The sequence below is a fragment of the Stenella coeruleoalba genome, assembly GCF_951394435.1.
Source record: "Stenella coeruleoalba genome assembly, chromosome: 7".
Classification (NCBI taxonomy): Eukaryota; Metazoa; Chordata; class Mammalia; order Artiodactyla; family Delphinidae; genus Stenella; species Stenella coeruleoalba.
Genome location: NC_137153.1, coordinates 90,183,501 through 90,323,904, shown reverse-complemented (window position 1 = coordinate 90,323,904; position 140,404 = coordinate 90,183,501). Strand labels below are relative to the sequence as shown.

The following is a 140,404-nucleotide window of genomic DNA, read 5'->3' as shown; positions in this document are numbered from 1 at the left end:
CAGTATAATAATTTCTTTCAAATGTTTTAATCTTTTGATGTCAGTTTTGACAAGATACTTGTTGCAGTTGTTTAGACTTATTTCAATACAATCAACTGGTCTCACTGCTTCCTACAAGTTGTTGGCTGCTGTTCTTGAGTTCCTCCTTCAGAGCCGTCATCCTCTTCCTATGGACACACGTTGAGTAACATTTTCTCAGAAATAATACATGTATTTGCATAATTAATTCCCATTGCCTTCACATATGAATAGCTTGATCATATATAAAATTCCTGAATCACGTTTTTCTTTCAAACCTTTGCAACTGTTGTGTTATCATCTTCTAGGTAGATTTTCCTGTGCTATGTTCTAGGCAAAATAAGGTGTGAAAGATGCTCCAGAGAAAAGGCTTGCATGGTCAAATAAGTGTGGGAAATGTTCCATACAATTCTAAACGTACTAGGCAGAGTAGCATGGTGAAGGCCAGGAGACATCCTGAGATAACAAAGGTGGTTTAATTTTATTTCCAGTGTATCCAACCTATTGGACCACAGTAATCTCAAGAGAAAGCAAGTGACCAATAATATGTTTATAGTTAATATTTGTTGAACACTTACTATGAGCCAGGCAATGTTCTAGGACTTATTCTATGGATATCAATTCACTGGGTCCTCATGGCAGCTCTATATGGCTGATAGAATTTTTCAACCCATTTTAACAGATGAGAAAACTGAGGCAAAACGAGCTTAAGAAAATACACTCAAAAATGGCCAATTCAAACCCAGGCAGTCAGTTCCACATTACTCACAGCCCTAACAGTTGGCAAGTAAGGACACAATAAAGGCAACTTCTATAACTGTCCCAAGTCTGAAAAGCATAACAAAACATCTAATTGCACCAAAAAGGAAAAAAGAACTTTCCACCAAATAGCCTCAGTAACAGAATTTGCCGCTGAATTACTGCAGAGGCACTTTGGGGGGTAATCTGATTATCTTCAGCTCAAGTGCTCAAACTCTGCTGTTGGCCAATGTCCAGGACCCATCATTGAATACTCATCACCTCATCAATTCAGCCTGCTAGACTGACGGGCAAAACAACATCCAAATATTCATTGCACATCTGTGCGGGGCAGATTATACATTAGCAATTCAAATCTGGCCAGTGTACTGGCCATTCCTGCAAATGCGTCTGTTTGGGTGAGATGCCTTGTTGTCTGGGACAGATAATAAGGCAACTCGGTCTAATCTTGAAGAACAATCAGCCCATCTTGTGAAGGTGACTGGCTGTGTGTGTTCTTGCCCTGGCAGCATTGGAACAATGGCCCCATGATGCACTCGACTCAGCTGGCAGTGAAGTCCCATCCTGATTAGTAGCCGTGGCTGGTGTCAATCACCACGGGATGCACCATTGTCCTCTGGTCCCCTACACAGTTTATTTACAGGAAAACAAAAGCTTTGGGGGGCTATGGCTGCTTCCCAGAGATTGCAAAATAGATTGAGCTGTCAAGCACACAAAGTAGATGAAGATTAATGAGTTGTGCAGACAATAAATATGAAGAGATGACATGAATATGCTAATGGGCATTATCCATATACACCGTAATTGCTACCAAAATTAAAAGGTGGCATGAAGAAGATGGGTCACAAGGTGACAGGGAGATAATCTTAGTTGCTTGAGACACTCACCCCAGATAAGACCCTCTACAGGTTTCCCTTCCCCGATTAAACCATCCTGAAGCAGCATTGTTCACAAGCTGTCTGAATAGGCTTCTTTTATACAGGGATGTAAGGAGTGGGGTGAGGGGGGAAGCTGGAAAAGTTACTTTAGGGAAAGGTGTAATTAGAATAAGAAAGGTGTTTATCAAAGGCAAGAGTTGTCAGGCTCTCTTCTCATCCCCAGGGACAGAACTGATAAGGATGTCACTTCACACTTTAGCCTCCCACATCTCCCCACCACCACTACCCGAGAGCCACAAGGACTATTATAACTATGAGAATTTAGTTAGATCACCTTTTAAGGAGGAGTGAGTGATTTTTCAGAGTATTCCAATACTCTGATGACTTATAAAAAATAAACCTAATAGAGACATTTAAAGGACAAAATGTTTAAAGGTGAATGTTTCCATGAATGATTTGATTTTGGAAATCTATATCATGTAGAACTGTGGCATGGCTCTGGCATGGCTGATTCCCACCCAGCCTTGCAGCCTGTCCTCACAGTCCTCCAGGTGGCAGGATGGTGTCCTCTGACCCTGTTCGCCCCCTGTCTTCCTTTCCATCCTCCTGTCTGTGGATGGCAGTTAAGTTAGCATAAGAGCATACTGAAGTAATGCAATCTGAGTGTGTATGAACATTAGAGAACGTTCTTGTTTTCTAGTTTCTCTCCCCTGGAGGACCTGGGACAATGGATCTCATCCCCCAGAGGTCTATGGAGCATCACCACCAATTGTAAGAACACACCTTTGTTCCTTCAAGATAGAAACCAAATGTTTACTTCTTGGCCCACACCAGGTAGAGGGGAGCAGGATGAAACCAGGGTCCAAGAAGAGGGCAGAAGGGTGGAAGAGAGGAAGGGAAGTCAGTAGAAAGAAAGGGTCCCAGAGACTGTCTGAGGCTGACTCTACATGGACTGAAATCTGCCTACCAGGGAGAAAAGGGAATTTTTTACAAATGTATGAAACAACCTCACTGAAAGGGGTGGGAGAAAAAGGTGCCACCCTCGGTAACTCTGGAAATCAGTAGAGTCTACAAAACTAAAGGCACACAAGCACTTCACTCTAGTTGACAAAGTTGTTACCATGGGTGGGCGGGTTAACAATTCTGAAACCACTGGAACTGAACAAGTGAGTATGGATGGCAGATGGTGGAGCCAGGTGTCTCCTTGTTGGAGTGGGAGTTTTCACATAAGCAAAGGGAGATGGCTTAGAATGATCAATGTGGTGATGTGGTTGGAGATATCAGTATGAATTCATGTTTAACTTAATATAGACACAGATGGTTAACACAAAGAAATATTTATAGATTTGTGTATATACATAGGTTAGTGTACACACATATATTTCCTTGCCTTCTCACCTGAAAGGGGCTACAAAATGGCCACAATGACTCAGTAGCAAAAAGCAAACCTAGCACCAACTCTTGGTTTCTAATACCATACTCCAGTAAAAGAAAGCGTTCACAGGGAAATGGCTGAGCCTAGAATGGTGCAGGAAATATACAAGGTGAGCCTAGAGCTTCTTGTAATGCCCAAAAGTAAGAAATTGCTAAAAAAAATTTAAAAACCCACATCAATGGGGGGTATGTCAATGGGACATAGGAGCAACAAAATAAAGTAGTATTGGATCATAACCCAAAATACAAAACAAATACCCATGAGTCCATACTGATATAAATAAATGATTGAATAAATAAATGAATGGGGGAAAATAGAATAGACAAATTACCCATGTAGAAGAATTCCAAATAATTTATGTAGATATCCCACCCTCAAGAGGTGGAATGTAACTCCCTCCTTGGTAATTTTGGGGCCTCGCATAGTTACTTCTTTCCAAAGGGTACAGTATGAAAAAGGAGAAAAAGAGTAACTTGACAGTGGACAAATCTGAGAAACACTACCTCAACCGACTGATCAAGGGCAACATCAACAGTGATAAGTCATGTTGCTAGTATGTACCCTTGATATGATGTGATGAGATTGGCAATTCGCTTCTACGGCCTTCCTCCCCAAAACCCATAACCTCAGTCTAATCAAGAAAAAATATATCAGACAAATTTCAATAGAAAGACATTCTACAAAACACCTGACTAGTACTCCTCAAAACTGATCATCAAAAACAGGGACACTACAATGTAATATGTCAGTTACATCTCAATCTTTTTAAACTACAAATTTAAAAAAAACAAACAAACAAGGAAAGTCTGAGAAACTGTCACAGCCACGAGGAGCCTAAGGAGACATGGTGACCAAATACAATGTATCCTGGATGGGATCCTGGAACAGAAAATGGACCCTGGTTTAAATGGGTAAAAACTAAGGAAGTCTAAATAATTAAGATTATTAATGGACTTAACTTAATGGACTTAAGTTAATAATAATGTATCAATAGTGGTTTATTGGGCTTCCCTGGTGGCACAGTGGTTGAGAGTCCGCCTGCCGATGCAGGGGACGCGGGTTCGTGCCCCGGTCCGGGAGGATCCCACATGCCGCGGAGCGGCTGGGCCCGTGAGCCATGACCGCTGAGCCTGCGCGTCCGGAGCCTGTGCTCCGCAACGGGAGAGGCCACAACAGTAAGAGGCCCGCATACCGCAAAAAAAAAAAAAATAATAATAATAATAAAGGAAACTGGGTATGAAATATACAAGAACTCTCTTTGCTATCTTTGCAGTTTTTCTGTATGTCTAAAATCATTCTAAAATAAGAAGTTTATTTTTTTAAAAAGGAAGTTAGCAGCATCTTTTGTGCTTAGTAGGAAGCTAGTAGTAAGACTACTCCTTCCAATGTCAGGCAGGCATCAACCAGACTTCTTAGTTGCAAGTGACAGAAATTTACTCTAATTTACACAGACAAGGAATTTGTTATAGGACACTGGGTAGCACACAGAGTTTATGAGAGGGCCCAAACCCCACCAGGGAGGCCATGCAACTGCAGAACTGGCCTGGTGGAGACTCCACTGCTGGTGTCATGGACCCACACGCCACAGTTTACATGGTCAGCCTTCTGATGTTAGATTCAGATGTAGCCACCAGATCGGCCAGTCCCTTGCCAGAATGGCTTCTGTGGGGTCCCCCCTTCTCTGCTTCATAGCTTGCAGTTCAAAGTGATGGGTCATCCTGGCTGAGCCGGGGTCATGGTCCAGCTTGGTGCAAAGGATATGGGGCAGTGAGTATCTGGTATTTTCAGCTTCTACAGTAGGAGGATTCAAGGAGGGGACTTCAGGAAGAAACTGAGGACTGATCTGGGTTTTTTTCTCCAAGCTGTGATAAGTTGGCACTTCCTTTCACTGGGTCTGCAGACATAGCCAAGTGGAAACTCAATTAAGGGGAGAAGAAATGGTCAGCATTGAAGAAAATAAGTAGGATGTGGATGATCCAAATGGCTGTCTACTCTGTGCTGAGCCAATTTAGATGGGACCAAAACTTTTGTTTTTCAGTAAAAACACTGAACAGGTCTTATGGACTGAATTGTGTTCTCCCAAAATCCACATGCTGAAGCCTAAGCCCCACTGTGACTGTACTTGGAAGTAGGGCCTTTAAGGAGGTAATGAAGGTTATATGAGGCCATAACAGTGGGGACCCAATCCAATAGGATTGGTGTCCTTATAAAAAGAGGAAGAGACACTAGAGAGCTCTCCCTCTCTCTTTCTATCTTTCCTCCCTTCTTTCCTCCCTCCCTCCCTCCCTCCCTTCCTTCCTTCCCCCCCAGCGCCTTGAGTGTGCACACAGGAAAGGCCATGTGAGAACATAGTGATAGGGGTGGCTGCCTGCAAGCCAGGAAGAGAGGCCTCACCATAAACCAGCCCTGCTGGCACCTTGATTATGGACTTCCAGCCTCCAGAACTGTGAGAAAAAAATGTCTGTTGTTTAAGCCACGCAGTCTGTGGTACTTTGCTATGGCAGCCAGAGTTGACCAATACAGTAGGTTTTCAGGGGCAATTATTCTGGAGATGCTTTTACTTTCTTTCAGTGCTTTTGTTTTCTTTAAGCTCTCGTCATGGTTTTTGTGGAGTGCTATGAGAAGAATCACCACCATTGAGAAACCACCTGCACTGACCTGGGGACCACTTCTCGCTTAAGTGTCAGAGTTACTCACTGCACGGCTGACGTCACAGGGGGAGGGGAGCAGAGTTCTGGCTCGGTAATTAGTCGGCTTAGGTTTTGAGTCTCTGCTCTGCCACCTTCTAACTGGTGATATCGGTCAGGGTACACTTCTGAGCCTTAGCTGTTCGTGCTTCTGTTCATCTGCTCTCTGGAGCACTTACCACTCTGTACTGGAATCATCTGTTAATGAACTCACTGGCCTGTGTCGTCCTCATTCATCTCTGGCCCCCTGGTGTTCAGCCCAGGGTTGGCACACAGTAAGAACTCAGAGATTTTGAATAGATGTATGCAGTGGGGTGGTGACAGAGTTATGTGCCTTGTAGAGTACCCTCTGTCAATAAGAATTGCTTTCTGAAAAACTTTTGTGAACTTGAATCAAAGAAATGTGGGTTCAAATCCTTGGTCACTTATTAGCAATGGGACCTTTAGTCAAGTACTGTGCCCAGTTTTTCTTTTGTAAAAGTGAGGCCAGTAATGAGGCAGACGCTGTTAAATGGCTGCCCAAAGGCCATTCCTAACTCCTTCCTCTCTTCTCACCACCGCAGAGGCTAAAAATGCTAACCACTCAGTTTCCTTGTGGTAGGAGTGGCCATATAACTCTTTAGGGCAGTGAGTTGAGAGGGGCAAGTTTTCAGGTGAGCTCCTGGGAAAGCCATTGTCTCGCAAAACAAAAGCACAAGAAAGTAAAGGCTCTCACAACCATGGCCTCTGCCCTGCTTCCTGCCTTTGAACATGGAAGTGAGACCCAATAGCCATCATGAGATCATGAAGGAATAAGCCCAAGGAAGGATGGCAGAGCAGGCTGGAGTCCTGATGCCGCCTTCTGAACTAAGATGACATCCTCCTACAGACACCCTGTTAAGGAGAGGATAAGTGTCCTCATGGTTCATGCCACTGTTGGTTGAATTTCTTTTTACTTACAGCCTAAGGCATCATAACCAATAAACTTGCTTCACAGGATTAGGTGAGGGCTAATTAGAGGCATCTGTGTGCCTGGTATGCAGTGAGCACTCAATAAATGGGAATTTACTGTCATGACTATGGACCATGGTCCCATCCCCAAGGAGCTCAGTGTGGTTGAGAAGACAGACGGGAAGGAAAAGGAGGAGGAAGGGATGAGGGAGGGAAGAGGAGGGCAGAAGGGGTGAGGTGGGGAGGTGGAGGAAGGCAGAGCCAGGGGCAAAGAGAGGAAGAAGAGAGAACGGTTGAGAGAGGGAAGGAGGAAAGAGGGCAGCGAAGGAAGACCCCAGTGATAACTGAAGCAGAAAGGTAAAATAATCATGGTAAAAGAACTCCAAGAGTCCAAAGTTGATTTAAAGGAAATAAAGAATAATAATATTTCTTGTACACCTGGGTTTCTGAGCTGAGACTCGTAACCACTATACTGCTCTGCAGAGTTCTATGAACATTTAAGTGTAATACGTGTGAAAGGGCCAGTGCATGGTAGACACTTAATAAATGTTTGCCAAATTGAATGGTATCAGTTTGACACTGGCAACTGCAGAAGGGGTCAAAGAACCTACTTTGCTGCAGCCCATTCATCCTCCCTGAGTGGATATTCCATGGTCCAGGAGATACAAGCCTAAGGTCTTCCTAGGTACAGTTGGAAAGAAGAATTGGAAAGGGGCCAGCTCTCCTCATAAGCCTCAGTAATTGACGTTACTTAATAAGAGCGTGCAGGGCAAGCCCTGCAAAGTCTGGTGACTTCCTTTCACAGAGGACCCTGCAGTGCAAGCAAATGCTGTGTGATGAACAGAAATGCCAATTACTACACTAATCAGATGTTGCTTTTACTCCAGGTAATTCCAAAAAACCACCACCACCACCACAGAGTAAATTAAAACAAAACAGCTATAAAATCCATTTTAGAGACATTTGAATGTAGACTTGATGTTAGATGATATTAGAGGATTATTATTAATTTTCTTAGTAATAATGGTATATGGTGATATAGGAGTATGTTGTTCTTAGGAGAGTTGTGCTACAATACATAGGGATGAAGAGTTATGATGCCTGGAATTACTTTCTAATAGTTTTGAAAAAAAAATTTAAGAAGTAGATAAAGCAAATATGGGAAAACATTAAAGTAGATAATAAGCTCATTGAAATTGATGACCTCTATTTATTCATTTTTGTGTTTCTCTTCATCCATTCACCACTCCGTGCCCAAATCCATTCTCTAGTCCGCCTGGCACCTGGTGGACACTCAGTATATTTGGTGAATTCATATTAAAGATAAAATTCTCTTTACCTGCAAACATCTGCTTAAGTGAGTAAAGACACGGTTTCAAGCCATTTGCAAAGAAATGTCCACAGCTAATTACTTTCTTAAGTAAACACAATCTGTTTAAAATCACAATTGAACAGATTTTTCCTCCCAGTCTAGCATCAAGCAAAAACCTACCTGCCCTCTGTCCCAAGAGGGCCCCGCCTTCCCCCACCATTCCCCAGAAGGCAGCTCCCCACCCCCAGCACACCCCCACCAAGTGCTGCGCACCTGCTGCCCTCACTCGGAGCTGGGTTCAGATTTGCTCCACATGATTCCGTAGTCTCCTTGGAACAGTAGCTGCCAAAGACACATTCTTCATGTGGAAAGTCAAAGAAGCACTAGAGAATATAAAAAAGACATTGCCTCTTAAGGCCTCGGCTCTTCCATTCACATGTCACTGGTCTAAACGAGTCCCTTGGCCAAGTCCAAAACCAGTGAGGCAGGGAAATATATTCTATCATTCTGTGTACCAGGAGGTCACCAGACAGAGGGAGAGGGCAGTGTTCAGGGTTTACTAGAAAGTTGGAGGAGGAGAAACTATCTTTGAGAAGGCTTCAGGGACAAGATAACCTTCATGGTGTTTTTAAAAATCAGCAGTTGTTTACCAAATGGCTCAAAAGGATAGACATCTGGGCAGACATTGCAGGTTGAGGGACCAAGAAGTAGAGAGCATGCACTGAGTTCACAAAGCCTGGTGTGATGGGAAATGAGCCTAGAGAGAGGGGCAGCGTCAAATCACAGAGGTTTTATAAGCCAGACTAAGGATTCTGAGGGTTGGACTTTGTTCTAGAAGCCATGGAGAGTCTGTGATAGGTTTTTTTTAAATCAATTTTTTAAAATTGAAGTATAGTTGATTTACAATGTTGTGTTAATTTCTGCTATACAGCAAAGTGATTCAGTTATACATATATACATTCTTTTTTATATTCTTTTCCATTATTATTTATCATAAGATACTGAATATGGTTCTCTGTGCTATACAGTAGGACCTTGTTGTTTATCCATTCTATATATAATAGCTTACGTCTGCTGACCCCAACCTCTCACTCCATCCCTCCCCCAACCCCCTCCCCCTTGGCAACCACCAGTCTGTTCTCTATGTCCATAAGTCTGTTTCTGTTTCATAAATACGTTCATTTGTGTCATATTTTAGATTCCACATATAAGTGATATCATATGGTATTTGTCTTTCTCTTTCTGACTTAATTCACTAAGTATGATCATCTCTAGTTGCATCCATGTTGCTGCAAATGGCATTATTTCATTCTTTTTTATGGCTGAGTAGTATTCCATTGTGTCAGTATATATATATATATATGTACCACATTTTCTTTATCCATTCATCTGTCAATGGACATTTAGGTTGTTTCCATGTCATGGCTATTGTGAATAGTGCTGCTATGAACATAGGGGTGCAAGGGGTTTTTTGAATTACAGTTTTATCTGGATATATGCCCAGGACTGGGATTGCTGGACTATATGGTAATTCTATTTTTAGTTTTCTGAGGCGCCTCCATACTGTTTTCCACAGTGGCTGCACCAACTTACATTCCCACCAACAGTGTAGGAGAGTTCCCTTTTCTCCACACCTTCTCCAGCATTTGTTACTTGTAGACCTCTTAGTGATGGCCATTCTGACCAGTGTGAGGTGGTACTTCATTTTGGTTTTGATTTGCGTTTCTCTAATAATTAGTGATGTTGAGCATCTTTTCATGTGCCTATTGGCCATCTGTATTTCTTCTTTGGAGAAATCTCCGTTTAGGTCTTCTACCCATTTTTTGATTGGTTTGTTTGTTTTTTTGTTGTTGAGTTGTATGAGCTGTTTGTATATTTTGGAAATTAAGCCCTTGTCAGTCACATCATTTGCAAATATTTTCTCCCAGCCCATAGGTTGTCTTTTCATTTTGTTTATGGTTTCCTTTGCTGTGCAAAAGCTTGTAAGTTTGATTAGGTCCCATTTGCTTATTTTTCTTATTTCTACTGCCTGCAGAGACTGACCTAAGAAAATATTGATACGATTTATGTTAGAGAATATTTTGCCTATGATCTCTTCTAGGAGTTTTATGGTGTTATGTCTTATATTTTAGTCTTTAGGCCATTTTGAGTTTATTTTTGTGCATGGTGTGAGGGTGTGTTCTAACTTCACTGATTTACATGAGGCTGTCCAACTTTCCCAATACCACTTGCTGAAGAGGACTCTCTTGCTTCCTTTGTCAAAGATTAATTGACCATGGGTGTGTGTTTATTTCTGGGCTCTCTATGCTGTTCCATTGATCCATATGTCTGTTTTTGTGCCAATACCATTGCTGTTTTGATTACTGTAGCTTTGTAGTATTGTCTGAAGCCTGGGAGGTTTATGCCTCCTGCTTTGTTATTTTTCTTCAGGATTGCTTTGGCAATTCTGGGTCTTTTATGGTTCCATATGAATTTTAGGATTGTTTATTCTAATTCTGTGAAAAATGTCATGAGTAATTTGATAGGGATTGCATTAATTCTGTAGATTGCTTTGGGTAGTATGGCCATTTTAACAATATTAATTCTTCCAATCCAAGAGCATGGATATCTTTCCATTTCTTTGAATCATCTTCAATTTCCTTTATTAATGTTTTATAGTTCTCAGTGTATAAGTCTTTTACTTCCTTGGTCAGGCTTATTCCTAAGTATTTTATTTTGGGGGGTTTGATTTTAAAAGGTATTTTTTTTAACATTCCCTTTCTGATATTTCATTGTTGGTGTAAAGAAATGCAACCAATTTCTGTATGTTAATCTTGTATCCTGTTGCCTTGATGAATTCGTTTATCAGTTCTAGTAGTTTTTGTGTGGAGTCTTTAGGGTTTTCTATGTATAGTATCATATGTGATGGGTTTTAAACAAGGAAGAGGCCTGACCAAGGCTAACAAGTGGGAAGCAAACATGGGTCTTCTCACTCCCAAGCAGTGCCCCCCAAGAGGACCCCCCACCCACCTTCCAGTCACGCAGACCCCCAAATGCCAATATGTCTTCCTCTGCCCCTCTAGTGTCAAGTATCACCGATAGCTCCTCACCTGAACAGTGAAAGAAGGGTGAGGGGGCCTTTTTTGACGATCCTAGAAAAAAGAACTGCATCATTTCATATGACCTACTTACAAACCTGGGTGGCTGTAGACCATCGATATAAATTCCTAGTTTCTATCGTATTTAGTTTAGTTGGTGACTATGAATGTTTGAACAGAATACAAATTTATGGTCAGAAAATATTAGCTCCTAAACACTGCAACCCTGCCCCCCAGTCACCTCTTTAAATTCAGATTGTTTCCCCATTCCATCATTTGCGATCAGAGTTTTCATCGCGGGCAGATTTGTACAGGTCGGCCCTAGACCTGGGATTTATTTGTGCCCATAAACAAAACCCCAATATTAGTCACAAACTACTTCTGATTCTCAGTTACTGTTCTTAAACATCTTGTATCCCAGGGGACTCTTTGCCCTGTCATATGAAGATGATGTTTCAAGATTTATATTTCCCCAAAGAAGCAAGTAGATCATAAAACCTAATGTATTCCGTGGTTTGGAATGATAATTTCGCAAATAGGTGAAGGAATATTTCACTGCGGATCATTACAACATCAATGTAAGTTGTTAATATACTACTTACTACTTCCCTTTAAATATTCATCCAGCTCCTGTTTATGGAACGGCTTCTATGTCCCCCAGTATGGGCTGTGGGTGGGTCATGTAATGGGGATGGGGGCAAAGCTGGGGACAGCTCCCTGCCTGGGGTGGGAGGGCTGTGGATGGAGACAGAAGAGAAGCTGGCAGAGGCAAAATGACCAGCCGTGGGCAGCATGCTGGAGACCACGAGGGGGGAGAGCTTTGGCAAGGAGAAGGGGCAACAGCAGAGTCCAGGCGTGATGCTGTACATGGCCACAAGGATGTCTGTCCCTGGAGACTTGGCCGTGATGGGCAGAGGTATACACAGAGTCCAAATGCAGAGAGGATGAGGAAGAGGGTAAGAAAAAGAGGTATGCGATACCGGGCAACTATTGGAACAGAGGAGGATTCAATTTAACCAATGTTTTCTGAGTATCTTTGCCTTGATCTCATGCTTGAGTTGTTTCCAATCTAGTAACGGAGCAGAGAGGCACACAGCAAAGTGTCTTTCAAGGAGGACCATAATAAGAAAACCTGGAGACAAAGATGAAGGAACTTTGAATTCTGTCCCTTAGGAGTAATCTCAGAAAGCTTCTCAAAATGATGAGGTGGATTGTACTGTGATAAGGGGTAGCCTTTGCAAACAGGATTCAAATCTCAGCACCATCGCTTCCTAACTAAGTGACCTTGGGCCTGGGTCACTTCTCAGTGCCTCAATTCTCCCATCTGCAAAATGTGGATAATAATATGACCCACCTCTTAAGATGGTTATGAGGATGAAATAGAATAGCATACATACAGCACTTAGTGAAGAGCCTTATGCAGAGTGAAAGTGCAATGAATGTTAGTCTTTGCTATTATTCTAAGTGGCAACAGCCTAAGGATAGTGATGCTGGCTGAACGCAAATAGGAGCCACCCTTTAGGCAAGAGAGTGATGGGATCCAGTCTTCATTTTAGAAAGGACCCTAGAGGAGGTTAATGCTGGTGTCACAGCTAGGGAAGAGGGAAGCCAGACTATCCTGATATAAGCACAGCCGCAAAGGAAGGCTTGTTTGAAACTGGGAGGAACTGTACCTGTATGGAGCAAAGAGGAGGGAGAGGGTAGAAATGCAGATCTTGGGAGGAGAGGGGGGAAGTAATCCCAGTTCCAAGTGGGGACTTTTTAGATGGATTCTCCTTTCCTACACTCTATAAACTTTAGTTTGCTTTAAATTTGCACTGGAATTTAAAAATCAATGGAGGGACTTCCCCAGTGGTTAAGAATCCGCCTGCCAGTGCAGGGGACACAGGTTCGAGCCCTGGTCCAAGAAGATCCCACATGCCGCGGAGCAACTAAGCCCACGTGCAACAACTACTGAACCTGCGCTCTAGAGCCCACGAGCCACAACTACTGAAGCCCATGCGCCTAGAGCCCGTGCTCTGCAACAAGAGAAGCCACCGCAATGAGAGGCCCGTCCACCGCAACGAAGAGTAGTTCCTGCTCGCCACAACTAGAGAAAGCCCGCGCAGCAACAAAGGCCCTATGCAGCCACAGATAAATAAATTAAATAAACTGAAAAAAAATAAACTGCGTGCATTTGAACTACAAGATGCACGATTAAAATAAAAAGTATGAAAGAGAAAAAGATGAAGTAACAAATTTTTTAAAAATCAATGGAAAGCATTAGAAGATAAAACTGAAGAAATATGGGCCACACAAGGTAACAATGTTCCACAGGCCACTGGAGCCACAAAAGGACCAGGTGCCAACATGGAGCTGCAGAGCCTCAGTCTGCTGGAGACGAGGACACCAGAGACCGGACAAAGGGCAGCTACGGCCACAGCTTGAAGGTGGAGCTTAGCATCCAGGCCCTGGAGCATCAGGAAGGCAACCAGACCGTGGTTCTCACTGCCATCCTGTTAGCCCATTGTCTAGTTGGACTAAGTGTTCTATCATTTTACCTCTGATGATAGTGGGGGGAAGGGCCACGTGCACATGGTAATGTGCTTCAGCCGTCGTGTAGCTGGGGCACGTTAGGGGTGCTGTAGAGGTCAGGAGCTGTCCAAGGGCAAAGTGTTTGTTTGCTTGTTGTTTGTTTTTCTAACGGAATCAGAATCAGGGAATTTTAGTATCCACGTGGATTCTATGTGTATGTATTGAGCCAGGTTAGGGGGAGACAATGGTTAGAGATCAACTAGTCCAATCTGCCGATTCCATAGATGAGAAGATCTACGCACAAAAAAAAGAGTCCCAAGGTTCCCTGTGCATCGGGACTACTCTTCAGCCCCTCCCCTCCAGCTCCCCGGATCAGCGATCTCTCTCTCCCTGCCACTGCCTCCCATGTCATAACAGCTCAGGGGACACTGAAGGGTGGGAGCTACTGGAAAGGCAGAGTTGGTAGGGCACAGAGAGATCCCATCTGCCCACTGTACAGATCGAGAGACTTGCCTTAGGTAACGCAGCGAGTCAGGGTCAGGCAGAACCCGTGAACCATGACCAAGCCTCTCCCAGCTGCCCCGCCTCCCTCGCCCTTGAGGTCTCCTGCGCTATGGGCTCCTTGGGCTCCGCCTCCCTCCCCGTGACAGGAAGGATACTGGCAACGAACAAAGCAGCTTTGATCAAAATCTCTTGCCTTCACAAATCCATCCTTCAGAGCTCATTAACTTCCTTTGTCTCATTTAAACCTCATGACCGCTTGGTAAGATAGGCACGACAAGCAGTGTTATCCCCATTTTACAGATGAGGCAACTAAGGCTGAGGGTAAACACCGTCTGTGAGCATCAGAGCTGGGGTCTGAACCCAGTTCTCTTGTGTTCTGCCAGGTCAAGTGTTTTTGTACCTCAGGAGCCATTCTTAAACTAGACTGCTCTCTAAGATTGGAATACCCCCCACCCTTAAAGGTTTTTAAAAGCTCTGAGGGTGCGGGAGTCCCTATCATCTTCCCCAGATCGCCCAGGCAGTTGCGGCACCCTGCCCCCCAACCCCCTTCGCCACAGGAATATCCGGATGTGTGAACTACCGTCGCCCTCTGGTGGCCGATGGACAAAGCGCTCCATAGTCGTAACTCCGAGAACAAAGACCCGCCCGTGTCCCAGCCTCCTCTCACTGGCCAAGCGAGAAGTGGTGGTGGCAGTTTTTTTATTCTGGGCACCCTGGCCTTGGCTGCCTCAGCTTGACTGACTAATGAGATGCATATCAGCTCAAGAAAGAGCTGTTGAGTGCCAGGCTGAAGGGCCGAGGAACTGAGGTGAAAATGTGACTTCTGTCGGTTGCTTTGGCAGGCATTTGGCTGAGAAGTCACCAGCCACCAGAGTCGCTCCAGTGCTCATGAGGGCAACGCATGCCTGTCGGTTCCCTCTTAGGAGCCCCCTCAGCCCACCCCTCGGCTGCCACTGAGATCCAGCTTCAAGGCCCAGATCCTCCAGGAAGCCTCGCTCGCTCGCTCCCTCCTGCTCCCCCAGAGCAGGGACAGCTTGCATGCTGGCTACCAGCCCACACCTCCACATGTCAGGGCCAGCAGGACTGTGGCTGATATCTGCTCAACTCTTACATTTCTGAAGGCGGGGGCTGGTCTTGTTCAGCTCCTGGAATAAGGCCAGGCCCGGCCTGGAGCCACTGAGTGAGTTTGTTGAAAGAGAGAAAATTCAGCCCAGCCATCATCTCCCAGGCCTACTCGGGGAATGAGGCCACTCCGGAGAAAGGCAGGCTTTGCAGCTGTCATACCTGTCAGTGCTTTGCTACAGGTTTGAAGATGAGGCCACAGAAAGAATTTCTAGGGAGAATGGGGTGGACCGAACATCTGACCTGCAGCGCTTATTTCTTCACCCGTTTTTGCAGCCTCTGCTTCTCCAAGGCACATCTCTTGGGCAAGCCCCCAGGGAGGAGCGAGTCCGCGGGGCCTGGGGTTGATTCTGGGGGAGTTATCCTGGTGCTTCTTTTTCTCATTTAGACAATAAGAGCAAATAATATTGATTGACAGAGGTTTCAGACATTAAATGAGAAATGATGAAGAGCTGTTATCACGGTCAGTCTTCTGGAAATTTCTGGGCTCTGAGCGCTGGGTAGGCATTTCCTCCCAAATGATTCATTCAGTCTCTGCTGCAACAGTACAGGATAGTGACCCAGAGTCTGGGCACTTGAGCCAGACTGCCTGAGTTTGAGATCTTGCTCTGACGCTTCCCAGCTCGGTCACCGTATGTGTGTTACGTGCCTCACGCGGCCCATCTAGAAAAGGGTGATGACAACAGCACTCACACCATAGGGGTGTTGTGAGCATTAAATACATGAATACATGTAAAGAGATGAGAACAGTGCCTGGCACTTAGGAAATGTTCAGAAAAGTGAGCTCTTACTGCATTATTATGTAGAAGCCGCTTGTCATGAGGTTGGCTCAGCCTGGAATGGTGTACCTCAGAGTTGGAGCTGAGCTCCCTTTTACATAAAAATTGGTCTTTCTAATGCACATATTTGATATAAGCTTCTTCACCCTGTGGTCAACATGCCACTGATGTGAGAGGAAAAGTAAAGGAGGCCTTAAAGGCATTTGCTGGTCTAATATTTATTGAATTAATTAATGGGGTTTTTTTCTACATAGATTTGCACTACATGTGTGGATTTGTAAATGAGAAAATGGTAACGTACAACTGAAATATTGGGTGTGATCTCGAACCTATAACTGCACCAAGCAGAGGCCAGTGGCAGATATGGAAGCCATACATCTACTGAGAACCCTGAAGACCTTCGTACCAACCCAGGACCATTTAATATTTTCATTAATGACTTGAAGGATGGAATCGAGACCCAGCTAATCAGATCTCTGCATGATACGAAGCTGGAAGGGATCTTAGCTACTTTGGAGGACAAGATTAAAATACAATCCAAGCTTGACGAATTGCAGAGAAGGACCTAAATCAATAAAGAGACTGGCAATAAAGATAAATGCAAGCCGCTCTGAACAGAGCTGAGAAAATTAGCCAGATACCAAATGGTGATGAGAGAAATGAGTTTTGAGGGGGCCAGGAGGAGCTACCTGGATGTAAATTCATCAAGTTGTACTCTTCGTAAAGTGAAGGCTCAGCTCTGTCATCTAGTGGATCTCAAACTTCAGTGAGTATGAGAATTACCCAGAAACCTTGGGAAAATGCAGATTTCCAGGCCACAGCCCTGAGATTGTGATTCAGTGGGTCTGAAATGAGGCTAAGCTGGTTCTGACGCAGGTGTTCCATGGGCAGCGCTTTGAGAAAGCTAGAGCCCAGCAGATGAGGAGGCAGCCTCTGCCCACACCACTATTTCCCAAATATTTACTCTGGACACATCCCGTGGGACCCTCTGCAAGAAGTGACTTCCATCTCTACAAGCTTGGGGATGCTGTCTTTTAGAAAGAAAAGTAAAAAAATCACGAGACAAGTGAGCATATTAATGACTCCAACATTTTCTGCAGCGAAATAAACAGCTTCACTTGGCTTAATCAAGAGTTTCCCAAACTTTGTGACCTGGGAGCCATTTCTTCATGTAACATCCAACAGCATCTTGTGGAGCACACTTCAGAAAATGTGATGCCCTTCAAGCCCCTCCCCCAACAGATTCTCCAGGATTTCTCAGTCCTTTCACTGCCCTGTGTTAAAACTTATCCAGGGGTCTGGAATTTGAAATCCTTTTAAATTCTGCTCTATCTCCTCAACTTCCCTGGGTCTGAACTTCCTCTTACATTTTAGGAGAAGGCGTGTTACCGAGTCCAAGCTCGCCGCATGACAGGCCAATAAATGAGAGACGAGGTGTTGAGGGAAGGAATACGACTTTATTCAGAAAGCCGGCAGACCGGGAAGATGGCAGACTAAAGTCTCAAAATAACCATCTTATCGGGGTTTGGATGCCAGTTTCTTTTATAGCACAGAGAGGGGGTGGAGATGAGGAAGTAAAGTAAAAAGGCTATAAGTTTTGCAAATATCACCTGGAATGGCCAGCCTTGGGGAGGGGATGTGTTAATTTCTTCTTTCTTGTAGCCATCCACAGGTGGACAGGGTCCGGATGTTTGCCTGAACAAAGGCACTTTGGTTAACATTCAGGCAGAGGGGCAGGGTTCTCCGAGGCAGGCCATTATGTATAGACAGTATCCTTTTAATGAACAAAAGCAGCGGAAAGCAAAGGTTAAAGTAAAAGAAACAGATCCAACATGTAGTCAGATTTGGCTCTTCCCTGTTACAGATGGAAGCAAATTGGTTAGAGCTTCCAGTCTTGGGCTTTCTCTTGCCTAGTAACAGTGCACCACGCATCGCAGGTTGAGGAGGAGAGGGGGAGGGCTTTGCCTTCTTTGTTCATTGTCTTCCTTGAGCTTGTGTCACAAACTGCTACTTGCCTGGTCATCGTCTATTCTCTCCTCTCCCTTGGTAACAGAATTCGCCTCATGGCTGAATGCGGCCACATGCCACGCTACAAAACCCCATGTCTCAGCCTCCTTTGCAGATGAGGTGGCCCATCAAAAATACACAGAAGTCACTGGGGGGGTTTCTGGGGAATTACTTTAAAGGGGGCTGACACATTTGGAAGGCACCCTTTGTGCTCTTCCCCACATCCTTCTTCCCAGCAGGAGCACTGGCAGCTACCTTGGGCCATGAGGTGAACTTGCAGAGGGAATCCACTTACGAAGGATGGCAGAGCAGAAAGATAGAAGGTTGTGATAACACGGTGAGGCCGCTGGAGCAACCCTGCACTGCCCGAGAGGAAAAAGCACACTCCTGTTTCGTTTAAGCTGCTGTATCTCAGGTCACTGCTATCAGCAGTTAAATGCAATTTTGAACTCACATGGAGCAGAACCAGCAAAATTTTGGTCCTTTTCCACAAATCTCAGCCACAGTGGGCTACCATCCTGACCATGTCCCTGCGTGCCCTTGCTGCACCTCCTGCATGTCTGTGTGCATGTGTGTTCTTACCGCATCTTTGGCTTAGAGCGGTTATGTTTCTCGAGACTGGCACCATTTCCTGCACAGCCATGCCGGGGCCTTTAGCTGCCTCTTTCTTTTCTCCTTTATTGGAATTAACTACGGAATGGAATTAACTCAGAATGACAGTTTTGAGAGCTTCACATCCCTCTATAATGAACTTCTCTTTTGAAATACGTCTTTAGAACAGTCTTTTTCCTAAAATTTTATAACCTACGTTCCTGTCTGAAACCAGTAAGCAACTCCTGAGAAGAAGTGGGTTGAGTGGAAACTTCCCCTCAAGAATTCCCTTTATATCACCCATGAGACTTGCTAAAAAGGAAAGAAAAATCATGCAATTATAAAGAAAAACAAGAAATGAATGTGATCAAGAGTCAGAAGGATACACATGATTCACTGCAGTGATGCGTCAGAGGGCAGGAGGGTCCTCTCTGCAGCCACTGCCCTCACTCCCACCTGGCTGCCTCCCAGCTCCAGGGCTCCTTGGAGCTCTGGTCTGGGATGCTCCCCTCTGTTAGAGGTCCCACCCAACCTGGGGCCTGAATTTGGCCATTTAGGTACCTGCCGCAGGACAAGAGGAGATATTGCAATTCCCTTCTGCTTCTGACCACAAGGCCTCAAAGCAACGCAAAGGTCTGAACCTCTCTTCTGTTCTTTGAGTGGGAAACCCGCTTGCAAGGAGCTTTTTTCCAAGTTCAGAGCTAGTGAGGCTGTTGCATTTCTGAGGGCTTCAAATGGGAGACTCTCCTGGGAGAAGGAGCTAGCGTCCACGGAATGCTTGTGGACTGACAGGCAGGTACCCATCACTGTTCGCCTTCAGGGCAGCCCGCTGTCATCCTCTTCCTGATCCCTGAACCGGCTTCACTGACTTTGCCACCTGGTCTCTGCAGGTATTCACATTGTAAATCCGGATGTACGTAACACAAACCCTTGCAAAGCGCCTATGTTCGCCCAGTAATACAGGCGGCGGGTACACTAAAACGGCATGCTGCTTAAAACGGGCAGGAGCCTCATACCATGCATTGTACATCCCCATCGCCTCCTGGTGATTGAATGGATGAATGAACAAACAAATGAATGCTGAATAAATATTGACCAAATTAAATACTTATAAACATTACAAACCGTGTTACTCCCATAGGGAAGAAGTTTAAGGTGAAACTCAAAAGGTTTCACTGGAGGATAATCAGACTCTCACTCCCTGATACTCAAAACAAAAACTACCCTGTTCTTTCCTGAGTAGCTCCCAGATGATATCCTCTCCTTGTAAATTAATCTGTTCCCTCTAAAAACTTCATGAAATAGAAGAGCTGGATGTCTCTGAAATGTCAAGTCATTTTTTCAATATACTCACTGGGTTGCTTATCAGATGCCTTGTGCTTCATCTTCAGCATCCTTTGGCCAAATAAACCAGTCAGTGCTCAATTCTCCAATTGACTGGATAGCCCAGGGAACAAACCCTCAAATCTGATTACAGGAAAATTCATTACTTTAAGTCCTCCCTCAGGGTTTGGAGCTCATAAAAGAAACCTCCAGAGGACCTGGCTTAGGGGAAGAGAGGCCCCTGGGCTGCAAATCTACAGATTGGCAATAATTAACCTGAACTAATTATGGTCAAGCCCCAGGTCAGTCTTCCCAGATCAAGGCTTCCTCCTGACAAGTGGGCTTTCAGAGCAAGAACTTTTCACTCAAACACAAAAGGATCATTCAGCAGATTTTAATATAAAAGAGCATGACCCAAAGGCATCCTCTACCAGGCAAAGGCCGGGTAGGAGGCTCAGGGGCAGGGAGGGACACAGAGCCCCCAAAGGCAAATGTGCAAGAATGCTTTCCCTGGCGCTGGTTATGAGATTCCTAAGGATTTTAAAACAAATACTACCACAAATATCAACACAGAAAGACAAACAGCAGGCTACGAAAGGGATGTACTTTTAATTTAATATATTAAAGGATCACATGGAAAAATAAAAAAAAAATTTCCTAAAGAAAAAATGGTAAATTATTCAGAGAGATAGTTCGCTACAGAAACAATAGCCAATCAACACAATCAACGTGGTGTGTTTTTTTTGTTTGTTTGTTTGTTTTTTTGTGGTACACGGGCCTCTCACTGTTGTGACCTCTCCCATTGCGGAGCACAGGCTCCGGACGCGCAGGCTCAGCGGCCGTGGCTCACGGGCCCAGCCGCTCCGCGGCATGTGGGATCTTCGTGGAACGGGGCACGAACCTGTGTCCCCTGCATCGGCAGGCGGACTCTCAACCACTGCGCCACCAGGGAAGCCCCAATGTGGTATTTTTAATGTTCAACTTTAGTAATAAAATCAAACAATGAAAGAACTTTTTGTCTTAATAAATTATTAAATTATGGATATAATGCTCATATCCATAGAGTGGTAAATTGGGCACGCTCATACAGTGTTAGTGGGAGTATAAAGTGATAAATCCTGCAACTTTTAGAAGGTGATTTGGCAATAGATAACAAAAGTCTTAAGATACCCATATCCTTTAAACTTTTGATTTAGGAAATTTATCCTTAGGGCAGTGGTTCTCAAGCAAGGGCAATTTTGCCACCCAGGGGACATTTGGCGATCTGGAGATATTGATTGTCAGGACACTGGGGGCAGGGATGCGCTACTGATACTGACATCTAGTGGGTAGAGGCCAGGTAAGCTGCTCAACATTCTATAATGCATTCTGCAATGAACAGCCCCCCAGGGATAAGAATTATTGGTACAAAACATCAACGGTGTCATTGTTGACAAACCCTGACTTAGGGGGAAAAACTCAAGTAAGTACACAGGATATATATACAAGGATATTTAATGCAGCATTGTACAAAAAGTTAAAAATTAGAAACAGTGAACATCAATAGAGGACTAATTAAATAAATCATACTCCCTGCATACACTAGAATACCATAGAGCCACTAAAAGTTAAATAAGTCTGTGTTGATTGATATAGAAATACATTCATATAGTGCTAAGTAAAAATATCTGGTTTCAGAATCACATGCCTAATATGATAATATTTTTGTGTGCATGTATATGTATAGAAAAAGTCTGAGTGCTTTCAACCACCGTATCACACATTTGACAGTGGCTTTCTCTAGGTGGAAACATGATGGGTGATTTTAACTGTTTATTTTAGCTTATCAGTATTTTCTATTTTTCTTCCAATAGCATGGCTAATGGAGACCTTATAATGTTTAGGAGCAAGGACTTTATGATCAGACACCAAGAATTCTGGCTCAATCCTTTCCCCGCAGTACGAATACCCGAAAGATCTGGTACCAGGGAGCCCACAGCCCACATGCCAACAAGCAGCTGGGGCTGCCCCCCAGAGAGCTTCATCCCAATCCCCATAAAGTCACCTCATGACACGATGTCAACTTACCCCTTTTCTCTTCCTGGAAATCATCCAATGGAAACAATTTTTATTGGAACTGGAGACAAATGAAACTTAAAATTATGGAAGGGCTGCCCAAAGCAGTGGAAATAGAGCAGGAGAACGAACAGGGGAAACGGAGGAGGAGGTGGAGGGGCGGCAGACCTCCAGGAAAGCCAGAGAACATAATTCTGAAAAATGAGGCACACCGCATGACATGCGAAACTGGAGTAGCTTGTTTATTGCAGTGGGAAGGTAGGGGTTATCAGCTAGCATGAGGACGCTTTCTGGACATGGTTTGGTTTTAAGAAGCGGGGGTGGGGTGTGGGGGGGGATCTAAGCGAGATATCACCCAAACTTGCTGTATTTGCTGGAAGCAGTCTTCCTCAAGCAGCCAAGGAGAAGAGGGAATTTGCATAGCAAAAACAAAACAAAAAACCCACCGCTCCCCCACAAAAACAAATGAAAACCGGCTTCTTATCTCCATTGGCTTGGGAGCAATAAAGGCTAAAGAAACTTATGTGCAATACCTCGTATCGTTTAAAAAAAAAATCATTGTGCTGGGGACATGGTGGTGAGGCAATCAAGCATGCTCCCCATCTCTGCAGAGCTCGCAGTCTGGTGGCGGAGCCAGAAGGTAGTCAAATAATTCCACAAATTGCAAATGTGACATGGTGGGCAAGAGCTTGGACTTTGGAGGTGGACACAGTCGCCCCCATAGCCTCTCACAGAGTTGTTGCTCATGTGCCAAATGGACACGTGTAACAGCCCTGCCTCGCAGGGCTGCTGTAAGGCATGCAAGACGCTTAGTGCCGTGCCCGGCATACAGTGGGCGCTCACTAGATGTTTGCTGTTGTTATTAGTAGTACGACTGACAGTAGCAGCAGCAGCGGTAGTAAGAGCACAATGAAGGGAAGAAGAAATTTGTGGGGTGGGGCTGAGGGAGGTCTCATTTAGATGGTGGGTCGTGAATGCTGCTTTGGGGAAGAGCTAGAGGGGACTAAAAGAAGACTAGTCTCTAGGAATTTACAAAAACCTTGGGAATGATTCAGATTCCACCTGTGCGTGGCACCGGTGACCTAGCTGAGCTTAGCTGGATCTCAGGGGCCGGGAGACCCCCTGCCAACATGACATCTGAGCCATATGATAAAGCAGAGACCCCTCACCCCCCCCCCCCCCCCCGGTTCTGCCTCTCCGTCAGCAGGTGCGAGCAGCCTGGCAGGAGCTAATGAAATGTGTACTGAAAAGATTAGCTTGTCAGTGGAGCTGGACAGATGGCTATTGATCCTCTGCTCGTCCATCATCCCTACCCCATCTGAGACTAGGTGTGGGAGCAGTTCTCTCTGACCCAGAACTCAGGGTAGGGGCTCAGGCCCCAGGTACAGTGCACACAGGAAATGATGTCTGCAACATGAGAAGGTCTCTCAGATCTGTGACACGGTCAGAGTGGTCTCTGAGTTACTGGAAGACCCCTTCTCTGCTCCCTTGGATTGTTGAGCTCTGGGATCGTGGGAAGAGTGCGAGAAGTCTCAGGCAGGAGTTCACATCCTGCCTTAATTATTTTGTGACCTCAGACTCTGTGAGTTTCAATTATTCTCATCTGTTAAATGGGGGCAATAGTGCCTACCTCATGGAAGTGTTTCATGCCTTAAATCAAGAAATGGATATCAAAGTTCTAAGAACCAACATTGCTGAAGGGATGTTCGTTTGGTTTTTAAAAATGAGAAAATTGAGGCTGAGTTGCGAGCTCTTGTCCTAATCCATGGGTTTTTCCAATATGTAGTCCCATTTGGTGGTCTGGAAGAGTCTGGCTCGTAGGGTGTTCTAAAGAGCTTGACCTTTGACCCAGGGGCAGTGCTGAGCTACTGAAGTGTGCCATTTGATAAAATATGGGTTTAGCAAGATCACTCTAGCGGTAGGGAGGTAAGACTGGAATTTGTCACAGCTCAAGTCATGGCAGTGGGAATAGAGAGGCCCCTTGGAGACTGAAATGTATAGGGCTTGATGATTAATTGATTGACTGATTGGAAAGGAGAGATGGGGGGAGGGATGACTCCCATGTGCATGGGAAGCCCTAGGGGAGAAGCGGACAAAGGGAAGATAATGAGCTCATTTTGAACATGGTGAGTGTGAGATGCTTATAAAACTCCCAAGTGAGACGTCTGCCAGGCGGCTGGAGATGAGCCTGAGCTCAGGAGCAGATCTGGACTCAGTATAATTCAAGAGTCATCGTCATTACCACCCATCACCAGCAGCAGCAGCAGCATCTAGTTGGGAACGGACGCCATCGTCTAGAGTGGATGGGGCTGCCCATGGAGAACGCTTGATGAGGAGACAGACAGAAAGGGATGGCTGGAAAATGAAGAGTGGGTCCACGGAAGCCAAGGGACAGTGAGTTTCGGGAAGGAGGGAGGGAGTCATCAACCATAGAAAATTCTAAAAAAAAAGGGTCATATTTTGTTAAAAAACCCAAACCGAAAACATGTCTCCTGGATTTAGTAACAAGGAGCTTATTTTGAATTTAGGAAAGACTGTCTCTATGGGGCAATTGAGAGTGGGTGGGAGGTTGAGAATATACAAGGAGTGTAGATGGCTCAACACAAAAGAGGAAGAGGAAGGGAGGGAGGGAGGGGACTACAGCTGGAGGAGGGGGGCTGGGGAAGCAGTGCCCTTTTAAGATGGGAGTCATTTGAGAGTCTTCCAATGTGTGGGAAGAATGCAGGAGAGGGTGCGATGGTCAAGTCAGAGAGGAGCAAGGTCCTGGAGGAGGCACAGACTCAGAGCCCAGGTGGGGGACCCAGGACACCTCTGCAACTAAAGGGCAGCCCTGTAGGCAGGGCAGGCCCAGTCCCAGTAGGAAGGAAGGGAACTAAGCAGAACCCCCTCCCCCATGGTGTCTACTTTCTTGGGGAGGGAGGTGAGGTTATCTGATAAGGACATGGAGGGATGGGTGAAGGGCTTGAGGCATGTCAGGAAATTATGAAACAGTCGCTGGGGGGAATGGAAGAGAGAGAGAGGTGACCTCGGGCACTGCCAGGCCAGGAGGATGCCCAGCTGGGAGGGAGACCAGGAACGTGTGCAGGAAGAGAAGAGCTGGGTCTGAGTGATGCCCAGGATTCAAATGGGCAGGACGTGGGAACTGATGGCAGGTGGGGGTGGGGTGAGGGAGAAGTGTCCGCCATGACCCTCGGATCGCTGGGCTGCAGGGTGTAGGTGCCATTCAACCCACGGCGCACCTGGGGAGGGCCCGGGAGCGAGCCTTGACGGGAGTTTTAGAGCCGGCTGCCCGGGGACACTGCGCCTGCTGCCCACCCTCCTGATCCCCTCCGAGAAGACTCTTGCTTCTCACCCTTCATCAGTCCGCATGAAAGCTAACAAACCTGATTGTCTGGCACCTGGGCACCAGAGAGGAGGCTGCCGCTACATTCAGACCACCGCCAGTGCACAGGGCAGTGAAGAGAAGCCCGGCCAGGGAGGCAGCCAGCTGCTGTCGGAACCTGCGACTCTGGGCAGTTCTCTCCTTTTTTCGCCACCTCAGTTTCCCCATCTAGACAATAAGAAGATTGTTCCCAGGAATCTGTAAGGACGCCGGTCAGTGCGGACATTCTTCAAAGTGCAGTTTCACTTACGAGTGTGTCTTTTATAACCTGAGGTGCTGGAGGGGAGGGAGGGGGGAGCGCAGAGCCAAGTTCAGAAACACAAACTCACAGTTAGCGGCAAACCATCCAAACAAGATCTGAATGTGCAACGTTTCCCATTAATTAATGGCTTCTTTTGAGATTATTAAGTTAGACTGGGTAGGTGTGTGGCCTTTCTTTCTACTGCCCTTCCAATTAACAGGCAGTTTTCTTGGTAAGTGTTAATGTAGAGTAATTGGGCCTGCAGATAAGGGACATGCGGGGGTGGGCAATGCTCCCTTTAGTGTAGGTTAATTGCTAGTCAGCGTTGTTCCTGAAGCCCTGGTCCCCAATGATGAATGGCCTGGGAGTCCAGGCTGAAACCCCCGAGGGTCTGCATAGGCTTAACCCCTCAATGACCGACATGAAGGCAGAGAAAACTCCCAGCGGATCTAACTGGGTTTACGAACAAGCCGGTGGTGTGCTCCTCACCTGGGAGACCAGCCAGTCAGCTCTCTTCCCACTGGTCTGTTCTGAGAGTCAGCTATCCATGAAGATGTGCTGGCCATCTGCAGCAACAGGGATGGACCTAGAGATTATCATACTAAGTGAAGTAAGTCAGAGGAAGACAGCTATATGATATCCCATGTGGAATCTGAAAAAAGGATACGAATGAATCTATTTACAAAACAGAAGTAGACTCACAGACGTAGAAAACAAACTTGGGGTCACCCAAGGTGAAAGGAGGGGGAGGGATAAATTAGGACTCTGGGTTAACAGATACACACCACTATAAATGAAATAAACAAGGAGCCCTCTATTAATAGATCACCTCTCTGCTCTGAGAGTGATCTCATTCACCCCTCCCCCTTCCCAACACACACACCTTTTCCCTTTCCCCACCAACCCAGGTGGATTCCTGGCTTCTCTCTTCTTTTTAAAAAGCGTAGAAAATTCAGAGGAGATGCTGTCCAGTCTCCAGTGCTTTCCCTCACAAGATCAATTCAGGGCACTGGAATCCAGCATGGGGACATGACTGTGGGGGGAGGGGAAAATGGGCAGAGAGTGGACAGACCATTCAAGGAGCATTCAACAGTCTGCTTCATTCTTCAGCTGTGACATCTGCATTCAGAGCTTCCACAGACAGCACCAGGTTTGGGCTAATGGATGAGACCACTGGGCAGCCACTGGAGCACCAAACCCTATCATACAAAGGCCCCAGAAAGACACAAGATGGGAGGAAAAGTGAATTTACTGGAACTCCACACAGATTATTCTGTGTGGTTGCAACATTTCAATAAATCTTTCTTTTTAGGGAGAAAGGAATGAGTCCTCTGAGGAACAGCTTGTAAGAAACCATCACAAAGCAGAGTGAGCTGCGCTTTGGTTTTGTGGGGGGGCGGTATGCACGTTTGGAGACAGAGCTCAAATTGTCAGCACCGAAGAGGAAAGGTTGAGCTGAGGGCTGTCACCAGCAATACTTCTCAAACAGAGCTTGGCCTCTTCTCTAAAGAACAGCTTTTTGCTACAGCACCATTTACGTCAAAATAGAGAGGGGCTACCTGTGTGTATGTACGTTTATGTATGTGTGCGTGCACTCATGCACGTATGTATTAGTCTATGCATGAAATATCCCCGGAAGGATCCAGCAATATGTTCACATGGGTTGCTTCCAGGGAGGAGAACTGAATAGCCCAGGGACTGTCTCAGTTAGGAGATAGGATAGGCTGCTGCAAAAAGTGACCTCAGAATACAAGGCTTAAACAAGACAGCATTTCATTTCTCTCTCAGAAACCAGGGCTGGTGATGAAGTGTCAGGGACTCCCCAGGCTCCTTGCATCTGATGCTCTAACCATCCCTACAGTGTCGCCCTCCCCTGCATAGATGAGGGTGGCTCCCCACTTTGTCTGCATTCCAGCCAAGAGCAAAGAGGAAATCAAAGAAGCAGAGGCACGTCCACGCCCTTTAGAGGAGCCAGAGTGAGACTGAGCAGCTGCTCTGCTCACCTGCCATTGGCCAGAACTCAGTCACATGGCCACACCCAGGAAGTGTCCTCCTTAGCTGAGCGGTCACGAGCCCAGCTAAGATTTGGAGCTTTGTTTCTTAAAGGAAGAAGGGGAGAAGAGATATAAGGGGACAATTAGTAGTCTTTATCTGGAACAGGATGAAAGGGATATTTCCACTTTATATATCTGTCTTATACCTTTTGAATCTCATAAATTAAGAAAAACTCTTAAGTTTGAAAAACTTATATCGGAAGTCACAAATTGAGTACATGCATTAACCACTCCACCATACCAGGGTCCCATATAAGGTATTTTTTAAAGAATTATATCAGTGCTAGAAAATAAGAGAGGGTGCCAGCAGGTCAGACAGTCTGAGAAAATGCAAGAAGCTGGAAAGCAGATGGGATCAGACTGACAGAGAAAGAGCAAAGGTAAACCATAGCCCCGAACACCAGGACCAAGAACTTCCCTTCTCAAGGGAGTTCCAGAGAAACTCCCAACTCAGAGCCAAGAACTAGAAAACAGAAACACAGGGCCTCGGCAGAATAACTGAGCAAAGAACTGCATACACAGTACCTGGGCCAGTTTGGGCTCCCACTGTCTCTTTCCCCCTACCCCCCAACATACTCTCAATCCATAAAAAGCAACTAGTAGTAGAAATTTTGTCTCTTGGGCCCCTAGGATCCAAGAATTATTATCCAAAAAAAATGTGGGTCATCTATCCAGAAAGGGATCTTAATATGTGTGTCAAAACTCAAGAGAGGAGCAGAAGAGAGCTTAAAATCGCTCTAGACATCTGCAATAGACATATATGTCAAGGGGAGGAGGGTGTTTCTCTGCCTAAGAAGAAACCATAGTGAAGTGCTCCAGTGCATTCTTTAAACCTCTCCGTACACTGGCAAGTGTGGGGAGCCCGAGGTAAAGCCTGCTGATGATGTGGCCCAACCACTGATGAGCCTGCAGCCAGCCCTTCCTTCAAGGGAGAGGCCTCCTGGGGAAACGGGCCTTACCAGCTATCTAGACAGATTAATCTAGACCTTCATTTATGAAAGTGGATGAACAGCTATGGGCTGCCAAACACTTCAGGGAAACCGAGAGCATGAAAGAGCTAAACAAAGATGAACAAACAAAAGTTATCTTGGAAAAAAGCAAAACATAGTAGGGGATGTTCAAGAAGAAAATTCTATCTTTGGGGAGATTTGACAGAATTTGAAACCTCTAAAACAAGAGCTAGCTGCCATTAAAAAGGGAGGCATCAGAGAAGGAGAAATCATTTCTGGAAATTTAAAATTGTCAAAATTTTAGAAAATCCAACAAACAAAGGAATAATAGAACGGTCAAGACTGAAAACCTGACCAGTTATCTAAAAGTCAATGGAATCTCCTAGAACACAGGAAAAACACAAAACAGTGAAAAATGAAAGAAAAGTCCAGAGACAAAGGAAAGATCTAGGAGGTCAGCACCCATTCATTCAATACGAGTTTGCAGTTTGCGAAAGAACCAAAAAAAAGGTGGGGCTGGGAAGCAGAACCAAAGACATAATAGAAAATTTTTCTGAGCTAGGGGAAAAGACAAATCTTCAGATTGAAAGAGCCCACCAGGTACCAAGCAGGATAAGTAAAAACAAGACCCATACCTAGACACTCGTAGAAATTTCAGAACCCCAGGAACAATGATAAAGTCTTAAAAGCTTCCAGACAGGAAAAAAAAAAGGTCAGCTACAAAGGAATAAGAATCTGACTAACATCGGACTTTCCATCAGAAACACTTTTAAACCATGTCTTTAAAATTCCAAGGGAATATGAATTTAAGCCTAAAAACTCCAGGCCAAGCAAACAATCAGTGGGGGAAAGATATTTTCAGCTCTGCAGAGAAAGCTTATAACAGATGTACTAAAATTTACGGATTACTCAGGGAGGTACTTGAGCAAAGCAAAAGGGAGAAAAGAATGAGATTTCAAGAAACGTGAGATTCAACAAACTAATAAAAAACAGTGACATCTGAGTAAAAGTGAGGAAAATAAAAGTGAAATTAGGGCTTCCCTGGTGGTGCAGTGGTTGAGAGTCCGTCTGCTGATGCAGGGGACACGGGTTCATGACCCGGTCCGGGGAGATCCCACATGCCGCGGAGCGGCTGGACCCGTGAGCCATGGCCGCTGAGCCTGCGTGTCTGGAGCCTGTGCTCCACAACGGGAGAGGCCACAACAGTGAGAGGCCCGCGTACTGCAAAAAAATTTTTTTTAAATAAAATGAAATTAAAAAACAGCTTTGAATCTTGACAATTGTATGGTATGGGTTAAGTACATGGATTTTTTTTTTCTTCTCTGTAGATCTGATCACATTTTGTTCTGCAGTGATTAATATTTATATAACCACAATATGGTAAATATTATTTTTATTGCGTTTAAGTATTCAGAAGTTCAAGCCTTGAAGACTTGACTATAGTTCCAGAACAGAATGTAAATGTCATAAACCATGAAAGTGGGAAGAATGAAGATCGTACGTATTGATGTGGAGGAACACACACTATGTAAAGAAGCAAATGTGAGTTGTAGAATAATATGAATAGTATGACCCCATAAATATATGTAATGTTATATATGTATTTTATATGCATAGTAAAACACCTGGAAAACTTTCATTCACTTTTACTTTCTACATTTATGTGTCTTTTTAATTTTTACAACCATGTCTTAACTTTTGTAATTAAAAAATTTTAAATAGAATACTAGTTTGAAGATTTACTTAATTATTAGTCTGCCCAAGGGACTTAGGGTTTTTGGTAGGGCCCTGAACAAAAAAGACTGATTGAGTAAAAAGAACTACATTTTGTGGAACCCACAATCTAAGCTAGACAGAAACTTCAGCTGTTCTAAATCTTATAAAAACTAAGCAAAACAAAAACAACAAAAAAACACCCCTAAGACCAAATACCGGTGAAAGAGCAACACTGCCATCTACTGAGTATGTTTGGAGAATAGGTTGCATTGGAAGGCTTTTTGTTTTGTTTTATAAATATCATTACCTTTTGAGACCCACACAGACCTGAAATCTGGTTTATCTTCTCCAGGAGCATGGATTAGTAGCAATAGAGTAAGAAATCAGGATCATTCAGAGAGACGCTTGGGAAAGCATGAACAGCAGTTTCAGAAGTGCAGTTTGTTCACCCAAGCAAAGAGTTGACCCAAGGGACATGGTCTTGATTTCTGACCCGGCTGTCCTGGGGCAAAAGCTTGATGTGTGGGACCAATGAAAAGGAGTGATAGTGTACCAGAAAGACCTTTTAATAAGTATTACTTCCCCGAAATCACATATTGTCCCATGAAATAGGGGATGCACCCCTGGTCACTGAAAATGGGTACCCCAGAGAGGCAGGCGAAGCATCTATCCTGGAAAGTAGCAAAAGAGTGTCTGCATGTCTGAGAGAAGTTAGAGCACGTGGCCTTGGCAGGCAGGCATCCAACAAATACTTATCGAGTGTCTATTATATGTCACATACTGTGCAAGTCCCCTTGCTCCCTGAGTCACAGACCCACGGCCTGACTTATGGAATGACTCAGACATAGCCAAGGAACCAAAGAGTCCAAGAGGAATCAAACTATATCTGGTGAGCCATCCTGCCAAATCCAACCAGTATTTAGCAAGCACTGGATTTCCATATCACGCTTACCCACACCTAGGACACATTCCTTAAAAACCCAGGCTCTGCAGTCTAATGAACAGAACTCCTGTTCCTTTTTAAAGTAAAGATTGAAAATATTAACATCCCAATAAGATCAAAGCAGACTTCATTCACTTATTGGTTTAAGAAAGAAAAAAAGTAAATCCTATATTAGAATCATAAAATATTAGAGCTGGAAATGTCTATAAAAAGCTGGCAGGCCCTCCATTTGGGGATCACTGGAGTGAAGGACTTTGCTTTTGTAAAGTAAATAACCAGCTCCGTAGCTGGATTCTGTCAGATCAGTTATATTCTTTCAGGATTCCTTTAACTGGATGTTCATTCATTCACCAAAGTCTTCTTGGGACCTGCTCAGCTCTGGGCTAGGCAAGAGGTTCAAATGGATGAGACACGTCCTCATTCTTGAGGTATTCCTATCTAGCTGACAGAGATATACCTCGGAACCACTTAAGGACACAAAATTTATACAAGAGCTTAAAGGGCAGAGTGTGTACATATGACATGGCTTCGTAAACAGAATGTGGTGGGGACACAGAGATGACACCCCCAGAAGCGGTACTGTGATTGACAGGGCACATCAAACTCAGGACAGGCTCCCTGCAAAGCCAAAGGTCCAGCAGAGTTCGCATCCAAATAATCCTGGAACCTATCTTGTGAGTCCTGATGTTAGGTGCTTGGAAAGGGAAAAGTGTGAAAACCCTCTGCTTCCTTCAAGGTGAAGAGGAAAAGAGTTCTAAAAATCCCCAAGGGGGTTAAATCAGGAATGAAGCACAATTAGAATTTGAGGCAAGTGACTTGGAAATACTACCGGGAATCAGTGATCTACCAACAGGCAGCATGAGTGCAGGTGGAGAAAATGACATTTGAGCTGGGCCTTGGGGAATGATTCAGTTAGCAAGGCAGAGGAAAGGGCACACGTGGTCCCAGCAGCCAGCAGAGCCTGAGCACAGAGGCAAGAAGCTGGGTATGCTGGGGGACAGAAGGATGAGTTCTTAGGACTGGCACATAAAGTATGCTGGGGCCAGGAAGAGTGGCAGAAGAGAGTTTTTTTTTTTTTTTAACACATTTACTGAGGTATAATTTACACAGTATATAATCACCCATTATATGTGTATAATTAATGATTTTTTATTGAATTTATAGAGTAGTGAATTGATTCCCAAAATTCAATTTCAGAACATTCCCCTCATTGCAAAGAAGTCCACTGGTTTCCACCCATAGTCTTTTGGTCACGCTTATTGCACTGGCTGTGATGGTGTTGAGGCCCATGCATGTTGCATCGTGTACGAGCAGTCAATCCCTTTTGATCACTGAATAGTAAGCCACCGAATAAATATAGCACTTTAAGAAAGAATCCGTTTATCAGCTGGTAGACATTTTGATTGCTTCCATTTTTGGCTATGACGGACAATGCTGCTGTGAACATTCACCGGCAATTCTTTGTGTGAATGTCTTCAGTTTTCTTGAATTAGGGTTGCCATGCTTAGCAAGTAAAGGCAGATACCTGAAACCACGGGTTAAATCCATTTCACCTGCCTTCTCTAATCAAGGTCATTTAAAGACTTGCACGTTCTCCAAGTGGCAGGTAGTCCAAACAATAGGATGCTTGCCTCACTTATTTTCTAGGAACTTGCGGTCAGCTGCGTCTAGTTCAAGCTAAGCCAGTTAAGACTGGATAGGACCACCAACCCTTCAACTGGGCATGCGCGAGTGTGACGTTTTGACTGCGCAGAGGCCTGTAGCCTGGTTACGCCTGCGCAGAATGATATAAGTGCTTCCTAGCCTCAGACCACCCTGCTGCTTTCTTCGTTATCCCACGAACACCCGAGGCCCTTGCCTTCAGGGAGGCAGATTTGAGATTTGTCCTCTGATCTCCTCGCTTGGCTGCCTTGTGAATAAGCCCTCTCTTTGCTGCAAGCCTGGGTATCTCAGCGTTTTGGCTTGCTGTGTCCGGCAAGACGAGCCAGATAGGAGGTAAGTCCAAATGGAGCTTTTGCCCGTGGTTCGTGGGCCCCTCGCCGGTACTGAGAGCCTGTGCATGAGTCCAAGCAGCTGCCTGGTCCATTAGTTCCAGGGACCGTCCCTTGGATTTCCCAGGTGAGGTGCCACAGACCTTTGGCGCTTAAGTTTTGCTCTGCAATGAAAAAACGGTTTGGGGGGTTTGGGTTTGGAAGACGCCTTCTGGGTAACCTCGTTAAAGAAACGCACCTGTGCACAGGTTGTTTGTGCGATCCTGACCGAGTAGTGGGTTGGAGACTCGGCTGGTGGGATGTGGGCAGACAATATAAAAGGTTACAGCTGCTGAGGTACCTGGGTTAAAGGCCCAGGACTTTTTTTTGGGTCTTTTTTGTTCTGCTTTTGTTTGCCCTTGTCTGTCTAGGTCTGATTGTCTTAATTGTTAGGAATTGGCTATTGGGGATTGAGCTTCTTGGTGCCCAAGAAGCACCAAGCAGAGAGAACCTGTAGAGAGGTTTCGTTGATGCAACTGGAAGCAAAGCCCCTTCAAAATGGGCAATGTTGATTCGGTTCCCTCTTGCAGCCCTCTAGCCTGAATTCTCCAAAAGTAGATGACTTTCAGTTACGAATCCATAGAAGAGAAAGAAAAAGATGGTATTTTTTGTAACACTGTATAGCCACACTATCCTTTAGACTCCAGAGCAAAATGGCCTGAAAATAGATCCTTAAATTACAATAAAATCTTGCAACTAGATTTATTTTGTAAATGGGAAGGAAAATGCTATGAAATACCTTTTGTACAGTCTTTTATGTTATTGTGTCATAAAATGTAAGATTATGGCCCAACAGGAAGGGAAGGCAAAGAAACTTGTTTCACTTGATTGTAAAGCAAAGGAGGAGGACTTGCTGTGAATTCAAACACTTCGACTGTTCCTTTCCCATCCCCCACGCTGGTGCTGCTGCTGCTTCAGGCTCATCCCACCCCACTCCTGCCCCCGCTGGTCTCTGAGGATAGAGAAACAGGAAATAGGAGCGGTCTTCCCCTCTCATACCTGCCAGGGTACTCGATTTGGCCAGGGAGCTACCCAAACTCAGATGGGGCAAAATCCCTTAAGGCAAGTCCCCACTGGAGGTGTGATTGCTGAAATGGAGCAGCCGATGGGATTGACCTGGGTCCATTCTCCTTTTTCAATTTCAGATTTATTTAATTGCAAGAAAAATATGCCAACTTATAGAGATGACCCAAAAAGAATGGAAAACTTTCTTTCATCGATTTCTTGCAACCCACAACCCGACCTGGGCCGGTGTTCAAAATTTATTAACCACCCTCCTCATTTCAGGAGCATGTAGAATGGTGCTGGGTAGAGCTGGGGAGGAGGCAAGTGAGCTTCGTTCAGAAACCCCTGGCGGCCCGATACAGGCTGCTGCCAGCACAGCTGAACCAGCAATGCATCCTAACTGGGGTGTGATGCTGGGATAGGCCCAAACTTGGACATTATTGAGACCGCATTCTTGCAGGATTGTGAAGAGGGGGCCGAAACAAAGAAGCCTTAATAAAACACAGAAGGGAATACAGAAACGGAATGAGGAGCCTTCAGAATTTCTAGAGAGGATCTTTAAAGCCTATGGGCATATAGAGATACAGTCCCTAAGGCCCCAGAGAATTTAAAATTAAAGATGGTTACTATGACTTTTATTGGTCAGAGCATCCCTAACAGAGGAAAGTGCAAAAGGTGGAAGGGGCTTTAGGAATGCTTGTCTCAACTTTTGAAATTGCCTCCAAAATTTTTAACAGCAGAGACCAGGATCTTTTCTACACATCCTCTCCAACATTTGTTATTTGTAGACTTTTTGATGATGGCCATTCTGACAAATGCGAGGTGATACCTTATTATGGTTTTAATTTGCATTTCTCTAATTAGTAATGTTGGGCATATTTTCATGTGCTTGTTAGCTATCTGCATGTCTTTGGAAAAATGTCTGTTCAAGTCTTCTGCCCATGTTTTGATTGGATTGTTTTTTGATATTGAGCCCTATGAGCTACTTGTATATTTTGGAAATTAACCCCTTGTCAGTTGCATCATTTGCAAGTATTTACTCCCATTCCATAGGTTGCCTTTTCACTTAGATGGTTTCCTTTGCTGTGCAAAAGCTTTAATCTAGTCCTGTTTGTTTGGTTTTGCTTTTATTTCTTTTGCCTCAGACTGATCCAAGAAAATATTGCTATGGTTTATGTCAAAGAGTGTTCTGCCTATGTTCTCTTCTAGGATTTTTATGCTTTCAATTCTTACATTTAGGCCTTTAAACCATTTTGAGTTTATTTTTTTTTTTGAGTTTATTTTTGTATGTTGTGTGAGGGAGTGTTCTAATTTCATTGTTTTACATGTAGCTGTCCAGTTTTCCCAGCACCACTGCTTGAAGAGTGTCTTTTCTCCATTGTATATTCTTACTTCCTTTGTCTTAGATTGATTGACCATAGGTGTGCAGTATTTCTGGGCTCTCTTTTCTGTTCCATCAATCTATATGCCTGTTTTTATGCTAACACCATGCCATTTTGATTACTGTAGCTTTGTAGTATAGTCTGAAGTCTGGGAGATTATGCATCCAGCTTTATTCTTTGTTTCTGAGGATTGCTTTGGAAATTTGGGGTCTTTCGTGGTTCCATATGAATTTTAGGATGATTCTAGTTCTGTGAAAAATGTCCTGGGTATTTTGATAGGGATTACATTAAATCTGTATATTGCTTTGTGTAGTGTGGCCATTTTAATATTCTTCCAATCCAAGAGCACAGGATATCTTTCCATTTCTTTGAATCATCTTCAATTTCCTTTATCAGTGTTTTATAGTTTTCAGAGTATGGGTCTTTCACCTCCTTGGTTAAGTTTATTCCTGGGTTGTTTTTAAGCAATTTTTAAACGGGATTGTTTTACGTTATCTTATTTTATTATTATTGTATAGAAATTCAACAGATTTCTGTATATTAACTCTGTATCCTGAAACCTTGCTGAATTCATTTATTGTAATAGTTTTTGGGTTGGAAACTTTAAGGTTCCCTATATAAAGTATTATGTCATCTGCAAATAGTGGCAGTTTTACCTCTTTCTTCCTGTTTGGGTGTGTTTTATTTTTTTCTCATCTGATTGCTGTGGCTAGGACTTCCAATACGATGTCAAATAGAAATCATGAGAGTGGGCATCCTTGTCTTGTTCCTGAATTTAGTGGGAAGGCTTTTAGCTTTTCACCATTGAGTATTATGTTGATGTGGGTTTGTTGTAAACGGCCTTTATTATGTTGATCCCTCTATACCAACTTTGAGAGTTTTTATCATGAATGGATATTGAATTTTGTCAAATGCTTTCTCTGCATCTATTGAGATGATCATATGACTTTTATCCTTTTGTTTATGTGGTGTGTCACATAGTTTTTGTTTGCTATTCTTGTGTGTGTCTGATTGTTGTTTTTTTTTAAACATCTTTATTGGAGTATAATTGGTTTACAATGGTGTGTTAGTTTCTGCTTTACAACAAAGTGAATCAGTTATACATATGCATATATCCCCATATCTCTTCCCTCTTGTGTCTCCCTCCCTCCCACCCTCCCTATCCCACCCCTCTAGGTGGTCACAAAGCACCGAACTGATCTCCCTGTGCTATGCGGCTGCTTCCCACTAGCTATCTATTTTACATTTGGTAGTGTATATATGTCCATGCCGCTCTCTCACTTTGTCCCAGCTAACCCTTCCCCCTCCCCATATCCTCCAGTCCATTCTCTAGTAGGTCTGCGTCTTTATTCCCATCTTGCCATCTAGGTTCTTCATGACCTTTTTTTTTTTTTTTAAGATTCCATGTATATGTGTTAGCATACGGTATTTGTTTTTCTTTTCTAACTTACTTCACTCTGTATGACAGACTCTAGGTCCATCCACCTCACTACAAATAACTCAATTTCGTTTCTTTTAATGGCTGAATAATATTCCATTGTATATATGTGCCACATCTTCTTTATCCATTCATCTGTTGATGGACACTTAGGTTGCTTCCATGTCCTGGCTACTGTAAATAGAGCTGCCATGAACATTGTGGTACATGACTCTTTCTGAACTATGGTTTTCTCAGGGTATATGGCCAGTAGTGGGATTGCTGAGTCATACTGTAGTTCTATATTTAGTTTTTTAGGGAACCTCCATACTGTTCTCCATAGTGGCTGTATCAATTTACATTCCCACCAACAGTGCAAGAGGGTTCCCTTTTCTCCACACCCTCTCCAGCATTTATTGTTTGTAGATTTTTTGATGATGGTCATTCTGACTTGTGTGAGATGATATCTCATTGTAGTTGTGATTTGCATTTCTCTAATGATTAGTGATGTTGAGCATCCTTTCACTTGTTTGTTGGCAATCTGTATATCTTCTTCAGAGAAATGTCTATTTAGGTCTTCTGCCCATTTTTGGATTGGGTGGTTTTTTTGTTTGTTTGTTTTTTTTTTTTTGGTGGCATGCGGACCTCTCACTGCTGTGGCCTCTCACGCTGCGGAGCACAGGCTCCAGACACGCAGGCTCAGTGGCCATGGCTCACAGGCCTAGCCACTCCGCGGCATGTGGGATCCTCCCGGACAGGGGCACGAACCTGTGTCCCCTGCATCGGCAGGCGGACTGTCAACCACTGCGCCACCAGGGAAGCCTGGGTTGTTTGTATTTTTGATATTGAGATTCATGAGCTGCTTGTAAATTTTGGAGATTAATCCTTTGTCAGTTGCTTTATTTCCAAATATTTTCTCCCATTCTGAGGGTTGTCTTTTGGTCTTGTTTATGGTTTCTTTGCTGTACAAATGCTTTGAAGTTTCATTAGGTCCCTATTTGTTTATTTTTGTTTTTATTTCCATTTCGCTAGGAGGTGGGTCAAAAAGGATCTTGCTGTGATTTATGTCATAGAGTGTTCTGCCTGTGTTTTCCTCTAAGAGTTTGATAGTGTCTGGCCTTACATTTAGGTCTTTAATCCATTTGGAGCTTATTTTTGTGTATGGTGTTAGGAAGTGATCTAATCTCACACTTTACCATGTACCTGTCCAGTTTTCCCAGCACCACTTATTGAAGAGGCTGTCTTTTCTCCACTGTACATTCCTGCCTCCTTTATCAAAGATAGGGTGACAATATGTGCATGGGTTTATCTCTGGGCTTTCTATCCTGTTCCATTGATCTATATTTCTGTTTTTGTGCCAGTACCATACTGTCTTGATTACTGTAGCTTTGTAGTGTAGTCTGAAGTCAGGGAGCCTGATTCCTCCAGCTCTGTTTTTCATTCTCAAGATTGCTTTGCCTATTCGGGGTCTTTTGTGTTTCCATACAAATTGTGAAATTTTTGTTCTAGTTCTGTGAAAAATGCCAGTGGTAATTTGACAGGGATTACATTGAATCTGTAGATCGCTTTGGGTAGTAGAGTCATTGTCACAATGTTGATTCTTCCAATCCAAGAACATAGTATGTCTCTCCATCTATTTGTATCATCTTTAATTTCTTTCATCAGTGTCTTATCATTTTCTGCATACAGGTTTTTTGTCTCCTTAGGTAGGTTTATTCCTAGATATTTTATTCTTTTTGTTGCAATGGTAAATGGGAGTGTTTTCTTGATTTCACTTTCAGAGTTTTCATCATTAGTGTATAGGAATGCATGAGATTTCTGTGCATTAATTTTATATCCTCCTACTTTACCAAATTCATTGATTAGCTCTAGTAGTTTTCAGGTAGCATCTTTAGGATTCTCTATGTATAGTATCATATCATCTGCAAACAGTGACAGCTTTACTTCTTCTTTTCCGATTTGAATTCCTTTTATTTCCTTTTCTTCTCTCATTGCTGTGGCTAAAACTTCCAAAGCTATGCTGAATAAGAGTGGTGAGAGTGGGCAACTTTGTCTTGTTCCTGATCTTAGTGGAAATGGTTTCAGTTTTTCACCATTGAGGACGATGTTGGCTGTGGGTTTGTCATATATGGCCTTTATTATGTTGAGGTAAGTTCCCTCTATGCCTACTTTCTGGAGGGTTTTTATCATAAATGGGTATTGTCAAAACTTTTTGTCAAAAGTTTTCTGTGTATCTATTGAGATGACCATATGGTTTTTCTCCTTCAATTTGTTAATATGGTGTATCACATTGACTGATTTGCGTATATTGAAGAATCCTTGCATTCCTGGAATAAACCCCACTTGTCATGGTGTATGATCCTTTTAATGTGCTGTTGGATTCCGTTTGCTAGTATTTTGTTGAGGATTTTTGCATCTATGTTCATCAGTGATATTGGCCTGTAGTTTTCTTTCTTTGTGACATCCTTGTCTGGATTTGGTATCAGGGTGATGGTGGCCTCCTAGGATGAGTTTGGGAGTATTCCTCCGTCTGCTATATTTTGGAACAGTTTGAGAAGGATAGGTGATAGCTCTTCTCTAAATGTTTGATAGAATTCGCCTTGGAGGCCATCTGGTCCTGGGCTTTTGTTTGTTGGAAGATTTTTAATCACAGTTTCAATTTCAGTGCTTGTGATTGGTCTGTTCATATTTTCTAGTTCTTCCTGATTCAGTGTTGACAGGTTGTGCATTTCTAAGACTTTGTCCATTTCTTCCAGGTTGTCCATTTTATTGGCATACAGTTGCTTGTAGTAATCTCTCATGATCTTTTGTATTTCTGCAGTGTCAGTTGTTACTTCTCCTTTTTCATTTCTAATTCTATTGATTTGAGTCTTCTCCCTTTTTTTTCTTGATGAGTCTGGCTAATGGTTTATCAATTTTGTTTATCTTCTCAAAGAATCAGCCTTTAGTTTTATTGATCTTCGCTATCGTTTCTTTCATTTCTTTTTCATTTATTTCTGATCTGATCTTTATGATTTCTTTCCTTCTGCTAACTTTGGGGTTTTTTTTGTTCTTCTTTCTCTAATTGCTTTAGGTGCAAGGTTAGGTTGTTTATTCGAGATGTTTCCTGTTTCTTAAGGTAGGATTGTATTGCTATAAACTTCCCTCTTAGAAGTGCTTTTGCTGCCTCCCATAGGTTTTGGGTCGTCTTGTCTCCATTGTCATTTATTTCTAGGTATTTTTTAATTTTCTCTTTGATTTCTTCAGTGATCACTTCGTTATTAAGTAGTGTATTGTTTAGCCTCCATGTGTTTGTATTTTTTACAGATCTTTTCCTGTAATTGATATCTAGTCTCATAGCGTTGCGGTTGGAAAAGTTACTTGATACAATTTCAATTTTCTTAAACTTACCAAGACTTGATTTGTGACCCAAGATACGTTCTATCCTCGAGAACGTTCCATGAGAACTTGAGAAAAATGTGTATTCTGTTGTTTTTGGATGGAATGTCTATAAATATCAATTAAGTCCATCTTGTTTAATGTATCATTTAAAGCTTGTGTTTCCTTATTTATTTTCATTTTGGATGATCTGTCCATTGGTGAAAGTGGGGTGTTAAAGTCCCTTACTATGACTGTGTTACTGTCAATTTCCCCTTTTATGGCTGTTAGTATATGCCTTATGTATTGAGGTGCTCCTATGTTGGGTGCATAAATATGTACAATTGTTATATATTCTTCTTGGATCCATCCCTTGATGATTATGTAGTGTGCTTCTTTGTCTCTTCTAATAGTCTTTATTTTAAAGTCTATTTTGTCTGATATGAGAATTACTACTCCATCTTTCTTTTGGTTTCCATTTGCATGCAATATCTTTTTTCATCCCCTCACTTTCAGTCTGTATGTGTCTCTAGGTCTGATGTGGGTCTCTTGTAGAGAGCATATATATGGGTCTTGTTTTTGTATCCATTCAGCCAATCTGTATCTTTTGGTGGGAGCATTTAATCCATTTACATTTAAGGTAATTATCGACATGTATGTTCCTATTCCCATTTTCTTAATTGTTTTGGGTTAGTTATTGTAGGTCTTTTCCTTCTCTTGTGTTTCTTGCCTAGAGAAGATCCTTTAGCATTTGTTGTAAAGCTGGTTTGGTGGTGCTGAACTCTCTCAGCTTTTGCTTGTTTGTAAAGGTTTTAATTTCTCCATCAAATCTGAATGAGATCGTTGCTGGGTAGAGTAATCTTGGTTGTAGGTTTTTCTCCTTCATCACTTTAAATATGTCCTGCCAGTCCTTTCTGGCTTGCAGAGTTTCTGCTGAAAGATCAGCTGTTAACCTTATGGGGATTCCCTTGTGTGTTATTTGTTGTTTGTCCCTAGCTGCTTTTAATATGTTTTCTTTGTATTTAATTGACAGTTTGATTAATATGTGTCTTGGCATATTTCTCCTTGGATTTATCCTGTATGGGACTCTCTGTGCTTCCTGGACTTGATTAATTATTTCCTTTCCCATATTAGGGACGTTTTCAACTATAATCTCTTCAAATATTTTCTCAGTCCCCTTCTTTTTCTCTTCTTCTTCTGGAACCCCTATAATTTGATTGTTGGTGTGTTTAATGTTGTCCCAGAGGTCTCTGAGACTGTCCTCAATTCTTTTCATTCTTTTTTCTTTATTCTGCTCTGCAGTAATTTCCACTATTTTATCTTCCAAGTCACTTATCCGTTCTTCTGCCTCAGTCATTCTGCTATTGATCCCATCCAGAGTATTTTTCATTTCATTTATTGTGTTGTTCATCATTGCTTGTTTCATCTTTAGTTCTTCTAGGTCCTTGTTAAATGTTTCTTGCATTTTCTCTATTCTATTTCCAAGATTTTGGATCATCTTTACTAAAATTATTCTGAACACTTTTCAGGTAGACTGCCTATTTCCTCTTCATTTGTTAGGTCTGGTGGGTTTTTATCTTGCTCCTTCATCTGCTGTGTGTTTTTCTGTCTTCTCATTTTGCTTATCTTACTTTGTTTGGGGTTTCCTTTTTGCAGGCTGCAGGTTCGTAGTTCCCGTTGTTTTTGGTGTCTGTCCCCAGTGGCTAAAATTTGTTCAGTGGGTTGTGTAGGCTTCCTGGTGGAGGGGACTAGTTCCTGTGTTCTGGTGGATGAGGCTGGATTTTGTCTTTCTGGTGGGCAGGTCCACGTCTGGTGGTGTGTTTTGGGGTGTCTGTAGACTTATTATGATTTTAGGCAGCCTCTCTGCTAATGGGTGTGGTTGTGTTCCTGTCCTGCTAGTTGTTTGGCATAGGGTGTCCAGCACTGTAGCTTGCTGGTCGTTGAGTGAAGCTGGGTGTTGGTGCTGAGATGGAGTTCTCTGGGAGACTTTCGCCATTTGATATTACGTGGAACTGGGAGGTCTCTTGTGGACCAGTGTCCTCAAGTTGGCTCTCCCACCGCAGAGGCACAGCACCGACTCCTGGCTGCAGTACCAAGAGCACTTCATCCACACGGCTCAGAATAAAAGGGAGAAAAAGTAGAAAGAAAGAAAGGATAAAAGAAAATAAAATAAAGTAAGGTAAAATAATAAAGTTAGTAAAATAAAAAAATAATTAAGAAAAAAAATTTTTTTAAGTACAAAAAAAAGGACGAATAGAGCCCTAGGACAGATGGTGAAAGCAAAGCTATACAGACAAAATCTCACACAGAAGCATACACATACACACAAGAAGAGGAAAAGGGGAAAAATAATAAATCTTGCTCTGAAAGTCCACCTCCTCAATTTGGGATGGTTCGTTGTCTATTCAGGTATGCCACAGATGCAGGGTACATCAAGTTGATTGTGGAGATTTAATCCGCTGCTCCTGAGGCTGCTGGGAGAGATTTCCCTTTCTCTTCTTTGTTCGCACAGTTCCCGGGGTTCAGCTTTGGATTTGGCCCCTCCTCCGCGTGTAGGTCGCCGGAGGGCGTCTGTTCTTCGCTCAGACAGGACAGGGTTAAAGGAGCCGCTGATTCGGGGGCTCTGGGTCACTCAGACCGGGGGGAGGGAGGGGCATGGCGTGCGGGGCGGGCCTGCAGCGGCAGAGGCCGGCGTGACGTTGCACCAGCCTGAGGCGCGCCGTGCGTTCCCCGGGAAAGTTGTCCCTGGATCCCGGGACCCTGGCAGTGGCGGGCTGCACAGGCTCCCCAGAAGGGAGGTGTGGAGAGTGACCTGTGCTCGCACACAGGCTTCTTGGTGGCGGCAGCAGCAGCCTTAGCGTCTCATGCCCGTCTCTGGGGTCCGCGCTGTTAGCCGCGGCTTGCACCCGTCTCTGGAGCTCCTTTAAGCAGTGCTCTTAATCCCCTCTCCTCTTGCACCAGGAATCAAAGAGGTAAGAAAAAGTCTCTTGCCTCTTCGGCAGGTCCAGACTTTTTCCCGGACTCCCTCCCGGCTAGCCGTGGTGCACTAACCCCTTCAGGCTGTGTTCACGCCGCCAGTCCTCTCCCTGCGCTCAGACCAAAGCCCAAGCCTCAGCTCCCAGCCCCGCCCGCCCTGGCGAGTGAGCAGAGAAGCCTCTCAGGCTGGTGAGTGCTGGTCGGCACCGATCCTCTGTGTGGGAATCTCTCCGCTTTGCCCTCTGCACCCCTGTTGCTGCGCTCTCCTCCGCGGCTCCGAAGCTCCCCTGCTCCGCCACCCACAGTCTCCGCCGGGGAAGGGGCTTCTAGTGTGTGGAAACGTTTCCTCCTTCACGGCTCCCTCCCACTGGTGCAGGTCCCTTCCCTATTCTTTTGTCTCTGTTTATTCTTTTTTCTTTTGCCCTACCCAGGTAGGTGGGGGGAGTTTCTTGCCTTTTGGGAGATCTGAGGTCTTCTACCAGCGTTCAGTAGGTGTTCTATAGGAGTTGTTCCACGTGTAGATGTATTTCTGATGTATTTGTAGGGAGGAAGGTGATCTCTGCGTCTTACTCTTCCACCATCTTACCCCTCCCTCCAGTGTCTTATAATTTTCTGCATACAGGTCTTTTGTCTCCTTAGGTAGGTTTATTCCTAGATATTTTATTCTTTTTGTTGCAGTAGTAAATGGGAGTGTTTTCTTAATTTCACTTTCAGATTTTTCATCATTAGTGTATAGGAATGCAAGAGATTTCTGTGCATTAATTTTGTATCCTGCTACTTTACCAAATTCATTGATTAGCTCTAGTAGTTTTATGGTAGCGTCTTTAGGATTCTCTGTGTAGAGTATCATGTCATCTGCAAACAGTGATGGCTTTACTTCTTCTTTTCCAATTTGGATTCCTTTTATTTCTTCTTCTTCTCTGGTTGGTGTGGCTAAAACTTCCAAAACTGTGCTGAATAATAGTGGTGAGAGTGGGCAACCTTGTCTTGTTCCTGATCTTAGTGGAAATGTTTTCAGTTTTTCACCAGTAAGGATGATGTTGGTTGTGGGTTTGTAATGTATGGCCTTTATTATGTTGAGATAAGTTCGCTCTATGCTTACTTTCTGGAGGGTTGTTTCATAAATGGGTGTTGAATTTTGTCAGAAGCTTTCTCTGCATCTGTTGAGATGATTATATGGTTTTTCTCGTTCAGTTTGTTAATATGGTCTATCACATTAATTGATTAGCATATATTGAAGAGTCCTTGCAATCCTGGAATAAACCGCACTTGATCATGGTGTATGATCCTTTTAATGTGCTGTTGGATTCTGTTTGCTAGTATTTTGTTGAGGATTTTTGCGTCTATGTTCATCAGTGATATTGGCCTGCAGTTTTCTTTCTTTGTGACATCCTTGTCTAGTTTTGTTATCAGGGTGATGGTGGCCTCATAGAATGAGTTTGGGAGTATTCCTCCCTCTGCTATATTTTGGAAGAGTTTGAGAAGGATAGGTGTTAGGTCTTCTCTAAATGTTTGAAAGAATGCACCTGTGAAGCCATCTGGTCCTGGGCCTTTGTTTGTTGGAAGATTTTTAATCACAGTTTTAATTTCAGTGCTTGTGATTGGTCTGTTCACATTTTCTATTTCTTCCTTGTTCAGTTTCGGCAGGTTGTGCACTTCTAAGACTTTGTCCATTTCTTCCAGGTTGTCCATTTTATTGGCATAGATTTGCTTGTAGTAATCTCTCATGATCTTTTGTATTTCTGCAGTGTCAGTTGTTACTTCTCCTTTTTCATTTCTATCGATTTGAGTTCTCCCTTTTTTTCTTGATGAATCTGGCTAATGGTTTATCAATTTTGTTTGTCTTGTCAAAGAATCTACTTTTAGTTTTATTGATCTTTGCTATCGTTTCCTTCATTTCTTTTTCATTTATTTCTGATCTGATCTTTATGATTTCTTTCCTTCTGCTAACTTTGGGGTTTTTTTTGTTTTTCTTCCTCTCATTGCTTTAGATGTAATGTTAGGTTGTCTATTTGAGATGTTTCTTGTTTCTTGAGGTAGAGTTGTATTGCTCTAAACTTCCCTCTTAGAACTGATTTTGCTGCATCCCATAGGTATTGGGTCGTCCTGTTTTCATTGTCATTTGTTTCTAGGTATTTTTTGATTTCCTCTTTGATTTCTTCAGTGATCTCTTGGTTATTTAGTAGTGTATTGTTTAGCCTCCATGTGTTTGTATTTTTTACAGATTTTTTCCTGTAATTGATATCTAGTCTCATAGTGTTGTGGTCGGAACAGATACTTGATACGGTTTCAATTTTCTTAAATTTACCAAGGCTTGATTTGTGACCCAAGGTATGATCTATCCTGGGGAATGTTCCATGAGCACTTGAAAAGAAAGTGTATTCTGTTGTTTTTGGCTGGAATGTCATATAAATATCAATTAAGTCCATCTTGTTTAATGTATCATTTAAAGCTTGTGTTTCCTTATTTATTTTCATTTTGGGTGATCTGTCCATTGGTGAAAGTGGGGTGTTAAAGTCCCCTACTATGATTGTGTTGCTGTTTATTTCCCCTTTTATGTCTGTTAGTATTTGCGTTATGTATTGAGGTATTCCTCTCTTGGGTGGATAAATATTTACAATTGTTATATCTTCTTCTTGTATTGATCCCTTGATCATTATGTAGTGTCCTTCTTTGTCTCTTGTAATAGTTTTTGTTTTAAAGTTTATTTTGTCTGATATGAGAATTGCTACTGCAGCATTCTTTTTTTTTTTCTTTTTGCGGTACATGGGCCTCTTACTGCTGTGGCCTCTCTCGTTGTGGAGCACAGGCTCCAGACACGCAAGCTCAGCGTCCATGGCTCACGGGCCCAACCGCTCCGCGGCATGTGTGATCTTCCCGGACCAGGGCACGAACCCGTGTCCCCTGCATTGGCAGGCGGACTCTCAACCACTGCGCCACCAGGGAAGCCCCTGCATCTTCTTTTGATTTTCATTTGCATGGAATATCTTTTTGCATCCCCTCATTTTCAGTCTGTATGTGTCCCTAAATCTGAAGTGGGTCTCTTGTAGACAGCATATGTATGGGTCTTGTTTTTGTATCCATTCAGCCAGTCTTTGTCTTTTGGTTGGAAAATTTAATCCATTTACATTTAAGGTAATTATTGATATGTATTTTCCTATTCCCATTTTCTTAATTGCTTTGGGTTTGTTATTTTAGGTCTTTTCCTTCTCTTGCATTTCCTGCCTAGAGAAGTTTCTTTAGCATTTGCTGTCAAGCTGGTTTGGTGGTGCTGAATTCTCTTAGCTTTTGCTTGTCTGTAAAGGTTTTAGTTTTTCCGTCAAATCTGAATGAGATCCTTGCTGGGTAGGGTAATCTTGTTTGTAGGTTTTTCCCCTTCATCACTTTAAATTTGTCCTGCCACTCCCTTCTGGCTTGCATAGTTTCTCCTGAAAGATCCACTGTTAACCTTATAGGGATTCACTTGTATGTTATTTGTTGTTTTTCCCTTGCTGCTTTTAATATTTTTTCTTTGTATTTAATTTTTGATAGTTTGATTAATATGTGTCTTGGCATGTTTCTCCTTTGAGTTATCCTGTATGGGACTCTCTGTGCTTCCTGGACTTGATTAACTATTTCCTTTCCCATATTAGGGACGTTTTCAACTATAATCTCTTCAAATATTTTCTCAGTCCGTTTCTTTTTCTCTTCTTCTTCTGGGACCCGTATAATTCGAATGTTGGTGCATTTAATGTTGTCCCAGAGGTCTCTGAGACTGTCCTCAATTCTTTTCATTTCTTTTACTTTATTCTGGTCTGCGGTAGTTATTTCCAGTATTTTATCTTCCAGGTCACTTATCCGTTCTTCTGCCTCAGTTATTCTGCTATTGATCTCTTCTAGAGAATTTTTAATTTCATTGATTGTGCTGTTCGTCGCTGTTTGTTTGCTCTTTAGGTCTTCTAGGTCCTTGTTAAACGTTTCTTGTATTTTCTCCATTCTATTTCCAAGCTTTTGGATCATATTTACTCTCATTACTCTGAATTCTTGTACAAATAGACTTCCTATTTCCTCTTCATTTGGTAGGTCTGCTGGGTTTTTACCTTGCTCCTTCATCTGCTGTGTATTTCTCTGTCTTCTCATTTTGCTTAACTTACTGTGTTTGGGGTCTCCTTTTCGCAGGCTGTATGTTCGTAGTTCCCGTTGTTTTTGGTGTCTGCCCCCAGCAGGTAAGGTTGGTTCAGTGGGTGTGTAGGCTTCCTGGTGGAGGGGACTAGTGCCTGTGTTCTGGTGGATGAGGCTGGATCTTGTCTTTCTGGTGGGCAAGTCTATGTCTGGTGGTGTGTTTTAGGGTGTCTGTGGCCTTATCATGATTTTAGGCAGCCTCTCTGCTAATGGGTGGGGTTGTGTTCCTGTCTTGCTAGTTGTTTGGCATAGGGTGTTCAGCACTGGAGCTTGCTGGTCATTGAGTGGAGCTGGGTCTTAGCGCTGAGATGGAGATCTCTGGGAGATTTTCACCGTTTGATAGTACGTGGAGCTGGGAGGTCTCTTGTGGACCAATGACCTGAACTTGGCTCTCCCACCTCAGAGGCACAGCCCTGATGCCTGGCTGGAGCACCAAGAGCCTGTCATCCACATGGCTCAGAATAAAAGGGAGAAAACAAAAGAAAGAAAATGATAAAATAAAATGAAGTTATTAAAATAAAATATTATTAAAGTTTTTTTTAAATAATAAAAGAAAGAAGAGAGCAACCAAACAAAAAAAACAAATCCACCAATGATAACAAACTTTAAAAAGTAAACTAAAAAAAAAAAGAAACAAAATAAAACTGGACAGATAGCACCCTAGGACAAATGGTAAAAGCAAGACTATACAGACAATATCACACACAGAAGCATAAACATACACACTCACAAAAAAAGAAAAAGGGAAAAAATATATATATATCGTTGCTCCCAAAGTCCATCTCCTCAATTTGGGATGATTCGTTGTCTATTCAGGTATTCCACAGATGCAGGGTACATTAAGTTGACTGTGGAGGTTTAATCCACTGCGCCTGAGGCTGCTGGGAGAGATTTCCCTTTCTCTTCTTTGTTAGCTCAGCTCCTGGCTTTCAGCTTTGGATTTGGCCCTGCCTCTGCGTGTAGGTCACCTGAGGGCATCTGCTCTTCACTCAGACAGGACAGGGTTAAAGTAGCAGCTGACTGGGGGGCTCTGCCTCACTCAGGCCGGGGGGAGGGAGGGGTACGGAGTGCAGGGCGAGCCTGCGGCGGCAGAGGCCAGCGTGATGTTGCACCATCCTGAGGTGTGCCGTGTGTTCTCCTGGGGAAGTTGTCCTTGGATCATGGGACCCTTGCGGTGGCGGGCTGCACAGGCTCCTGGGAGGGGAGGTGTGGATAGTGACCTGTCCTTTTACACAGGCTTCTTGGTGGCTGCAGCAGCAGCCTTAGCGTCTCATGCCCGTCTCTGGGGTCCGTGCTTTTAGCCGTGGCTCGCGCCCGTCTCTGGAGCTCCTTTAAGCAGCGCTCTTAATCCCCTCTCCTCTTGCACCAGGAAACAAAGAGGTAGGAAAAGGTCTCTTGCCTCTTCGGCAGGTCCAGACATTTTCCCGGACTCCCTCCTGGCTATCCGTGGTGCACTAACCCCTTCAGGCTGTGTTCACACCGCCAACCCCAGTCCTCTCCCTGCGCTCCGACCGAATCCCGAGCCTCAGCTCCCAGCCCCCACCCGCCCCGCGGGTGAGCAGAGAAGCCTCTCAGGCTGGTGAGTGCTGGTTGGCACCGATCCTCTGTGCAGGAGTCTCTCCGCTTTGCCCTCCGCACCCCTGTTGCTGTGCTCTCCCCCGCGGCTCCGAAGCTTCCCCCCTCCGCCACCCACAGTCTCCGCCCACGAAGGGGCTTCCTATTGTGTGGAAACGTTTCCTCCTTCACAGCTCCTTCTCACTGGTGCAGGTCCCGTCCTTGTTCTTTTGTCTCTGTTTATTCTTTTTCCTCTTTCCCTACCCAGGTACGTGGGGCGTTTCTTGCCTTTTGGGAGGTCTGAGGTCTTCTGCCAGCGTTCAGTAGGTGTTCTGTAGGAGCTGTTCCACATGTAGATGTATTTCTCATGTATTTGTGGGGAGGAAGGTGATCTCCACGTCTTACTCTTCCGCCATCTTGAAGCTCCCCCATGTGTGTGATTGTTGATTGATCCTCATGACCCTGAACTAAATCCAACTCAATCATGGTATATGAATCTGTTTATGTATTCTTGTCATCAGTGTGTTAATATTAATATTTTGAGAACTTTTGCTTCTATATTTATGAAGGATATTGGCCTGTAATTTTTTTTGTAGTGTCTTTGTCTGGTTTTGGTATCAGGGTAATGGTGACCTTATATAATGAATTTGGGAATATTCTCTCCTCCTCAATTTTTTTGAAATAGTTTGAGAAGGATAGGTCTAAATTCTCCATATGTTTGGTAGAATTCCCCAGTGAAGCAGTCCAGTCCTGGACTTTTGTTTGCAGAAAGCTTTGTTGTTGTTTTGGGGGTTTTTTTGTTTTGTTTTTATTACAGATTCTATTCCACTTCCAGTGATTAGTCTGTTCAAATTGTTTGTTTCTTCTTGACTCAGTCTTGGCAGGCTGTGTGTTTCTAGAAATTTGTCCATTTCTTCTCGGTTGTCCATTTTGTTGGCACATAACTGTTCATAATACTTACTTATGATTGTTTTGGAATTGCTGTCATATTCGTTATTTCTCCTATTAATTTCTTACTTTATTTGGGTCTTCTCTCTTCTTGGTGAGCCTGGCTAAAGGTTTATCAATTTTGTTTATCTTTTAAAAAAAAACTTTAGCTCTTGAAACTAGTTCTTGGTTTCATCTTTTCTTGGTTTTCATCTTAGCTCTATTTTATTTCCTCTCTGATCTTTCCTTCTGTTGACTTTGGGCTTTGTTCCCTTTCTAGTTCTTTTAGGTTTAGATTGTTTGAGAATTTTCTTGTTTCTTGAGAGAGAACTGTACCACTATGAACTCTCTCTTAGAACTGCTTTTGCTGCATCCCATAGATTTTCGGAAAATTGTGTTTTCATTTTCATTTGTCTCGAGATATTTTCTGATTTCCTCTTTGATTTCATTGTTGACCCATTAGTTTTTTTTAGCAGTATGCTGTTTAGTCTGTATGTTTGTTCTTTTCCTGTCTTTCTTTCTGTAGTTGATTTCTAGTTTCATGCCATTGTGGTCGGAAAAGATGCTTGATATAATTACTATCTTCTTAAATTTACTGAGGCTGCTTTTGTGATCTAGTATGTGATTTATCCTGGATAATGTTTCATGCACTCTTGAAAAGAATGTGTATTCTTTTTTTGCATATAGTTTTCTGTAGATATCAATTAAGTCCAATTGGTCTGTTGTGTCACTTAGGATCTCTGTTGCCTTATTGCTTTTTGTCTGGATGGTCTGTCCATTAATGTCAGTGTTGTGTTAAAGTCACCTGTTACTTTATTCATTTCTCCCTTTAGCCTGTTAGTGTTTGCTTTACATATTGAGGTGCTCCTGTATTGGGTGCATATATGTTAATGAGTATAATAGCCTCTTCTTGTATTGATCCCCTTATCATTATATAATGCCCTTCTTTGTCTTTTCTATAGCCTTTGTTTTAAAGTCTATTTGGTCTGATATGAGTATTGCTATCCCCAGCTTTCTTGTTGTTTCCATTTGCGTGAAATATCTTTTTCCATCCCCTCACTTTTAGTCTGTGTCTGTCTTCCACCCTGAATCAAGTCTTTTATAGGCAGCATATTGAACAGTCTTTTTTTATCCAGTCAGCCACCCTATGACTTTTGACTGAGCATTTAGTCCATTGACACTTAAATTATAGGTATGTACTTACTACCATTTTACTCCTTATTTTCCAGTTGTTTTTGTTCATTTCTTTATTGTTTTTCCTATTGTGGTTTGATTTTTTTCTGTAATATGCTTGAGTTCCTTTCTTTTTGGTTTTTCTGTATCTATTGTAGGGTTTTGATTTTGTGGTAACCATGGGGTTCATATATTTTGACCCATAATTATGTCTACTTGCTTCAAACTGTTAGTCATTTAAGTTCAAACACATTCTAAAAGATCTACATTTTCTATTCTCTTCCCCAACATTGTTTTCGATGCCATATCTTACATCTTCATGCCTATCCCTTTACTGTTTATTGCAGTTATAGTTGCTTTTACAGTTTTTGTTTGTTTTTTAATCAATGTACTAGCTTATTTAAGTGATCTTCAATCCTTACTATATACTGGCCTTTCTTATTGGGATTTTCCCTTTCCTATAGATTTTTGCTTTTCCATTTGGAGAAGACCCTTCAACATTTCTTTTAGGATATGTTTAGTATTGCTGAATTCTTTTTAGTTTTTGCTTATCTGAGAAATTCTTTATCTCCACCTCTATTCTAAATGATGATCTTTCAGATAGAATATCCTAGGTTGCAGGTTTTTCCCTTTCAGGGCTCTGGTCTGCAAATTTCTTCAGAGAAATCAGCTGATAGACTTATGGGGGTTCCCTTGTAATTAACTTTGTTTTTCTCTTGCTGTCTGTAGAATCCTCTCCTTATCTTTAACTTTTGACATTTTAATTATGATGTCTTGGTGTGGGCCTGTTTGGGTTCATCTTGTTTGAGACCTCCTGTGCTTCCAGTACCAGATATCTGTTTCCTTCTTGAGGTTTGGGGAATTTTCATCTGTAATTTCTTCACATACATTTTCTATCTCCTTCTCTCTCTCGTCACCTTCTGGAACTCCTGTTATGCATATGTTGGCACATTTTATATTATCCCATAGATCTCATATGTTGCTTTCATGTTTTTTTTCATTTGTTTGTCTACTGTTATGATTGGGCGATTTTCCTTTATTCTGTCTTCCAGCTTACTTGTTCATTCTTCTGTGTCACTGATTCAGCTATTCATTGCTTCTAGAGTGCTTTTATCTCAAAAATTGAATAATCTATTTTTGATTAGATCTTTATAGTTTCTAGTTCCTTGTTAAAATGACCAGTGTTTATATCAATACTCTTACTTCAGTTAGCATTTTTATTACTAATTTTTAAACTCAGTGTCTGGTAGACTGATTACCTCTGTTTCATTGTTTTTCAGGGGTTTTCTCTTGCTTTTTCAATTGGGAGTACTTCCTCTGCCTTTTCATTTTCCTTTCTCTGTGAATTTAGATGAAACAGTTCTCTATTGTGATCTTGAAGGGGTGTTTTTATGTGGGAATATCCCTATATAGATGGTATGTGTCTAATGTCTTTGGTATGAGAGCTGTATTTAATGTGGACACAAGCCACATCTTTCTTCAGGGTCTGCTGGCCACTATCACTTTGATAGAGAGTATGGCTAGTGTTGGAGGAACTAAATCCTGTGCAGGGTGTGAGGTGGGATTTCTTCCCTGCTCAGTATCTGCCACAGCCCTGGCAGGGCTTGGGGTCAGCTCCCAAGTTGCTGGAGCAGAAGCCCTCAGGGTCAGACTCAAGCAGGCTCTGTTCCTTTTAAGTGTTTTTCCTTCTCCCCTCCTTTGGGCTTTTGGCCCAAAGGAGGGGAGCAATGAATTAAGTGACACTTGCGTGCTTACAGAGGTCTGATGTGCTGCCTGTGTAGGCATCTTAGGCTCTGCTCAGTCACAGCCCAAGGTTGTGTCTTTTCCTGTTGTGGTTGTCCCAGATCTAGTGCAACGTTGTGGCATGGAGTGAGCAGGGCCAGAGCGTTTACTAGGCTGGGACTGAGGCTTGGGGCATGTGGTTGCAAGAATTAAAGTGGCTGCACTGCTGTTGGAGGTCAGCGCTGCTTTCCTGGTGCTGTTTGAGTAAGTACCAACAATGGCCCCACCTGGACCACAGCCCAGCCCACCTCTGTGTCACTAGATAAAGTCTTTTCCCAGGGCCTGGCTGCCCTAGATCCTGTGCCAAGCCATATATGGAGTGGGTAGAGCCAGGGTGTTTGCCCAGCATGGACTGGGAAATGAAGTGAAGGAGCACCCACTAGGGCAGGCCTCTCTCCGCCCTGTCTGTTGGCAAGCCAGCATCCATGAACTCCTAGCAAGTGGAGTCTAGGCTTCTCCAACCTTTCTCTCTGTCCCAGTGGTTCTCTCAGCAGCCAAGGGTGCTTGTCTTCTCCGTGTAGGACCCCAGGACTGGGACACCCAGTCTGTGGTTCAGCCCACTCACTCCCCAGGGCAAGAGTCTGCCTGCACAGACTCTTTCTTTTCCTCTTAGACCCCTTTTGGAAGCACAAGTCCCAACCCAGTGCTTTTTTTTCCTGTCCTACCTGGCTACTTGGGAATCTTTCTTTAAACCTTGTTTGTATAGTTCTTCCGCCAGTTTCCCATGAAAATTTTTCCACACGTAGGTGTATTTTTGATGTGTTCATGGGGGAAGGTGAGCTCTACATCCTCTTACGCCATCTTGATCCCTGCCCCTTTGGTCTATATTTAACTTTTGAAGACACTGTCCTTCAGAAAAGAAACTGTTTTCCAAAGAGACTGTAGTAACATTTTACATTCCATCAATGTTTGAAGAGTTTAGTTTCTCATCCTCACCAACACTTAATATTTTTTTTAAATTATTACTATAGTCATTCTAGTATGGAGTAGTTGCTTATTATGGTTTTAATTTTATCAATAGTCATAAGAAATTGTTTATTAGCCATTCGTATATCTTGGCAAAATGTCTATAAAGCTTTCTGACCATTTTTAATTATATCATTTGTCTTGAATTATAAGAATTCTCTATGTATTCTAAATACAAGTCTTTTATCAGCTACATTATTTGTAAACTTTTTCTGTCAATCTTTGGTTCATCTTTTCTCTTGAAAGTAATTTTAAAATTTTTTATTTCAGTTTAGTTGATTTACAATTTTGTGTTAGTTTCAGGTGTACAGGAAAGCAATTCAGGTATACATATACTCATTCTTTTTCAGATTCTTTTCCCATATAGGATATTACATAATATTGAGTAGAGTTCCCTGTGCTATACAGTAGGTCCTGTTGGTTATCTATTTTATATATAGTAATGTGTATGTGTTAATCCCAGCCTCCTAATTTATTCCTCCTCCCTCCACCCCCCCCCCTGCCAGTTTCCCCTTTGGTAACCATGTTTGTTTTCAAAATCTTTGAGCCTGTGTCTGTTTTGTAAATAAGTTCATTTGTATCATATTTTTAAATTAGATTACACATGAGTGATATCATATGATATTTGTTTTTGACTTCATTTAGTATGATAATCTCTAGGTCCATCCATGTTGCCGCAGATGGTATTATTTTGCTTTTTTATGCCTGAGTAATATTCCATTGTACATACGTACCACATCTTCTTTATCCATTTATCTGTCGATGGACGTTTGCGTTGCTTCCATGTTTTGGCTATTGTAAATGTGCTGTAATGAACATTGGGGTGCATGTGTCTTTTCGAATTACGGTTTTCTCCAGATATATGCCCAGGAGTGGGATTGCTGGATCATATGGTAGTTCTACTTTTAGTTTTTTAAGGAACCTCCATACTGTTCTCCATAGTGGTTGTACCAATTTACATTCCCACCAAAAGTGTAGGAGGGTTCCCTTTTCTCCACACTCTCTCCAGCATTTATTGTTTGTAGACTTTTTGATGGCCATTCTGACTGGTGTGAGGTGATATCTCATTGTAGTTTAGATTTGCTTTTCTCTAATAATTAGTGATGTTGAGCACCTTTTCATGTGCATTTTGGCCATCTGTATGTCTTCTTTGGGGAAATGTCTATTTAGATCTGCCCATTTTCAAATGGGTTGTTTGGGTGTTTTTTGGTTTTTTTGCTTTTTGGTATAAAGCTGCATGAGCTGTTTGTATATTTTGGAAATTAAGACCTTTTTGGTCACTTCATTTGCAAATATTTTCTCCCATTCTGTGGGTTGTCTTTTCGTTTTATGGTTTCCTTTGCTGTGCAAAAGCTTTTAAGTTTAATTAGGTCCCATTTGTTTATTTTTGTTTTTATTTTTATTACTCTAGGATGTGGATCAAAAAAGATATTGCTGTGATTTATATCAAAGAGTGTTATGCCTATGTTTTCTTCTAAGAGTTTTATAGCATCCAGCTTTACATTTAGGCCTTTAATCCATTTTGAGTATATTTTTGTGTATGGTGTTAGAGAATGTTCTAATTTCATTCTCTTACATGTAGCTGTCCAGTTTTCGCATCACCACTTATTGAGGAGGCTTCTTTTCTCCATTGTATATTCCTGCCTCCTTTGTCATAGATTAATTGACCATAGGAGCATGGGTTTATTTCTGGGCATTCTTTCCTGTTCCATTGCTTTATATTTCTGTTTTTGTGCCAGTACCATACTGTTTTGATTACTGTAGCTTTGATTATTGAAGTCAGTAAGCCTGATTCCTCCAGCTCCGTTTCTCTTTCTCAGGACTGCTTTGGCTATTTAGGGTCTTTTGTGTCTCCATACAAATTTTAAAAGTTTTTGTTCTAGTTCTGTGAAAAATGCCATTGGTAATTTGATAGGGATTGCATTGAATCTGTAGATTGCCTTAGGTAGTATGGTCATTTTGATAATGTTGATTCTTCCAGTCCAAGAAAATGGTATATCTTTCCATCTGTTTGTGTCATCTTTGGTTTCTTTCATCAGCGTCTTATAGTTTTCAGAGTACAGGTCTTTGGTAGGTTTATTCCTAGGTATTTTATTCTTTTTGATGTGATGGTAAATAGGATTGTTTCCTTAATTTCTCTTCCTGATCTTTCATTGTTAGTGTGTAGGAATGCTAGAGATTTCTGTGTATTAATTTTGTATTCTCCAACTTTACCAAATTCATTGAGCTCTAGTAGTTTTCTGGTAGCATCTTTAGGATTTTCTATATATAGTATCATGTCATCTACAAACAGTGACAGTTTTACTTCTTCTTTTCTGATTTGGATTCCTTTTATTTCTTTTTCATGTCTGATTGCCATGGCTAGGACTTCCAAAACTATGTTGAATAAAAGTGGCGAGAGTGGACATGCTTGTCTTGTTCCTGATCTTAGAGGGATTGCTTTCAGCTTTTCACTTTTGAGAATGGTGTTAGCTGTGGGTTTGTCATATATGGCCTGTATTATGTTGAGGTAAGTTCCCTCTATGCCCACTTTCTGGAGAGTTCTTATGATAAATGGGTGCTGAATTTTGTCAAATGCTTTTTCTGCATCTATTGAGATGATCATATGGTTTTTATTCTTCAGTTTAATAATGTGGACTATCACACTGATTTATTTGTGTATATTGAAAAATCCTTGCATCCCTGGGATAAATCCCATTTGATCATGCTGTATGATCCTTTTAATGTATTGTTGGATTTGGTTTGCTAGTGTTTTGTTGAGGATTTTTGTGTCTATGTTCATCAGAGACATTGGCCTGTAATTTTCTTCTTTGTGGTGTCTTTGTCTGGTTTTGGTAGCCGGTGATGGTGGCCTCATAGAATGAGCTTGGGAGTATTCCTTCCTCTGCAATTTTTGGAGGAGTTTCAGAAGGATAGGTGTAACCCTTCTCTAAATGTTTGATAGAATTCATCTGTGAAGCCATCGGGTCCTGGAGTTTTGTTTGTTGGAAGTTTTTAAATCACTGTTTCAATTTCAGTACTTGTGATTGGTCTGTTCATGTTTTCTACTTCTTCCTGGTTCAGTCTTGGACGTTTGTACCTTTCTGAGAATTTGTCCATTTCTTCTAGGTTGTCCATTTTATTGGCCCATAGCTGTTTGCAGTAGTCACTTATGATCTTTTTTATTTCTGTGGTGTAAGTTGTAACTTCTTCTTTTTCATTTCTAATTTTATTGATTTGAGCCCTCTCCCTTTTCTACTTGATGAGTCTGGCTAAAGGTTTATGAACTTTATCTTTTCAAAGAACCAGCTTTTAGTTTCATTGATCTTTTCTGTTGTTTTCTTCATTTCTATTTCATTTATTTCTGCTCTGATCTTTATGATTTATTTCCTTCTACTAATTTTGGGTTTGGTTGGTTCTTCTTTCTCTCTAGTTGATATAGGTGTAAAGTTAGGTTATTTGAGATTTTTCTTGTTTCCTGAGGTAAGATTGTATTGCTACAAACTTCCCTCTTAGAACTCTTACGCTGCGTCCCATGGGTTTTGAATTGTCATGTTTTTGTTGTCATTTGTCTCTAGGTATTTTTTTTATTTCCTTTTTGATTTCTTCAGTGATCCATTGGTTGTTTAGCAACATATTGTTTAGACTCCACGTGTTTGCATGTTTTACATTTTTCTTTCTTGTGGTTGATTTCTAATCTCATAGCGCTGTGGTCAGAAAGATGCTTGATATGACTTCAATTTTCTTAAATTTACTGAGGCTTGATTTCTGGCCCAAGATGGAATCTATCCTGGAGAATGTTCCATGTGCACTTGAGAAGAAAGTGTATTCTGCTGCTTTCAGATGGAACGTTCTATAAATATAAATTAAGTCCATCTGGTCTAATGTGTCATTTAAGTCCTTGTTTCCTTATTGATTTTCTGTCTGGATGATCTGTCTATTGGTGAAATTGGGGTGTTAAAGTCCCCCACTATTATTATGTTACTGTCGATTTCTCCTTTTATGGATGTTAGAATTTGCCTTAAATGTTGAGGTGCTCCTATGTTGGGTGCATATATATTTACAATTGTTATATCTTTTTCCTGGATTGATCCCTTGATCATTATGTAGTGTCCTTCTTTTAAAGTCTATTTTGTCAGCTGAGTATTGGTACTCCAGCTTTCTTTTGATTTCCATTTGCATGGAATAACTTTTTCCATCCCCTCACTTTCAGTCTGTATGTGTCCTTAGATCTGAAGTGGGTCTCTTGTAGACAGCATATATATAGGTTTTGTTTTTGTATCCATTTAGCCAGTCTCTGTCTTTTTGTTAGAGCATTTAATCTATTTACATTTCAGGTAATTATTGATATGTATATTCTTATTACCATTTTGTTAATTGCTTTGAATTTGCTTTTGTAGGTCTTTTTTCTTCCCTTTTGTTCTTTTCTCTTGTGATTTCTTGACTATCTTTAGTGTTGTGTTTGGATTGCTTTTTCTTTTTTGTGTATCTATTGTAGATTTTCAGTTTGTGGTTCCTATGAGGTCTTGACATAGCAGTCTTTGTATATACACGACTGTTTTAAGTTGCTGGTCTCTTAATTTCCAATGCCGTTCCAATATCCTGCATTTGTACTCTCCTCACAGTTGCTGGTTTTGATATCATATTTGTGTGTGGATGATTTCCTACCTTTACTTTATGTTTGCCTTTACTGGTGAGCTTTCCCATTTGTAATTTTCTTGTTTCTACTTGTGGCCTTTTCTGCCTAGAGAAGTTGCTTTAGGATTTGTTGTAAAGCTGGTCTGGTGGTGCTGAATTCTTTAGCTTTTGTTTGTCTGTAAAGCTTTTGATTTTTCTGTTGAATCTGAATGAGAGCCTTGCTGGGTAGAGTACTCTTGGTTGTCGGTTTTTACCTTTCATCACTTCAGATATATTGTGCCACTTCCTTCTGGCCGGCAGAGTTTCTGCTGAAAAATCAGCTGACAACCTTATGGGGATTCCCTTGTATGTTATTTGTCGATTTTTCCCTTGTTGCTTTTAATATTTTTTCTCTGTCTTTAGTTTTTGTGAGTTTGATATGTGTCTGGGTGTGTTCCTCCTTGGGTTTATCTTGTACGGTACTCTCTGCACTTCCTGGACTTGAGTGTTTCCTCTCTCATGTTAGGGAAGTTTTTGGCTATAATCTCTTCAAATATTTTCTCAGGCTTTTCTCTCTCTCTTCTCCTTCTGGACCCCTATAATGTGAATGTTGGTGTGTTTTATGTTGTCCCAGAGGTCTCTGAGACTGTTCTCATTTCTTTTCATTCTTTTTTCTTTATTCTGTTCCACAGCAATGATTTCCACCAGTCTGTCTTCCAGTTCACTTATTCATTGTTCTGCCTCATTTATTCTGGTATTGATTCCTTGTAGTGTATTTTTCATTTCAGTATTGTATTGTCCATCTTTGTTTGTTTGTTCTTTAAATCTTCTGGCTCTTTGTTAAACATTTCTTGTATCTTCTCGGTCTGTGTCTCCATTCTTTTTCCAAGATCCTGGATCATCTTTACTATTATTACTCTAAATTCTTTTTCAGGTAGATTGCCTATCTCCACTTCACTTAGTTGTTCTTTTGGGTTTGTATCTTGTTCCTTCATCTGGAGCATATTTTTCTGGCATCTAATTTTGTCCAATTTTCTGTGTTTGTGGTCTCCTTTCCACAGGCTGCAGGATCGTAGCTCCTCTTGCTTTTGGTGTCTGGCCCCTGGTGGGTGAGGTTGGTCCTAGGTCTTGTGCAGGCTTCCTGTTGGGAGGGACTGGTGCCTGCCCACTGGTGGGTGGAGCTGGGTCTTGTCCCTCTGGTGGACAGAGCTGTGTAAAGGAGTGTGTCTAGAGGTGGCTTTGAGATCAGTACGGCTTTAGGCAGCCTGTCTGCTGCTGGGTGGGGCTGTGTTCCTATCCTGCTGGTTGTTTGGTCTGAGGTGTTCCAGCACTGGAGCCTGCAGGCTGTTGGGTAGGGCCAGGTCTTGGTGCCAAAATGGTGACCTCCTGGAGAGCACACACTGATCAGTATTTCCTGGGGCCTCTACCACCAGCATCCTGGCCCCCACCAGTGATCCACAGCCAACCCCTGCCTCCCCAGGAGACCCTCCAAGACTCGCAGGTAGGTCTAGCCCAGGCTCCTATGGAGTTACTGCTTTGTGCTGGTCCCAGTGCATGTGAAACCTTGTGTGTGCCCTCCAAGATTGGAGCCCCTGTTTCCCCCAGTCCTGTGGAGCTCCTGCACTCAAGCCCTGCTGGCCTTCCAAGCCAAATGCTCTGGGGGTTCCTCCTCCCAATGCCAGACCCTCAGGCTAGGATGCCTGACATGATGCTCAGAACTCTCTTGTGGGAGAACCTCTGTGATATAATTATTTTCCAATTTGTGGGTCACCCACCTGGTGGGTATGGAATTTGATTATGTCACAGAAGCGCCCCTCTTAGCATCTCATTGTGGCTTCTTCTTTGTCTTTGAATGTAAAATATCTTTTTTCGGTAGGTTCCAGTCTTGTTTGGTTGTTCAGCAGTGAGTTGTGATTTTGGTGTTTTTGTGAGAGAAGGTGAGCTGAAGTCCTGCCATCTTGTCCAGAATTGAGGGGCTGCTTTTAGTTTGGATGCTTGCTGCCTCTTTCCTCAGCATGTGTTGGCCATTATCCCCTCGATGTGGGGTGTGCAGGTGGAGTGGCACTTGTGTGCTCCTGGGATGGCGGGGGCAGGGCTTGGCACCTGCTTTCGAGTCTCATAATGGCAGCGGCGGCCCATGCCTGCCTCTGGAGCCCACGATAGTGGCGGCAACCTGCCCCCACCCCCAGAGCTCTCGTAGGTGGTGTCCTATTGCCTGAGAGCACTCACAGGGAAAGAAGCCCTTATGGTGGTCCCACCTCGCTCCTTGTATGCCCCCCAACAATGGCACCTTGCCTCACTGGTGGGCCCAGGCTCCTTCTCAGTTGCCACAGTCCAGCCTCTTCAGGCTGTCTCCTCTCAATCAACCCTGCTCCTCTCCCTGGGTCTGACCTCTGAAGCCTGAGCTTCAGCCCCCAGCCCCCACCCACACCGACAGATGAGCCTCTCATGCTGGGGAGTGCAGGGTGGTGGTGCTGACCTTCTGTGCATATTACTCCCCATTTTGCCGTTCTCAGACTGGTTGCTGCACTCTCCGTCTAGGCTCTGAAGCTCCCCCTCCATCCAGACTGGTCCCCCCACTGGTGAGGGGCTTCCCAGGAATGCGGGAACCTTTCCTCCTTCACAGCTCCTTCCCTGGGGTGCAGGCCCCGTCACAATTCCTTTCTTTTTCTTTTTCATTTTGTTCTACCCAGTTACTTGGAGGTTTTCTTGCCCTTCTGGAAGTCAGAGGTCTTCTGGTAGCATTCGGCAGATGTTCTGTGTGAATCATTCTACTTGGAGGTGTGTTTTTAATGTTTTTGTGGGAGGAGGTGAGCTTCACGTCCTACTCCTCCACCACCTTGACCACAGACAACAGTAATTATTTTTAAGCCCCAAAAGATTTTAATTTTGAAGTCCAGTTTATCAACATGGTTTTAATTTTCCTTTTTGTGTCACATTGAAGTCTTTACCTAACCCAAGGTCATGAAGATTTTCTCCCATTTTCTTCTAGTTGTACAGCCTTTGCTTTTATCTTTAGGTCTATAATAAGCTAAGGGTCTAAATAACTCTCTCTTCCTGTCTTTTTTTTTTTTTTTCCATATTGGTGTCCAGTAGTCCCAGCACCACTTATTGAAGACTGATCTTTCTCACTCTGAAATGTCTTGGCACATATGTCAAATCAATTTTTCGTATATGTAAGGGTTTATTTCTGGACTGTTAATCCTGTTCCATTGCTTTATCTGCCTATCCTGATGCCAACAAACACTGTCTTGATTATCACAGCTTTATAAGTTTGAAATTGGGTAGGGTAATTCCTCAGTTTTTTAAAAAAATAATTCTGGCCGTTTTAGATACTTTGTATTTCCATGCAAGTCTTAGGATCAGCTTATCAATTTCTAAACAAACCAAAAAGCCTGCTGGAATATAGATAGGGATTGAGTTGAAGCTAGAGAACAATTTGGGGAGAATTACCATTATAAGAGTACTGAATCTTTTAGTCCACAAATGTGGGACATTTTTCCATTTATTTAGATCTTTAATTTCTCTCAGCACCTTTTTTTAAAAAAATAAATTTATTTATTTTTGGCTCCATTGGGTCTTCATTGCTGTACATGGGCTTTCTTTAGTTGTGGCGAGTGGGGGCTACTCTTTATTGCCATGCACAGGCTTCTCATTGCAGTGGCTTCTCTTGTTGCAGAGCACAGGCTCTAGGCACGCAGGCTTCAGTAGTTGTGGCCCGCGGGCTCAGTAGTTGTGGCCCGCAGGCTCAGTAGTTGTGGCGCATAGGCTTAGTTGCTCTGCAGCATGTGGGATCTTCCCAGACCAGGGTTCAAACTCATGTCCCCTGCATTGGCAAGCAGATTCTTAACCACTGTGCCACTAGGGAAGCCCCTCTCAGAAACTTTTATAATTTTTCAATGAAATTTATTCTTGTATTCCTAACGCTATTGTGTGTGGAAGTTTTTTAATTTTAAGAGGATTGCTCATTGCTAATAGAGAATTTCAATTGATTTTTATATATTGATCTTGTATCATACAACCCTGCAATTTATCCTAGTAGCTTTTTTGTGGATTCCTTAGGATCATACAAGATCATGTCTTAGGATCATACAAGATCATGTGAATAGTTTTACTTTTTCAAATTTGAATTCCTTTCATCTTTGGGAGGGGTTGGGGGGAGGAAGATCAGGAGCTGGATAGAACCTCCACTACAGTGTTGCGTAAAAATGAGTGGATATTTTTGCTTGCTCCTGATTTCAGAAGAAAAGCTCTCTTTTATCACTAAGTTTATTAGCTATGGAATTTTCATAGATTGAAAGAATTCTTCACTTAGGTTGAGGAAGGTGCCTTACATTCCTAGTTTGGGTTTTTATCATGAATGGGTGTCAAATTCTGTCAAATGCTTTTTCCTGTGTCTAGTTGACCGTATGGGTTTTATCATTTTATTAATATGGTATACAACTTTTTGGATGTGAAATCAAGCTTGCAGCTCCAGGATATATCCTATCTGGTCCTTGTGTATAAACCTTTTTATTTGTTGCTGGATTCAGTTTGCTAATAGTGTGAAGGACTTTTGCATCTATCTTTATGGAATTTAAATACCTTTTCAAATATAGGTATTTAAAACTAAACTTCCCTCTCAGTACTGTTTTAGCTGCATACCGTAAATTTCAATATGCTGTTTTTTCATTCCATTAAAATTTTCTAACTTCCCTTGATTTCTTCAATACACAGGCATTTAGAAATGTGTTAAATTTCCACATATTTGAGGGTCTGCAAAATGTCTGTTGGTGACTTCTAACTTAATTTCAACATGGTTGAATACACTTTCTATGATTTTAGTCCTTTCAAATTCATTGAGACTTGTTTTATGGCATAGTATGTGCTCTTTCCTGGAGAATGTTCCATGTGGACTTGAAAAGAATGTGTGTTCTGCTGTGGTGGTTGGTCTACACATGTCAGGACAAGTTGGGTGATGATATTCTCTTTTTTGCTTTTTGTCGAGTTCTGTCAATTATTGAGAATGTGATATTAATCTCCAAATATCATTGCTGAATTGTCCATTTCTCCTTCAGTTCTGTCACTATTTTCTCCATGTATTTGTTTTTAAGTGCATATACATTAATAGTTGTTATATCTGAAACCAAGCAGGACCCTGCAGTCCCCTCCCAGGGGCAGATCCCCGTGTCCCCCACGCCTTCTTTGTAGAAAAGTTTTAGCCTCCAAGGCCTTCCCCAAATACCAAAGGGCAAATGTAATCAGAAGTGAGAAAATGCAGAAACAAAACAGTCAAGCAAGACAAAATAATATATATATAAAACAAAGTCAAGGACCTTTAGTTCCTCCTCAAGGGCTATAGATAATATCCTGAGGCATATCCATGAATTGTTTTGCAGATAAAACCCCTACCAGCTAGAAGAAGTTAACTGCATTCTGACCACAAGCATGTAGACCCCAGTTATTGGGAACCAGAAAGTTGATGATTGAGAGTCCCAAAACATCACCCTGTTGCCTCACCACCAACCAGTCAGAATTATGCATGAACTGATCACTGACCCTATGGCCCCCTCCCTCACTTTGTCTTTTTTTTTTTTTTTTTTTTTTTTAAGGTGTGCGGGCCTCTCACTGTTGTGGCCTCTCCCGTTGCGGAGCACAGGCTCCGGACGCGCAGGCTCAGCAGCCATGGCTCACGGGCCCAGCCGCTCTGCGGCATGTGGGATCTTCCCGGACCGGGGCACGAACCCTTGTCCCCTGCATCGGCAGGCGGACTCTCAACCACTGCGCCACCAGGGAAGCCCCCTCACTTTGTCTTTAAAAACCCTTCCTTAAAATCCACGGGGGAGTTCAAGTCTTTCGAGCACGAGCTGCCCGTTCTTGCTTGGCCCCACGCTGGGTGCCTTGCAATAAACACTACTTTCCTTCACCACAACCTGGTGTCACTAGATTGGCTTTACCACATGCAGGAGAGCGAACCCAAGCTTGGTTGGGTAACATATCTCCCTCATATACTGACCCTTTATCATTTGAAATGTCCTCTATTTCTAGTAATTTGTTTCAAATCCCACTTTGTCTGACATTATCCATTCTGGCTCCCTTATGGTTTCTGTTTGCATGGTATATATTTTTTTCCATACTTTTATACTATTTGTCTTTGAATCCAAAGTGTCTCTTGTAGACATCATATAGTTAAGTCTTGCTTTTTTATCCACTATGACAGTTTCTACCTTATGATTGGACTAAATACTTGAATCAAATTTAATGAAATCATTGGTATGGTTAGATTCATGGTTACCATTTTACTATGTTTTCTAAATGTCTCAAATGTTTTTGCACCTCCATCTTTCTATTGCTGCCTTCTTTTGTGTTAAATATTTTTTAGTGTGCCATTTAAAAAAAAAAATATTTATTTGGCTGCGCCGAGTCTTTAGTTGCAGCACACGGGATCTTCGTTGTGGCATGTGGGATCTTTTGATTGCAGAATGTGGGATCTAGTTCTCTGACCAGGGATCGAACCTGGGCCCCCTGCATTGGGAGCATGGAGTCTTAACTGCTGGACCACCAGGGAAGTCCCTAGTGTGCCATTTAGATTTGTTTTCTTCAACTGTATTTTGAGTGTTTTAGTGGATGCTCTAGGGACTGCAGTATGTATTTTAATTAACCAATATCTTCAGATTAATACTAATGTAATTTCAATAAAATACAGAATCCCCCTTTGTTCCAGTATAGTTCCATTTCCTACCCACTCCTTTGTGCTACTATTGTAATGTACATTGCATCTATGTAATAAAACCAACAATACAGTATTATTATTTGTGTCATACAATAACATGCCATTTAAAGAGAAAATAGGTATTGTGGTAGGTAGATGTCTCCTCAAGATTCCCATCCTTTGTTTATTCAATCAAGGTTCTGCTGTGAAAGGATTTTACAAATGAAATTGAGGTTACTAAATAGGGAGATTGGGCCTTTCTGGATAATCTAGGCTAATGTAACCACATGATCCCTGAAAAGGCAAAGAAGAAAGTAGAAGATTCCATTGGAGAGTGATGTGGTGGAAAAGAGAAGCAGAGGAAAGATGGAGAGAAGGGGAGATTAGAGAGATGAAGTGTGAGAAGGACTGGAACTGCTTTTGCTGTCCTTGAAGATGGCAGTGGGGACCAAGGAATGTAAGCGCTTTCTAGAAGCGAAGAACAACCCCTGGCTGATAGTCCCCAAGGAAATGGGGATGTCAGTCCTACAACCACATGGAACTGAATTCTGCCAACAACCTGAATAAGCTTGGAAGTCAATTCATCCTGAGCCTCCAGAAAGGAATGTAGCACACCCAATGCATTGATTTTTTTTTTTTTTGGACTTCCGAAATATGCAGCAGAGAATCAACTGAGCCACATTATACCTGGACTTCAGAAATGTGACATCATCATAAGTAGGTGTTATTTTAAGTCAGTACATTTGTAGTAATTTGTTACAGCAGCAATACCTTTATACAGTCTTTTATCTTTCCCATTTCCAGTACTTTTTATTTCATTCTGTGGATTCAAGTTACCACCTGGTATCATTTTCATTCTGAAGAATTTCTTTTAGTATTTCCTGTAAGGTAGATCTGCAGAGAACAAATCATTTTAGTCTTACTTTGCCACTTTTTTTCTTTTTTTGGTTTTCATTTTTGAAAGCTGGTTTAGTTGTATCCAAATCCTGTAATTCTCAACAGTCTAGGGTCCCTTTCCCTTCTTTGAAATACTTTAAGTTGCCAATATCCCTTTATAATTCTATTCTTTCATAATAGGAAAGAAAATAGTCATCTTAAGTTTCTTCTTTTTTCCATTTCTCTACAACTCACACTAAGAATCCTTTATTTCCACAATGATTTAATATTATTTAACTGAATATTTTCTAACTCGTAGAAGTCATACATGGCTGAGCCCTAGCTTTTGTAACATCAGATTTTCTACTCACTTTTTTGGAATAGCCCCACTGTTTTCTAAATCCTCAATTATGAAACAAAAAAAGCAGAGTTGCAGGCCATATATGTAAAATCACTTTCTCCAAATTACGAAACCCCAGGGGCAGAAGAGGTGATAAAGAGATAAAGCTAGTTCTGCTTTCTCTGAATCTATATAATGTTTTAAAAATAATCTTACTTTCTTCTAACTTCCAACAAAAGCTCTACCTCCTGGTGATACGTCTTTATTATGAAGAAAAAAAAAAAATCCCTAAATCCAGTCTCTGAATTGAAGTGACTAGTCTTTAATGCAAGAACAATCTCATCTGCAAAACCTCTCCCAGAGTCCATCGAGGGCTTGGGGATGACATCTCCCCTCTCTACCACTACTTCCTTAGTTCTTTTATCAGCCAAGTTCTCACTCCCAGGAGACTGTTCAAATCTACTTAAAAAAACAAAAAACAGAACAAACAAAACTTATTTCTACAAATTATTTCTCACAAATCCTTAAATTAGGAAAAGAAGGAAAAATAAGGTAAAACTTAGAAGATGAAAATACTCTAAATTTCCTTTGAAAATCATTGAAAAACTTAAACACCACTTTAACACAAACTTAGCAAAATCTGCTGAGCCAGAGGCAAAGCAGTTCACATGTAGACATGTCCCATCCTGTCCACTGACAGATCAATAACCTCCAAGCATGTGGAAAGAAGCCTCCACACACACAGATGCACCGGTGCGGACTTCTCAAACATGTTCTGATACTGTAACCTGTACCAGGTAGTCATCCAAAGATTCTAGTCTCTATTTACAGCAACTGCATTTCATAACAGCATGGCTCACTCCAATATACACACTTTATTTTAAATTATGCCACTAGCACTTGGGAAAAAAAGTAATTTATTTGCATTGCTTCCATTTTTCTACTGTAGTGTTAGGACTTGACATAAGCATTATTCCTCTACTTCCTATTTACAGTTCATTCAGAATATTACTACAAATACAATATACAGTTTAAAAAAACTTATGGGGAACTGCAGTTTTTGTATTTTCTCTCCTCTTTAGAGGAGAAATCTCAAAATCATCCAACTTAAATGAAAATTTATATGGACATTTTCTGTACACATCTTATAGGCCAGAGATTACAGTGATAAAGCCAAAAGGATTTTGCACAAATACAATAAAATATAGAAATCAAAGTATAGATGTTATTTGGGGTACAAATATAAACAATACAGTACCATTTGAGTAATTTAGCAACATAATACTCATACTTTATAGAAATAAAACTGCAAACCTGGAGAATGCTCTGACAAATATTAAACATCATATATACAATGAGGTAAATGTACCTTGGTCTCTCAAGAGGTAATTTAAGTTTAAAGCAATTGACATTTTGAAGCATCTCCTTGACATATAAAGAAATACCAAACACCCCATTCCATTGGCACAATGTGAAAAAGGGATATCAAAACATGGTTCATGATATTCAATTCACAAAATTCATTTAAAAATGAAAACATTCACTGAAGTTCTTTTTAAGCTTTAAGAAACTGGTTGAATGTTATTAACCACATTTTTTAAAGTTTACAATTACAAATAAGACTGCATAATAGGGTTGAAAAGTTTAAATGTACTGACAATCCTCAGAATGTCCTAGAAGTCCAGCATTTCTAGAGAGAGGGCCCATGGGCATCCCAGCATTACAAAACACTCAAGAAGCTGTAGTACATGTCATGAGCTATTCTTTAGACTCTCAAAAACATCTGAATTGGCAATTTCTGCCAAGCTGTGACAGAACCAGTATTTGGACTCTCTACCATCTGGAGCCAGAACACTGCCATGGTCAAGAAACAGTTTACTTAAAACCACTCTTTCAGTGCAGGCGTAAAAATAAACTCTTGATATGACATGTCTAATGGAATACTAATTTTGCTGTGCATTTTAATTAGCACTTTGCCATCTTGTTTTACAAAATATTCTGTATGTGACAGTTCTTTAATGTAGAGGAGGAAAAAAAAGGTAATCCATGTATGAGCTGCAAAATGGCCAAGTAACCAATGAAAGTTTTTAAGAACTGAAATTTGGAATTTCTGATGACCATGGCACTGTATCCTGACTCGAGGCACTTCCTGAGCACTATCGTTACAGCATAACTAGAGGCTCAGCTCTTTGGACCTTACCCTGTCCTATGGAAGATACAACTGGCTACTGCTTCATTGCCACAGCTACCACCTTGCTGCCATCCCAATCTGAGTCAGGGACCAGCAGGAAGGCAGTTTGGGAGAGAGAGAGCTGAGATATTAAGAAAGGACCAGGTATGTCTACACCCCACTAGGTCATACCCGACCCCCATCCCCGTTCCTCTGGGGACACTAACAAAGTGGACGTGGACAGATAATTTGCCTGAAGGTATATTTTAGCCAAGCTGAAACTTGGAAAGTGAGCATCTGAAGATAGGCAGTATAAACAAAGGTTTGTGTTTTTAAACAATAAAATTCATTCTCAAATTTTTCTGCAGTTATAGCCACAGTAATCATGATCTATAAATCTTTTAAGTTACTTTCATTTTCAATACTAGCCAATTGGGGTTATCAAACCATCATTAGCCAAGAAAATGGAATTATCTAGAGTAACATGTAAACCCAATTTAGAACTAAATTCCAACTTTTAAAAAATTCCCTGATTCATCAAAAGTACATTTTATCCATTTAGGCAAGAACAGTAAAATTGTAACTTATTTTTTGACTTAATGAAGAATATCTTCAGCAAAAGTTGATTACCTTATATGAAAGTGAGAAATCATGTATCACAACTTTAAATCAGAGAAGAACTTTTGGTATGTTCTTAAAATTATATAAAAATAGCTTTAGTGATTAACATGCATTGGTCCCCTGGATTTCATAAAGCAGATCTGGTAGGCTTGTAAATGGCCAAAAAAATTTTTTAAAGTACCTGATCACAGAGCTAGAGATTAATAAACAGGAAATATAACACAATTACAAAAAACAAACCTCTCAAACTCACTCATTTGCTTTGATGAAATCATGGTAACTACAAAAACCCCTCAAATTTGGACTCAAAATATTAACCTCTAAACATATTTTCCTCATGACGTTTTTAAACACATAAAATTGACACTAAATTCCTATGTAATATGTCATTCATTCTGAAATTACTTTGGCTTTAAGACCAAATAGTCTTTCAGATTTGTTCTATGTATAAGAGATAAGACATTAACAGAATGCAGCTCAGTCAGCATAAGTGGCCACTATCTCTTACCAAAATACTGTACAGGTTATTCTGACCCTTTCATCAGGAAATTGATAGCACTATAAGGTGAACGTCTTGCCTCACAGCTATGATAGGTTCCCCACCCCCACCCCCAGATTAAGATCACAGTGATAAAGAGGACTTCGAAAACTGTAAAAATCTTGCAGACTTTCTAACACTGGAAGTAAAACCAGTTATTATAAGCTAGTTTCAACTTAATGTGAGAAGACCATGACAAATTTGCCTTAAACATTTAATTTGACCAAAAACATCTGTAAATGGAGAACCTCTCCTCAGAATATTCCTTAGCTACCACTTTCCCAAATATCAAGGGTGCACCGAATTCATTCCATAACCATGTGAATTAGGCATTTGCAGTATCTGCACAGAGAAGGAAAGACTGAATTAAAAGCTGCCTTCCTTAAAGTGTAGTGAGACCTCAAAACCACACTAACTCTAACCTTAGGTACAAAGACAGAAAATCCACAGAACATTGACTCCTACACAACAAATGTGACTCTCTCACACACTGTTATCCACATTATTAACTACCTTTACCTTCCAAGAAAAAGGCCTATCATTTAACATTAACCATATTCTAATTTTAAACGTAGCTCATTTCTTAAAAAAATAACACTGTCTTTGATCAGATAAAGAAAAAAAATGGCTTACAGAATGCCACACAACTTTTCACAAGCAGCTAGACAAACTTTCCCTTTAGAAAAATTAGTCTGTATGCTACAGATTTTAAATTATTAAAGTACTATAAGCATCTAGAGTGCCACTTGATTCTTTTAAAGTATACTTAGACAACACAATTAAAATGCAAAAGCGTGACGTGAGAATATTCAAACATGACCATGATAACAATTTACCAATTAATGCCACTTCATTTCTTTAGTGGTTTAAGCACATTTTGGTAGGAAAAAGGCATTTTCAAAATGGAATACCAAATGACATACCAGAAAAACTCTTCCAAAAAACAAAACAGAAAAAGTCTGGGTTATCCAGGTAAATAAACTTTTGAATTAAAACACTACACGTTTTAACACACAGAGACAGACTTTAAGCAGTTCTACTCATTTCCATTAGAAAGACACAGAGGTGGCACTTACTGGTATAGTACAATCCCATTTTGAAGGCATGTAATGTTCTGAATATGTGAAAGAACAATAATAATATACAAAATACAATTGCATAAATTATGTTCCTCACTACTATATGAGGTCATTTTTAGACTCAAGATAAGAGTTTTATAAGTGTTAGTTTTAAGATCCTGAAAATTATAGAACAGTACATTCAAAGTCTGCATCAAGGAAACTCTTTAGTGGTTCAGAATCCTCTGAGAATGTACTAACCAGGAGTAAATCACTTTCTTTAAAAATAAGAAATGTTTCATATAACTCAGCAATTCAGCTCCTTTACCCTTAAAGATGATCTTCAGCACAGCAGAGTTACCTAAAGTTAAGACCAGCAATCATTTAAAAAAACGTTTTGTGTTAATAAAAAATAAAGGTAGACCACACAACATTTTGTTAACTGTCCTGGGAAAGAATCGTTCATAGTGCACAGAAAGGACCCCACATGGCTGTTTCCTGGGTCCAAAGAAATCCTGGGACGTTTTTAATTGACCTTATTACATTGTTGCAAAAGGAAGCAATATCCTTCTGTTCCCTCTCAGTGAGGTAGAACAACTGACCTCCCAAATTAAAACCCAGGAGCAGATCTGAAGAAAAAGTAGAGTTCAGGCAAAGCCGCAGAATTTACATTTTGATGCCTTCCTGCTGACTGAGCTGTGATAATGTTTTCTTAATCCGCAGAGCTGTAAGCCTAGCTGCTCCATTGGCATACCAACATTCTCTCATAATTTTAGCCATCACTCTCAAGGCCTACAAGAAAAGACAAGAAAGATCATTAACGCATGCACCACTTTTCACTGATTTGGATAATAATCTTTACCTGTAAATTTTCTTTTAAAATAACATATATACAAGTATTTCTGTTTCAGCATTACTTGTAATAGCAAGTGAGTAGAAATGACCTAAATACCCATCAACAGGGTACTGGTGCCAGGAGCTGGAAAGCAGATGGACAAGGGGTGATTTACTTTGTAGACTGAAAAGGCTGAATACTAAAGCAGAGTTGTTCAAGGCAAAGAAGGAACCTGACTCACCATGAAATGCCCCCCAGAAGTGAGGAATTAACTGCATCAAGTACCCCTGGGGTGGAGTTCAGGCTAAAAATAGGATCAGCCAAAGGAGCTAGAACCCCAGATAGCTGCCCCCCCGCCCCCCGCCCAACCTCACACAGCTGGGTGACTGCCCTACCCCCACCCCAGCAGAAGTCGAGAGGTTCGCACCTGAGAGAGTAGAACTGAGATTTCTGTCTTGGGGAACATGGCGAAGTTCCACACTGACAACACACTGAACGCTAAGAGCATAAACTTTCTTCCGAAAACACGGCCACTGACTTTACATAATCCTCCAGGTAAGAGACTGGAAGAGTCTTTCGCCCAAGAGGAAAAGCCTGAAGAGACTGACATCAGTGGTTCCCCAAGGAAGCAACCCAGTTACATCACGCTCACATCACAGTTGATGACGATAAGCTCCATTCGTGTGCACAAAGCTTCCCATCAGCTTTCAGTGCCCCTTTTATACATGAAGAGTATGAGCTTGATCAAACATTTGAGGAAAGTAATATGAAATGCAGAAGTTGACAAAAACAGAAAAAAGCACCTTGGAGAAAACAGAAGGTGTATAGAAAGAAGACAGTATCAACAATCTATCATTAATATCCTCAAAGAGATAAAAGAAAACACTGATATTGGACTTATCGATAATTTTTTGGGTTTTGTTTGGTTTTAGAAAAACTTCACAGAACTAGAAGATAAACCTGAATAATAATAATAAAAAACTCAAAAGATAAAAGCTGATACATCTCCCAGAAAGTTGAGAAAAAAAACCCCAAAGAGATGGATAATAGGAGGGAAAAGATAAGAAAATTAGAATGCCTGTTCAGGACATCTACATTCATAACCAGAGTTGAACAAAAAGAACAGAGGAAAATGGAAAGGAACACATCAAGGAAATACTTGAGGAAAATTCCCTAGAAATGAACATTTGTTTCCAGATAAAAATGACCAAGGGCCCAGCCCATACATGAATTCATCCAACAAACTGAGTGCCTATAGTCTACTAGATAACCATCCTAGGTGTTAGGGAACTAACAGCAGTGAACTAACAGACAAAATTTCTGCTCTCATAAAGCTGATATTCTAGAAGGCTAAAGCATATAATTAATAAATAAGCAAAATACATGGACTGTCAATGGTAAGTGTTAAGGAGAAACATCGTTTAGAGAAGGAGATAAAATATGCCAGGGAAGGAAGGTGCTATTTTAAATAGGTTGAGAGGTAATGTCTCACTGACAAGGTAACATCTGAGCAGAGAGCTGAGAGAGGGGGAAAATGAGCAAACCAAGAAACAGGAAGATGTGGGATCCAGGAAGGAGGATTCACCATAAAAGAGGCAAAGGGAATCACGGGTGAAAGGTGAGGGATATCCCAAGATGAAAGCTGGCCTAGAGAACAACCAGTCCAGACTGGAAAAAGTCAGACGGTTCTGAAGATACTTCTGTAGGTATCCTATCAGTTTCAAATTCTTGATGTGTTTCAGCTATTGAGAGATTTGTAAAACCCTAGAAAAGTGAAAGATTGAGTTAGTGATAAGTGCATAGAAAACTAGCCAAATGGAGAAAAAACCAAAAATGCCAGTGATGGCATTAATTCAGCATGCTGTGAGAGTAAGTGCAAATTGCATGTGCATTTTTAATGTTAACTGCTAACTCTCCTTCATGCTTAAAAAGCCATCTGTTTAATACTAATCTGCTCTAATCACTGAATGAGTACATGAGTAATTCCAATTTGTAACTGCTTTGTAGTATCAAGATCAAATTTTTACAAGACAAGATCTAGCCCAATTCCATTCGTTAAAACATGCAGATTCTGTGAGCACACAATATATTTTATCTGGGCCTGGATACTTGATTTGGTTGGAGGTAGCCAAGGAACTCTCTTGATGTCAAAGGTGTCTACTAAGGCCTACATTATTTTAAGATGTAAAATCAACTACTTAAGTAACCAGCTTTTTATTCTTCCTAAACTACAAAACATCAAATCTGGAGGGAAATGCTTTGTTTCACCAATATTATAATAGTATTATAATAGTAACAGCTAGCAATTAAGGACAGATTAAATAAAATTTTTCTTATGAATTCTTTAAAGGTACAACTACAAAAATATTTCTAAAACTTTTTGTAAGAGCTGGGATTGAAAAGCTCAGGCACTGCTGTAAAGCACTTTCCCCAAATTCCTGGTGAATAGTCATATGGGCAGTGAGATGAATAAAATGTAAAATCATCTGAACCATCTTCATAATCATCCAAATCTCTCATTTTACAAAAAGGCGTATTAAGGTCCAGAAAACAGAAGTGGTTTGCCCAAAGTCAGACTCTGAAATGGTAGCCAGGCTGATCTAGAATACAGGCCTCCTAATTCCATCCAGCACTCATCCCACTATTCTGGGCTGCCCTGATTGAAGGGAAGCTTTAATTAAACATGTAGGAGGCTTGGTTCATTGGCAGATCTAAACACTGTTCTGATACACTAATGGCCACTGAAAACGTTCCACAGCCCTTTCAATATACTTAAAATTGAACATAAAAAACAAATTATTCTACTTTTACTCACTGGTTTAACAGCCATGAAAAATAAAGGAATGGGGATTCTTAATGTCTGTTTTCCTTAAAGTAGCAAATTTCCACTTACTAACCAGAAGCAGTTTAGAGAACTGTGTAGTATCCAAAATAAATACTCACTTCACAGCTCTGCCATCTGTTTGGAATATTTGGCCTTAACTTCTGTTCACAAACAACTTTTCTCATTTCTTCAACTGATGGATCAGAAGGTACAAGATCATAATAAGGCAGCTGGTAATCTTCATGAATTCCTACATTGGTAGAGAAAAAAAAATCTATTTTGAAGGATTTACTCAGATAATGTCAGAGCATTCTTTGACCAGACAGAAAAAGAACAGCTGAGAGTCCTGTTACAGTGTCCCATTACTAAATCAGGTAAATGGAACACAGCTTACAGACTGCAGTCTCTCATCCACATCTCCATCAACAACCCACCTCCTTGAGTCAGTACTGAGCCCACACCTTGAAACTAAGTATTGCCATGGGATCAGCAAAGGCTATTTTAATGATGGTTAACTATGAGCTGTGATGACGAGATTTTCTCCCAGAACCCTAATGCGCAAGAAATGAAACCTTTTATTCTACAAGTGCACAGCCTCTCAGTTGGTACGGGGATACACACACTCTATCACTAAGGTGTGAATCTTACAAGGCAAGCCTGAGGTGCAAGTCCCTTCCTCTACTTGCATCTGTCAATAACATGTCCTATTTGCTACTCCACCCCTCACTGCCTCAAAACCCTGAGGCACTAGTCTGGTGAGCCTGGTCCTCAAGGATAAGAGACTATTTCTCAAGTAAACATTGAAAGTGCTCAGTCTAACACAAACTTACTTTAAAAAAGTAATGCAACGCAGTATATGTATTCTGTATATGTAATTTCCAGCTCTCAAGATTGAGAAAATAACCATAATCTCAGGGGGAAAAAGTCAGTCTGACTCAGGTACATGCTAGAAATAGCTTCCTGGGTGGCCTCTCAAGTAGTCATCCATTCTAAGTATCTATATTGCAACATAACAAGGGGTTGGTTTCTGTTGCTTCCCAAAATTCAAGTGGAAATAGAAAAAGACTACACTGGAATAAAGCTGTGTATTAGGATAAAACTATACACTAGGATAAAGCATGTCATGTCATTTATCTCTTTCATTTTTTCTGGCACTCTCAGTGATCACTGGGTAAACAATTTCATTCAATAAAAAAGGCAATTCTTGAACCACTTGTTCATGACAAAATGTTGGGGGAGGGGAGAGAGATTTACCACCAATGGAACATCGTCGAGCTATTTCCCAGAATACTAGTCCCATTGCATAGATGTCAGCACGTTTGAAGGATTCAAAGTGTTTCATATTTATGGAATCATCTAGAACTTCAGGGGCCATGTACCTAAAAAAGAAGTCAGCATTTTATTTTATGTAATAGTGACATTACTTTTAAACTGTTTCATAAACTTCCTTTTACTCCTGGGGGGGAGGTGGGGGGAGGGTCAATATTAATTTTGACCTTTTCCCCCTTTCACTATGCTTCTGCTGTTTTTTAAATTTAAAAATAAATTTTAATTGAAGTATAGTTGATTTACAATATTGTGTTAATCACTTTGCTATACAACAGAAATTCAGTTATGCATATATATATTCTTATTTAAATATTCTTTCCCATTATGGTTTATCATAGTATACTGCATATAGTTCTCTGTTCTATACAGTAGGACGTTGTTGTTTATCCATTCCACATATAATAGCTTACACCTGCTCACCCCAACCTCCCGCTCCATCCTTCTCCCAACGCCCTCCCCCTTGGCAACCACAAGTCTGTTCTCTTTGTCCCTGAATCTGGTTCTGTTTCGTAGATAGGATTATTTGTCATATTTTAGATTCCACATATAAGTGATATCATATGGTATTTGTCTTTCTCTTTCTGACTTGCTTCACTTAGTATGATAATCTCTAGTTGCATCCATGTTGCTGCAAATGGCATTATTTTGTTCTTTTTCATGGCTGAGCAGTATTCCATTGTATCTGTATACCACATCTTCATTATCCATTCATCTGTCGATGGCCATTTAGGTTGTTTCCATGTTTTGGCTATTTTAAATAGTGCTGGTATGAACACAGGGGTGCATGTATCTTTTTTGATTAGTTTTTTCTGGATATATGCCCTGCAGTGGGATTGCTGGATCATATGATAATTCTGTTTTTAGTTTTCTCCATACTGTTTTCCATAGTGACTGTACCAACTTACATTATTCCCACCAACAGTGGAGGGTTCTGTTTTCTCCACATCCTCTCCAGCATTTTTTATTTGTAGAGTTTTTAATGATGGCCATTCTGACTGGTGTGAGGTAGTACCTCACTGTAGTTTTGATTTGCATTTCTCTAATAATTAGTGAAATTGAGCATCTTCTCATGTGCCTGTTGGCCATTTGTATTTCTTCCCTGGAGAAATGCACATTTAGGTCTTCTGCCCATTTTTCGATTGGGTTGTTTTGTTGTTGAGTTGTATGAGCTGTTTGTATATTTTGGAAATTAAGCCCTTGTTAGTCGCATCATTTGCAAATATTTTCTCCCATTCTGTAGCTTGTCTTTTCATTTTTTTAATGGTTCCTTTCCTGTGCAACAGCTTGGAAGTTTGACTAGGTCCCGTTTGTTTGTTTTTATTTCTACTGCCTAGGGAGACTGACCTAAGAAAACACTGGTGTAATTTATGTCAGAGAATGTTTTGTCTGTGATCTCTTCAAGGAGTTTTTGGTGTAATGTCTTATGTTTAAGTCTTTAAGCCACTTTGAGTTTTATTTTTGTGTATGGTGAGAGGGTGTGTTCTAACTTCATCAATTTACATGCAGCTGTCCAACTTTTCCAACACCACTTGCTGAAGGAGAGTCTTTTTTCCATTGTATATTATTGTCTCCTTTGTCGAAGATTAATTGACTGTAGTGGTGTGGGTTTATCTCTGGGCTCTCTATTCCGTACCACTGATCCATATGTCTGTTTTTGTGCCAATACCATGCTGTTTTGATTACTGTAGCTTTGTAGTACTGTCTGAAGTCTGGGAGGGTTATGCTTCCTGCTTTGTTCTTTTTCTTCAGGATTGCTTTGACAATTCTGAGTCTTTTATGGTTCCATATAAATTTTAGGATTATTCTAGTTCTGTGAAAAACGTCATGAGTAATTTTGTAGGGATTGCATTAAATCTGTAGATTGCTTTGGGTAGTATGGCCATTTTAACAATATTCTTCCAATCCAAGGGCATGGGATATCTTTCCATTTCTTTGAATCATCTTCAGTTTCCTTTATTAATGTTTTAGCGTTCTCAAGTCTTTCACCTCCTTGGGCAGGTTTATTCCTAAGCATTTTATTTTTTATTTTTTCGCGGTACGCGGGCCTCTCTCACTGTTGTGGCCTCTCCCATTGCGGAGCACAGGCTCTGAACGCGCAGGCTCAGTGGCCATGGCTCACAGGCCTAGCCGCCCTGTGGCATGTGGGATCCTCCCGGACTGGGGCATGAACCTGTGTCCCCTGCATCGGCAGGCGGACTCTCAACCACTGCACCACCAGGGAAGCCCCTAAGTATTTTATTTTTGAGGGTGCAATTTTGAAAGTTTTTTGTTTTTTGTTTTTAACATTCCCTTCCTGATGTTTTATTGTTAGTGTAAAGAAATGCAACCGGTTTCTGTATGTTAATCTTGTATCCTGCTACCTTGCTGAATTCACTTATCAGTTCTAGTAATCGATGTGTGGAGTCTTCAGGATTTTCTATATGTAGAATCATGTCATCTGCATATAATGACAACTTTACCTCTTCCCTTCCAATTTGGATATCTTTTATTTCTTTTTCTTGTCTGATTGCTGTGGCTAGGACTACCAATACCAGGTTGAATAAAAGTAAAAGAGGTGTGAGTGGACATCCTTGTCTTGTTCCAGATTTTAGTGGGAAGGCTTTCAGCTTTTCACCACTGAGTATTATATTGGCTGTGGGTTTGTCATAAATAGCTTTTGTTATGTTCCCTCTGTACCCACATTGGTAAGAGTTTTTTTTTATCATGAATGGAATTTTGTCAAATGCTTTTTCTGCATCTATTGAGACAATCATGCAGTTTTTGTCTTTTCTTTTGTTCATGTGGTGTATCACATTGATTTGTGAATGTTGAACCATGCTTGTGAACTTGCAGTGAATCCCACTTGGTCATGGTGTATGGTCTTTTTTGTGTGTTTTGGATTCAGTCTGCTAATACTTTGTTGAGAATTTTTGCATCTATATTCATCAATGATATTGGCCTGTAATTTTCTTTTTTGCTGGTGTATTTGTCTGCTTTTGGTATCAGGGTGATGGTGGCTTCATAGAGTGTCTTTGGGAGTGTTCTCTTCAATTTTTGGAAGAGTTGGAAGGATCAATGTAAGTTCTTCTTTGTATGGTAGAATTCACCTGTGGAGCCATTTGGTCCTGGACTTTTGTTTGTAGGGAGTTTTTAAATTACAGATTGTTTCACCTCTAATGATCAGTCTGTTCAAATTATCTATTTTTTTATTGGAATGTAACTGCTTTACAATGTTGTGTTAGTTTCTGCTCTACAACAAAGTGAATCAGCTGTATGTATCTATTTCTTTTTGATTCAGTTTTGGTGGGCTGTATGTTTCTAGAAACTTGTCCATTTCTTCTAGGTTGTCAAATTTGTTGGCATTTAATTGTTCACAGTATTCCCTTATGGTTTTTTGTATTTCTGCAGTATCAGTTGTTATGTCTGTCTCCTTTTTCATTTACTTTATTTGGATTCTCTCTTTTCTTCTTGGTGAGCCTGGCCAGAGGTTTGTCAATTTTGATTATCCTTTCAAAGAACCAGCTCTTGGTTGTATTGATTTTTTTCTATTTTTTTAAAAAAATCTCTATTTTATTTAAAATCTCTTATTTTTCCCTCTGATCTTTATTACTTCCTTCCTTCTGCTCTCAGGTTTTGTTTGTTCTCCTTTTTCCTAATTCTTTTAAGTAGTAGGTTAGGATGTTTGAGATTTTTCTTGTTTTTTGAGCAAGGTCTGTATTGCTATGAACTTCTAAGAACTGCTTTTGCTGCCATCCCATAGATTTTGTATGGTTGTGTTTTGTCATCTGTCTCAAGGTATTTTTAAAAATATTTATTTTATTTATTTTGGCTGCGCTGGGTCTTAGCTGTGGCACGCAGGATCTTTAGTTGTGGCATGCAGACTTAGTTGCGGCTTGTGGACTTCTTAGTTACAGCATGCAGACTTCTTAGTTGCAGCATGCATGTGGGATCTAGCTTCCTGGCCAGGGATCGAACCCAGACCCCCTGCATTGGGAGTGCGGAGCCTTACCCATTGGACTACCAGAGAAGTCCCTCAAGATATTTTAAAATTTCCTCTCTGATTTCATCATTGACCCATTGGTTTTTTAGTAGCATGCTATTGAGTCTCCATGTAATCTTTTTTTTTTTCTCATTTCTTTTCTGTGGTTGATTTCTAGTTTCATGCTGCAGTGGTCAGAAAAGATGTTTGAGATAATTTCTATACTCTTAAATTTGTTGAGGCTTGTTTTATGCCCTAGTAATGTGGTCAACCCTAGAGAATGTTCCATGTGCACTTGAAAAGAATGTTTATTCTGGTTTTTTTTTTTAATGTAATGTCCTGAAAATGTCAATTAAGCCTAACTGTTCTATTGTGTCATTTAGGATCTCTGTTGCCTTATTGATCTTCTGTCTAGAAGATATGTCCATTGATGTGAATGGGGTGTTAAAGTCTCCTACTATTATTGTATTCCCATCAGTTTCTCCCTTTATGTCTGTTAGTATTTGTTTTATGTATTTAGGTACTCCTATATTATTAGGTGCATATATGTTGTCAAGTATAAAATCCTCTTCCTGTATCGATCCTTTTATCATTATATAGTGTCCTTCTCTATCTTTCTTTATGGGCTTTGTTTGAAAGTCTATTTTGTCTGATATGAGTATCGCAACCTCCCCTTTCTTTTCATTTTCATTTGCATGAAATCTTTTTCCATCCCCTCACTTTTCAATCTATGTGTGTCCTTTGCCCTAAAGTGGGTCTCTTGTAGGCAGCATATTGTAGGCTCTTGTTTTTTTCTATCAAATCTGCCACTCTTTTTTTCTATTTAAAAAAATTTATTTTATTCTTGTTGATTTACAATGTTGTTAATTTCTACTGTACAGCAAAGTGATTCAGATATACACATATATATATATATATATTTTCATATTCTTTTCCATTATGGTTTACCACAGGATATTGAGAGATCTCTTTTTTTGAGAGAGAGTATATTTTTATTATTTTTTAATTTTATTTTTTATTTTATACTTGGGTACAGTTGATGTACAATGTTGTGTTAATTTCAGGTGTACAGCAAAGTTGTTCAGTTAATATATATATCCATTCTTTTTCAGATTCTTTACCCATATAGGTTATCACAGAGTACTGAGTAGAGTTCCTTGTGCTACACAGTAGGTTCTTATTGATTATCTGTTTTATATATAGTATTGTGTATGTTAATCCCAACCTCCTGATTTATCACTCCCCCCTACCTTTCCCCTTTGGTAACCATAAATTTGTTTTCTAAGTCTGTGAGTCTGTTTCTACTTTGTAAATAAGTTCATTTGTATCATTTTTTAAATTGCACATATAAGTGATATCATATGATATTTGTCTTTTTCTGTCTGACTTACTTCACTTAGTATGATAATCTCTAGGTCCATCCATGTTGCTGCAAATGGCATTATTTCGTTCTTTTTAATGGCTAATGGTCCATTGTGTGTGTGTGTGTGTATATGTATATATACATGTGTGTGTGTGAATACACACACACCCCACATCTTTTTTATCCATTCTTCTGTCAATGGACATTTAGACTGCTTCCATGTCTTGGCTATTTTAAATAGTGCTGCAATGAACATTGGGATGCATGTATCTTTTTGAATCATGGTTTTCTTGGATATATGCCCAGGAGTGAGATTGCTGGATCATATAGTAGTTCTATTTTTAGTTTTTTTAGGGAGCCTCCATACTGTTCTCCATGGTGGTTGTACCAATTTACATTCCCACCAGCAGTTGTAGGAGGGGTCCCTTTTCTCCACATCCTCTCCAGCATTTATGGTTTGTAGATTTTTTTGATGATGGCCATTCTGACTGGTGTGAGGTGATACCTCATTGTAGTTTTGATTTGCTTTTCTCTAATAATTAGCTGAGCATCTTTTCATGTGCCTCTTGGCCATCTGTATGTCTTCTTTGGAGAAATATCAATTTAGGTCTTCCACCCATTTTTTGATTGGGTTGCTTTTTTTGATAGTGAGCCATATGAGCTGTTTGTAAATTTTAGAGACTAAGCCCTTGTCCATTGCATAGTTTGCAAATATTTTCTCCCATTCTGTGGTTGTTTTTTTGTTTTGTTTATGGGTTCCTTTGCTGTGCAGAAGCTTACCACTCTGTTTTTTGATTGGAGCATTTAGTCCATTGGCATTTAAGTAGCTATTGATAGATATGTTATTCATTGCCATTTTGACCTTGTTTTCCTGTTGATTTTATATTTCTTCTTTGTCCTTTTCTATTATTTTTCCTTTTGTGATTTGATGATTTTCTCTTGTATTACACTGACATTCTCTTCTTTTTTGTTTCTGTCAATCTACTATATGTTTTTGATTTGTGTTTACTCTGTTTCTGAAATATATTAACCCCGTCCTATATCTACTTGCCTTAGACTGGTAGTCATACAGGCTCAAACACATCTAGGAAATGAAAAAAAAAAAAAAAAAATCTACATTTTCTTACCCTCCTTCCCCACATTTTATGAGTTTGATGTCCTCTTTTACATCTTCATGTTCATCCTTTTGCTGTTCATTGTGGTTACCATTACTTTCACAGAATTTTTTTTTTTAATCTGTGTGTGTACTGGCTTATTTAGGTAATTTGCTTTCCAATTGTGATTTTCTCTTCCCTATAGACTGTTACTCCTTTTCTATTTAGAGAAGACCTTTCAATATTCCCTTTAGGATAGCTTTAGTACTGCTGTATTCTTTTAGTTTTTTGCTTGTCTGAGAAATTCTTTCTCTCTCCTTCTATTCTCAATGATAATCTTGCTGGGTAGAGTATCCTAGGTTGCAGATTTTTCCCTTTCAGGACTTTGAATATATCTTGCTACTCCCTTCTGGCCTGCAACATTTCTGTAGAGAAATCAGCTGATAACTTTATGGGGGATCCCTTGTAATTAACTCTTTGTTTTTCTCTTGCTGCCTTTAGAATCCTCTCTTTTTGCCATTTTTATTATAATAGGTCGTCGTGTAGATCTGTTTGGGTTCACCTTGTTTGGGACCCTCTGTGCTTCCTGTACCTGGATATCTGTTTCCTTCCTTAGGTTTGGGAAGTTTTCAGTCATAATTTCTTCAAATACATTTTCGATCCCCTTTTCTCTTTCTTCCCCTTCTGGAATCCCTATTATGCCTAGATTGGCATGCTTTATATTATCCCATAGGTCTCTTTTTTTCATTTGTCTGTCTGCCATCCTGATTGGGTGATTTCCATATTCTATCTTCCAGTTCACTTACTCGTTCTTCTCAATTATTTATTCTGCTATTCATTGCCTTTAGTTTTCGTCTCAACAAGTGAGTTTTCTTCTAATTTTTCTTGGTTCCTCTTTATGGTTTCTAGTTCCTTTTTGTAGTACTCTGCATTTCTGTTGATAGCCTTTCTTAATTCCTTCAGTATTTCCACGATTTCCTTTTTGAAATCAGTGTCCCCTAGACCGAAGAGGTCTGTTTCATTGTTTGTTCTTTCAGGGGAATTCTAATGGTCTTTTAACTGGGAGTGGTTCCTCTGCTTCTTCACTTTACTTGTATTTCTTATTCGGTGAGTTTAGGAGAAACAGTTATTGATGGTGATCTTGGAAGACTGTTTATATGTGGGGGTGTCCCTGTGTACCTTGTGTGGGTTTAATACTTTTGGTGCAAGGGCTGTTTTTAGTATGGACGCCTGTCACCTCTTTCCTCAGCATGTGCTGGCAGTTATCCCCTTGAAAGAGGGTGTGCAGATGTGGCGGCGGATGCCTGGTCCTGGGGTTGGTGGTGGTGGCAGCTCACGTGTGCCCCCAGAGCGCATGAGGGGAGCAGAGGCAGCTCACGATCGATCGCTCCTGGAGCCTGGGGTGGAGGGGTGGGGTATGTATTGTGACTGCTCCAGGAGTTTGTGTAGGCTGTGTCCTGCTGCCTGAGAGCTCATGCCAGGAAAAAGGCTGTAATGGCAGGTCCCAACCCTCCCCTCATGCACTGCCCACACAATGGCACCTGGCCTCTAAGGCAGCCCAGGCTTCCTCTGTGTATAATCTCAGGTGCAGTCAGTTGCACCAGCCTCCAGCCCCTTCAGACGGTTTCTACACAGCCCACCCCTGTCCTCTCCCTGGGTCTGATCTCTGAAGCTCAAGCTTCCACACATAACTGAGATCATATTAGACTCAAGAAAAATATTAAATATCCCAACTAGTTTGCAAATTAATGATGTCAACCAAATCCCATGAAAAGCTGAAACAGCAATTTTATGCTATCTGCCTTATGATCTAAGTTTCCAATGACCCACAAGTAATAACTGACTATCCTAGGTGTCCTAATGTACACCACCTACTTGGCTATGTACTATGTACTATATTTTAATCTAGAAGTCTTCTCACTAATACAGGATAAAAGGAAAGACAAAGACATACTCCAGGGAACAAAATAATAGATAAAAATGAATGCCAGTTCTCCTATTGATACCACCTTGCACAGTTCTGAGGCTTCAAAAGTCCCAGGACTCACAAAGACCTGCAGCAACCACTGCCTGGAACACTGAGTCAAGAGATCTGAGAGTCCCTGTCGAATCCATAAGTCACAAATACGACTGAGATAGAACATTGGCTCTATTCAAGTCCAAGGTAGCAGTTTGAAGATATGTGGTGGCAAATGCTGTGTGATACACAGAGCAAAGCCTTTTGGGTCAGAAAGGCCCAGGTTCAAATCTTGGCTCTTCAGCTTACCATCCATGAGGTTGGTTGGCCACATTACTTAACCTCCACAAGGCGGTTTCCTCATCTCTGAATTGAGGGTAGTGATACCTACCTAATTAGGTCCTTTGAGTACTCATAGACTCAACAAATATTTATTGAGGACTTACTATGTATTAGGCACAAATGGATGCTGGGAATACAAGGCTGCTCTCAAGCAGCTTATGATCCAATGGAATATACAGACAAATAAATGGACAGTTATAATGTGCTAAGTGCCTCAATGGTCCAAGTTCAGCATGCAGTGAGGGCCCTTGCCAAGGACATCTAACAGTCCAGAAAAGGATTTCTATGAGAAAGGAAGACTAAGTACAAGCTAGGGAAATAAAAGCAGAAACTATGCTCTAGGATACAGCACATGGGAAAATTTGAAGAGAGAAAGGCATGTTTTCAGGAGATAAAAATATGAAAACAGTTGGGCTAACTACAGCACAACATTTGTAGAGAATAATAAATGATATACATAAAAGACCCATTAAAATGATTGGCACATAGTAGGTACCCCATAAACATTAGCTACTATTATGATAACGGTAATATTTTCTGGAAAGGCCACCTTTCATCAGCAGTTACCTTTTTAAGTCAGGTAACCTTGGTTTCAGAGCAGGCAAGACCATGAGATCTTCTACCTGTGAGCAATCTAATAAAGTACAAGGTCGAGTTTCAGAAAAGATATGTATCTAGAAATGAGAAGGAAAAGAAGTCAATTTCAGAACATATTAATCACTGTGTAGCCATAAGTATACCTTTTTGTTCCCACTCTGTGGTTTGGAGCAATATCAATTGTATCTGTGGCCGAATCATGTCTTACTGCCAGTCCCAAGTCTGCAATACAGCAAGTTCCATTCTTCTTTACCAAGATATTCTTTGATTTCAAATCCCTATGAGCAATGGCTGGTTTTCCTAAAGAAAGAAAAAAATTAAACATGGTTGCTTAAAGGGTAATACCAATCACAAATCTCACCTTTAGGTTCAAAAGCTTCTCCTCCCATCCCAGTGTCGAAGCATTTCAACCCCCATCACCGCAATACCTCAGCCATTACTAAACCACCTTAAGGGAATCATTACACAAAAAGTTGCTGAAATTACATTTCTTCAAAGAAAATGGATGATGCTCAAAAAATATAAGTCTAATATGCAAAGACTGGGGGTTAAAGATACTAGTTTGTTGATACCCTATGAATTTTTTACAGGAATCCTAGTCACTGATATTCGAATTCAAGAACCAAGAATCTCAATCACTTCCTTTGTCTATCAACTGGAATGTACTCACTAAATGTATAATACCTTAATACCACTAGAAAAAGTTGTACTATGCAGGGACTATGTATTTTAATCTATTTATTTAGTCTTCTCACTAAAATGAAAAAAAATAAAATTTTAAAAATAATTTAAAAATAATTAAAATTAAAAAGTAATAATTACAATGTGGAAAACTTGGAACCCTCAGAGACTGCTGATGGAAATGTAAAATAGTACAGGCACTTGGAAAAAAAAGTCTGGCAGTTTCACAAATCTTTAGAGTAACTATATGATCCAGTAATTCCACTCCCAGGTATATATCCAAGAGAACTGGAAACATGTCCACACAAAAACTTGTACAACAATGTTCATAGCAGCATTATTCATAACAGCCCAAAGTGGAAACAACCCATATGTCCATCACTGATGAATGGATACCCAAAATGTGGTATATCCATACAATGAAATATTACTCAGCCATAAAAAAGAATGAATTGCTGATAAATGCTGCAGCATGGCTGAACCTTGAAAATACACTAAGAGAAAGAAGCCAGTCACAAAAGATCACATATTGTATGATTCCTTTTGTATGCTATGTCCAGAATAAGCAAATCTATAGAGATGGAAAGTATATTAGAGGTTGCCTAAGGCTAAAGAGTTTGGGGGGAAATGGGGAATGACTGCTAAGAACTACAGGGTTCTTTTAAGATGATGAAAATGTTCTAAAACTGATTGTGGTGATAGCTGTACAACTCTGTGAATATACTAAAACCCACTGAATTGTATACCAAATGGGTAAATTATAACTCAATAAAGCTATTATAATCAACAATAATAAAATTTACAAAGATGGGGCTGGCTGAGATAGTAAAACAGCATGTGTGTTGTAAAGTTGGGAGTTGGGGGAGTCATCAGGTAGCAAGTGGATAATCATTACAGCAGAGAATATATTGGCATCTGATATCTTATATGGCACAAAAATCAAAGCATAAAAATTTCATAAACTTAGTATTCAATTTTTCAACTGTAAAACTATCTCATGCAGTCTCCTTATCCTAGGGTCAAATATAATTATTAGATAGCCAGATAGCATTTATGGAGCATGTTGATGTTTACAAAGCTTTTTCACATTTCATATGGTACTGCACATAAACTAAATTCCAAAATCAAGATCCTCAAAAATCACAAAGACTAAACGCTACTACTTTTAAGAACTTACAAAAATATCAGTATTGTTACAATGACTGGAGAATCTCTGAACAAATTCCCAGATTCATAACTCCACCTTAGATTTTCAACAGAAAGGTAAAATATTCTCATCTAAAAACTCATTTTAAATATCTCCAATTAAGCTGACTTCTTGCAAAAATTTTCTGAACAGACATTAGATCCATGGGAATTTAAAGCTTAAATAACAGGATTGCTTTGAGTTACCTTGGGTACCAACTATCTCCATGTGAAGATGGGCAAGTCCACTTGCTGTGGACAGAGCGAGTTTTATCATTCCTTCCACAGTAACTGTGTATCTGTTCAAGTAATCAAAAAGGGATCCATGCTCATGATAATCTGACACCAACCAGAGCTGAGTCCATGTACCATTGTCTGCCAAGTAGAATAACAATATTTCAGATGGGCTATAGAACATTTATGATTTATTCAAAAGTTATCATTTTTTACTCTCAATCCTGAATCACACAACTGCAATATGTTGGTACCTCAAATTTGTATATATTTCTTTCATATTTTCTTATATTTCAGTTTTCTTATACTTTCACGTATGTATCCTTTAGATCCTTAAAGTAAGCCCCTTTAATCTTGAGATAAGGCAAGGATAACTAATCCCATTCAAGAGAGAGGGAATCATAGTTAAAAAATGGTGATGTTGAGTCCACACAGATGGTAGCAGGGCTGGGATAATGCTTCGAGGAATGCCTGGTTCAAGTTAGGTGCCTGGTTCAGGTTAGGTGCTCAACGATTGTTTCTGGAAGCGGGGAGGGAAACAAGGGAGGAGGGAGGGAAGAAGATGAGAAGTACCTGGAACCTAGTGTGGCTATAGTGGGAATGGAATATTATTGGAAACTGAAAGGGAGCTTAAATGAGAACTGCAAGCTTTAATGACAAACAGACTGTGTGTACCGTTCACAAAGAAGCCAGAAAAGATTACAATTCCAAGGTTTCCAGATTAGAAAAATATAAAAATAGTGGTATCACTGACACATGGGGAAGCTGAGACAGGAGCTAAAAATGTCATGAGGAGAAAAGGCTAGGACTGAATGCAGTTTTACACAAGGTGATTTTGAACCTCAACAACTAGGAATATGTGTCCTTCCAAAAGTTCATTTGTAAGCCAGTACATGAATTGGAAATGTATGTTCCCATGAGAATCATGGTAAAGGTTCTGGCTGGGCTTCTAGGCTAGGCTGGTCCACAAAAGCCAATTTAACCTAGGAGTAGCTGGCAAGTCATATATTTCACAAAATCATGAAAGCAAAAATATTACAACAATACTAGGAGGCAGGACAATTCAGTAAAAGATGCACACTTGGAGTCATTCTGACCTGGGTTGGAATCAGGGCCTGGCTGTCACTGACTACATGACCTCAGACAAGTTTCTTAACCAATGAGCCTTTGTTCCTTCTTTTACACAACAAGAATACCTTACTTTGTGAGACTACTAAGAAGATTTTAAAAATAGGATAATAGATTTTTAAAAAGCATTCAGTACAATGCATGGCACATAAGAACTTCCCCATTAGTTGTAAAACAAAAGAAAAACTGATTGACATAAAACAATTTGTATATTTTGAAGGTTGTTAATTGAAAGAAAGCAATTCTGATTAGAAAAGATTAAGGAATGAAATGTTTTCAGAAGATTCTGGAGGAGATTTCTGGGTATTTTCGAAAGGATTTAAATATTCATGATACTAGTTCTTTATCAACTTGTTTCTTCATAAACTTTGTAAACTGATTCTGTTCAAACTTATACCTTTCCTCGATACAGGTACATCACTAGCTTTATCTGCATGCTTATTAACCATACCTGAATTCAGAAAGGCTCACAAATACAAGAAATAAATAGGAACACAGCAAGATGGAAGAATGGGAGGTTTTCTGAGGTAAGTTACAAGAGAGGTGGAAGGAAGAAGGACATATTAGAGGCTATGCCCACATAAAGGGTTGTCTAAGGTGGAATTAACTAAATCAGTATGAGAAAGATAAAGAAAAGGGGAATAGGGGATGGAGGGGCTAGGTTCTAGGCAAAGTCCATTAACCCTGACAAAGAAGAAAGGAGGTGTAGGGAAAAGCCAGCAGGGTTGTCAGTTCCCATGGTAACCTCCAGATGACAGTAACAGCTTGGCTGCTGCCTGAGCAAAAGGGAAGAGTTCAGGGCACAGCAGCAGGAACATTTTGTGTCAGTTAGTGTGTTTACAACTTGGAACAAGCCTAAAACATGCTGGGCCTGGGTAAGGGTTGAACCTCAAAATGTATATTTGAAAGTCACCACTACCTACCATTGAGTTTGAAAGCAAAAATGTGGGTAAGTTCTTTGAGGGAGAAATTACTATTTGTAGAATTAGAGCCTTCATATGTATTAAGAAGAGTTTCAGAAAACAAAAACACCTATTAAGAAATAAGAAAGTCCAGAGTCACAGAAAACAAAGGTTGTTTTAAGGGTTGGGGGAGAAGCTAAATGGTGTCGAAGACAGAAGAAAGTGAAAACTAAGGACTTGGTCAGACTATGATCACTGCTTTTGTTTGTTTTGTTTTTAAATTAAGTAATACTGAATTGGTAGTATCTATTGATAATCCCTGCTTACATCCATCACCGCCCCTAAGTCACGAAAAGCAGATAATCACACTTATACACCTCCTGATTTGATGCAATAGAAAGAATATGTAGAACGTATATATTTTCAGGAAACCAATAAAATAATCAGATTCAGTCTCTAATTTTAACTACCAGTTTTCAAATTATACAAGGAGCAAGTTCAGAGATACTATAAGAATTCAATTAATGATAAGCCCTATAGGACAAACAATCCAGTTTCTTTAACAAATAAACTCCGAGAAGAAAAAGACAAAGGGTAACCCTAGTGATTTTAAGGGATTTAAGATAAATATCAACCAAATGCAATGGATCCTAAAGTGAATAACCAATTGTTAAAAAAAAAAAAAAAGGGGGAGACCACTGCAGAAATGTGAAACTGACTAGATATTTGATGGCATTTAAAAAATTGACAATGGTAGTATTGTTATGTTTCACAAAAAAAGATTCCCCATAATCTAAAGATACAAACAGATATTTATGGATGAAAAGATATGCTATCTGGGATTAGCTTCAAATAATTCAGAGGGGGCAGAGTAGGTGGAATCAGAGCTCAAATATGGTTGGCAGTGAGCTGATAATTGTTGAAGCTGGGTGATGGGGGTTTATTATACTATTCTCTGCTTTTCTATATACTGGAAATTTTCTATAAATAAAAGTTTAAAAAAACAAGTAATAAATGTTTGTTGTAAATAAATTTGAAAATACAGAGAAGCAAAAAGAAAAATCAAAATCACCCATGAACACAAACTGAGATTAAACATTGTTAATATTTCAAAGAAATAAATATTGTTGAAGAAAATGGGAAGGGAGAGAAGTAAAAAGATGACTATGGTTATGGCCTTTAAAAAAGATGATAGCATTTTTTTTAAAAAAATAGGAAAGCTGGGAAATACATTTGACTCAGGGTGGGTGTGATGAGAGTCGAGTTGTAATACTGTGTTGGCCAAAAAGTTCATTTGGGTTTTTCTGTAACAGCTCATGGAAAATCCCAAATGAACTTTTTGGCCAACCCAATACAAGCCTCTGACAAAAGCTATAAAGGTACGATTGTGGGCACTACTATAATAACTGAAGCCAGGAAAGTAAATGAAGTGCAGTCTGAAGTCACTTTTCACTTTTCACAGTCACCTCTCATGCTGTCTACTGACATGGCTTCCTCACTTGCTTCAGCATCTGCCCCCAGGCCTCAAGCACCTGTGTACCACAGGCAAGAAAAGGTCCACATGGTTACTAAGGGCAAGGTGGTTTTGGAGAAACCATTTCTCTATTTAAGTGAGTGAGTTTACTTAAAAGATTAATCTATTTAGCCTAGCAATTTAAACACAGAATACACTGAGAAGTTATTCTTACTCTCCCTATACATAAGGTCATTAAGAAATATTAGAATGCCCTAATGGTCAGGAAGAGATTAAAAGGAAACATATGAGCTCTAGCCTATCTCAAAACTCTGGGCAACCAGAGTTGATAAATTTTTTTTCTACGTTATGACTATCCTCAGTAACTAACTTCCCAGAACCAAACAACAAAAGCATGTAACCTTTTTTTAAATAGCTCTTTACATTTTATAAAGCAATTAGAGGTTTAGGAGCATGTTGTCAAGAGTCAAGAAAATCTTTAAGAAGTTCTTGTTCCTAAAGGCTTCTAATATATTCTATTTTACTTAATAGGTCTAATTTATATTACAAACATCCATTTCTCATCAAATATGACAATGTTTAATAGTCTTCTTTGTGGAAAGGATTAAGTATATTTTGTAACACTCAAAGGAGAAGCAAATGTTACTCACCTTTATTGTCTGCTGCTATAAATCCCAAGATGTTTTCATGACGTAACATGACGGTCTGATAAATCTCTGCCTCACGGAACCATGAACGTTCTTCTCTAGAGGAGAATATTTTAACAGCAACTTCTTCTCCTCTCCATTTTCCTCGCCAAACTTCTCCAAAACGACCTTTGCCAATACTTTCTTGTAACACAATAGTTCTCGCAATTGTCCTCTGAACAAGCAATGGTAAACCTAAAGATAAAAATAAATAGTATTCGACACAAACAACCAATATCGGTATCTGTTTCTAACACCACGATAGGCGTTAAAAGAGTGACTCAGAAAGGTTTAACTCCTTAAAGGAACTTACAATCTCACTGAGGAAATATAGAGTAAATTTGCAAAAACAGTAATTCATGATAAAAGGAAAATAATAAATACAATAAAAGAATCCAGAAACTCCTGCCTAGAGAGTCAAGGTAGGCTTTAAAAGATAAGCTGAATTTAGATTGTCCTTTACAGAAGGGATAGGACAAAGAAGACAAGGAGGTAAGGTGTTTAGGTAGGAGGAATATGCAAGCAAAAGTAGAAGAAATGGATGATACATGTTTAGGGAACCAGCTTAGATAGATAAGCAGAAAAAGGATGTATGGGGGGCTTCCCTGGTGACGCAGTGGTTGAGAGTCCGCCTGCCAATGCAGGGTACATGGGTTCGTGCCCCGGTCCGGGAAGATCCCACATGCCGCGGAGCGGCTGGGCCCGTGAGCCATGGCTGCTGAGCCTACGCGTCCGGAGCCTGTGCTCCGCAACGGGAGAGGACACAGCAGTGAGAGGCCTGCATACTGCCAAAAAAAAAAAAAAAAAAAAAAAAAAAGATGATGTAGTAAAACAGTAGAAGAGAAGCTGCACCAGAATGTGAAGAGTACTGAATGCCCGGCTCAAGATGACCAATGAGAGCTGTGGGTGAAAGAGAACTAGTAAACATTTCCATTCATTTCATGACTGGAAAGAAATAATTTAAAAATCTTATTTCAGAAAGATGAGTCTGGTAACAGTTTTACAAAAGGAGGAGGAGAAAAGTGTGTAAGGAGGAGGAGAAAAGTGTGTAAGGAGAAAAGGAGGAGAAAAGTGTGTAAGCATAAGAAATGAAGAAGTAAATTCTGGTCTAACTTTTAATAAATCAGTAAAAATTATCACAGAAACCATTTCAAGGCAAGCAATTTACCAATTTACGTGCCAGGAACTGGCTGCCTAGGCAACACTAATATCTTAAGGAAAGATGCCAAGTAACTTACCTTGGTGATGAAACATTGGCAATTTTCTCACTAACTGAACTTACCTTACTATAAAATACATAGTTTTAAATATTACCACACTTATTTCATTTACATAAAAGTATTTACTAACTACCTACAAAATTTAAGTAACACTATATTTGGGACTAGTCCAATTCCCCATGGACTAAGAACTGTCGAATTATACTGACACTGACAAAATATCAGTGTACATCGTGTTCTACAGTATTTTTAGTCTAATACACATAAATTGGTGTCACTTATAATCTATCTTGAATTGCCTGCTAGATCAAATTAAACTAATGGAAGTAAATAAAATTATCTGGTCTCTTTGATTCTCTGGTGTGAAATACTAATAAATCCAAATGTTAAATCTTTAAGTTGTCTCTTTTCATCTTTAAGTTTCTCAAATAGATCCTTCCTTCCCCTTGCTCTATCCATCCTCCGTACTTCCTGCAAAGTAGTTAGCAGTCTAATTGTAAACAATTGTTTTTATAAGGAGACTACTGGTTAAAAATAAATCTGTGAAAAATCCTTATTTAAGTCAAGGAGCTCTTTTGTATTATGAATAACCAATTCCTAATTATGTTGTTTACAGTAGACACTAACTTACAAAATTTTCTTAAAGCCTTTGAACAGGGCCACACCATGTACTTAAAGATTTAAAGTATACTTAAGAGTTCATTTCAGGAGGCTGATCTGGAAGTTAGAAATGCAGGGAATAAAGAAGAAAGGGAATAGCAAATGGGAAGTCTGAAAATGCCTGACACATTCAGGACTCACGCAGGGTCAAGAAAGCCTAACAGGACAAAGAAAGTCTTTGTCTTCCCCTTCACAACTGGATTCTAGATGCGGAACTAGAATTAAAAATCAAATCTAGATTTATCATATTATCTGTATTTGGTTACCATAACCCACATGAAAATCTGAGCATTTTTTAAAAAGTAATAGTTTTTTTCTAAAGACAAAAATAAACAGGCCTAATTCAGATCTCTATATTCTCTGCTTTACTTCTGTACCTTTTAGAACTGCTTGAGCGAAAACTTCAATGGGGAAACAGGGTCCAAGCACCTTTACATGCAGTGAACAACAAAAATAAGACCTGAAGGACATGCATGCATTAAAGAGATCGTAAGCATGAATGAGACATAATAAACATTGGCCTAAGAGATGCACACTCTCAAAAACTGGCACACAGGGGACTTCCCTGGTGGTGCAGTGGATGGGACTCCGCACTCCCAATGCAGGGGGCCCGGGTTCAATCCCTGGTTGGGGAGCTGTATCCCGTGTGAGTGCCACAACTAGGGAGCCCATGTGCCGCAACTAAGGAGCCTGCCTGCCGCAACTAAGACCCTGCACAACCAAATAAATAAATCTGGCACATGTTTGCGTGTTCCCACATACTTTGCAATCTAATGACAGCTTAAATATGGGCACATGCACAACCTGTGATTCAAATAAATGCAACAGGGATACGATTAGCTTTAAGTTTAGAGCTAGGTTCCAGAACACATCTCTCCATTGTCTCCCTGCAATTCCTAAGTTAAAAGTAGTCTTTGAAAGAGAGAGATAGGGCCTTTCCTCAATTATGGTCATAGTACTGAGTAATAAACATTTGAATTCATAACATAAAATGTTTTATCTTTTCCTCAATGAGTGAAAGAACTAAAAAGGATATTATACACAGACATTTGACTTACTCAGAGGCATGAGTCCCATTCATGAAATGGCATTCAGTCTTTATAATAAATAGAAGGAAAAGCAATGGAATTTTCTGCTGTCATTCAACAGAAGATAGCTTCTGTCTGGATAAATCTGAAAGCCATTAACACAGAATAAACTATGACAGGGAAGGAGGCCTTAAACTAGTTTTTTGGTAAAATGCAGCAAATTCATACTGTATATCAGATTTTTTCCAAATATCTTTTCAATAAGAATAACACCTGTCATTTGGATATAACTTTACAATCTACCAAGTGCTTAAGTGCTTTCACACAAACATCTCGTTTCATTTGAACCTCACAACAATCCAGTAATGTACACTGGGCAGGGTTCATTACTTTCATTTTAAAGACGAAATAACTCAGGCATGAGACATCAGCTAACTGCCCAAAGCCACAGAGCTGGCAAACAATGCAGACAAGTTTTTGCAGGGTGTAAAAGGAGGCATAAAAGGAGGGAGAGAAGCTTTCAACAATAGAGCTGGGTCCCTGACATATATAGAAATATAGATAAAATAGAAAAAGAACAATTCCATTCTTTACTACAATTCCATTCTTTACTTCACGTCTGTATCTTAAAAGGTAAATAAATATATTCTTATTCAGAAACAAACTGCCATCCAGACAGCAATTTGTTTTAATCCTTTAGGTAGGCTTGCTCTCCTTGAGGCCTGATACATACCACTGTGCCAAGTGGCAGGAGCTGCTTTGATTTCCCTGGGTGTAAGTGTGGCAACAAGAGAGCAGGTCCAAGGGATTAATTCCAAATGATCTAAAGCCACCCTAATTTTCTGTGACTTTGGCCCTTGCTTATCATATTTTGTTGGTCCAGGTTAGCTTCTAGAATGAGCCAGATATTCTTTGGGAACCCTTTGAACTAACTCAGAATCAAAGGGGAACCCTAAAATAATCTCTCTCCACTCCTCCACCACTCCTGCCCAAAGACTGTCACATCTTTAGTACTAAGGCTGCTCCATCTCAATCCAGCCAGTCACTGCCTCCCTCCTCACAACAGTCACAGGGATTCCTAAAGGCTGCCTTAAGAGACCCGGGCTCCACCGTAAGCCTGTATGTATCCTAGCAGTCATGGGCAGAACTCACTTACTGAATATGTACGGCCAAATTCTACAGAAGAAAACTTTATGCCATGAAGTCAGTTTCTTCATATTTAAATGAATAAACATACATATATATACATGAATATACCTTCATTCCCTTAAAGACATTTGTCATTATGTGAACTTTCTGTATCATCAGGTGAGATTTTGTGCTTCAGAGTCATATTCCTCCCCCAATCACAATTTCTGCTTTAAAGTTCCTTCAGGGACTTCCCCGGTGGCGCAGTGGTTAAGACTCTGCCTGCCAATGCAGGGGACAAGGGTTCGAGCCCTGGTCCGGGAAGATCCCACATGCCATGGAGCAACTAAGCCCGTGCTCCACAACTACTGAGCCTGCGTGCCACAACTACTGAAGCCCACGCACCTAGAGCCCGTGCTCCGCAACGAGAAGCCACCACAATGAAGAGTAGCCCCCGCTCGCCACAGCTAGAGAAAGGCTGCGCGCAGCAACAAAGACCCAACGCAGCCAAAAATTAAAATTAATTAATTTAAAAAACCAATAAAGTTCCTTTAATCACTTGATTATAAAATTCATTATACATATATTTTTAAATCTTTTTATCCATGAATCTAGCCCTTATTTGAAGTTAATTTATACTTTTTAAAGGACAGTACATCTCATTTAAAAGTCCTAACAAACCACTTTAAGTATTATTATCAACAGTATCTGTCCCATATTTCTGATGAGGAAACAGAAGCCCAAGGAGAAAACATGGTTTAACCAAGATCAGACAGCCAATCAATGACAAAGCTTGCACTGGAATCTAGATCTCTTAATTCCTGGCTAGGCATTAAGTGTCAAATTACAATACTGTAGAGGATAGGAATCTTCTCTTAGTATCCTTCCAAAGCACATGTAAGAAAAAGTGAAAATTAAATTCCCTTTTGATTTAAATATGAAGCACTGACTGCTATGCCAAAATTTGCTTCAGGTAATTAGATAATCTATCTCTGATCCCACAAAAAGCAAAGAGAACTGAGAAAAGCAAATATCAGAAGGGCCATGGATCCATAAAGCTATATTAAATAACAAGGTGGTCAGACTTTTTTCTAAAGTGAGAAAATGACTAAAAATTCATTAGTTTAATAAAAAACTAGCCCTGAGCCAGAGACAGCAATTTAATGTTGAAAAAGCAAATAACCTTCACAATTCCAAACACACTCTCTGTCATGCCTGCTTTCAATACAGAAATAAAGCTGCTAAACAGTCCTGAAGAGAATGGGTAAACTGCAGATTATTTGAACATCTGTGAACTTCGGCCTCAGCTACAGAGGAATAACTGTCCTTATTCTCACAGAGTCATGAGAAGGTGAGAATGTTTTGAAAGTTACACAAATGTGAAGGTGACTTACTTTTACTGCTCAAATAAGTCAGTCAATTTTATTTGTCCTTACTAAACTAGCCATAGTCAGATACAGACCTAGCTTAAAGACCTTTATTAGGTTCAAAGCTGGAGTAGTATTCACACTATCCCAAGTTTTAACATACTAAGCCAACTGGCTTAGCCAACTAATAAATAACACAGTTAATTTTAAAAAGACATCTTAGGAAAAAGAAAAAAACAAATACATTACCTGATCCAGAACCCGATGTTGTCATATCATAAATTAAATCTTTTAACGTAGTACCCTCTGAAATAAAGGGGCGATCTAATGAAGGATCTTCTTCATTTGGCACTCGATGGTGAATGACAGTGCGGTTATGGCAGATATAGACCATCAACATGAGTGAGATGCAGACGAAGCATACTGGTCCAGCAATGACAGCTGCCAGTTCGACAGGACCAAGGCCAGATGATGGCTTTCCTGGAAAAGGGCCTCAAGTGAAATAAACATCAACAACAATAACACTGTAGGCGGCATCCACAATTTCCTAAATCCTCCACATTTCCTGCAGTTGGCCACTACTACCATTAGTCAGAGCCTCATCACAGCAGCTCATAAAGCTCAAACCCGTAACAAGTGAAGCACTTAATCTTCTCCCATTGGCTCTCCTTTTATGATCGCTATGAACATCCACTTAGTCTTCCTGAAGTCTTGAGCCATCCCCTAAATAACAAGGCCAGCTACCACAAACACTGTAGGACCACCACCCACCCCCCTTAGCCCTGTCAGATCGCTAATAGAAGAACCAATAATCTGGAACAACTCCCATTAAATATTTCTTCTTAAGTCATTGTCTTCTTTTTCTTTTTTATTAAAAAGTAGTTTGGCTTATCTTCTTATTCCAAGGCTAGTATATGCTCATAGCAGGAAAAAAAATTAAAAAATATAAATACAGATGAGCAAAATTTAAAAAAAAAATTAACTACAGCCTCACCATCCCCCCAAACTCACCTGTGTATATATCTCCACCAATTTTTTTCATGCAAAAATATATCCTTTTTTTAATAGTTTGCATGTGTATACTTTCTAGTTTATTTTAATCACTTAGACTTTTAATTAAAGATCTTTTTTTATAATCTCTTTTAACAATTAACAATTTGCATTGTTTCAGAAACACATTAATTACAGCTATTTTGGCATTCATTCTGACACATGCTGGTTCATGGCTCACCACCCTTTCTTTCACATCACATCTTTATCATTCTTGAGATCTTTATATGGATTGATTTCATATGATAAAGAATCCTAATTCTAGTAATTCCTTTCAGAAAGAGTATATGGGTCCTTATACACTGAATACTTAATTATCTAAAGATGCTTGTTGCCTTTATATATGAAAAATCTTGGCTCATCTAAAGAATTTTGGATAACAAGCAATGTTATGATATTCCATTGCCTTCTGGTATTTAAAAAAAGGAAAAAATCTGAACTTTTTTTTTCCTTTTATAGGTAACCAGTGTTCACTTGTACTGAATGTGTGCACAATTTTTCTTTAATCTTGAAAACTGATAGTTTTTTCATTATATATATTTGGTTAAGTATTTTTTCATTAATTTTACATAGTATTTCTTCTCTCTTCTGTCCTTTTGCCTTTTTCTGGTTTTATGCTAAGCATATTGGATCACCTAGATCTGTCCTTTATGTCTCTTAATTTGCTCACCAACTATCTTTTTCTCTGAATTGTAACACAATTTCTCAAGTTTGTCTTGCTTTAAGCTTGTCTCACACTTGACAATAAAGTTACAACATCCAGTCTGCTGTTCACTTTCAATACTGCATTTTTAAAAATAATTCATCAATTGAGCTTTTCATCTGAAAGCGATCTTAACAACTGTGAAATGTTCTCATTTCATTGTGAACAACTGAAAACAGACCTTGGACTGTCTGAAAGTTCTTCCCTAACATGTTGTAAGTGTATTTCATAGGATGACATCTACTCTCATTTATCCAGTTCAGTTCACTTCTTTTGAACCATGCAATCTTTCCATTTGATAAATTTTTTTGCTGTCTGATTATCAGGGACCTGGGAATGAGGTACTTGTGTATTTTAGCATTAAAAATAAAGTGAGCTCTTCATAAGGTTTTGTGAGTCTCCATTCTGATATTTCAAGCTATTTCAAATAATGGAAATGGGAAATTCTGGAATTATCATTCTCCTTGTCATATTAGAATTGCAGATGCCTATATAAAAGAAAAATTACAGTCTGACAGAGCTTTGCCACAGGGACCTTCTCTATCATGCTGAAGATTTGGTTTTACTTTGCTGTTATCACTCGAACTAGGTGGAGGACTGCCTTCCTTCTACAACTGGCAGGACTGGCCCTTTTCCTCTGAGCTACAGCAGTGCTTCCTACTTTAATTAGCATGATGCCTAGACCAACTCTGAGTGGAAAGTGAGCACTGAAAGCAGGTGCTTCCTAAAGGAGAATTGAGAGTTTGCCCCTGTAGCCTAGCCTCACACCCAGCCCCTCAGCTTAAGGTATTGGTGGGATTCTGCAAGAGGGTCTTTCACCTACTACTTTTCCTATAGTTAGTCAGTTCTTCACTAGTCTGTTATAATCTGCACTATAAACTGCAGAGTTCCTCACAACTATAGGCAAGTGGGTGGCATTTCTTCCATTAATTCTCTTAGCATTAATATAGGTTTTCCTCATTTTTGTATTCCTTTGATTATTATAGTAGGTATTTTGGATTTGGGGAAAGTGTCAGAAGAGTTAAACAGATGAGCTTAGACTGGCATCTTAAATCAGAACCTTAAAATTAATCTAATCCTAAGCATTTATGAAGCTTTCAAATTCCTGGCTCTTCCAGGACATTTTAAAATGTAAACTATGGTGAAGGACCAAAAACCTAGAAATCGTATATAATAATTTATACATAAAGATCATAAGGCAAGGTGATATTACAAAATGAAGGCACCTGGACTGTTTAGTGCTGTTCTCAATTCCCTCCCATTACTGACTGCTTTAAAAGACTGGAGCATTATACAAGGAAAAAATTTCACTCTGAGGACATATTGCTATGGTGGGCTTTATCAGTATTCTCTAAAGAGGCTACCCTTTTAGGCACAACAGACCTCAGAGAAAGTATCTTGGAACCACCTTCTTAACACACACGCAGGAGTCAGGATCTTGGCTACCCTTATAACTCTACTACTTTGGACAAGTTACTTCTTGCCTCTATACTGAATAAACTGGGATAGACAATTTCTAAGATCCCTTCCAGCTCTAAAATCATAGAGTCTAAGAGCTTTTCTTGTAGTATCAAGAAAAAACTTATACAACAACTTACCAACAGTTGGGAGTTCTATTTTATTGCAGTGGTCCTGATTGCAGCAATATGTTGTAGTAACAGACCCAGTTTTTGAAGATGGTGCACATACAAATGGCCTGTCTCGTGGAATTAGGTCGGTTTCAGCTATACACATGCTATTATGTATAACTTTGTCTGTGGTCTCTGTGACAGAGACAAAGCAGAGCCCATCTGTGACACAAGTAAAATTGTCTTTTGTACAAAGGTGGCAGAAACACTGTAATGCTGGGGGGAAAAGAAAAGATCCTGTCAGAAAAAATTCTCAAGGTTAACAATTTTAAATTATCCCATATTCTCTGTACTAATACATTCCTGATTCTATTATAATTATACAATTTCTTTGCTCTGTTCAAAAAACCAAACTCTTTGTTAACCTGAGAAGTTCCAAATTCTGTTAAGAAGCACACATATGTAGGAGCCAAACATGTTGAAATTTGGACCCAGGCTTTTTCCTAAAACTTTTGGCTTCCAAGTATAGAAAAACTGTTACGTGCAATTTCATCAATGTAAGGCAAGCATTTGCCCTCCCATTTGAAACAAAGTACACTGAAATTTATAAAGGTTATACTTATTCTTATTGGTCCAAAACTAGGCATTCATATATTCCCCCGACTGGGGAGCAATGTGAAAATACTACCACCTCCTCACTGTAGGTTGGAAATGTCAGGGTAAGTTTATGGTAATGGAGTAATGGAAATAGATTTGTACTGAGCCAGACATTCCTTTCTCCTTTGCAAATCCCCAAAAGACATGTATCTTCTAACTAGGATTAGGGTACTTTCTCATAAGCAAGGTAACAATACATATGTGCTCCAATCACACAGGCAACTGGCTACAGAAATGACTGGAGAAACACTAGCTCCATGCCCACTTTTATCTATTTGATATTTATACGCAACTTAAGGGAAGTCTTCTAATTATCACCAACACCTTCCCATACACACACACAACCTTTCACTAAGCTCCAACAAGATTAAGTGTTCCCCAAAGCATACACTGCTTACCAGAACTGTTATTTTTTCCTCTCCCTCATGATCCACATCTAAAACTAGGCCTGGTACACAGCAACATTCAAAAAGTGCTGAATGAGTGACAGATCACTAGGATCTCATGAAACAACAAAGCACACATATGTCCTTGAGTCCAATCAAACTTTACATGTTGGTAAGGGAAAGGGAAGAGTCCAGGTTTGCAGAATGGCCATCTGTGATGAGAGGCCTACTGTAACTAGAAAAAGAGTGGCTAGGCGGGCAGGCCAGAAGAAAGCTAGCTAACTCTGAACAGCTAACTTGGTGTGCAGGAAAGGGTTCACTCAGCAGGCCCAAGTTGCTCAAACCTTACACATCCCCAAGAAAGGCCTGTCTTCAGGACTGGCCCTTGGCCAGTTCCTGGGAGATGAGCTCTGACACCTTGAAATATTTTCCCTGATAAGAATGCTGCAAACCCTTTGTGACTGAGCCCCAGTAAAAACCCTGGACACCAAGGCTCTGGTGAGCTTCCCTGGTTGGCAACACTTCACATGTGCTGTCATACATCATTGCTAAGCTATGGAGTGCACCTGTGCTACTGCACTGGGAGAGGACATCTGGAAGCTTGTACTGGGTTTCTCCTGGACTTTGCCCCATGAGGTGTCCCTTTTCCTTTAGATGATTTTAATATGTATCTTTCCACTGTAATAAATAAAAACCATGAGTATAACAGCTTTTCTGGGTCCTGTGAGTTCTTCTAGCAAATCATCAAGCTAGAGGATGGTCCTGAGGACCCCTAACTCACTTGCTAAACCCAAACTCAAGGAACATCAGCATTACCTCAAGCAGCTGCTTCCTGGTTGCTAGCTTAATTAGCATGCTTGTCTATTATCTTTACAGACCAGCAAAGTTTTACCTCAATCATTATAAAAATTATTTTCTTTCTCCATAGATAATTCAGTTCTTTAAATCCTCCCAAGCATGAAGAGAATTCAAGAAAATTATAAGAAAAAGATACAGTTATAATCTAACATTTAAAAGACTGTTAAAAGAGACAGTAGCTTATTCATGGTGAGGTTTGGCAGTGATTGTAGGTTCCCTGGGTATAATTTCCTAAGGAGGGATTCTGAACCAGGAATCCATGGACTGGCTTCAGGGATACAAGGATCCCATGAAACTGTAGGCCAAATGTTGTACGTATTTACCTTTTCAAGGAGAAGGTTTATAGCTTTCAACAGAACCACAAAGTGGTCTATCACCCACAAAAAATTAAAACCACCACAGGAGATTGTCATTATTCTCTCCCGAATCCTCTTTACTCATGATTAGTCATTCAACCAATGTTTTCTAAGCATTAGCTTTAACAGCTGCTCTACCAAAAGCTTAGTATACAAAAATTTATAACTCATGGTCATAGCCCTTGAGTAGCTCCAACAACCAGTGAAGGAGAACATTACAATACACTATGGTAATCGCTATATATAAAAATACTACCATGAATACCTCTCCCTTTTCTATGATCTTCATGGCTCCCTTAGAGTATATGAAATAAGAGCTAAACAGTGGGTCTAACAATGAAAACTTCTACTTTGGGGTTCCAACTTATTGCTCACATTACAAATGCTATCCTGGGCCATACAAATCTCATTATTATGATAATCATGTCTTTCATGACCTTGGTCTTTACACATACTATCTCTCTGCCTACTTGAAACCACCCTCTCATCTTTTAAGACCATATTCAAACAAGATCTTTTCCATGATGTGATCTAAACCTCTCCCCTACACATAAGACAACTGGGTGACTCCTTTCAATTTTTTCCCATAGCCCTCTTTGCATACCTTTAGGTTAGCACAAATCAATCTATTTACACTTTGCCGTTAAAGTGTCTCTCATTACATTAAGAAGGGCCAAGATTTAAAACTTGTTTTATTTTCCCATCTTTGAATCCTGTACTCCTAGGCAGTGATCAGCAAATTATTTGCAAGGGAGACCTTCAAGATGGCAGAGGAGTGAGACGTGGAGATCGCCTTCCTCCCCACAAATACATCAGAAATACATCTACATGTGGAACAACTCCTAGAGAACACCTACTGAATGCTGGCAGAAGACCTCAGACTTCCCAAAAGGCAAGAAACTCCCCACGTACCTGGGCAGGGCAAAAGAAAAAAGAAAAAACAGAAACAAAAGAATAGGGACAGGACCTGCACCTCTGGGAGGGAGCTGTGAAGGAGAAAAAGTTTCCATACACTAGGAAACCCCTTCACTGGCTAAGACAGGGTATGGTGGGAGGGAAGCTGTGGAGCCATGGAGGAGAGCACAGCAACAGGGATGCAGAGGGCAAAGCGGAGAGATTCCCACATAGAGGATCGATGCCAACCAGCACTCACCAGCCTGAGAGGCTTGTCTGCTCACACGCCGGGATGGGCGGGGGCTGGGAGCTGAGGCTCAGGCTTTGGAGGTCAGATCCCAGGGAGAGGACTGGGGTTGGCTGCGTGAACACAGCCTGAAGGGAGCTAGTGCGCCACAGCTAGCCGGGAGGGAGTCCGGGAAAAAGTCTGGAACTGCCTAAGAAGCAAGAGACCATTGTTTCAGGGTGCGAGCTGCGGCTATCAGCATGGACACCAGAGACAGACATGAAATGCTAAGGCTGCTGCTGCAGCCACCAAGAAACCTGTGTGCAAGCACAGGTCACTAACCACACCTCCCCTCCCAAGACCCTGTGCATCCTGCCACTGCCAGGGTCCTGTGATCCAGGGACAACTTCCTTGGGAGAATACACAGCACACTTCAGGCTGTTGCAACGTAACACTGGCCTCTGCCGCCGCAGGCTCAACCCGCATTCCGTACCCCTCTCTCCCCCTGGCCTGAGCCAGAGCCCCCTAATCAGCAGCTCCTTTAACCCCGTCCTGTCTGAGCGAAGAACAAACGCCCTCAGGTGACCTACATGCAGAGGCAGGGCCAAATCCAAAGCTGAACCCCAAGAGCTGTGCGAACAAATAAAAGAAAGGGAAATTTCTCCCAGCAGCCTCAGGAGCAGCGGATTAAATCTCCACAATCAACTTGATGTACCCTGCATCTGTGGAATACCTGAATAGACAATGAGTTATCCCAAAATTGAGGTAGTGGACTTTGGAAGCAATGATATATATTTTTTTTTCCTTTTTCTCTTTTTCTGAGTGTGTGTGTGTATGCTTCTTTGTGTGATTTTGTCTGTATAGCTTTGCTTTTACCATTTGTCCTACGGTTCTGTCTGTTTTTGCTTTTTTCTTTTGTTTTGTTTTAAGTATAGTTTTTAGTGCTTGTTATCATTGGTGGATTTGTTTTTCAATTTGGCTGCTCTCTTCTTTTTTTTAAATTACTCTTTAATTTTTTTTATTTTTAATAATTATTTTTTACTTTAATAACTTTATTTTATTTTATTGTTTTCTTTCTTTTTTTCTCCCTTTTCGTCTGAGCTGCATGGCTGACAGGGTCTTCATGCTCCGGCTGGGTGTCAGGCCTGTGCCTCTGAGGTGGGAAAGCCGAGTTCAGTACATTGGTCCACCAGAGACCTCCCAGCTCCATGTAATATCAAATGGCAAAAGCTCTCCCAGAGGTCTCCATCTCAATGCTAAGACCCAGCTCCACTCAACGACCAGCAAGCTACAGTGCTGGACACTCTACGCCAAACAACTAGCAAGAAAGGAACACAACCTCACCGATTAGCAGAGAGGCTGCCTAAAATCATAATAAGGCCACAGACACCCCAAAACACACCACCAGATGTGGACCTGCCCACCAGAAAGACAAGATCCAGCCTCATTGAACAGAACACGGGCACTGGTCCCCTCCACCAGGAAGCCTAAACAACCCACTGAACCAACCATACCTGCTGGGGGCAGACACCAAAAACAATGGGAACTATGAACCTGCAGCCTGCGAAAAGGAGACCCCAAACACAGTAAGTTAAGCAAAATGAGAAGACAGAAAAACACACAGCAGATGAAGGAGCAAGGTAAAAACCCACCAGACGTAACAAATGAAGAGGAAATAGGCAGTCTACCTGAAGAGGAATTCAGAATAATGATAGTAAAGGTCCAAAATCTTGGAAATAGAATGGAGAAAATACAAGAAAAGTTTAACAAGGACCTAGAAGAACTAAAGAGCAAACAAACAGTGACGAACAACACACTAAATGAAATTAAAAATCTTTAGAAAGGATCAATAGCAGAATAACTGAGGTAGAAGAATGGATAAGTGACCTGGAAGATAAAATAGTGGAAATAACTACTGCAGAGCAGAATAAAGAAAAAACAATGAAAAGAATTGAGGATGGTCTCAGAGACCTCTGGGACAACATTAAACTCACCAACATTTGAATTAGGGGTCCCAGAATACGAAGAGAAAAAAAAAAGGGACTGAGAAAATATTTGAAGAGATTATAGTTGAAAACTTCCCTAATATGGGAAAGGAAATAGTTAGTCAAGGCCAGGAGCACAGAGAGTCCCATACAGGATAAATCCAAGGAGGAACATGCCAAGACACATATTAATCAAACTATCAAAAATTAAATACAAAGAAAACATATTAAAAGCAGCAAGGGAAAAACAACAAATAACACACAAGGCAACCCCCATAAGGTTAACAGCTCTTCTTTCAGCAGAAACTCTACAAGCCAGAAGGGACTGGCAGGACATATTTAAAGTGACAAAGGAGAAAAACCTGCAACCAAGATTACTCTATCCAGCAAGGATCTCATTCAGATTTGATGGAGAAATTAAAACCTTTACAGACAAGCCAAAGCTGAGAGAGTTCAGAACCACCAAACCAGCTTTACAACAAATGCTAAAGGAACTTCTCTAGGCAAGAAACACAAGAGAAGGAAAAGACCTACAACAAGAAACCCAGGCTTCCCTGGTGGCACAGTGGTTGAGAGTCTGCCTGCCGATGGAGGGGACATGGGTTTGTGCCCTGGTCCGGGAAGATCCCACATGCCGTGGAGCGGCTGGGCCCGTGAGCCATGGCCACTAAGCCTGCGTGTCTGGAGCCTGTGCTCTGCAACGGGAGAGGCCACAACAGTGAGAGGTCCATGTACCGCAAAAAAAAAAAAAGAAAGAAAGAAACCCAAAACAATTAAGAAAATGGGAATAGCAACAAACCTATGGATAACTACCTTAAATGTAAATGGATTAAATTCTCCCACCAAAAGACACAGACTGGCTGAATGGATACAAAAACAAGACCCGTATATATGCTGTCTACAAGAGACCCACATCAGACCTAGAGACACATACAGACTGAAAGTGAGGGGATGGAAAAAGATATTGCATGCAAATGGAAACCAAAAGAAAGATGGAGTAGCAATTCTCATATCAGACAAAATAGACTTTAAAATAAAGACTATTACAAGAGACAAAGAAGCACACTACATAATGATCAAGGGATCGATCCAAGAAGAAGATATAACAATTGTAAATATTTATGCACCCAACATAGGAGCACCTCAATACATAAGGCAAATACTAACAGCCATAAAAGGGGAAATCGACAGTAACACATTCATAGTAAGGGACTTTAACACCCCACTTTCACCCATGGACAGATCATCCAAAATGAAAATAAATAAGGAAACACAAGCTTTAAATGATACATTAAACAAGATGGACTTAATTGATATTTATAGACATTCCATCCAAAAACAATAGAATACACATTTTTCTCAAGTTCTCATGGAACATTCTCCAGGATAGAACATATCTTGGGTCACAAATCAAGTCTTGGTAAGTTTAAGAAAATTGAAATTGTATCAAGTAACTTTTCCGACCGCAACGCTATGAGACTAGATATCAATTACAGGAAAAGATCTGTAAAAAATACAAACACATGGAGGCTAAACAATACACTACTTAATAACGAAGTGATCACTGAAGAAATCAAAGAGGAAATCAAAAAATACCTAGAAATAAATGACAATGGAGCCACGACGACCCAAAACCTATGGGATGCAGCAAAAGCAGTTCTAGGAGGGAAGTTTATAGCAATACAATATTACCTTAAGAAACAGGAAACATCTCGAATAAATAACCTAACCTTGCACCTAAAGCAATTAGAGAAAGAAGAACAAAAAAACCCCAAAGTTAGCAGAAGGAAAGAAACCATAAAGATCAGATCAGAAATAAATGAAAAAGAAATGAAGGAAACAATAGCAAAGATCAATAAAAGCTGGTTCTTTGAGAAGATAAACAAAATTGATAAACCATTAACCAGACTCATCAAGAAAAGAAGGGAGAAGACTCAAATCAATAGAATTAGAAATGAAAAAAGAGAAGTAACAACTGACACTGAAGAAATACACAAGATCATGAGAGATTACTACAAGCAACTCTATGCCAATAAAATGGACAACCTGGTAGAAATGGACAAATTCTTAGAAATGCACAACCTGCCAAGACTGAATCAGGAATAAATAGAAAATATGAACAGACCAATCTCAAGCACTGAAATTGAAACTGCGATTAAAAATCTTCCAAAAAACAAAAGCCCAGGACCAGATGGCTTCACAGGCGAATTCTATCAAACATTTAGGGAAGAGCTAACACCTATCCTTCTCAAACTCTCCCAAAATACAGCAGCAGGAGGAACACTCCCAAACTCATTCTACAAGGCCACCATCACCCTGATACAAAAATGAGACAAAGATGTCACAAAGAAAGAAAACTACAGGCCAATATCACTGATGAAAATAGATGGAAAAATCCTCAACAAAATACTAGCAAACAGAATCCAAAAGCACATTAAAAGGATCATACACCATGATCAAGTGGGGTTTATCCCAGGAATGCAAGGATTCTTCAATATATGCAAATCCATCAATGTGATACACCACATTAAGAAACTGAAGGATAAAAACCATATGATCGTCTCAGTAGATGCAGAAAACGCTTTTGACAAAATTCAACAGCGATTTATGATAAAAACACTCTAGAAAGTAGGCATAGAGGGAACTTGCCTCAACACAATAAAGGCCATACATGACAAACCCACAGCCAACATCGTTCTCAACAGTGAAACCATTTCCACTAAGATCAGGCACAAGACACGGTTGTCCACCCTCAACACTATTATTCAACATAGTTTTGGAAGTTTCAGCCACAGCAATAAGAGAATAAAAAGAAATAAAAGAAATCCAGAACAGAAAAACAGAAATAAAGCTGTCACTGTTTACACTGTTTACTAATCCTAAAGGGGCTACCAAAAAACTACTAGAGCTAATCAATGAATTTGGTAAAGTAGCAGGATACAAAATTAATGCACAGAAATCTCTTGCATTCCTATACTCTAATGATGAAAATTCTAAAAGAGAAATTAAGGAAATACTCCCATTTACCATTGCAACAAAAAGAATAAAATACCTAGGAATAAACCTATCTAAAGAGACAAAAGACCTGTATGCAGAAAATGATAAGACACTGATGAAAGAAATTAAAGATGATACAAATAGATGGAGAGATATACCATGTTCTTGGATTGGAAGAATCAACATTGTGAAAATGACTCTACTACCTAAAGCAATCTACAGATTCAATACAATCCCTGTCAAACTACCACTGGCATTTTTCACAGAACTAGAACAAAAAATTCCACAATTTGTATGGAAACACAAAAGACCCCGAATAGCCAAAGCAATCCGGAGAAGGAAAAACAGAGCTGGAGGAATCAGGCTCCTGGACTTCAGACTATACTACAAAGCTACAGTAACCTAGACAGTATGGTCCTGGCACAAAAACAGAAATATACCAATGGAACAGGATGGAAAACCCAGAGGTAAACCCACACACATATGGTCACCTTATTTTTGATAAAGGAGGCAAGAATATACAATGGAGATAAGACAGCCTCTTCAATATGTGGTGCTGGGAAAACTGGACAGCTATATGTAAAAGAATGAAATTAGAACACTACCTAACACCACACACAAAAATAAACTCAAAATGGATTAAAGACCTAAATGTAAGGCCAGACACTATCAAACTCTTAGAGGAAAACACAGGAAGAACACTCTATGACATAAATCACAGCAAGATCCTTTTTGACCCACCTCCTAGAGAAATTGAATAGAAACAAAAATAAACAAATGGGACCTAATGAAACTTAAAAGCTTTTGCACAGCTAAGGAACCATAAACAAGACAAAAAGACAACCCTCAAAATGGAAGAAAATATTTGCAAATGAAGCAACTGACAAAGGATTAATCTCCAAAATTTACAAGCAGCTCATGCAACTCAGTATCAAAAATACAAACTACCCAATCCAAAAATGGGCAGAAGACATAAATAGACATTTCTCCAAAGAAGATATACAGATAGCCAACAAACACATGAAAGGATGCTCAACATCACTAATCATCAGAGAAATGCAAATCAAAACTACAATGAGGTATCACCTCACACCAGTCAGAATGGCCATTATCAAAAAATCTACAAACAGTGAATGCTGGAGAGGGTGTGGACAAAAGGGAACCCTCTTGCACTGTTGGTGGGAATGTAAATTGATACAGCCACCATGGAGAACAGTATGGAGGTTCCTTAGACAACTGAAAATAAAACTACCATACAACCCAGCAATCCCACTACTGGGCATATACCCTGAGAAAACCATAATTCAAAAGGAGTCATGTACCACAATGTTCATTGCAGCTCTATTTGCAATAGTCAGGGCATGGAAGTAACATAAGTGTCCATCAACAGATGAATGGATAAAGACGATGTGGCACATATATACAATGGAGTATTACTCAGCCATAAAAAGAAACGAAATGGAGTTATTTGTAGTGAGGTGGATGGACCTAGAGACTGTCATACAGAGTGAAGTAAGTCAGAAAGAGAAAAACAAATACCGTATGCTAACACATATATATGGAATCTAAAAAGAAAAAAAAATGGATATGAAGAACCTAGGGGCAGGACAGGAATAAAGACGCAGACGTAGAGAATGGACTTGAGGACACAGGGAGTGGGAAGGGTAAGCTGGGACAAAGTGAGAGTGGCATGGACATATATACACTACCAAATGTAAAACAGCTAGCTAATGGGAAGCAGCCGCATAGCACAGGGAGATCAGCTTGGTGCTTTGTGACCACCTAGAAGGGTGGGATAGGGATGGTGGGAGGGAGACCCAAGAGCGAGGGGATATGGGGATATATGTATATGTATAACTGATTCACTTTGTTATACAGCAGAAACTAACACACCATTGTAAATCAATTTTACTCCAATAAAGATGTTAAAAAAATAAAGTAAGGGGCTTCCCTGGTGGCGCAGTGGTTGAGAGTCCACCTGCTGATGCAGGGGACACGGGTTCATGCCCCGGTCCGGGAAGGTCCCACATGCCGCAGAGCGGCTGGGCCCGTGAGCCATGGCCACTGGGCCTGCGCGTCCGGAGCCTGTGCTCTGCAACGGGAGAAGCCACAGCAGTGAGAGGCCCTGCGTACCGCAAAAAACAAAACAAAACAAAAACAAACAAACAAAAATAAATAAATAAAGTAAAAAGATAAAATAAAAAACATTTCTTTAAAAGAAATAAAAATATTTGCCAGGGACTTCCCTGGTGGTCCAGTGGTTAAGACTGGGTGCCTGCACTGCAGTGGGGATGCAAGTTCCATCCCTGGTCAGGGAACTAAGATCCCACATGTTGTGCAGCACGGCCAAAAAAAAAAAAAGAAAAAAATTTTTTGTTTTTGCCAAAGCAGTGTTTCCCAAACAGGAGGTCACAAATATGTTGGGAGAAGAAGGGGAGTCTAAAATTGTGTACAAAGAAATTGTTTTTTTAATTTATTTATTTTATTTATTTAATTTTGGCTGCGTTGGGTCTTCATTGCTGTCAGTTCTCTCTAGTTGTGGTGAGCGGGGGCTACTCTTCATTGCGGTGTGTGGGCTTCTCATTGCAGTGGCTTCTCTTGTTCTGGAGCACGGGCTCTAGAGCGCAGGCTAAGTAGTTGCAGGGCGCGGGCTCAGTAGTTGTGGCACACGGGCTTAGTTGCTCTGCGGCATGTGGGATCTTCCCGGACCAGGGCTTGAACCCATGTCCCTTGCATTGGCAGGCGAATTCTTAACCACTGTGCCACCAGGGAAGCCCCCAAAATTTTTTTTAATATTTTTATTTAAAAGATAATCTAAGATGAATGATAAACATTCTGGATCATGAGTAACTGCTATCTAAACAAGTACTGTCAGTAGGCTTTCACTGCTGCTTCTTCAGCTAGGTTAAGATCTCCTTCAAATGTCCTCATGGCACATTCTACGAGCAAGCGTTTCATAGTAATTGTAATTGAAAGAGTGAAAAGTACAGGGAACTTGAATCATCAAAGCATATGGTGATATAGGCATGGTATATTCATGGTATTTTCAAAAGCCAATACCAAATACACGCTACAAGTATTACATGGGTCCCACCTCTGTAGTACAATCTGCAAAAGTTCATTAGCAGTAAATGTGGTTGTAAGTATGCAATGACATTTTTCCATTCTCACTTCCAGCATTAATTGTGTTAGAGAGCCATTTAACAAAGATTTCAATAATGTCATAATGTTAACCTCATCAACAAGTGAACGTAACAGTTGACATCTCATTAAAATTGGTATTTGAGGAATGTGTGCGGGCAAGTGTTTGGTTAGGTATGAGGTCTGATAAACCTGAACTTACAAAGCCTTGCAGAAATTAATACCACCTTGCACAACATTACATCTGAGAATCAGCACTTGCTACTTTCAGTATCACTGAAGTTAAAATATAGAAACAGATTTAAAATGAAATCAAACCCAAGGCTATTTTTTTCTACTGTGAAACCTAAATATCATCCGTCACACTGAATAACTGTATTAATTTGAATTTTTTGGCTTTGTATAATTGTCTTTATATTTAATTTGCAGACTTGGTTTATAGTTGTCGATGAGCCAAAAACAAAGATTTTATATCTACTTTCATGTCTATACAACTACTATGAAAAATACATTTGTATTTTTCTTTTAAAAGGGGTCATTACATTATGGCAAGTTTGAGAAAGTCAGTGCTAAAAAAGGGCTTCTCTTAACAAGAGTCTTTCAATAAGAAGAACAGGTCTCTAGATAAATAAAAACATCATATAACACAGTGCTTAACCAGGTACGGGTTTATTTCTTGAGGGAATTTAAAAATTCTATTGCAGTACTCTAAATCAGTCTTAATTAAATATAAAGTTGCTGTTAAATGTGTATGATATAGTAATGTAGTTTAGGGAAAAAATAAAACAGAAATTTAAAAATTCCTATGAATTCATGAGCTTTAATTCCCATTATTTAAAAATCCAAAATTATTTCATTAATAGATCTGATCCCTAGCTACCTCCCTTTTATTAAACTAGGTTATTGTTTTGTTTTGTTTTTTTAATTTTTAAATCCATGTACAGGGCAAAATTTCTATCTAAAAAAAAAAGTATACAAGATGTCTTATTCCCACCCCAGAGCCCAAGTTTCCCCTCCTCCACAGCACCCTTTTAACACCAGCCCATCAACTGGGCTCTTTCATTTCATTCTGCAGTTTTTCATTGAGCATCTCTATATGCCAGGTGCTATGTAGGCTGTGGGGTGTAAGGTATCTGGAGTTAAGGAGTTCACTAGGGTGAATGAGTAAGGCATTAAACAGATCATTCAAATCCAGAGTCCTGAGCAGGCTGATCAAAGTGCTTCAAATATGCTGAGGTATAAGAAAGATCAAGTAAAGCTTTGCAGGATATTCAAGTCAGAACTGGAGAATATGTAAATTTGCCAGATAGATGAAGGTAGGGAAGTTGTTTTGACAGGGTTTTCTTCCTCAGCGGCAAGATTTCATCCTCGTGACTAGTATCTCAAGTGTTAATAAGATCATCAAATTTAAATAACTATTCAATATGCTAACCACAATGGTTTTTCATCAGCAAAATGAATATAATACCTTCCTGACCTATTTCATCATCTCATTGAGATTATCAAATGAGATACATTAACATATTCTGAAACTAATATAAATTATGTGAACATACAGAATTATCACATACAATACATAGCATTGTTCCAAACATGATTTTTATCTGTAGGCCACCAAAGAAACACCTATTCCCAAATGTAGTGCCTAAATTCCACTGTGGAATCCTGGACTGACAGAACCACACAAAACCTTGAAAGTTATCTAGTTCTAATGCAGTTCTACCATTTTATTAATGAAGAAACCAAAACTTAGGAGTACAAAATGACTTATAACAATATTCTACCCAGCCTAAGGTGGATGTGAGTAAATTATCATCATGAACCTGGATAAGTATATGTGGTTCTTTTCTATACTGGTATCCATATGTGAAGTAACTCAAAACTTTTCAATAGTACAGCTTCCTTTGACTTTTCTGCTTGATTGCAAAGGTAAGAACTAAACTCCCTGTTTAGTGCCTTTCTCCTACCTTAGCCACCTTTTGCTTCTGTGCCCCAATCTCGACTAGTAGCCACAGCTTCCTCAATTCTAAGATGCACATTTTCCCACACTTTAACATTTTGGAAATCTGCACTCGTGTCACAATCAAGGTCAAACAAAACACAAAACTCTAGCCTCTAGACAGAAAGGTAAGACATGATGTACTTGTTACAACCTATGCATGTGCGAACTTGCCTATGCATGGAAGGTATTACTCAGTTAATTATCACTTTAACTATTTGCACTGGTAGCTCTCCTGCAACTAAAATTTAACTTAAGCTTGATCCCTATTAAAATGTATTCACAAAGATTTCTCTGTGATTCAGCACTGCAATGAAAAGTTACTGTGTTCACAGAAAACTGTCAGTCCCAGGCCAGGAATACAATTATTAGCAGTAGAAATTTCCAAATACTGCAGAATAGATCATAGAATTATTGAGTTTGAAGATGTTGGTGTGACGTGAAGGACTGTCAGAAACCAAACATCTAGCTGTCAAGGGAAGTGGGAAGAGTAAAAAGAGCAGAACCCCTGGGGTTATCATTTTCACTATACTCTAGTATCAGAGGGATAAATTCCAAGTTGAGATTCTGGCTCTTGGTCCCATCTATAAAGGAAATTTCCATGATTCCTTCATTTCAGTGTATCCAGCAGTCACATATCAAGGCATTATTACTTCTACCTAATAATACCAGGGCTACCAAGGGTTGATTCACGAGCCCTTATATCTGACAGTGGAGAGGTAGACAGCCTGTGAATACTATATGGAACAGGCATTTCTATGAGCCTTGTTGATGAAATAAAAATTAGTACCAGAAACTTTGTCTTCCCAGGCCTAGAGTGTCTATACAACTTACCCTTCTTTTTAGGCATACCCTTAAATACTCTCTCCTTTTTCAACCCTTGTTATTTGGTCTCTCTATCCTTCCATCACCCATCTTCCCCCATCAAGAACTAGACTGAAACATCTCATTGAAATTCACTCGTGATGCCCTTTTGATTGAATTCATCCTTTTCTAAATATTTTAGGACATGAGACACACTAACAACCTTCTGTCTCAGTCACATGACACTGCGCCCACCAGCACACTCAGCCCTTTGCTGCAGCTCACATCTGTCTCTAAACTCCCCGTTCCTTGCACTTGTGCTCCAAACTCCTTTTCTAACTGCCTTCCAGGGCGTACTTTGTCTTACCTGTTAGTGCAGAGTCAACACATTCAAAACCAAATACAGCACTATTCCTCCAAGAGTAGTATCTGTGATAAAAAAGGCCCCTGGAAGGATTCAGAGGTTTTTTCTTGCTAAGACATAAGACAGATCAGCAGCTAAAAAGGAACAGGAGGATGAAGACTGCTCTCACCAGACACTGGATTCCAATCTTTTCACCACTCTGACTTTGCTGGTAACGACACTTCTTTCCCTTACCCTGTCTATTACAGCACAGTTATTCTTTACAGCACAGTCAGTATTTCCAAATATAACAAATACACACCAACAGACAGGTAAAGGAACTAACACGCACAATGCCTTTCATTCAGTCCGCTTAGCTAGCTTAAAAGCAGAAGATCACGCCATTGCTGGCAAAGGCAAAGGCAAAAGTTCAAAGTTAAATCCTTTCCAGTACTAATGTCAATTTACCATCTAGTCTACTGGTCTACTCAAGCTTCTCGGAGTAAACCACCTTTCTCTCTTCTCTCCACTCCCATCTCAAGGAGGCCTATCCTCTCCTCTTCTCCCTCTTCCAAGTCTAGGGAACCACATAGGTTCTCTTCCTCTTTTTAAAATATGCTGCATATCTCTATAAACAAGGCCAAAACCCTGCTGCTAAGGGCTTTGTTCCTCAAAGGATTCAGTGGTTCTTCTTAACTCCACACCCTCTGGGTTGCTCTGCAGCAGTAATGTCAACGCAAGCTTATCAACATAACAGCACCATACATTGTGAAAGTAAGTTCTCCTTTAGTCTGGATAACATTTCACTCCAAAATGTTGGGCTTCAAAACAAAAACCTGACTTATCCAAACATTTCTTCAGATAAATTCCATTTACTTCTGTCACCTTTAAAGCACTTAAGAAGAATCATTTATATAATTCAACAAATGAATGAGGGCACTTTGAAATTCTCAATCACTTGATTTTCACAATACCTCCATTTTCTAGTCTCCAAAGCTCCACAGAATTAGCTGATATAATGTTAACTGTTATCAGAGAAAAGCACACTATGAAAAGGCTGCCTAAATGGCAAGATGAGATTTAATAGGGGCAATTACTACAAAGGCCTTCACTTAGGTTCAAAATAAACTGCACAAGTGCAGGATAATTGCTTAGTAGATTTGGGGAATCTGTTTAAGAACAGATTTAAAAAGAGTCAACAACATTTACTGTTAACTGTAGCCATGGTGATGGGGGAGACAGAGGGAGAACTGGGCACAAAATCCCACAAATGTCCAATATAACAACTAATCAGTAAGTATTACTTGAATATCAATCGCCATGTAAATGAGTCAGAGAATCAAAGAATTAATTCAGCAAAGTTTGATCTGAAAGATACCATCACTGTGAAGACAATCTCATTTTATAGATGTAGCAACTGAGTCAATTTGTCTTACTCCAATACTAAATCAAATCATGAGGTCAGGATGTGGTAAATTTTGTTTCATAAAGAATCATTTCCTAACTACAGCTCCTCCCTACAATGGAATTGGCTGCTCAGAAGGTTATGACTTCCCTGTCATTAGAGATATTTAAGCAGAGGCTTAATGACCAATAGCCAGAGTTCGTGAAGTAGGGATCTTCTGTAATAAATGAAAAGTTAGTCCAAAACTCAACAATCCTTTAAATAGTAAGATTCTATTATTTTACAAGTTACATCAAATGTTAAATATCCATGTTTTCATTTTTTGACCTAGTTCAACTTAACATCTTCAAGGTGCAATAACTACAGCAGTGCACCTCATTTTATAATCGTTTATTCTTTTTCCTCCATTAAACTATGAACTGCTTCAGGTCAGGAACTAGTTTAATGCTTTAAGCATCTCTGCATCCCTAGATCCTGGCACACAGGAGAGATCTAGTATGTGTTTCTTAAAAAAACATCCAAGGAATATCTCTTTAGTATGTGGCTGGTTGCTACTAGCAGGGTCCTCAATAAAATGGCCAAGCAAGCCAATTTTCTCTTTTATCCCTTACTACCTTCATTTTTGAAATCCTTTCCCCAATTCTCAGTGCTCTCCTTTCAACTGTCCAAAATTCCCATGTAGGCACCTCTCAAGCCCATTTGATGTAAAATATCCTATTGCCCAGAATAACTTCTCTCATCATATAAATGGAGGACAACCCAACACTTTCAAAATTACAAATGAACATACCCTCTGACCCAGAAGAAAAAGAGCTTATAGATAAATTTGTACATGTGTAAAGTGGCTTACATATACTTACATAATAGGTTATTAATTTCCTAATCAGTTATACTAGACTGTAATCTTTCCTATGCATCTATCAATAGAACTGGTAAAATAATGGTACCACTATGAAATGGAAGATCATATAGCCACAAACACACACAAAAATACGATGTTTTCTATGTACTACATTGTAGACTTACCTGAAGACATATTAAGTGAAAATCCACATAGTGCACAACACTGTATTTGTTTTTTAATATAAATTTTATTTTTTTTAATTGGAGTATAATTTTTTACAATGTTGTGTTAGTTTCTGCTGTACAGTGAAGTGAATCAGCTATATGTATACATTAATTCCCTCCCTCTTGGATCTCCCTCCCACACAACCCCATCCCACCCATCTAGGTCATCACAGAGATAGTAACATTTGTGCTAGAAAAAGGAAGGAAGGAAGAAGGAATGGAGGGAGGGAGGAAAATGCATACATATATTGGCTTGCAAATATTACAAAATATCTCCCTGGAAGGATATAAAAGAAACAGGTAACACTGACTTCCAAGGAAGGGAACTGGGTACCCAGAAGATAGGAGTGGAAGGAGACTTTTCACTATAAATCCATTTGCACATTTTGAATTTTGAAAAATGTGCCTGTATTATATCTCTTCAAAGTTATAAAAAATGTTTAATATGCCCCTCTGTGCTCCATCCCTCTTCCCTATCTTGTCTTCAAAACTTCAACTCAGGATATTTAACCCTAAGGATTCTCAATTTCAAACTGTTCTTTCTGGAAAATAATTTGCAAAGATATAGTAAGAGCCTTTAAAAAGTCTATATCGGGCTTCCCTGGTGGCGCAGTGGTTGAGAGTCCACCTGCCGATGCAGGGGACATGGGTTTGTGCCCCGGTTCGGGAGGATCCCATGTGCCGCGGAGCGGCTGGGCCCATGAGCCATGTCCGCTAAGCCTGTGCGTCCGGAGCCTGTGCTCTGCAATGGGAGAGGCCACAACAGTGAGAGGCCCGCGTGCCGCACACACACAAAAAAAGTCTATATCTTTTAATTCATTAATTCTACTTCCTAAAATTTAGTCTAAGGAAACAATAGATGATAGCAAAGATATAAGCACACAGATGTTTGTTACAGCATTTTATGGTTGAAAACAACCTATATGAGTGACAACAGGGCAATGACAGAATAAATTATGATACAATTGTAAGTTATACACTATATAGCCATTAAAGCTGATACCTCATAGAAGTATGTTTAAGGACAAAGGAATGATCTTACTATTAAAGCTGTATACAAAGTGATTATAATTCCATTCCTATCAGGTGATCTTCTTGTTTTTGTTCCACTGCAATGAGTTGAGGGGGTATGTTAATATACAGAGCAGATGTGTGCACTCTGCCTCACCCTAGCCCATGAAAAAAATGGACAAACTAGTATTTATGATGGGAAGTGCTAAAAAATAAATAAATGAATTTCTTATTTTCCCCAATCTAAACACACTTTTATACAGTTTCTCACTGGATTCTATGTTGACTAGTGGGTATTACAAGAGAACAGTAATTCATTTCATTCTTTCATGAAATTCAGAGATCAAACAAACAAACAAGTTGGAATCCTATCTCTGCCAATCAGCCTCTAAGTAATTCAGAGGAAGTTGCTTAACTTTTAGAGCCTGTTTCCTAAATGCATAACAATAGCAATCTCAGAAGGTTTGAGGGTTAAATGAGATAACAGAAGATTTAGTAACAGTGCCTAGCACATAATAAAATGCTCAAAAATTCATTTATGCACTCATTCAACAAGTATTTTTAACACCTACAATGTGCCAGTTCCTGTTCTAGATGCTGGACAGAGAACCAACACAAACCTTTATACAGCTCTAGGAGGCAACACTGACACAATATAATATAAACATGCACACATACAGCACTAAGCGAGCATTCATGGTAGCTGTTTCTCTCTCCATTCACAAATATCCATACAGAGTTTTTCAGCAATGTGACTGCTTGAACAGGGTTAAACCCAAGAACTTCACTCTTGTAGCATGTGAGAGATACCTACAGGGAAGTACGTTTTCAGTTCCAACCCAAATTAACAAAGTGTTGGGACACATCCAGTATACACATTTATATGTAATACCCCCAAATGATAAAGAATCATAATTCATTAAACCATAAAATGTTCACGCTGGAAGGCAACTGATAATTACCTGATCCTAACCCTTTATTTTATAGATGAGTAAACAGGAGTGCCCTAAAAGTTATACCAATGTAATCTAGATTTATTCTAAAAGCACAAAAAGAAAAAAAGGATTATTAGATAATCTAGGGTGATCTCTCCCAAGTAGAACAAGACAAAGGATTCAACCCTTTCCCTCTGGAAAGCAAGAGTGGCTGTAGGAGACATTGTGAGTTGGTTGCATACATACCAAGATATGGTGATGAACCTAAATGAAAGTAGCATATCATTCTGGAATAGGGGAATGACGTATGAAACAGAACTGTGGTAAGAGAATGAAGTGGGAACCACCCACCAGCTGCCTTTGAATTAAGGGCAGAGGAGAGTTTCACCTCGGCCAGCAAACAGCAAAAGACCTACTAGAGCCATAGTTGAAGATATAAGGCGAAGGCCTGTGTAGTTAGTAATTTTAGAAGCAGAGAATAAGGCCTGAACACCTTTTACCAGAAAAGAACACTGTGTTGTCATCTGTGAAGGAAGAAAGAACACACCTCTAGGAAGACAGATGATTAGGATGAGACTCCTACTCTCAAGGAGCTCACAATGTAATGTGGAGAACAAACATGCAACTGATAAAGGGTAATATGGACAAAGTGCAGAGGCAGTACAGAAATGGGAGACTTATCTCAAAGATGACATCTCAACTGAGGCTTATGGAAGGCTAAAAAAGGAAAGGAGGTCATTCAAGGGCGGTGATATACAAAGATATTGTATGTAAACTCAGGAATAAGAGAGTTATTTAGGCAGTTTAGGAAAATGTGAATAGATCACATAAACAAAAATACGGATAAAATTCAACACCTATTCAAGATAAAGCAAAGTCACTATACAAAGAAGTTATTGCCTTTTCTTAAACCAGCAACAAATAGAAAGCACAAATTATAAAATATTATCATTCACAAAAGCATCCCCCAAAATCAAATGTCTAGGAATAAATCTAACAAAAAACAACATGTAAGACCTTTACAGCAAAAGCTTCAAAACAATACTTGATAGACATTATGAAAAATATAAAATAAAATGTATTTATCTATAAATGGAGAAACATGCCAGCCTCCTCACTAGATGGTTCAATACTGTAAAAATGTCAATATTCTGCAAAGTGATCTGTACATTCAACAAAATCAAATCAAAATCCTACAGGTTGGGCTTCCCTGGTGGCGCAGTGGTTGGGAGTCCGCCTGCCGATGCAGGGGACACGGGTTCGTGCCCCGATCTGGGAAGATCCCACATGCCGCGGAGCGCCTGGGCCCGTGAGCCATGGCCGCTGAGCCTGCGCGTCCGGAGCCTGTGCTCCGCAACGGGAGAGGCCTCAGCAGTGAGAGGCCCGCGTACCGCAAAAAAAAAAAAAAAAAAAAATCCTACAGGTTGGGTTGTGTGTGTGTGTGTGTGTGTGTGTGTGTGTGTGTGAACTGACAAGGTGATTCTAAAATTTATGTGGAAAAACATCCCAAGAACAGCCAAAGCAATCTTCAAAAACAATGCTTTTGGAAAACCTAACTACTAGATATCAAGACCCATTATAACATTATAATACTAAGACAGTGTGGTATTGGCACAACGGCAAATAGACCAATGAAATAGAATAGAGATTCCAGAAACAGACTCACATATACAACTACTTGATTTATAGTACACGTGACAACACAGTGTACTAGGAAAAGGAAGGCGTTACCAACAAATAGTACTGGGTCAACTGGGCATACATATTTTTAAAATGAAAAAAATAAAATAAAATCTCGTACCATAATCAAAAATCAACTCCAAATGGACTGTGCATCTCAAAGTGAAAGGTAAAACAAGAAGCCTTTTAGATGAAAACACAGAAAAACATTGTCAAGACATTGAATCTGGAAATATTAATCAAATGGCATTCAAAAAGCACTAACCTTAAAGAGAAAAAAACTGAAATTGGACATTAAAATACATTACAGTTCAACAAAAAGACACCATTCTCCTTTGCCATTTTTCTATCCATGTCTTTCTGTTTTAGATTTACCAAATATTTGTCTATTTTAATAATGTGTTTACAAAGAACTGATTTGGGGTTCTATGTATCATATCTGTTTTTTTTAATTTGTTTCTAAATCCTTATTTTCTTTGTATTTACTTGGTCTATGGCTTGATTTTGAATATTCTTACTTTCAGATTTTCCTTTGGGTACTCCTTCAGCAAAACTCCCACTAGGTTTGATATGCTCTTGTTCATTTCTAAATGGCTTGTAATTTACAATTGTAATTTCTTCTTTAACCTGAGGATTATTTAGAAGAATAATCTTACATTTCCAAGTAGATACATTTTTTATTTTGGTTTTTTTTTTTTGGTTGTTAATTTTTAATCTGACCTTTCTTTATAGACTTCCAAATCATCAATTTCCTGGAAACTTGCAGAATTATTTTGCAAAAATATTATTCATGATTATGAAATTGGAATACATTATTTATTATTATGTTATTCAAGCACTGCTTTCTTAATCTACAAACAGTGAAATTATCAATGTCTTCTTGTATTTTTAACAATTCTGGCCTTACATATTTTGACAATATTTTATTAGTTGCATAAAGATTCATGACATGTCTTAAGAGATGGTACCTCTTATCAAAATAAAATATAATACATCTCTTTCTTCCCTTTAATGCTATTGTAGTTTGAATTTTATTTTGTCAGGTACTAATCTTATCATACCTACTTTTTTTTGGGTCAGATTTGCCTTTTTCTATTCCACTCTTTCAACCTTTGATGTCACTTTGTCTCTTGAAAAACTTTGTTAGACTGCAGGCCTCTGTGTCTGTATTAATCCTATCTAAGAGTCTGTCTTTTCAACAGGGGAATTCAATCCTTCATATTTACTAAGCACTCATGGATTTATAACTGCCATATATTTACCATTAATTTTTTTAACTTAGATTTATTTTGATCAAAGTTGTATATGTATAGAGTTTAAGGTGTCAAATAGTTCTACAAGACTGTTACCAAAAAAAAAAAAAAAAAAAGGTAACAACTCCTGAACAATCAACCCTTCCTATTTCCCGCTCCACAGAAGCAATCACATTTTCTACTCTTAATTGAGTCTCTTGGTATTTAGCTTTATGTCATTCCCACCCCTTTGCAAAACAAAGGAAAAAATAACAGAATTTAGCCAAAAGGAAGATGATAGATACTGTTAGAAATCTGAGACTTGGTGAACCACAATTTACACAGGCTATAACCTTCTTGCCTTCCCTAGTCTGAAATGGTCATCTCCCTTGTCAAATAAAAAGTCAAAGAAAGCAGTTCAATTCTAGTTACAGTCTCCTAGAGAAACCTGAACTAAACCAAGCAAGGGCAGAAAAGCCCACTCAAAATGAGACGCTTTTATAATAGTTATATTGTTACAATATTTCTAACCTTTGAATCCATGGCCTCCCTTGGGGCATGAGGATGCAAGCAGCTAGGGTTGTCTGAACTCCTTTGAGGAACACTACCCTTTTAAGACTAAACTATGTGTATATAAAAACTGGAGCTTGGGGATGTACTGTAATCAACCTAAAAGTTTTCAGACCTCAAAATCTAGACGTCCCAAGACTTAGCATTAGGAATTCAGCTTTCCAATTACTAGTACCATTTTGGTTACTGAAGAAGGCCTCTAGCAGGGGCTTGGTTAGAGTCTGCTAAGGCTTGATGTTACTTATCCTTTGGAGAATAGAAGATACAGCACAGAATTATGTTGTACAGAATTATGCAGTATGTGTATATGGCGGCACAGAGTTATGACGTCTATACATAAGTTAATAGTTATTAGGCCCTAGCTATGGTTTATAATGGTTCATAGGTGATTATACTCATTTGCTTCATGAGACTTGTTTTCCCTGTTCCAGGATCTCTAAGCTAAATTAGATGCAAGGACCCAATTGCTTAGAGCAACTATTTCCTTAGGGCATACCATCTGTTTGCAATGCACAGCTAATTCTGAGTCTGCTGACCCTTGAAGAGTATCCCCTAAGGTTTCTGCCTGAGTCCTAAAACCCAATTTATTGAAACTCCCTGCTTCGCCTTCTCCCATCACAAGGCAAGGGTAGGCTGGATCTGACAAAACTTAGGTGATATATAAGAAAGGGCGGAAAGGCCCCAGCTAAAAGAATATTTATGTGGCCACATTTTTGTTTTTGTTTTGTTTTTAAAGGATAAGGTGGAAGAAACAATTGTGATCTTGGGGAGAAAGATTATATAAGAATAGAAATACTCAAGATTATAAAGGCATTAAAAATAAGAAGGAAAAGAACAAAAGTAAAATTTACCACGGAAAGGGAGAAAGCAAAACAATAGAAAGAAAAAAAATAGAGCCTTTGTTCATAGGAAAGTCACCTATAGTGCTAATTGTGTTAATTGGCTTGTTTGTTGGTGAGTAGGGAATTTCAAATTTGCAATGCACAACTATCACTTGTAATTTAAAAAAAGGATAGAGAAAAGAAAGAAAAGGACAGAAAAACTTGAAACAGACCTGTGGTTCTCAATCCCTGGAGACTGTCAAGGAAAGGGCCTAGAATGTGCATGCCAGAGGGCCCTGGACCCCCAGTTGTTTTATTTCCTTTGGCTGTAGCAAGTACCGCTGGTTGGTCTGTGTTCAAAGAAATCAGTAATAGAAACATATCTGGGGTGAGGAGATGGTATAGATTTTTTTTAGTCCCCCCCCAACATTATATTATGAACATTTTCAAACATTCAGAAAAATTGACAGAAATGTGAACACCTCTATAACCACCATTTAAATTCCATAACTGCTACTATTTTGCTATACTGATTTTATCATTATGTATCCATCTATGCATCCATCTGTTAGGGTCTGATTTGATAGTATTTAAAGAAATCTTCCACAAAGTTAGGCGATTTTAAAAACATCATTCTCCCTAATGGAGGCTTGAGTCAGAAAAGGGATGCTAAATAAAATTGTGAGGAGGGAGTGGATTCCTGTTCAGTCATTAGCTGAATTATTATCCTGAAATTATCCTGCTTATCCTGAAATACCACGTAATGTCTGAGCTCCAGTTTCCTAACTTATAACGTTAGACAAAATGATAATCATGGTCTCATGGTCCTTTCTAGTCTAAAAATTCTATGATTCTATAAAAAACAATTTTCTTAATAACAATCATTTACTTCATGTTTTCTATGTGCCAGGAAGTATGCTCCAAGTTTAGGAGCATAAACTCAGTTAATCTTCACAGGTTCCTTAAAATTTCTGAGATACCACACTCATGAAAACTGTCACCTGTTTTAGCAGCATGTGGCCAGCCTGACCTATTTCCAGTTGCGCTTCCTCTCCACATGCTCAGTGCTCTTTACTAGCATCAACTATACACGTCTCTGGTGGAACCAGCTGGAACTAGCAATCAGAAATTAGCTTTCCTCATTGAGAAACAAGAGCAAACTCTATCCCTGGTCTGTAATTTTTTCCCCAAATGTGAAATGAGATAAAATAGCTAAAACTACTTTAACTTGTTTATTTTGGTAAAATAATTACATATAATTATTGTTGAAGGAAATCTTCAATACACGATCTTGGTGTTTTATTCAAATCAGTTGTACACTGAATAACAAAATTTAAATGTCAGTTTTTCAATTGGAGAAAGTACTCAAATCAATAGCCATGTGCTAAACAAAGAGACTCAATTAGAGCACATTATAGTTTGGTTTGGGAATGAATACATCAAGAAAAAAAAAAGCCCCATACACACATTGTATGTGTGTGTGTGTGTGTGTGTGTGTGTGTGTGTGTGAGAGAGAGAGAGAGAGAGAGAGAAGAGAGAGGAGAGAGAGAGGAGAGAGGGAGAGAGGGGGGGAGAGAGAGAGAGAGAGAGAGAGAGAGAGAGAGAGAGAGAGAGAGAGAGGGAGAGAGAGAGAGAGGAGAGAGAGAGGGTAAGAGTTTGTGTGTTTGTATAAATGAAAAGCCACCGTTACTGCTTTTATCTCTATATTACTCTTCAGGTTTATCTCCTCTATGTTCAGTGCTCTGATATATGTATATTAGTCCTTATTTCTAGTAAAAAAAAAAAAATTTGTCTTTGCTTTTCTGCATGGGAGCTATTTGTTATTTCCATACATATTTAAAGATCTTATATTGTAGAAATGTAACAGGATGCCTGTACAAGGTGTCCTAGAACTATAAATATACACTATTATGCAATCAGTGAGGTTCACACCTCGGAAATCTAGATGGAATGGTTATCCTGAAGCAAGTGAACAAAAATAAGGAGGTTCAGCCTGTTGATTAGAACAAGGAAACACTGGAACAGGCCTAAAGTAACTCTGCAACTGCAGAATACGCAAGGCAAGTGAATTCATTCAAGTCATGGAAAGTGATAAACCCAAATTCTTCACTTTTTTCCCAATGCCCCTTATACAAAGATTTCTATAATAGATTATGCTCAAGAGCAGAGAGAAACTTGTTTTCCCCAGTGAAATAAGCACGTCTCTAACCAAAGAATGTCCTTTATGGTAACATACGTGGGTATTTTTCATATGAATATTGGGTTACTACACAACCATATGCTCTCTAGGTAAGTGCAGTCTCTCCTAAAGGAAGTCATCATTCCCATAATTCATCACCCAGAAAGGAGGCAGTTCTTCAAACAGGAAACCCAAGCAAAGACACACTCTGGACCTTGCTGAGTTGGGCCTGTGGGAAAAGAGGTAGATGTCTGGCTCAGTTCACTTGGTGGCAGTATTCAGACTCTGTCTGCCAAATGGAGACAGGCCAAAAGATAAGGACCTGAAGACAGAGTCTTTGTAAACCAGAATGAATAGTTTTATGTTGCTTTCTATCCATAGCTTTTAGGATAGCTTGATTTAAACATTCCAGCCTTATACCAGCTGTTTCACTGGCATTAAGGTAAAACTAGTGTGTCCTTAGAGTACAGAATAAAAATGGTAGCAGCAGCACTAAACTGAATCCTCAAACATATTAAAGAGGAAGGCTGAGAACAAGAATCAGGGCTGCCAGGTCCTGGAACTCTTTTAACACTTGGAAATTCTCCCTGCATTGCAGTCTTCGTGTTTGGGGGCTCCATTTTATTAAGGAAGGTGGCAGCCTCCTCATGTGTTCTCAACAACAGGCAATGAGATCTATGCAAACTCTCAGGGTTCCCTTATTGCCCTCAATCCTGGAAAACTCAAAGTTAATTATTGTGCTCAACTACTAAAGCTTTCCTCAGGTAAAAGTTATAGCTAATTTTTCTCTTTCTTTTCCTCTTTTACTTATTGGTTCTTACCCTTCTGATCACTAGTTTTGGTCTTACTGCATATATTTTTATTTCAAGCGTCCTAAATTCTTTTATAGAAAACGGCCAGAGGACAAGCCAAGCCTGAATAAATTTTTCCCATACCATAAGATAAAGTTATAAAACAGTGCTCATCTTGAAGCCGTGAATGCTAGGGAAGTTGAGAGCCTGTATGCTGGCTAAAAGCAATGAGCAAGGAAGCCTGGACTACACCTGTAAGTACAGAATTCTGGGATAGAAGAAGAGCTTGGAGATAATCAATTCCATCCTCTCACCTAATGCAAGAAATGTGTTCTACAACTTCTTGGACAGAAGGTTATCTCTGCCTCCCACCTCTGCCTGAATATTTCCAGTGACAGGGAACATAACACCTTATAATGTTCCACTTCATGACAGCTCCCATTGATACAAAGTCCTTTCTTACATTGAGTGAAATCTGCCTCTCAGTCTACCAATTAATCATAGTTCTTCATTACACAGACATGTATTTCCTCTTCCAAAAGGCATTTCTTCACTTATTTAAATGTATGTCTCATTTATTGAATATTTATCAGTATCAGGCTATGTGCTAGGTACTCTATAAACACTACTATTGATACATATTATTTTCACAATCATCATTTAAGTTAGGTGTTATCCTCCTGCGAAAAGTGAGTCCCAGAGAGACACACCGATTAGAATCTAATGCCAGACAAAGAGACACACTGATTAGAATCTAATGCCAGACAAACATGTGGGGGCTCTTATACCTGTTCCCATAAAGATTTTATTACATTTCTGGCAACCAAGTCACATGATTTAAATGCCTTCAAAATTGGAAGGAAAACAAATAAGTTAGATCAATCCAAAGAGAAAAATAAAGATGGTCTAGAGATATGTACAAGTGCACCAGTGTTTGGTTCACAGAGAAAAACAGTAGCATGAAAAGCGTTTAACAATATTGCCATCAGGAAGCTCCAAGAGACAGTAAGGTAATACCTATTAACGTCACAACCGTGACGTGAAGCCAGTGGAGTAAATGCAGGCCTCAAACAAGAAACTCCCTCTCTTGTACCTCAGCCAGGAACCAGAGCAGATTCCCAGGAAGTCAGTCATATTACTGCAGAGAAAGCAGCATAGCCTAAAGGCCAATTTCAGTAGAACCAGAAGTTCACAAATGATTCTGAATATATACTTCTTTGGCTTGGGGGTGGGGGTGGGGGTGGGTAACAAAACATGGACCTGCAACCGGGAGTGAAGAATCTAACAGTGAACTGAGCAAGGCTCCACATCTAAGCCAGGAATTCAGGATCAAAATAAATACTCCACTTAAGGTGGTTTGCGGGGCATGAGAATCCAAAAGAATGGGGTGGAAGGAAATGCTGATAATCATTTCTCTGCCTAAGGTCCTCTCCCATTCCAACCATGTTCCAGTCTTATATTGTTGCTGCCTACTGAACCATTTCACTTGCCTATCCTACTTTCACCTCAAACTCAACATGCTCAAATCAGAATTCACTACCCTTCTTTCTCTCACCAAATTCCTTACTAGTTAAAGGCATTATATAGGTATAAAAATCCTGGAGTCATTCTTTTTTTACTTCATAGAGTCCTTCTTAACTTTTGTACTCCACCTTTTTACAGTTAAGAGCCACTGACTGCCATTAAACAAATATTTACTGAGTGCCTACAATGCACCAGGCACTTTCTTTGCACTCTAGATACACTGATTAACAAAACAAAGATATACACTTTCATGAAGCTTATATCCTAGTAGTTAGAGAGAAACAATAAACATAGTAAATAAGTAAATATGGTAAGTAAATACTGTATTTCAGAAGGTAGTGTTAAAAAAAAGAAAAAGCAGGGCTCTCCTGGTGGCACAGTGGTTGAGAGTCAGCCTGCTCATGCAGGGGACACGGGTTCGTGCCCCGCTCTGGGAAGATCCCACGTGCCGCAGAGCGGCTGGGCCCGTGAGCAATGGCTGCTGAGCCTGTGCGTCCGGAGCCTGTGCTCTGCAATGGAAGAGGCCCGCATACCGCAAAAAAAAAAAGAAAGAAAAAGCAAAGCAAGGTAATGGCAATTACAAAAGGGTGGTCAGGGTAAGTCTCTTTGAGAAAAAGGTGACATGTGAGCAAAGACATAGAAGAGGTGAGGGAGGAAGCCAAGAGCCTGCAGGCAAGGCAACAGCCATGCAAAGGCATGACTACCAGCTGCTCCTACTTCTTTAAAATGTCACAGAGCCACCCATTCACTCCATTCCCAAGGCCATCATACCTACTCCAAAACCTCCTAGGTAGCCACCCTACTCCATTTCCTCTGTGGTGCAGTTAAACATTCTTTTTCCTGATTTTCAAGGTTCATAATTCTCTGAGCCCACCCTTTAAATCATGAACTTCCATTCCTCCCCTTAAAATTTTTAAACTTAGCATACTCCTTCTTCACTCACATCATCCTCCCCTACCTAGGAGTACTTTCCCTCTGCCCCTTATCCTCTCTAAACCCTACCTATTCTGCAAGGCACAAGATCAAGTCCTATCACCTTTAGAGAGCAATCCCTGTGGTTGCTATTACTGAATCTGTATTCATATTTCCCCAGCATCATACTCCTTGAAAGCAAGTGTGCGTCTTTTTCTATACCTCCCACTGAGTTGACCATTACTAAATATTTGCTAAGATTAAATGAGCTATTTCTTCTACAAGCCAAAGCTCTGCCATCTTAAAAACATATTTATTTAGCTTTGATAAACTATTGAGACAGAATGATTAAAGAATGATTATATTATACAAAAAAATGCAAAGGGATAGAATAAGCCAAAATGTTAACGATGGACAATGATAGCTTTTTTCTCTTCTCTGATTCAAATTTTCAGGTCTGTGCCTATGTTAATTTGAGAAGCAAAGAGTTTGCTATGAATATAAATAAATCAACACAAATAGTGAGGGATCAACCATCATTAGAATCATTGGAGAGATTCGAATTACCTAAAAATATAACGTCAAAGAAAGACTGCAAGCATCTGAGTAAGCTGCAAAGATGCAAACTGTAATAAAGACAAGCTGAAGCATATTCTCATGGTGAAGGAAAGAAGGAAGGAAAGAAGGGAGGGAGGGAGGAAGGAAGGAAGAAAACCTTCCTGACAAAATGAGCATTATAAGATATTTACTGGGCTTCCCTGGTGGCGCAGTGGTTGAAAGTCCGCCTGCCGATGCAGGGGACACGGGTTCGTGCCCCGGTCTGGGAAGATTCCACATGCCACGGAGCGGCTGGGCCCGTGAGCCATGGCCGCTGAGCCTGTGCATCCGGAGCCTGTGCTCCGCAACGGGAGAAGCCACAACAGTGAGAGGCCCGTGAACCGCAAAAAAAAAAAAAAAAAGATATTTACTGTGTATGAAAGCAGCATGATGTAGAGGAAAGAGTACACACTCTGCAAAGGTTAAACACAGGCTCCATCATTCATTAACATCATGACCTCAGTTTCCTGGTCTGTAGAATGGAAACACAGAAGCTCTTCTATTTACATACTTTCAAAGGAACAAACTAAGTTCCAATCTGAGCAAAATCCTGACAACTCTGCCTACCCAGGCTGATGGAGTTAATGGTAATGCACAATGGTAATGCACAATCATTTGAGTCTCAGTGGTTGGACTACTGTTAGTCACTATCTGTTCCATCTGAAGCAGTGTCTTCCTTTTACAAATGTATTTATGATTAAAATATGAACGACAGGGCTTCCCTGGTGGCGCAGTGGTTGAGAGTCCGCCTGCCAATGCAGGGGACACGGGTTCGTGCCCCAGTCTGGGAAGATCCCACATGCCGCAGAGCAGCTAGGCCCGTGAGCCATGGCCGCTGGGCCTGCGCATCCGGAGCCTGTGCTCGGCAACGGGAGAGGCCACAACAGTGAGAGGCCCGCGTACTGCAAAAAAATTAATTAATTAATTAATTAATTATTTTTTAAAAAAAGAGAGTCTTTTGGAAATTAACTGGTACAAAAGTAAGAAGCTTTTGTACTATTACACAACTATCATCCAAGGCTGGTTATGAGAATTAAATGAGACAAGGCAGGTAGAATTCCTAGCACATTCTTAAAATATATTCCTTACAGATTGATAAAATGATGCAAGGACCACTGAACCTTCACAGAAATGTCAAAGCAACCTGTGTGTACATCCTGCAAGTCATAATATTTTTGTTATAAATCATTCTGTATAATGTATATTGCTCTCAGACTGCCAAAATGAAAGAGCAGCTTTACAAAAGGCCAGATGTGATCTATAAAATTTGACCCATAAAACCAATCAGACTTACTCTACCTAGTGTTTGAGAAAGTGTCTAAGGCAAAAAGCCTACAAGTCAATCAATCGTTAAGTTCACATGTAAAAAGGGTAACCATAAGAAACTTACTTGCAGTTTTGGACTAAAACTGTAGAGCTAAACCTGGATCTAATTCAGCGTAGCAGCAAATCTTAATGTTTATGGAAACTGCTTAGATTTGATATTGAGAAAATTACATTAAATAATGCATTAAATATTATCCTAAGTATTGCAGTTAGGCTGGGTCAAGACAGACTATAAATTTTGAGAAGATTCCAAAAGTTTTTTTCAGCCAGTTCTATGTAACAAGACATGAAAATTCCTGAGAAACATGCCAGCATCTGCTGTCAATTCCAGAACCAGGAGGCAAAGATGTGATCCAATCACATGGTATCAAACCAGCGTCCATCTTTTCAGAAAAAGTTGCATTATGCAAGCCATGACCAAGAAAGAACAGCAAAAGGCATGAGGTTTTTTGACATGTGCAGGCGATTCTGTGGTTTGAAAAGACATGTTCTCATATCAAAAGGGCCATCCATAGGATACTGGCATTTTCAAAACCCACTTCATTAGACATGAACATATCTGATCCAATACAACTGTACTAAAGAACAGCATTGAGTTCAGGCAACTGTTTCAATTAGGCCTAGGAGAAGCTGTCAACAAAAGTCTTCACAGGAGCATCCTTCCCCACAGGAACAAGATTTATCTCCTTCTTCATTATTTTGAACATGTCCATTCCCCATTTAATTTCTTTTTTTAAATTAATTTATTTATTTTTGGCTGTGTTGGGTCTTCGTTGCTGTGCCAGGGCTTTCTCTAGTTGCTGTGAGCAGGGTCTACTCTTTGTTGCGGTGCAAGGGCTTCTCATTGAGGTGGCTTCTCTTGTTGAGGAGCATGGGCTTCAGTAGTTGTGGCTCATGGGCTCTAGAGCACAGGCTCAGTAGTTGCTCCACGGCATGTGGGATCCTCCCGGACCAGGGCTCGAACCCGTGTCCCCTGCATTGGCAGGTGGATTCTTAACCCCTGTGCCACCAGGGAAGTTCCTCCCCATTTAATTTCAACAACAAAGTAGATCATCTAAAATTCTAAACCTAACCATGTGCTACAAGGCCTTTCAATTACATCCCACTTCAATTAAACCAAAATTTCCAAACTACTATAAGCCTACTTTTCTCAATCAATAAGCACTACACGGGCTTCCCTGCGTGGTTGAGAGTCTACCTGCCGATGCAGGGGACGTGGGTTCGTGCCCCAGTCTGGGAGGATCCCACATGCTGCAGAGCGGCTGGGCCCGTGAGCCATGGCCGCTGAGCCTGTGCGTCCAGAGCCTGTGCTCCGCCGCAACGGGAGAGGCCATAACAGTGAGAGGCCCGTGTAACGCAAAAAAAAAAAAAAAAAAAAAAAAAAAAAAGCACTACACCAGGCCCTTTTTTCAGCAGTATAAAAAAGGTACTGACCTTCTATTGAGGACTTTATAACCTATAATTATTTCCCCTCCCTCCCACTTTCAGAACTCACTTTTCTTAAGCTCTGTGAAATTCAAGGTAACTTCACTTAGGTAAGTCACTCCATTAACTCTGTTCCTCCCCCCTCCAAATCCTTCACATTTTAAACTGCCATATAGGACACAAGATCTAGAATCAGAAAAATCAAAGTTCCTGCCCTGGTTCTGCCCAACCCTGAGAAATTCACCTAATCTCTAGAGTTATGCTTTTCCATCTGTAAACTCAGTGATTTATGACTTTCAACATTTGAATGCCTAGCCCTGGTGGGCATCCCATTATATTACTCTCCCTTACTCATCCCACTTAGATTACCTTTCTGTTTCCAGTCACATATTAGAGAATTTTTAGAATATGGGAAAAAATAACAGTGGTTAATATATCCAAACCCCACATTTCAGAATAAGGAAATTAACTCTATAAAGAGTAACTTGCCAGCCAGACAATAGAAGCTTTTGCTTCCTGCCCTAGGGGAGCTGGGGGACACAGCTTACAAAGAGAGAGCTTAACACTCATCAAATCCCCCTCTCTGCCCAACTGAATTCTAGCCACCCTTCAAAGTCAGTTTAAGTCCTAAAGTGTCCAGGAAGCCTCCCCCAGTCACTTCAGTCTAGAATACTCACTTCCCTCTTTGAATACTGATGCCTCTCTGCAGGGTTGATATTAAAAGTATTAACAACTAGCACCCCAGTGGTACCAACCAATCAGAAAGAATGTCTAACCAATCAAAACACACGTGGCCCAGTGGGAATTGCTGGTTGAACATCAGCCCTCCTATTAATAACAATACAAAATAGCAACCTCAAATGCCAATACAATTTTCTCATTTGATCTTCACAATCTCATAAACTAGACAAAGTAGGTATCATCCCCATTTTCTGCATATCTAGAAGTTGGGGCTAATAACCAAATCTAATAACCAACTGCTTCTTTTACCACATCACATGACTTTTCCTGATTGTACACAGAATTCTCAATTAATATTGTATAAACTGTACTTACATATAACAGTATAAACACTAAAGGAATACTCAAGTCAAACAGAATTAATTTAAACAACAAGCATTTAAGTGGAACAGAATATAAAACATAGTGCTAGGTTCTGAGACCATAAAAGAAATAAAAGGCATGATCCTTGCCCTCTGGGTACTTATAACACGTTAGAGAGTATTTTTAAGTAACAGTGCAACATGATAGAAATAGACAACACAAAGTGTAAGTTCTATACAGTTCAGGGAAATAAAGAGTTCACAAACTAAAGCAGTATAGGAAGTCAGGACTGAGAACTTCTCTCCTCACACTCCCAAAAGGGGCAAAATTAAATATGTAGTGAAAAGGCTGAAAAGTGGAGTGGGTGGAAAAATAGAAAACGCTGGAATCGAGGGTTTGCAGTAGTGGGATGTGAGATCTCTGGTTGGATACACAGAGATGGCCCTAATCATAAGCCTCAAGTACTGCTCTAAGCACTGAATACAAATGGGAAATCTCGTAAACCCTCTGTGGGGATGGCTAAGGAAGATTAGCTTGGCAGCAGCCTATAAAAAAGCCTAGGTGAGAGAAACTCTGGAAAGCAAATGGATTTGAGGGGTAACAGGCAGGACTAAACTGATGGCTGCATATGAAGAAAGGACAAAACATTCAAGAGGCATTAATGTAAATAAGAGTTGGGTTTTAGGCATGTTTTGAAAGAAAAGGTTATGAAATGGCAGAAAGGAAGCATTCTCACACAGGATATATATGTAGACATAGTGGTACTAAACTGTGTACCATGGACAAGGAACCAATTTCCCTAGAGAAATCTATGTTGGAGAGAGCAGAAGCTGGGCAGAGAAATACAAAACTGATGCCGAGACAATAAGGAACAACTGCAAACTCTTAAAAAGGAAGTCAAATTATAAATTTTAAAAAGCATTTGCGCTTCTTCAGAATATATGAAAGGATGAATGGAAACATCAACATAATCAAGGAGAACAGGCAGACCAATTGAGGTAGTCTAGGCTTAAGCATAGCAATAGCTCCTGGATCGGCTTTGTATTGTAGGCATGCCAGGGTAGTCTGTAAGCTCCTCCAGGGCATGGGCTGAGCAATACTCTGTACATCTATTAAGTCCAATACTGATGCTTGAATACACGAACACTTTGTGTGCTAAGCTAGGTGGAAAAGAGTGAACTACGCTACTTGAGTTAATAGTGGTGTGGAAATGTTACTTATGCTTGATGCATAACTATATTGATTCTCCCACCTGTCCACACATTTATCTTGTCCCCCTTCTCAGGCCAATGTCAAAACTCCATTGTTTCCTCTAATGTAGGCCCAGTGTGTAGGGACTCCAAGAATGTACTAGGAGTGGTTAGGGTTTGGCACTTCCACTGCAGGGGGCACGGGTTCGATCCCTGGTTGGGGAATTTAGATACCACTGTGTGGCAGGGCCAGAAAAAAGGAATGAACTAGGAGTCAGAAAGAAGCCAACCTGTTTTTCTAATTGTGAGGACAAAAATCTAAAAGTGAATAATAAAGATCACTATTAGAGGACTAAAAAAGAAAAATGGGCTATGCCAGACAGTGAGGTGTATAGGTTTTGGAAACACTGAACCCTCAGTGTACTAACTCCAGCTCTTAATAATTGAGTACTTAGCCTCTCCACACCTCAGTTTTCTCATCTATAAAATGGGGCAGGGCTTCCCTGGTGGCGCAGTGGTTGAGAATCTGCCTGCCAATGCAGCGGACACGGGTTCGAGCCCTGGTCTGGGAAGATCCCACATGCCGCGGAGCAACTAGGCCCGTGAGCCACAACTACTGAGCCTGCGCGTCTGGAGCTTGTGCTCCACAACAAGAGAGGCCGCGACAGTGAGAGGCCCGCGCACCGCGATGAAGAGTGGCCCCCGCTCGCCGCAACTAGAGAAAGCCCTCGCACAGAATCGAAGACCCAACACAGACATAAATAAATAAATAAATAAAATGGGGCAAATGCCACATAGCCCTAAGGGTTTAGTTGTGAGGATTAGATAATGTACTTTGGTGTACTTTATGCATCTGCATCATAGTAAGCTCTTAAAAAACAGTAGCTATTAATAATAATTGGCACCCTAAGTCTTGAATTTTTTGTTTTAAAAACATTTGGTGTTCAATTACAGACACAGAAACGTACTTTCACTTTATCTTAGTTGCTTACACTAAGGCTCTATATTTCAGTTTCTAGTACTATAACTTGGATGCTAACAAAGTTTTTCACTTCTCCTTCCGCGAGGTAGGTGACGACCATACCCCATCCTAATTTAATATTTTGGAAAACGCAGGAAACACTCCCTCGAAAACCAGCTACACAGACGACTGATTCAAACTACTGTCACTCAAGAAATGGAACATCTCTAGCGATGTTCCTTCGAGGAAATAAAAGCGTTTGATCAATTCAGAGTCATTTCCATTCAAACATTCCAAACCCCCGCAGAGTGAGCAAACGTTCAAGTTTCTACTACGAAAACAATCTGTAGCCTCTGGTTACTGGATTCACTTCAACACTTCCCCAGAAGCACGAAAGAAGAAGCACTCCGCACATGTTAGTGCCTCCTTGTCCTCACACAAAGCTTCACAGTAGCTCCCCTTCCAAAGCCACCCCTGTCTGGAGAAGCGGCCCCTCTCGGCGGGGTCAGGCCGGCGCCAAAGGCCAGGGCGGCCCTGCTGACCCGGGGGTCTCTGCCACACATCCCCCCCTCCCACTGCTAGGGGAGGCCCTGGAGGCTCAGAGCTCACACCCCGCCCTGGAAGCCTCCTCGGACCCCAATCCCTCCCGGGACCCCGGAGCCTGGAGCACCTACTCGTTCGGGGTGCGGTGCCCGGGACAACGCCACACAGCGCCCCGAGGGGAATGGGGAGCAGTCCCAGCTCTGCCGGTCCCGGCCAGCCTCACACCCTCCGGCCGTCGGCCCGCGCCCACTCGCTCCCCAGAGGGCAGCCCCCGACCCCGGACGGCTTCGCCCGACGCCACTTCCTCCGGAGAGCCGGCAGCCGGGGCGGTCGCGGGCTGCCGGGCAAGCCCACCCGCGCTCGGACCCAGGCCCTAGCCCCGCCTCCGCTCCCCATCCGCGGCTAGCGTGGCGGCGGCCCGAGCAGGAAAGCCCGGCCCCGGCCCAGGCGCCGCCACCTGCGCCCCCGGCCCCGCGCCATGTTTGAGAAAGAGAAGGAGCGAGCCAGAGGCCGGGCCCGGTCCGCGCGCCCCGAAGCCGCCCGCCAGTCCCGCCGCGCCGCCGCTCACCCGTCACCTCCGGGACCAGCGTTGCCGCCGCCGCCAGCACGAGGAGGAGCAGCCGGGGACGCGGAGCAGCGGCCGCCGCCTCCATGGTCCCGCCGCCACCGCCTGTGGCCCGGCCCGGCCCGGCAGCCGCCTCGCCTCAGCAAACCTCGCCTCGCCCCACCTCCCCCGCCGCCGCGGCGGCCTCGCTTCGGCCCTTTGTAACTGCTCCGGGGCTGCGCATCCATTGGCTGCCGGGCTCCCGCCGGCCCCGCCTCCCCGCCGTCTGCGAACAGCCGAGCGGGACCCAACCCAGAGCCCCGCCTACGGGCCCTCTGGGCAGCCAATCCAGAGCCGCGGGCGCCGGGCCGCTGGCCACGCCCTCAGACTCCCCGCTGGGGGGACCCGCCAGACCCCTGCAGCTGTGGAAGCCGCTGGGAGTTCGGAGAAGGCCCGGTGGGAGCAGGGTCTAGCCGGCCCCGGTACTGCCTTGCCTCCAGCCACCGAGGGCACTGGGTGTGTCTGGGACGATGGGTGTGTCTGGGTGTGAGTCGCTTTAGGAAAAGGCTGTGGCTGCTCGACGCTCTTTTCTTCTAGCCTCTTTACTTCTCACCTAAGATCTGGTACTGAGCCTGATTCCCATTCACAGCCCTGCACCATCAATACCCGACACATTCACCCACATCCTTAGTACCTTCAGGCAGGCTTCAACTTCCACCCCCCAGATCCTCGCCTCAACTTTCAACGCCCCCCGCCCCAAGATCCTACCTCAGTGCCTTTCAGATACGACCCAGTCTCCTGTTTCCTCCCACTGTCAGCGTCCACCCCCAAACGTAGATACCCCCAAAAAAAAATTCTGAAGAAAGTCTCCAAATCCTGGCGTCAGACCTCAAATCCCGAGCTCAGACACGCCCCCGAACTGCCTCCCGCCCCTCTCCGGAACTCAGCAGAGCCAGACTGGACTCCAAACCACAATCCTTTCCTCTTGTCCCTTCCTGATTCAGGTGGGAAAGGGAAGGTTCCCACCCTCATCCCCAAAGGAGAGGCATTCCCCCTTCTTAGCACGCAGCATCCCGAGGGCGGAGGAGGAGCAGTCATTACTTTGAGCCGCCTTTGACACGCCTGCACAATAATTCTGAGGTGTCACTAGAAACCCAAATAAACTCGGCTACGTTTTCATTCTGAATTCCTAATTTACTGTGAGACGCTCCACCCACCTTTCCTCCGGGACGCCAAAACAAGCTCCAGATTTATCACTCTTCCTGTCAGACTAGTCCTCTCTTCAGACACAAACACAGATGAGGAGGCTGTTACATAGAACAGAGAACATTTTCCACAGAACCTTTTAGGGAGAAAATTTTATTTTCTGTGCGATTTGAACTTGGAGTTAAAAAAAACCTTAGTAACAGGAATCAGAACCAGCCTCTAGTATCGCTTTGTAAATTACTTTAGCACTACTTGGTGAGCATTTTACAACCCTGTGAAGACCTCCCTCCTGAGCATTAAAGGGGCAAGGTGGAGGTGTTGGAGCTGAGGTCTGAGAAGGGCACTATTCCCCTTCTGGCTTGAACATTTACTTGAGAAAGTCAGTTAACCTTTCTGAGCCTCCATTTCTTCATCTATAAAATGGAAATAATATCTATCTCCCAAGGTTAGTGAGAGGATATGTTCAGATTTGGGGGCTCCCCTTCTTCCCTTTCAAATTCTACTTCTAGGCTCTCTCTCATCGGACCCCTCACCTGCTCCTCTCCTCTGGGCAAGTAAGGGTCTGGTATACATACACTGAACCACCTAACCAGGGATGCAGCTACTGCTGGAACCAAGGTTACCGCCTCCTCTCTAGGGCTGCCTGAGACCACCAGCAGCAAGCTTTCTTCTTGCTCCCTGCAGCAGGCAGTCCAAGCCCAGGGAGCCTGTTTCTGCCAGGCTTCAGCCCCAATCTGCTTTCTCAGTTCTGATTTCTTCAGTGGAGACCTGGTGGGTAGGTCAGGGCCTTGTGACAGCTGAGGTCTCTAGACTGCTTTTTTTTTGCTGCTCTGGTCTCAATATCTTGCTTAAGATAAGCCCTCAAGAGATACTGTGTGAATGAGTTAATGAATGAATGAGTCATCTCAGACAAGTGATTGTTCTTCTCTCATCATTAAGTTCTTCATCTCTAAAATGGAAGTATAATAGTACCTGCCCCATTTATAAATAAAAGGGATCGAATCACATGTCTTAGACCACTTAAATGACATAATGTGTCTGAATAGTGTCTGGAACATAGTAAATATTTAGTAACGTCATTTCCTTTGCCCATCCCCTTCCAGCTTTGTGTGATTCTAATCAGCGTTCACATTCACAGTAATCCGTGCCTTTGCCTTACAGAGCCTCAATTAATCAGATATCTTCTATGACATACTTCCAGGTTCTTCACATTTCCATGGAATTGAGCATATTCATTAGGAAACTAAGGAACAGGAAGGAGAAACAGACTATTTTTAAATTTTATTTTCCTGATATTTGGAGGAAATTTTCATGAGCCACTGATCTATAAATAAACTACATTAGAATGGAGCAATACATTATACGTTTATAATCATGGTTCTCCAATTTAAAATGTCTCTAAATTACTAGGGGAGCTTTTAATTTTTTTATTTTTAAATTTTTATTCATTTATTTATTTTTTGGCTGCACTGGTTCTTCGTTGCTGCATGTGGGCTTCCTCTAGTTGCGGGAGCGGGGGCTACTCTTTGTTGTGGTGCGTGGGCTTCTCATTGCTGTGCCTTCTCTTGTTGTGGAGCACAGGCTCTAGACACGCGGGCTTCAGTAGCTGTGGCGAGTAGGCTCAGTAGTTGTGGCGCACGGGCTTAGTTGCCCCGCGGCATGTGGGATCTTCCCGGACCAAGGCTCTAACCCGTGTCCCCTGCATTGGCAGGCGGATTCTTAACCACTGCGCCATGCCACCGGGGAGGTCTCTAGGGGAGCTTTTTAAAACGCAGATTCCTGGTGTCAGCCCTAGAGAGTCTGCTCCAGTTCATCTGAAGGAGGTCCAGGAGTCTGCGTATGTAATAAACACCCCCAGGGGAAGTGTTGCCAGGTCATGCTTTAAAAGACACTTCGTTTAGGAAGTGTGACCTTAAAACTCAGTAAATAAAAATGCATGTGCTTATTTCACCTTCTGGAAACAAATGGGCAATCGAAGGAAGCCTCTGGCTTTGGAGGTCTGCAGGCCCTAGTTGGAATTCTGGCTCTGCCATTTACTAGATGTGGGATCTGTGCACCCTACTTGATCTCTCTGAGATTTCACATCCCCAGTGTAAACTGGGATAATGACACTCATATATTTGTTGTAAGGTCTAAATGTGCTCTTGCACATGAAGAATCTATCATAAACGTTAATTCCCTTCACAGTCTCTATAGGCCCTCAAAAATGTGTAGTTTGTTTACTCCAACGTCGTGATTTAAAGGGGAAGAAAATGAGGTACCGTCCCCCAGCAAGTCAGCTTCTGAGCCAGGACTAGGAGACTCTCACTCTAGTGCCCTGTCCCCTGCACAATGCTACCTCTCCATCTCTATACTAAGTACATTGTTTGCTTTGCTTTTCATTTTGTATTATTCCCTCAAGGAAGATGTTTTCTCTTAAGTAGAGAGCAGAGACTGCTAGTTGCCTAATCTACATCCACTGCTACATTCACTTTATAACAGAATCCTCATTTTCTTTGGCAAAGCAGTTCACTTAACTAAAAATTTCCCAGGCTTCTGGCACCTCGATATCGCCATGTGGCAGATTTCTGGCCAATGAAATATA

At 40.7% G+C, this 140,404-nt stretch overlaps 1 protein-coding gene across 3 annotated transcripts; it reads right to left on the bottom strand.

The window, feature by feature from the left end:
* Positions 1–71,110: 71,110 nt before the first annotated feature.
* Positions 71,111–136,916, bottom strand: TGFBR1 (transforming growth factor beta receptor 1). Of its 3 annotated transcripts, none has more exons than XM_079925992.1 (9): positions 136,639–136,916; positions 100,241–100,486; positions 97,139–97,381; positions 91,451–91,681; positions 87,270–87,437; positions 85,340–85,496; positions 75,811–75,935; positions 74,676–74,806; positions 71,111–71,689 (listed from the first exon to the last, which is right to left on the bottom strand). In XM_079925992.1, exons 1-9 carry the CDS (start codon positions 136,721–136,723, stop codon positions 71,564–71,566), a joined length of 1,512 nt encoding a protein of 503 aa, XP_079782118.1. In that variant the 5' UTR covers positions 136,724–136,916; the 3' UTR covers positions 71,111–71,563. The 3 variants fall into 3 exon arrangements, with proteins under 3 accessions (XP_079782118.1, XP_079782119.1, XP_079782120.1); XM_079925993.1 differs by having other exon boundaries at positions 97,139–97,369; XM_079925994.1 differs by lacking the exon at positions 136,639–136,916 and adding an exon at positions 103,621–103,835.
* Positions 136,917–140,404: the final 3,488 nt, after the last annotated feature.

Excerpts from the sequence above, each read along its gene's own strand:
- TGFBR1 (XM_079925992.1), bottom strand. The coding sequence starts at position 136,723 with ATGGAGGCGGCGGCCGCTGCTCCGCGTCCCCGGCTGCTCCTCCTCGTG. Across the intron at positions 100,487-136,638 it reads GCTGGTCCCGGAGGTGACGG|CATTACAGTGTTTCTGCCAC; the intron begins GTGAGCGGCGGC and ends TTTTCCCCCCAG. Across the intron at positions 71,690-74,675 it reads ACAGATGGCAGAGCTGTGAA|GCCTTGAGAGTGATGGCTAA; the intron begins GTGAGTATTTAT and ends CTTTTCTTGTAG.